At 43.8% G+C, this 144,179-nt stretch overlaps 1 protein-coding gene across 8 annotated transcripts; it reads left to right on the plus strand.

Annotated features, from left to right (window-relative positions):
* Window positions 1-26,656: 26,656 nt before the first annotated feature.
* Window positions 26,657-83,970, plus strand: LOC125622350 (uncharacterized). 8 transcript variants are annotated; one of them, XM_048820343.2, is made up of 8 exons: window positions 74,204-74,296; window positions 74,691-74,759; window positions 79,436-79,625; window positions 79,720-79,779; window positions 80,058-80,402; window positions 81,254-81,329; window positions 82,049-82,135; window positions 82,316-83,970. In XM_048820343.2, the coding sequence occupies exons 3-8, from the start codon at window positions 79,451-79,453 to the stop codon at window positions 82,761-82,763; spliced, it is 1,191 nt and encodes a 396-aa protein (XP_048676300.2). In that variant the 5' UTR covers window positions 74,204-74,296; window positions 74,691-74,759; window positions 79,436-79,450; the 3' UTR covers window positions 82,764-83,970. The 8 variants fall into 8 exon arrangements, with proteins under 8 accessions (XP_048676294.2, XP_048676297.2, XP_048676293.2 ...); XM_048820337.2 differs by lacking the exons at window positions 74,204-74,296; window positions 74,691-74,759 and adding an exon at window positions 26,657-27,045 and having other exon boundaries at window positions 80,061-80,402; XM_048820336.2 differs by lacking the exons at window positions 74,204-74,296; window positions 74,691-74,759 and adding an exon at window positions 26,658-27,045.
* The last annotated feature ends 60,209 nt before the right edge of the window (window positions 83,971-144,179 follow it).

Here is a 144,179-nt window from a genome sequence, read left to right on the forward strand (position 1 = left end):
ATTACGCATAGATCCACAAATAATCACAGTGTAATTTAAAGGATAGATGTAATCAACTACTTACCCTGCAGTTAGGCATTACTGCGTGATAACAGTCAGACAGGAGTGAACCAAATTATTAAACATGAACAGTCAGAACACATGCAAGCCATAGGACTGAGCTTGCATAGCACTAGCAGAAACACAAGGTACTTGACGCTGTATTTCAGAGCTTAAATGTCACCTGATGTTTGGGCAAAACACAAGATGAGATGAGACCTTCTGGTCTGTGGTAACTAGCATATATCTCCCTACCCTCAACTCTACCAAGAGTCATGGACATAGTGCATGGATTTGGGTTGGCTAGCCCCTCCCACTGTTTGCTTTGCTGCAGCTACACTGTATTTGGGGGCACGAGCTTGCTCAGAGCTAGTGAAGGCATGTCTCCTCAGGCTTCAGTTTACACCTGCAGCTTGACGTGTAGACAGACCCCACAGGTACATCTCCATTGCAGAGTTAGCCCAAGCTCTTATTCAGGGGCTGCCCTAAGCCCCGCTCCCATCCACACACAAACCCCTCTCCCCGGAGTTAAGCGGTGCTTGTAGCCTAGGCTAGCTGGCATGGCTGGGAGCGTGGGTGGATGAGAGCTTGGGTTCCATTTTCACTTGGGCTGGTTACCCCCTTCCCTCCCACACACACACACACACTTTGCAGTTGGGCTGACCGCACGATGACAATTCCCTTTTGCGATAGCTTTTGAAGGTTCAAAATGTTTCAGTCTGCACGGGAACAAAACCAGAACCTGTCACCAAAATAGAATTGTGTGGCAATGTCCATTTTCATTTCGGGAAGAGTCGTCAAAATGTCAGCGAAAGAGAATGTCTTGCATCGTGGTGATTAGGCCACGAGCCTGCAATATGGGAGACCAGGTTCAAGCCCCAGTTCACTTGGATTCAGGCAGAGAAGGGAGTCGAACCTGGGACTCCCACATCTCTCTTCCCCACCCCAGCCCCGAAAAACCATTCTCAATTTCATTGAAAGTATTCCAGCCAGCTCTATCTCACAGTGAGGCGTCAGGCCAAATCTCTCAAGTGCTGGTAGTTCTCCAGTGTCTTCCTGCAATTCCTCCTGTGTGCCCAGCAGGACAGACAAATTCTCCTACAATTCCCTGCAGTCATAGAGCAGCCCAGCTTACTGCAGGACTAAGAAGCAGGGGGTGTGCCTCCAGAAGTCCTAGTGACACACACATGGGAGTGAAGTACCAGTGAGGACACAGTTACTTAAGTAGTGCTTTGCAGTGTGGCTGCTCACATTGGGGCTAGGCTAGCAGGGATGCTGAGCACCTGGGCTAGCTCTGCAGTGAAGACACTAGTGGCTTAAACTTCTAGAAGATGAGGTTCTGCTACATTGCATATTTCTACTCCCAGCACGGATGATTTGGAAGTCTCATGCACAAAAGATCAAGAGACCTTTTGCATACTTATTAGTTGGACAATTGTGATTGCCAATTTCCAGGTGTACTCAGGAATTCACTCAACTACAGAAAAATGGGGAATAAGGGATGTTTAAAATATCCCAGACATCTGGGGGCAGTCCTGGCCCCTCTGAAGTCAATGGGAGTTTTGCCATTGATTTCAGTGATCCCGAGGGTCACCCCTTGTATTTATGGATTGTAATTTCCCACTTGACTTTCTCCACATTGTGAAGCGGCTTCTATCTGACATACGCATTCTACATTTTTGGGGGCGCTGAAGGGATAAAATCCATATGCTGTTTATGTTACAACCTGATACATAGACCACGGCAGCTCTTTTTACAGGCCCAAAGTCCAGAGTTTGCTCAAGAGGCCAGAGACCTAAGGCAAATAGTGAACAATATTAGCTAAGAAGCAGAACAAACAAAAGACAACCTTGCTTATTGCTGAGATAAGCTTGGTTAGCAAGATGCCAGATGGAGAATTATAATTGGTGGCTTTATCTAAAAGTTGCAAACAGACCTAAAAAATGAAAGGGGCCCTGTTTCTTTTGTACAAGAGGTGCCTTCCTATACACCAACCTTGAGTTTATGGAAGAGGTTCAAACATGTCAGTATGATAGATGACATTCTCCCTCTCACAGATGTACACCCATCCTCCAAGCCATTACCAGGGTCTGCCTTAGAAACACAGATGAGCAACTAAAAAGCAATCTTTATTGCCATGTACTTTTCATTTGTCTCTTTGCTTTAACCCCTAGGTATGTACCTGTGGACAATCAGAGGAGCTACTTCATTCCTATGGACCCCAAATCAGAATTCAACATATATATTTTATACTAACACAGTTTATACATTGTTTAAAGGAAAACACCTGTGTATGTTACTTGTTAACCTGAAACCGTGGGTGAAGACATTATGTAATCTTTGACTATTGGCTACTGTGCTTATCGTGTCTTGCTGCTAGACCTCTCCAGGGGTTTGGGACTGCCTATCCCATCATTTGCCTCCTCCCATGGAAAATCCATATAATCCATTGTAATCAATTGTTTGGCAGTGTCTCTGAACCTAATAAGCAAGGTGACACTCCACCAGCGCTGTGCATAATAAACCCACATCCGTGATTCTACACGGTGTCCATACTCTGTTCCTTCAGCGCTTTATGGAGAGAAGGATTTTTGTGTCCAAGCAATTGACCTGCTTCAAGCAAGAATAACACAAACCCAGTAGAGACAGAATATTAGCAGGCCCACCTAGCCGGTAACTCATCCAGCTAGAGGAACATGGGATGGACCTAATGGGGTAAGAGAATGGATGAAAAGCTGAGCATTTTCATTTTTATGGCTGCCTCAGTAACTCGGGAGGATTGTCTGAACTAACTCATGCGATGCACAGAAAGAAAATAATACTTTAGAAAGCACCTCAAAATGTGTCCTGTTGCTTTTTTCCCTTCCTCTCCCTGCAAGCAGTTTTCTAGTATTTTGAATCTTTCAAGCTCAGGGATAGATCCCTCTCCGCTCCATCATAACTGTACACATCATCTGCAGTGCTAAGTCTGAGCCATGTCAGCTGTACCTTCCCCATCACTAACGGGTTTCAAATGTACAGAGGGAGGGAGTTAAATAAGAAAGCTTCCAGTGAACAGTTATATGAATATACATGTGCTACCCTGATGGAGAGATTAATTTAGATGTTCTTGAGAGGAAGAAAATAAATGCTGATTCACACCTAATGGATTGGAGAGAGCTGCCTTCCAAACACATTTACGATCAGACTGCCTAGAAATCCAGCCTTCCAAATAGAGAATGAGCAAATCCTGCCTTTGTTCCAGGCAGTGCACAGAAGAAGGAAGAAGTGGGTTTTCATTAAGATGCTATATGTGATTGAGAAGGGAGAGTGGGGGCTGTATAGCTAAATACAGCAGGGGGATTGGCAGGCATGGACTCTCTCTGTCAGTTTGTGATAGACTATAGGACAGGACCCACAGTGCTTTGGAGACTATAACCCATGGCCGTTAAGTTTGTTTGTGTCACAGATCTTGGAGAGCTGATCAATAAATGGGCACACTGTCCCGTGCTGGGAGACATTTGTCACTTATGTGCTAGCCTCTAGTGACAGTAAGGAACATAAGTATGATGTACGGAAGTTATTGGTTATTTTTATAACAGCACGGCCTAGAGGCCCTATTGTGCTAGGAGCTGTGCATACACACAGTGTGAGAGAGCCCCGGCCCCAAAGAGCTTGCAGCCCAATCAACAAGATAGAAAAATCTGTGGGATGGGAGGTATCATATTAGATAGGTAGACATATTAGAAAAGTTAGTCCAGGAAAGAATATAGGAGCTTTCATAAGGGGACAAACACGTGAAGGGATGTTTCCTGAAAGGGTGTTTGGCCTTTAGGTTTGCTATTGATGGTACAGCGTGCTTGAGTAAATGGAGTGATATGTAAATGGCATCTCAATCCTCTGGGGAGGGGGGGAGTGTATAGCCTTTGAGCTCACAAACCCCTGTGCAGTATATGAACTCTCCTTCGCTGCTACAGAGAGCGCGTGGAAGAAATCAACAGACATTAGCATGTTGCTCGGTGGATGATTTAACTCCTGCAGGTAATACAAGGATGAATGTATGCAAATATATGTAACTGGGTAGGGGTGAACAACCTGTTTCCATGTATGAAAGTTGGTTATAGAAGAAATAACTTGGTGCTCCTGAGGGAAAAAGAGCTTAAAATATTGGGCTAGATCACCAGCTACTGATTCGTTGACATCAATGGAGCGCCGCAAATGCATGCCAGCTGAGGATCTGGCCTGTTAGTTCTTGTGGAATTCTAGACCATTAACATGAAATTCTGTACACAGCTTCCCAACCCATCTAATTCCTTTCCTTTGCTCCAAACCACGTGGATCATTTCCGAAGGTTAATACCCAAGTCAGAGAATGTTTACTCTCACTGCTCTTAGGAACACTTGTTTGTCATCCATGGCTTAGCTCCATGCAGTGCATTAGATGTTACAGTCAGCTTGGCTGGAGAAGGCCTACTCACTTAGCCTCTGCTTATGTCTTTTTTGAACTCTCCATCAGTTCGCCAAGATGCCCTGTGGCCAGGTTTAACACTTGCTGATTTTCCAAGCAGTTTACTGCAATTAATAAACCAGGCACCCTGATCATGCCAGCTAGGCTCCTGCTGTGTCTTCTCCATCTGATCTGCTTTAAATATGACTGTGCCAGGGATAATTGTAAATGAACACAGTTGGCTCATCTACACACTGGCTTCATTCGGAGAAGATTTATTAATCAGTCACTTTCTAGCTGTTCTTCTTCATGCTCTGAAACAAGGCAGAATGTGAAAATAAATTGGTGATTCAACTTGCCTCTTTCTGTAGGTAGGAAAATGGACTTTTTATAGTTCCAAACATATTTACCGTGAAAGCTTGGGGGAAAGGGGTCAAGCTTGTTCCTCAAGAAAACCAGTGATTGAAACATGAAGTCTAGGGAGCATCAATTGGAGAAATCTCAAGAGGTGGAAATAGATTGGTTGTGATAGTTCCTTCTATTTGCACTTGGAAAATAGCTTTTGCATGTGCAAATCAGGTAGCTGTGTGGCTAACTCTCTGTCTGCACGTTCGTTTACCTGATTTGGACACACTGTTGAAGATTTTTTTGCAGGCCCAGAGGGTGTATGTCTTTTGCAGATGCATGCATTGTACCCACATTGGACATCAAGTCGTTCCTGAGTGGAAAGAACAACTGAAAGGAAATGAGAGAAGGAAAAAATAAGTGAATAAGAACGCTAAGGCTAGATCCATGGTTAAATACTACTGGGAGAAGGGCTTTAACCAACCCCTGCTAAAACAATGCCATCAGGTGCAACTGAGCACCTAATTTGTTGCAAAATCTGGTCTTGAACTTGTTGTGATCATCAAGATCACCAGTCAGATAGATGTGCAAGATGTGGAAGACATGAGACACGGAGACCTAGTGGTGGAAGACAGGTGGTCACCCATGAGGCATGCCAAGTTAGTCTGATGGTCAAGGCCACAGATGGGAGCTGGTGACTTTAGGGCTGAGTTTTTTGTGGGGGGGCATGCTGAATCACTGGCCCTGTGCACAGCTCGCTGAAGTTGTTTGCATCGCTCCCATTTCTAAGTTCTGTTAAACCACAGTGTAAATAGGTAGTAAAGTGTTTGCTTAGACATGGTTTGGCAGTAGTTGAAATCACCTGAAGCCAGCTGTTTCAGCCTTCCCTCTGTCATCCCTTGCAATCTGAACACATGCACAAGGGGGGCATAATTATAGGTGGTTAAGATGCATTTTTCATTAATTGATGGTCAGACAGGCTTGCTTAGCATGTCCCTGAGACAATATAAAGCAAGCTGTGTTACCAATAACAAAATGCAATTCTATCCACCCTACCTGAATAAGGCAAAAAGGTCTAATTTTTAAAACTATTTAATTTAAGTATAATCGTCCTTTGAAACACACTTACAAGGGGTGTGTGTGTGTGTGAAAGTGTTCAACCAGGGTCTTTTTGATTACTGCAAACTGTCCTAAGTGACATGCTTAGAATTGCACATATAATCATGCTGTAATTTTGAGCATGCCTAGACAGCTGGGCATTTTTGCATGTGCAGTTTGGGGCACACTGCACATCTTTCTAAACACCCATCCTTTAGTTTTAAAAAGGCTGATTTTCAAACTTGGGCCATTACTCCTGTGCCTACAGCTTTACAAATGAACATACTTGTGCGTCTGCTTTTTCGTGCCCTCTCACTCGTTCGTGCAAGTGACAGATTGTTTATGTGTGCCAATACATTTGGATAATTAGATTTTGTGCCTGAAAATTCTGTCACTTGCGCACACAAGTGCTAGAAACTTTCTGCTGTGAGCCGTGCTAATGCATGTGCAGTATATTAACAACTGGAGACTGGGCTGAGGCCCTACAAACTAGCGGGCTCTTATATGCTACTATTAGCCTCTGTCTGTGGTGCTGAAAGTGCAAGTGGCATCTGTGGCCTGATTCTGATATCCAGTAGACTGGTTTCACAATGGTGTAACTCCACTGATCTCAGTAGATTTACTCTTGGCTTAAACTGCTCAAAGATCAGAATTAGGTCCTGTGTGAGAGATGTGCACTGGTGAAGTGAGCAGTGCTAGCATCAAAGACGTGTGAGGATGAATTTGAAGTTAAGACATCCTCCTGTTACAGATTGGTAGAACCTTGCATGGGTACAAAATTTGTATCTGCATCCGATCCACAATCTGCAAACATGGTCCACAGATATCTGCGGATATAAGTGGATATCTGCAGATTTGCAGGGCTCTAGATACAAAATTTGGATCTGCATTCATCCACGATCTGCAGACATGGTCTGCGGATAACCACATCTGCATCTTGCCTATATAGCCTCAGATTTGCAGGGCTCTACAGATTGGAACTAAAGAATGCATTAAAAAAATTATGCCCAAACTTCCATGAGATGCATTTGGCAAACTATCTTCTCTCTTGAGTCAAAGTGTGGGGTAAAGTTTTAGACGTACAGAAATGGGTCTGCAAGAGACACAACCAAGGGTCATGGAAATAAACATTAAATCCGTGTTAAATCCATGCTGTAAAGCTTTTTAATGCAGGCAATTGTGTCACTATTAATTGATGGCAACTGTGACTTACACATTTTCTCTGGTAGACTTTAGAACAACCCTCATCCTTTGTATTAATCAATACTCCCGAACAAGATCATTTGTAGATCTGAGGTTAAGAGTCAATGGTCATTTATTCTGTCTCTAATTCATTGTTTTAAACTGTCTCTCTAACTCAGTAACTATTGCTCTTTTTATCCTGTTGACATACCTGTTTCCTTGGGGACATGTGACAATCTGCAAGAAGAAGTGTTGAATTCTGATAACTCTAACTCGTCTATGAAATACTTCCAGGATCATCATTGACTGCTACTCCTAAAGGTTGTCAAGTATCAGAGGGGTAGCCGTGTTAGTCTGTATCCACAAAAACAATGAGGAGTCTGGTGGCACTTTAAAGACTAACAGATTTATTTGAGCATAAGCTTTTGTGAGTAAAAAACCCACTTCAGATGCGTGGAGTGAAAATTACAGATGCAGGCATAACCTAAAGGTTGTTTGACAATATGAGTAACATGGTTTTGGTCTGCAAAATATCTGCGTGGAGAAAGCCATCTGTCATGCCGATGAGACAACTGGTAGCTCCTAGAAATGAGACCCTATAAGAGAGCTGAATGTGTTCAAAAATTCTCTATTATTATTTGTATTTATTATTTGTATTACAGGAGCCCTAATTATGGACCAGGACTGCACTTTGTTAGGCGCTGTAAAAACACTGAACAAAATTTCTAAATATACAGTAGGGCTGACAGACTGATGCATTTTGAGTCCCAGTTGAGAGACAATTGTACTAATCCTAAGCAGAAAGTGTATGTATAGCAACAGGTACTCTTTTACTATCATGGGCTGATATTCTATTTGTGCCCTGTAGTTAGAAGTCACCAGAAACTTGTGTTGCTCTCCTTAAAACCTGGCCCAGACGGCAAGCAGAAGAGCTAATTTTTAGTGATGGATGTTTGGTGGGCACAGCACATCCAGCAACGTGAACAGCAGCCAGAGCTGGGCAGAGAGAGGAATTAAAAACATTCACATTTTTAACAGTGTTAAAATATGGTGCCTCAAATACAAAGAAAAGGGAGAGGTTTTGTCAACACTCCAGTGGCTCTGCAGCACTTTATATTATAGAGAAGCAAACCTTTTCTGTTCTCACCCTGGCAGGTAAAAACAAAGTATATTGAAAAGCTCTGTGGCTGGCTTTCCAAGGGAGAAACTCAGCTTTTCAAGAGTTTCAAGCAATCCCATAGGAAAACCTCTGGGGTGGAATTTTTCTTTCCTTCTTGCTCGATCCTTTTATCCTAAACCCTGCAAAATGCTTAGATTCACAGGTTTTAAGCCCGGACAGAATTATTATGCTCTAATTTGACCTCCTGCATAACACTGGCCCAAGAAATTCATCCAGTAATAGCAAGCCCATAAGAGCACAGTAGCCTACTGAATTGTGACTAAATGGTCAGCTTTCAAAAGAGCTCAGCTCCCATTTATGCACCTAAATATACTAGCTATGTTTTTAAAAACGCTCAATGCGGACAGCTTCCATTGAGAACATTGGAGAATCCTCGCCTGGAGCACACCGGGTGCTGAGCTGTGTTGAAAATCTGTCTCCCAAATATTGAATATACTCAGCCAGATTTTGACCTAAGTTGCATCTGTATAAGAACATTGACTTCAGTAGGTGGGATGGATCTGAATGAGTTTGCAGTTTAGTTTACTGGAGTTGCAGGAGTGTGACCGTGGGCCCATATTTACCCATTCTGCAGTATTTGATGATACTGAATCACCAGCAGAAATGACTCAGCAGAGAAGAAGACTTACCCAGCTGTCATGATGATACTGTTACACCATTCTTCTTTGTCATTCATTTCCTGGATGACATCCTCCCACAACACCATTGTGTAATATTTTGTACTTCAGGGTCTGGATTGTAAAATCCCACTGGATGCAAGCTAAGGTAAGGGCAGTCCCTATCCATCATCCAGGGCATCAGCTGACAAAGGTAGGGCTCAAGTAGGATGGTTTCTTGAAGAGAATTGTACAATTGGCCAGATGCATTATGGGGATTTTCACCTCTGTCTGAAGCTTGTATGTATTGCCAATACAGGTTGAATACTGGACTTGATAGACCAGTAGTCTGCTCCCACATACTAAGTACATTCCTGTACTATGGGGAAGTCTGAGAAATCCTGGTTTAGGATAATCAAAAGCTAACAATCACAGCAATGCCTATCATCTGCAAGTCACCCCTTCTGAGATCACAGGGGCACCTAAGAGTCAACAGTTGTGAGACTACATGGAAAGGAAGCCTGGTTGAGTGGCCATTGTGCGACCTTGGTAAATCACTTCACCTCTCTGTGCCTCGGTTTCCCCGTCTACTCTTTGTCTCCCTTCTCTTTCAGATTTTAAGCTGTTTTGAGCAGGGATTGTCTCTACATTTGTTCAGTGCCTAGTGTGATGAGATCTTGATCTCAGTTGGGTCCTTTAGGTGATTCTGTAATATAAATATGAATAAATAATATTTTGTAGTATATTTCTAGGCAGAGAAATTGACTAAACACACTTTTTCTCATCTGTTGTCTTGATGAAGGTCTGACCAGTCTTAACTGAGATTTACTGGTGTCATTCTACACCCCTCACCAGGGGCCATGTAACACCCCGACCTTTGGGAATGAGCTCTAATGGGGCACGATACACTTCTGATGAATTCTGGATCTAATGAAGTCTGCTGGGATTGTGGCTACAGGGTTTTGATTGCTCGTTTGTTTTTCACTGATGAAAACAAGTAGACATTTAGGTAGCTAAAACACATATGTCAGGAAAATACTGCAGACAAAATCCAGTGCTGGGGAACTCCAGGGGAGTGCTTTGCACACAGTTCCGCTGAAAAAGCTTCACTTCTCTGGGGGCTGGATAGTAACATTCCATCATGTATATCATTGCACCATTTCCTGCACAGCGGAAGAAGCATGCTCCCTTGGCAGCAGCTGTTTAGACCCGTCTCTTGATTTCTTTTCACGCAGAGAGGTTATTAAAAGGGATTTGAGGAATCTCTTGTACTATCAATATCTTTCATGAAGCCCATCTCAGCAGTTGGGTTCCCAATATACTCGGGTGCGGCTGAAAATCATGTACTCTTAAAAAACAACTTCATTAAAGAAGAGACGTGTGGAATATTTTTAGGAGGAATTCCTCATCGTACACACCCCTTTTCTATCCCTCGCTCTTAGGTACTTTTATGGGCCCCACTACTGTAGTTTCTAAGGCCCAGCTCCTCAAAGTATGAAGACACTTAACTCCCATTGATTTTTCAGGTCCTATTGATTTCAAGGGGAGGTAAGTGCCTAAATACCTTTGAGGAACTGGGCCTGAGCACTTCACAATCTTTACGGTATTTATCCTCACAACACCCCTGTGAGGGAGGCCAGTGCTATGATTTCTATTTTATGGACAGAGAATTGAGGGGCAGAGAGACTAAGTAACTTGCCCAAGGCCACCTGGGAAGTCTTCAGTGGAGCAGGGACTTGAATCCAGGTCCCCTGAGTGCTGCTGGGTGGGAAATGGCTATCTTGTCCTGGGAAAACGGTTGAGCTTTCAATAGTTTTTTTCCCATTCCACACTGGGATGAAACCTCTAGAAAGTTTTCACAAAATACCAGAAAGAGATACCCGCCCCCAAATAGTCAATAGACTAATGCTTAGAGCACTCACATGGAAGTGCGAGACCCAGGTTCAAGGACTCCTATGTCCCAGATGAGTGCCTTAACTAGGCTATAGAACCATTCCTCTCTCTCTTTGGCCCAACGCATACTTGATTATTGATACAAAGTGGAACACCTCCGAAAGGAGAGATTGAGAGACACCTGCCTAGAATATCCAATAACCCACTGGGTAGAGCACTCACCTGGCATGGAGGACACTCAGCTTAAAGTCTCTGTTCTGAAAACCTGCCTCATGCACAGCAGGGACTTGAAGGTGAGTTCAAAAGTTTTGTCTAAACTGATATGTTCCGGCAAAAAGTTTCCGTTTTGACATATCAGCATTTTCCAATGAAAGGCCATTTAGTGAAAAAAATTCCCAACCAGCTCTGTTCCTGAGCCCTGGAGTAATGCCCTAGTACAGATACTTTTCCAGGCACATTCCTGTGAATGAGTTTGTGGTTAACTGAACGTAGGGGAATGCCTGTTCTTATATTCACGTATGAGCAAGAGCATTCTCGTGCAAACATAAGGGTTGACTATTGAGGATCAGGCCAGAAGTGATCCTTTCCTGGTTATAAATTTTCAGCAAGTCCGAGAGGAAAAGCAATATGAGACTAAGCACTCATCACAGATACCAACTAGAAGAGAGCTGAAAGCATAGTCAAAGAAAATAGGCCACGGGCTGAAACATGGCAGCATAAAGTATTCAATCGATTGGGAAACACACAGAAATACACCAAAAATCACAGCTGACTCCAGGCCAACTCACACACAGAAAAAGGGCTGAATTTGTTGGATTAATCGTTCACTGCAAATAGTTTCCCCAATTCTAGTCAAGATGATCAGAATGAACTTGTGAAGCTGCTTAAAACGCTTTAAATGCAGTCTCTCCAATCAACAAAGCACAAAATAGCTACAGCCTGAAACCCCTCTGCAGACAGAGATCTGGGCCAGTATTGGAGAGCTGCATTTAAAATCTCTTGCATTTAAAGTGATGGGGTCAAATACATCCCTTGTGGAACTTTGCTGAGTCACTGCCGGAGTGGTGGGGATAAATATGGTCTGTGGCCTCTACTCCTATTAAACCTTTTAGGCCAGATCCTTAGCTGCTGTAAATCTGCATAGCTCCACTGGGTAGCCCCAGATCAGTCTGGCAGTGACCTTGGTTGTTTTTTTTTTTTTTTTTTTTGGCCTTCTTCTGCAGTTTGGGGCATGAGCTGCTTGCCTGGATCGGCTGGGTATATCTCACTTAATCAGTTCCTTGTCCTTGCAGCAGCCTGGGGCAGTGGTGCACCTCGGTCCCTCCTGTTCTCTGCCTGTGGCACATATCTAGTCTCCTGTAGGCTGTAACATTTTGGTTGTTGGGGTTAGCATGCAGGTGCTGGGGGATGCTGGTGGCCTGTGATACACACAGGAGGTCAGACTATGAGCTGGCCATCCCTTCTGGCCTTAAATTAAGTCTGGCCCTTTTTCTCTTTCCTTCCCTGGATTCTTTCTCTCAGTGTCTCCAGAAAAAAAAGAAAGAAGACTTAATTCCTTCCTTTGTCTTCCGTGTGTATTGCTTTGTCCACCAGGCTCTCATGCTTGGTTGCTTGGAGCACCTTTCCTAGACCTGAAGAAGAGCTCTGAGTAGCTAGAACACTCGGTCTCCTTCCTCAGCAGAAGTTGGTCCAATAAGAGATTTCACTTCACCTCGCCTGCCTGTCTCATTAAAAATGTTTTTAATTTTAAATCAACAAACTGCCTTTTACAATCAGGCCCGAGTACAGGAAATAACTCTCAAAGTGCCGATTACCAAAAGACAACAGAGCTGGTTGCAGCCAGTCACACCACTTGGGAGAGCAAAGAAAAGCCTAATCCACGCAGCTGATGCTCAGCAAAAGTAAACCATACAAAGGATGAGCCTTAATAATGTATCTCATCTTGTACATGAGTGGGTTGTTAACCTTAATAATACTGAGTACACTTTCTGCCTCCACTGAGGGAACTGGGATTGTTTAGTCTGCAGAAGAGAAGAATGAGGGGGGATTTGACAGCTGCTTTCAACTACCTGAAAGGGGGTTCCAAAGAGGATGGATCTAGACTGTTCTCCGTGGTAGCAGATGACAGAACAAGGAGTAATGGTCTCAAGTTGCAGTGGGGGAGGTTTAGGTTGGATATTAGGAAAAACTTTTTCACTAGGAGGGTGGTGAAACACTGGAATGCGTTACCTAGGGAAGTGTTAGAATCTCCTTCCTTAGATATTTTTAAGGTCAGGCTTGACAAAGCCCTGGCTGGGATGATTTAGTTGGGGGTTGGTCCTGCTTTGAGCAGGAGGTTGGACTAGATGACCTCCTGAGGTCCCTTCCAACCCTGATATTCTATGATTCTATGATTCGTCAAGGAAACCAAGGTCCCAAAATATAGCTAAGAGGGCACCGCATGGAAATGAAGGCAATAATAGCTTAAATAAATGGGCCCCCAATAAACTGAACTGCCCGTTTGCCTGTGAGGCAAGGACAGGGCACTCGAGAGAGAAATTAATAATATAGGAACACAAATGAGCATACACAAATTGATGTAACCTCTGCTCCTTTACACTGGTGGTGTTTTTTCACCTGTCACACTTCTGTTCCCTCTTGAAATCACACACTACTTCGGACATGAGTAAAGCTAGGAGCACTTTGAAGAAGATCCAAGCAGAAATGGATGGGGTGGGAGGGGCAGAAATAGGGGGAATAGATAATTCTATTATTATTAATTATGTGTGTTGCAGCAGTGCCTAGAAGCTCCAGCTGCTATCAGGGCCCCCATCTGCTAGGCGCTGTACAGACAGACATAGTAAGAGGTGGTCTCTGCCGCAAACAGCTGACCATCTGAACAGATCAGACAGACAAAGCGTGGGAGAAAGGAAAGATGACAGATGGGGAAGTTGAGTCACATCATACAGGAGTGGGTGGGCGAGGCTCGGTGGCCTGGAACGTGCAGGAGGTCAGACTAGGTGAGCACTACTTTCCCCTGCACTACAGGAACTCTATGGCCTCTAGTCAATGAGGCTGGGGTACGTGGAAGAGGAAGGATGATGGTGTGGCTTCAGCACTTGTCATGCCTGGGCCACCGCCTTCCTATTCAGCCACTGGGCAAGTCCCCTAATTTTTCTGTATCTCAGTATCCTCATCACCAGATCAGGTTGGTAATCCTTTTGACCTCCCGTGGACACACATCCATTCGCTGCGGGGATGGTTTACAAAGGAAATGAAAAATAAATCCTTATTCGCAGTGTGTTTGGATTGTGCATAGTACAATGAGGCAGAGGGCCAGATAGCGAGCGATGAAGATGCAAAGAAACATGGAACAGCTGCCCTGTCTGCTCAGCTCCATTCAGCCCGTATGTGAGGCAGGGTTCTGTGGGAAAACCAGTACGTGATCATGTTACGCACACAGCAGAGTTAAGGTTCCAGAGGCAGCCTTAACTGTGTCACTTCCTAACTTCTCAGTGCTTCACTGTCATGCCTTTGCAGGGAATACACATTATGTGATGCAAAGGGGCGAGGAAGAATGGCATAGTGGTTAAAGCACAGCCTAGTTCTGATTCACCAGATACTTCCTTTATGACCTTGAGCAAGTCACTGACTGCTCCGTGCCTCAGTTTCTCCAGTTATAAAAGGGGATCATGATACATCTGAGGGAGATTGTAAGGTTTGATTCATCGACGTGCTTTGAAGGGAGATGCTAAAGGAGATACAAATACGATTATTCTTCTAAAAATATAGGCCCTTTATTCCCTCCTACAAATCAGTGATGGAAGGCATCTGTGAAGCCAGTTTAACCAACTACTGGGGGATTTCCCTTGCATTAGGAGACTCTCTGGGTAGTGCAAAGTTGACATAGCACTAAGCCACCCCCCTCGGATCCTGATGTAGACAGCTGTGCTGGAAAAAGGGTAAGCTACAGCAAACTGGGATCACCAGAACACGCACTGGGGCCATTAGCCAATAGGGACGGTGTACAGAAGTGCTGGGACAGCTGCTCCAAATTGCACTGTCCCCAAGATTAGGACACTGCAAATTTGTCATAAAGCCAGCTTGCCTCCTTCCGCTCTTCTGGTCCTGTGCTGACCACTGGCCCTGGGTCTCCCAAAAGAGCCTGGGCCACAAATACTGTAAAGGTTAATAGATCTAATCACTATAACTGACTCCAGTGGAAACTGGCAATTAACACAGCTGCACCCACTTATCTGATCCTTGTATTAGATGAAGAGGCTCAGAGAAGCTAGGCTTTTATATCTGCAAAGCAGCTTTCCACAAGCAAGGTAGTTTTTTAAGGTATATTTTATAGCCTATTTATTTTAATCCTAATTGATCCTGTTTTCAACAAACCGCTTTTAATTGCTCTTCAGGAGGAAAATACAAATGCCATTGAGTTGGCCATAAACTCTGAAAAGTAACACCGCCCCCCTGTGCCTCAAAACCTGCAGCAGGCATGCTAACCTAGAGCTTCATCAGAGCAGCTGAAGTCTGCTTAGTTGCAGGAGCAGAGGGTTAGAAACATTTAGCTGAAGTAGAACAGGGCAGAAACAGTAGAAGGTAGAGAATGAGACAGTTCTTGATTGCTGCAAATTCTCTTCATGCTCGTATTTGGAAATCTTCATCAAGTTACCCACTGAGTAACCTGTCAGCTTCAGATCTAAGTTTACAAGCACACCAGTGCAATCTCACCCTATATCCATACACACTGAGAACTAAAAAGAAAAGGAGTACTTGTGGCACCTTAGAGACTAACAAATTCATTAGAGCATAAGCTTTCGTGAACTACAGCTCACTTCAACTGTTACTCATGTTAATGTTAGTTTTGGGTGTGCGCAGTATGCAAAATGAAGCAATCAGCCACATATGCTATAGGGAACAATGATGCACTAGAAAGAAGATACAAGATGAACTAATAGGTCTTTTCTACTGCTAACTGTTCTGGTCTTATGATGATGGCCTGCTATGCAGTGGAGGAGCTGAAAAATTATCTTGTTTTGGCTTGGTGAGAATCTTTTTAGCATCAGGTGCAAAAAGGTCCAATGTAAAATTAAATCCGTTCATCCTCATTTTGCAGGGATGTGTTTTGCAACATTTCCCTTTTCTGCTGGCGAATAGAAACAGCAATGATTGGAAACCTTGATGAACTTGCCCCAGCCAGAAATAATTTACATCTGTATGCTCTTCTTTTGTGAAAATCAGCCCACCAGTCACACCTGGTTGTTTTTACATTATGGGTCTGATCAGTGTCATTGACTTGAATGGCTTTTGGAGCAGGCCCTAAGTGCAGAACGCTTATTTATATTTTTTGCCTAGGTCTGATAAAGACTTTCTGGTCATTTTGACTCCTGGATGAGAGAGAAAATATCTCAGATACTTTATTAGATTAGTGTTGTTTGTATTGGGTAGTGCCTACATCTCTATTGTGCCAGATGCTGTATAAAAACAAACCAAAAAGACAGTCCCTTAGGTAGGGCTTAGAAAACATACAATATTTTGCTTTAAGAAGAAAAGTTTTCCAAAGTTTAATCAAGCTTTTGAAATAAAAAAAAAGGAGCAAAATATCCAATTAAGAATGTCTCCTGGCCACTCATCAATGGCAAGAAAAGGCAATAATTGCACTGACTATCACAATGACAACATGTCAGAGACAAAGAAACAAAGGATTTCAGTTCTCCAAAGCTTTTTGTCATGTCCGTGCAATGTTCAGATCTTTCATATGCTAAATTGAAATTTGTTCTTTGTCCTTTTCATAAAACTACACACCAGGCTAAAAAGGCAGTTTGTTTAGTAGGAGTGAGAGTAATTTGATTCATTGTGCAGTTACTTAGGGGAAAAAGATAAAGAGGTCAAAGCTCCAGAATTATTTTGAAAAAAACTCTGATATTATCACAAGGATCACAGTGTCTTAATGACCAGGGCTTCTATTGGTGTTTGGCTACAAAGGATCTGAATATTCAATTTTTCTTTGAACATCAGTGTCTTTTTATGAATTAAACTTCACTGTTAAAGGAATGGGAAGTAGCATGGCCTGGCAGCTAGGGCATTGGACTGGGAGCCAGGGGCTCTAAATTGTGTTCCTGGCTCTGACACTGTTTGGTGACCTTGGTTCAGGTCAACTCTTCAACCAACTGCCATTTTGCTTTTAATCTTCAGCTCTGCACTGGCGGTTGAACGTATTTCAGAACCAGAGAGAAAAAATTAACACCAGATTTGTAACGGGTCATTTTCAAAATACTGTAAGCCCAGGACTCTTAGTGCTCAGTGCATTGATAATCTTATTCCACACAGCAGAAGCCTGGCAGCTTTCCCCGTTGCACTCATACTTGATTACCACCTTTTGTTTCCATTCTTGTTCTCACCTGAAAAGAAGTCGAAATGAAAGCTCAGCCCCAAGCGAAGAGACTTCTGAGGAGAGCAATAAGGACTTGGGATAGACACTTGTACACACAGTGCTCTCCCCAGGCCACATCTCATCAGCGTGGGAGCCCAGAAAGAGATTAATTAAAGACAACTGAGACTTTAAAAGAGAAAAAACGAAGGCAACAAGGAATAAATGGCTCCAAATATAAATATGGTGCCTTAGGAATCATAGAATCATAGAATCATAGAATATAAGGGTTGGAAGGGACCCCAGAAGGTCATCTAGTCCAACCCCCTGCTCAAAGCAGGACCAATTCCCAGTTAAATCATCCCAGCCAGGGCTTTGTCAAGCCTGACCTTAAAAACCTCTAAGGAAGGAGATTCTACCACCTCCCTAGGTAACGCATTCCAGTGTTTCACCACCCTCATAGTGAAAAAGTTTTTCCTAATATCCAATCTAAACCTCCCCCACTGTAACTTGAGACCATTACTCCTCGTTCTGTCATCTGATACCATTGAGAACAGTCTAGAGCCATCCTCTTTGGAACCCCCTTTCAGGTAGTTGAAAACAGCTATCAAATCCCCCCTCATTCTTCTCTTCTGCAGGCTAAACAATCCCAGCTCCCTCAGCCTCTCCTCATAACTCATATGTTCCAGACCCCTAATCATTTTTGTTGCCCTTCGCTGGACTCTCTCCAATTTATCCACATCCTTCTTGAAGTGTGGGGCCCAAAACTGGACACAGTACTCCAGATGAGGCCTCACCAATGTCGAATAGAGGGGAACGATCACGTCCCTCGATCTGCTCGCTATGCCCCTACTTATACATCCCAAAATGCCATTGGCCTTCTTGGCAACAAGGGCACACTGCTGACTCATATCCAGCTTCTCGTCCACTGTCACCCCTAGGTCCTTTTCCGCAGAACTGCTGCCTAGCCATTCGGTCCCTAGTCTGTAGCTGTGCATTGGGTTCTTCCGTCCTAAGTGCAGGACCCTGCACTTATCCTTATTGAACCTCATCAGATTTCTTTTGGCCCAATCCTCCAATTTGTCTAGGTCCTTCTGTATCCTATCCCTCCCCTCCAGCGTATCTACCACTCCTCCCAGTTTAGTATCATCCGCAAATTTGCTGAGAGTGCAATCCACACCATCCTCCAGATCATTTATGAAGATATTGAACAAAACCGGCCCCAGGACCGACCCTTGGGGCACACCACTTGATACCGGCTGCCAACTAGACATGGAGCCATTGATCACTACCCGTTGAGCCCGACAATCTAGCCAGCTTTCTACCCACCTTGTAGTGCATTCATCCAGCCCATACTTCCTTAACTTGCTGACAAGAATACTGTGGGAGACCATGTCAAAAGCTTTGCTAAAGTCAAGAAACAATACATCCACTGCTTTCCCTTCATCCACAGAACCAGTAATCTCATCATAGAAGGCGATTAGATTAGTCAGGCATGACCTTCCCTTGGTGAATCCATGCTGGCTGTTCCTGATCACTTTCCTCTCATGCAAGTGCTTCAGGATTGATTCTTTGAGGACCTGCTCCATGATTTTTCCAGGGACTGAAGTGAGGCTGACTGGCCTGTAGTTCCCAGGATCCTCCTTCTTCCCTTTTTTAAAGATTGGCACTACATTAGCCTTTTTCCAGTCATCCGGGACTTCCCCGGTTCGCCACGAGTTTTCAGAGATAATGGCCAATGGCTCTGCAATCACAGCCGCCAGTTCCTTCAGCACTCTCAGATGCAACTCGTCCGGCCCCATGGACTTGTGCACGTCCAGCTTTTCTAAAAAGTCCCTAACCACCTCTATCTCCACAGAGGGCTGGCCATCTCTTCCCCATTTTGTGATGCCCAGCGTAGCAGTCTGGGAGCTGACCTTGTTAGTGAAAACAGAGGCAAAAAAAGCATTGAGTACATTAGCTTTTTCCACATCCTCTGTCACTAGTTTGCCTCCCTCATTCAGTAAGGGGCCCACACATTCCTTGGCTTTCTTCTTGTTGCCAACATACCTGAAGAAACCCTTCTTGTTACTCTTGACATCTCTGGCTAGCTGCAGCTCCAGGTGCGATTTGGCCCTCCTGATAACATTCCTACATGCCCTAGCAATATTTTTATACTCTTCCCTGGTCATATGTCCAACCTTCCACTTCTTGTAAGCTTCTTTTTTATGTTTAAGATCCGCTAAGATTTCACCATTAAGCCAAGCTGGTCGCCTGCCATATTTACTATTCTTTCGACTCATCGGGATGGTTTGTCCCTGTAACCTCAACAGGGATTCCTTGAAATACAGCCAGCTCTCCTGGACTCCTTTCCCCTTCAAGTTAGTCCCCCAGGGGATCCTGGCCATCCGTTCCCTGAGGGAGTCGAAGTCTGCTTTCCTGAAGTCCAGGGTCCGTATCGTGCTGCTTACCTTTCTTCCCTGTGTCAGGATCCTGAACTCAACCAACTCATGGTCACTGCCCCCCAGATTCCCATCCACTTTTGCTTCCCCCACTAATTCTACCCGGTTTGTGAGCAGCAGGTCAAGAAAAGCGCCCCCCCTAGTTGGCTCCTCGAGCACTTGCGCCAGGAAATTGTCCCCTACGCTTTCCAAAAACTTCCTGGATTGTCTATGCACCGCTGTATTGCTCTCCCAGCAGATATCAGGAAAATTAAAGTCACCCATGAGAATCAGGGCATGCGATCCAGTAGCTTCCGTGAGCTGCCGGAAGAAAGCCTCATCTACCTCATCCCCCTGGTCTGGTGGTCTATAGCAGACTCCCACCACTACATCACTCTTGTTGCACACACTTCTAAACTTAATCCAGAGACACTCAGGTTTTTCTGCAGTTTCGTACCGGAGCTCTGAGCAGTCATACTGCTCCCTTACATACAGTGCTACTCCCCCACCTTTTCTGCCCTGCCTGTCCTTCCTGAACAGTTTATAACCATCCATGACAGTACTCCAGTCATGTGAGTTATCCCACCAAGTCTCTGTTATTCCAATCACGTCATAGTTCCTTGACATCACCAGGACCTCCAGTTCTCCCTGCTTGTTTCCAAGGCTTTGTGCATTTGTATATAAGCACTTGAGATAACCTGTTGATCGCCCCTCATTCACAGGAGTAGTGTTTGTCTTAACATTAAAAGCTGGAGGAGTGCAAATCTGAATCCAATCTTCATGACTCTGCCCAATCTCTTTTTAGAAATAGCTGAAGCATACAGAGGCCTGATAGGAAGGGAAATGCCAAAGGTATAAATCGCCAGGGGGCAATTGTAAGTGGGAGCATAAAGATCCATTGTTCCACCTCGAATCGTCTCATAATATGAAAGCCCCCTAAGAGCTGCATAATGCTGCAGATAGGTGTGCTACACTGATCCACCTTCGAGTTGCTTTGGGTAACCAAGCCTCCCTGTTTAAAATGTCAGCTTCTGATACTGGTGTTACTTATACCATTGCCAGAAAGTTGTTATACCATCCAAAATGGACGGTGGGAAATGCACCACCATTCATATTCTTCCATGAGTGGTGTGATATCATATATCATCATCTCCTTTAGCATTCCTCTTCCCCACAAAAGGTCTAAAACATTGAGGGTGCTTCTCCTACAGCCGAGACATCCCTCTTCATGCTGCATTTTTGGTACGTTATGTCGGGTCTCAAAACAAAGGAGGAGTTGTTGAAGGAGCAGGTGCTTCTGAAGATCATAGAATCATAGAATATCAAGGTCGGAAGGGACCTCAGGAGGTCATCTAGTCCAACCCACTGCTCAAAGCAGGACTGATCCCCAATTAAATCATCCCAGCCAGGGCTTTGTCAAGCCTGACCTTAAAAACTTCTAAGGAAGGAGATTCCACCACCTCCCTAGGTAACGCATTCCAGTGTTTCACCACCCTCCTAGTGAAAAAGTTTTTCCTAATATCCAACCTAAATCTCCCTCACTGCAACTTGAGACCATTACTCCTTGTCCTGTCCTCTTCCACCACTGAGAACAGTCTAGAGCCATCCTCTTTGGAACCCCCTTTCAGGTAGTTGAAAGCAGCTATCAAATCCCTCCTCATTTTCTCTTCCATAGACTAAACATCCCCAGTTCCCTCAGCCTCTCCTCATAACTCATGTGTTCCAGTCCCCTAATCATTTTTGTTGCCCTCCGCTGGACTCTTTCCAATTTTTCCACATCCTTCTTGTAGTGTGGGGCCCAAAACTGGACACAGTACTCCAAATGAGGCCTCACCAGTGTCGAATAGAGGGGAACGATCACGTCCCTCGATCTGCTGGCAATGCCCCTACTTATACATCCCAAAATGCCATTGGCCTTCTTGGCAACAAGGGCACACTGTTGACTCATATCCAGCTTCTTGTCCACTGTAACCCCTGGGTCCTTTTCTGCCGAACTGCTGCCGAGCCATTCGGTCCCTAGTCTGTAGCGTGCATTGGATTCTTCCGTCCTAAATGCAGGACTCTGCACTTGTCCTTGTTGAACTTCATCAGATTTCTTTTGGCCCAATCCTCCAATTTGTCTAGGTCCCTCTGCATGAGCAGTACCTCCAACCATTGTAGTTGTCTCCATGGCCAAACAAGCCTCAGGATAAATAGGAAAAATAGCAAAGTTTCTTTTCCCCAAAGAAAGAAAAGTGAATCTTCCTTTGCACTCAGCTCCATTTCCCTCTGCCACCAAGCAATTACAGCCCTTGGAACCTGTGTATGTCCCCAGAGTTACACAAGTGCCACACACTGTGGGTTTGACTATCCATTTCTCTACAGTCTAGCTCAGATCACTGACCCCAGAGAGGTACAGGGCAGCTGTAGGAGGGGAGTGGGAGACATCCTGCTCTAAATTAACCAATTAGAAACCTTAGAAAATCCAGCTGCGTATTGGAGTTAGCAGGTCATGGGTTGAAATGGGCACGGATGCCGAGGCGGTCTGAACAAGGAAACATTTGAGAAGAATAAACATGTGAGATTTAAAAGTGCACTTGCTTTCGAGACCAGGGCCTGAGATTTATTGTGTCTTTTCCCAAAGAATAAGGAGGAGAACAACAGCAGCAAAAAAGAAATCGGCTGCAGAGGTGGAGAATTCTGATCACATATTGGGAGAAATGAAACGGTGTCTGCTCTTTGGGACCCTGAATTCTCTTAGTTGCCATTCAGAGAGGATCAGAAGTGGAGGGAAACAGACGCACTGCCAGCCATTAGTGTTGATGCACACTCACCCGTCACTAATGCCAAAGTGCTGCTTTTTTCAGAGATCAAGGGAAGGCTCCTTGACAATGTGCATCAGATTCCCACAAAGCAAACAAGCCAAAGATTTAGGGTGTATCTGAATTAAATTACTGGGGCTGGAGCTTTTAAAATAGCTTGCAGGTGGTGGGTTGTATCGATTTGTACTGCTGCAACTTCAGTTATATTGAGGCATTATCTGTGATATATTTCTCGGGTGCCCCAATCATTTGTGTAGAATCTATTTAGAATTTGTATAAATCCTAATAAATGTACGCTGCAGGCAATGTTCAACATGCTAGTGCATGAATTATAACATACATGATACGGTGCATTACCTCTAGACTGACACCTTAGACCAGGGATTCTCAAACTTTTTCATTCTGAGCCCCCTCCACGCCGCCAACATGCTATATAAACTCCATGGCCCACCTGTGCCATAACAACTGTTTTTCTGCATATAAAACCAGGGCCAGTGTTAGGGGGTAGCAACCACAGGGGGCCCTGCAAAGCTAAGGTGCTCAGGCTTCAGCCCCAGGTGTTGAGGCTTTGGCTTTCTGCCCTGGGCCCCAGCAGGTCTAATGTCAGCCTTGCTTGGTGGACCCCCTGAAACCTGCTCGCAGCCCCCCAGTGGGCCCAGGACCACTGGTTGAGAACCACTGCCTTGGACAAGCCAAAGATCTCTATGAATCTGCACGCCTCTTTCAGAGACATAGCTGCTCTTAGTCACAATTTTTTCTGTGAATAGTAGAAAGAGAGAGTTTTTAATATACCAGACAGGCTTTTCTAACGTTGATTGGTAGAAAATATAGAACCAGAGAATGGTTCAAATGTTATAACCAAATCTGCATTTCAGACACCTGTTGTTTGAGAGTGCTTAGACCAGGGCTTCAACTGAGTCCCTGTAAAGTAAGCGGTGATTTATAAAATCTGGTTTTGGAACCAGATCTGTATTTAATTTGGTTCTGTTTTAGACAGGTTCTAATAGCACGCTTGTCAGTGCAGTATCTGAGTGCTTTCCACTGCGCATTAAGAAACACTCACTAACATTTGTCCCATGTTTGTTCTCTCCTCCTCTCTTAAAGGGGGAGCAATGTGTGATGGGGAATGTTTTGTTTGGGATTTTTTCAAATAATATACATGTATAAACATACACACAGAGACATGCACACATTGCTAGATACTTATGTTAGAAGGCAAGTTCAAAGAAATGCACCTTGCACTCAGAGTGGAAGATGGTGAGGACTGTGATAGTCCTTAGTTCCTCTAGGAGTTCATTCCCCAGTCTTAGGCTGGCACCCAAGAAATTTCTGTCTCCTGCACAGACAAGATTTATCCTTAGAATGGGAAGTTCCATTGTGCTAGAGAAGCAAAGTTCTCAACCACTTTTCCTCATCCCAGAAGGTCTGAATTGGAGAACCTGACAAATTTTGCAGTGGGTTATCTGAAAGCTGCGTTAACTAACTGCCTGAGGATTCCCCCTCGTTTGGGGGATGTGTGAGGGGGGAAAGTGAGAATGGCCAGAAGCTGCTACACCCAGTCAATCCCAGCAGCCATTGCTAGCTGACCCAAATTATAGTAGCTCTGAGGTTGCTCTTAGTTGTGTCTCAGGACCCAGTTAGTGCCCGCAAGTTGTGTGGGACATTGAGGTAGTTTAAAGCCACCTCACAGCCAAGCCGTTTCCAGTGAGCTCTGGGCACAAAAGGGCCAGTCCGGAGGTTCTGGCCATTCAACTGTGCTATCTAACTGCCCATTTCTATGGAATGGAATCATAAGGAGATGATGAATTCAGCCTGGAATCTGAATTTAAACTTTAATTAGGGTTAGAGGATAGAGCTGCAAAGATACTAAGTGAAACCTTGGCAATTACCGTTAAGCAGTTGCATGGAGCGCAAAGCTGCTCTTGTCCCCATGTCCACCTCCCCCAAAGATACATGACTAGTGCAGCTACCGACAACACTGTGTTGATAAATAGGAGCTATTTTTGCCTTGCATTGAAGACTCCCTGCTTTTGATGCACTGTTGATTATAGGAGTGGGTGGTACATAGTTAGAAGACTCATCCTGTCCATGCAAGAATGCTTCTGTTTTCCAATCACTTTCTTATCCAGTAAATACACATGTTTGTGAATTGTCTTTTTCATTGTGGGTGGGTGGAATAACTTTTGTATTCCTCAGATTCCTGTGAGAAGCACTGTCAGTTACTTCAAATGTTCACAGACGAAAGGATTTCCGGTACAATGCAAGAGAGCATTCCTGAACCATAGAGTCAGTGATCCAGGAGGATGTGCCAGACTGGCTCAGTTAATGTCAGTGTCTTGTATGCAGAGCATCTCAACTTGCATTACGGTGCAATGTAGTGGATACCAGTTGTGCAGAGACCACGTAGAGAAATCTGGCCATTATCTCATGCTCCTTAGCTCCCCTGCATGTTGGGACAATAGGGTCAGCTTTGTTAAAGGTGAAGCAAGAAGTTTCTGGTGAGACAAGATCCAGATTCAGGGTTCTGTTTCTCCCACAACAATCCCATCACTGTCACCTAAGAGAGTAATGTCCTGTGTTTGCGACATAATTTTAGTGCTCATCACCGTGAATGGGGAAGTTAATGCAACTGAAATGAAAACCAGCCTCAGCACGAGAACCTTCCCTCAAAACGCTGAATAAAATCCACTGAGGACCGCAAATGTTCAGATTACTTCCCCCCCGCCCCAATTGTTATTGTTTTGCTTATTTTTTATGCCTCTGAGCTTCCTGAGTCTGGCTGGGGCTAGCAAAAGGAGTGCTGGAAACCAGGGCACAGTTTTGGGGACATTTTCAGCTCCAGACCCCTGGAATATGGGACATTTCAAGAAGGGGTCCTTGTGGAAGGGACCCTATCCTTGTGGAGCTCTGTCCAGCAGTTCAGCAGTCCACAAAGCCTAGACCTGCACTCTAGCCTCAGCATTAACACAAGCCAAATTCTTGGAGGCAGGAGCAATACCAACAGACATCTGTTGTGGTGACAACACCTATTAGAAAACATTCCTGTATGTTATATGGAATACGGTGCACAATTCTGGTCACCCATGTTCAAGAAAGGTGAATTCAAATGGGAACAGGTGCAGAGAATGGCAACTAGGATGATCAGGGAAATGGAGAACCTATCTGACATGAGGAGACTCAAAGAGGTTGGCTTGTTTAGCCTAGCAAAGGGCAGGCTGGGAGGGGATATGATTGACCAGGGGGGTAAATACTAGGGAAGGAGAAGAACTATTTAAGCTAGAGGACAATGTTGGCACAAGAACAAATGGGTATAAACTGGCCATGAATAAATTTAGCCTGGAAATCAGAGGAGTGAGGTTCTGGAACAGCCTCCCAGTAGGAGTAGGAAGGGCAAACAATTTCATACTAGTTTTAAGGTGGAGCTCAATGAATTTTTTAACAGGATTATATGACGGGGTTGCCTATGATAGCAGTGCACTGGACTTGATGACCCAGGACGTCATTGGCAGTCCTGTGTCCTATGTAATAGGGACTCTAACTGTCAATGGGTCTATGTCCAGCCAGGCTCAGATCTTCCTTAGGTTTGAGAGATCCCTAATGATTCTTGGCCACACCCAGTTAATTGACCTTTTCTGTTTCGCTCCTTTGCCTAATAATTGAAAGGGAATTAAGTGCTTTGCATGCAAGCTGTTCCAGATATGAATATAATTAACATTCACAGAATGTACTGATACATTATTTATTATCATGGAAAGGTTAAAATGCATCTCAAGGTCCTTTTTTTTCCTTTATACATTGCCTGACAGAGGTCATTCCACTACACCTTGGAAAGTTCCCTCATGGTAGGCGATAATTTATATCCACTAATGAAGCCATAAGCTGATGTCTAACTAATAAAGGTTGGGAAGAACTTTCCCTATAGGCAGGTTATTCCATAATTGCCTTCTGCAGGTTTCCTTTGAAGCAGCTGGGCTGTTGAGACTGGCTATTGGATTAATTTGACCATGATCTGAATTGGCATGGCAATAAATACGTTTTCCCCAGTCTCACTCCCAAGCTTCCATAGCCTGGCAGCATGGGAACATTCCCTGTGTGATACGGCTATTATAGATACTGGGACTGAGATCTGCTTCTGGGTCATAGCAACCCTTTCCTCATCCCCTTTGTGCTACACCTAGCAACAGCTCTGCTTAACTCTGTGGTGTCTCTCTGTGGGGTATGTTTCCATAGAGGTGGCAGAACTTCATTAGCAGTCCTCAAGCATTCATTGGAGGCAAGATGCATGGACCTCCAGTAGAGCTGGTCAAAAATGGGTCTGTTTTCAATGGAAATGTTCATGAGATAAAAATAAAAAATAAAATAAAAAATCCCAACCAGCTCGAACCTCCAGCCCTTGTTTTTGAGGATCAGCCCCCAGCAAATGCAATTGCTTAAAATCCTGTAGATTTTTGTCTGTCATAGCAGCACGCTGCCTCCCACTTTTCCTCCTCCTCTGCCTAAAGTTAGAGCATGAAATGAATTAGTGGAACACCGGGCGTCACATGGTTTGCCGTACCAGTCAGAAGAATGGGACAGGGAATGAATTCACAGAACAAAGAGTGATGCCTTTTACCACTCTCAGCCTTCCTCCTAAATGAACGGCAAAAAAGAGCCATCAATCCAAGTAACCAGCCAGAGCCAGAGCAGAAGAATCAGACTGATTACTGACGAGGTGAGCATTCAGTATCTGTCATTCATAGCACCTGGATGAAACATTGTGAAGAGTGGGAATGGTGATTTAGACAGCCATGAGGATTGGATTAGGAATTGGGATACCGAGTATTTTAATTCTTGGTTTCTGGTCAAATCCATCCCAGATGTCAAGCAGTCCCCGAATGACAGAAGGGCAGCTGATAATAATTTATCATGGTATTAAGAAGTTTGGATGAGGAATATATTATTAGTCTGAAAGCTGAAGTAGATGGAAGGGGAGAAAATCTCTTTATTCTGTGTTTTTTGATCATCTGAGTGATGGGCCCGATTCCTGAGTCCGTTCCAGCTGCTTTAGACTGCTCCTGTAGTGCAAAGCAACTGGAAATCCATCTTCAACAGCTCCCTGAGGAGTCTTGGTGTGTTAAGGGGCTAGACCCAGCACAGTGGTACTATACTAACCACTCTCCTTGCTCTCATCGTAAGAGATGTGACAGGGTATCCCTGCAGTTCGGTGACCTCCAACTGCTAGAATGGCCTGAGGTGGTTGTTGGTGGTGGGGAATTTAGGGCAGACCCAATGAGGTTTTAATTACTCTGTGGGCTGGGTCAACTTCCGGACAGCCCCAGAGCTGGGGGAACACAAAAGGCATCTTAGCCCTTTATCTTTTCATTGGTACGTAGATTCCCAAATAGCCTTTGCCACCACAGCTGGGTGTGCAATTGCTGGACGATAACAGGGTAGAGGTCATGCAGACTAGTACAACTTAATACCTCCAATTATCATTGTATTCATTCAACAAATGGCTTCTCAAGGTGGGTATCCACTGGAGAAAACACTTAACCTTGGCTGCTCTTGCTGCCTTATTGATTGCCAAATTGAAGTTGGGAAAGAATTATGTCCTGCAGCACATAGGCCAGGACTGTGAGGAGTTTTATTAATAAATTCATCGATTTTAAGGCCAGAAGGGACCATTATGATCATCTAGTCCGATCGCCTGCATAAACAGGCCAGAGAACCTCATTCAATAATTTCTGCATCAAGCCCAGTAACTTCTATCTGAGCTGTAGTGTGTCTTTAAAATGACATCCAGTCTTGATCTAAAGAGCTCAAATGATAGAGAATTCATCACATCCCTGGGTGAGTTGTTCCAATGGTCAGTTACCCTCACTGTTAAAGATTTGTGCCATTATTCCTAGTCTGAATTTCTCTAGCATCAGCTTCCAGCCATTGGCATGATGTTTTCTGCTAGATTAGAGAGGTGCCCACTATCAGAAATCTCATCCCCATGCAGATACTTGTAGACTGTGATCAAGTCATCTGTTAACCTTCTCTTAGATAAACAGATGGAGCTTCTTTAATCTTTCATTGTAAGCAGGTTTTCAAGACCTCAAATCAGTCTTTAGCTCTTTTCTGGATTCTCTTAATTCCTTTCCAATTTGTCAACATCCTGCTCTTTCCATTTCTGGAACACGGAGTGGGGGTTTATCCGTTAGGATTAAGTGAACACACATCACATGATTCAGTTCCATCAGCTGCTTGCATTGGGCATTGGTGGACCGTGATCTTTCCCTGGTTCTCGTTCTGTGTTTCTGGGACTTGATATAGTTATGTTCATAGCACATTACAAACATTAATTGAGCACTCCTCACAGCTATCGGTTGTAACAGACTTTGAATGATGTAGCTTTACACATTTATTGCTGCTCTCCACAAATAGTCCTCTGTCTGGACTTTTAAAAATCATATGATGGCTTCTGCCCTATAGTTGTCTCAGTTACAGCTTAGGATGAGCACTGTCTGGTGTCTCCATGCACAACGTGTTCTGTTGTCGAGAAAGGAAGCCAGTGGGGAGGGAAGCTTGTGTGTCAAGCCTTTCAGCACTGGTGTGAATACAAACGCAGCTGCTGAAATGGGGCATGCATCCCAGGGGCACAACAAACCCAGGACGCCAGTGGCTGATGGAGGGCTGTTAACCTTTGAAAGTCTCTCCAGCATTTGTCTGGAAAATGACTTCGTACAGAACTTTAAACACTGTATTTTTAAAGAGTTATTTTGTGGACGTGGCTTGTATAATTTTGCACAGTGCAATGTCAAATCCCTTTGATGAATAGGGATAATTTCTGAGTGCAACCCCCGCTTTGGGAAGCAAACAGGAATGCATTGTTGGCAAAAGCAGGCTGGCTTTCATTCTCCAGGGGAAAGGTTCTCCAAAGCACCAAAGGGAGGTAGATACCGTCTTCCCATTGACATTCATTTTTATATTTCTGTATCTCAGTTCTTTCGTTAATGAGCTGTCCATGTGATGCTCCCAAATACTAGTAACTGGATAACATTCTGTGGCTGTGCTATTCAGGAGGTCAGACTACACGATCTAATGGCTCCTTCTTCCCTTCAAATCTCTGACTCAACAATACCTTCTATGATAATCTCAATCTGAAATTTCTAGGGCAAAAGGGCCATGGATGTTGCCTGGGAAAATACTATCACACGAGTAAGGCCCTACCAAATTCATAGCCATGAAAAAGATGTCACGGGCTGTGAAAATTGGTCTCCCCCTGTGAAATTTGGTCTTTTGTGTGCTTTTACCCTATACGATACAGATTTCACAGGGGAAACCAGCGTTTCTCAAATTGGAGTCCTGACTCAAAAGGAAGTTAGGTCACGGGGTGGGGGGGGGCGGTCACAAGATTATTTTAGGGGGGTCATGGTATTTCCACCCTTACATCTGCGGTGCTGTCCAAGCTGGGCGGCAGGAGAGTGGCGGCTGCTGGCCAGGTGTCCAGCTCTGAAGGCAGCTCCCCATCAGCAGCAGTGCAGCAGTAAGGGTGGCCATGCCAGACCAGGCCATCCTTATTTCTGCCCTGCTGCTGGCAGCGGCTCTGCCGTCAGAGCTGGGCTCCCGGCCAGCAGCTGCCGCTCTCCAGCTGCCCAGCTCTGAAGGCAGCCCGCCTCCTGCAGCAGCGCAGAAGTAAGGATAGCAGTACTGCAACCCCTCCCCACAATAACTTTGCGACCTCTCCCCCACAGCTCCTTTTTGGGTCAGGCCCCTACAATTACAACACCGTGACATTTCAGATTTAAATAGCTGAAATAATGAAATTTACTATTTAAAAAATCCTATGACCGTGAAATTGACCAGAATGGACTGTGAATTTGGTAGGGCCCTACACATGAGGCAAAACCAGTGAATTTTGTTGAAGGGGGCATAAGAACTGGCTTATTGAAACAGACAAATAGTCCATTTTGTCTAGTGTCTTATCTTTGATAGGGATCGATGCTAGACACTTCCAAGACTGTATCTCAGAAAGGAGTAAAACTCCCATATGAGTCGAATTGCGCAACATTATACCTTGCAGTGAAATTTCTCCTTTGATTCCAGTTAATGTCCTGAAGCATGAAGATTAATAATCCTCTTATTTTCTCGATAGTATAGTTTCAGACAATATCCTTGTTTATATAAATATCTATTCGCTTTCTGGAAAATACTAAGGGCTACTCTACACACAAACTTGCATTGGAAATAACTGAATTGGTTTGAATCCACACTTTGTGTTCTTTCAGTGCAAGTCTGGGTGTGAACCTTCTTGCAAAATGAAAGTGTCCTATTTTGATTTAGTGTCATTTGATTTAAAGTGTTTTACACCAAGTTAGTTATTGTGATACGATTTTGTAAGGGTAGAACACCCTAAGCCAATTGACCTAGTACCTCAGGAAGCGTATTCCACACAGTAAATATATATATATTCCATCCTAAATACATTGCCTTTTAATATTTTTCTGAGCCTTCTGATTCTTGTCTTTTGGGAGAGGGTTAAGCAAGATTGTCATGGATCTTATCTAACTCATTCATACTTTCCAGAGACCACTCACTTTTTATTATAGTCTTTTCACCATTTTAACTCAACAAGCATTGTCATTTCTGCCAATGCAATTTTGCTACTTTCCCCCAGAATGCCCTGGTTCCACCCTTTCATCCTTTGCCACAGAGTTCCAAGAGGAGAGGGCCCAGTAGACCGTGGAGTTTATTGCAGTGGCTGATCCTCACCTCAGAAGAATGGAGAATAAAGGCGATTTAAAATCCCCAGATAACCTCTGAAACTCCTTTAAAACCCACAATTTTGCAATCAGGTCTTTGCTTTCCCATTATCAAATGAAATATCACTTGACCCTGATTTGACATTTCACAGAATTACCTGGGCTTTTTGGAATAATACACTCCATGGTTCTCCTAATTGCATACCATTATAACCCCCATTCAGTCACTGCTGTTCAAAGCCACTGTCTTCTGCTGAAAGTTAGCATGATAAGGGCCAACTCTGATGGATGCACCTGGCCTTCAAGAGTCTCTGTAGCACTGTGCAGTGTCAGCTTGGCAGGAATCTAATCCAACATTATTTCCAATGGCAAGATTTCAGATCCAGACAGCTTCACATCCAAAAAGAGACTGATTCCATACTTGGAGAGTAAACCATACTCAAGCTTGCAGACATTTGGCTGTGATTTTAAGGGATCTCTTAACAATTGTGGGCATGTTTGGGGCTCGTATGAATGACAGTCTGGCAGCTACAGTTGGGCAAGCGAAAAATATCATTGCATATTTAGTCCCATTTATCAGCTCACAGTTCATTCACAAAAGAGACTAGTTTCTATGAGTCTAATCACCAGTGACAGTTATTCAATGAATGAACACAGCATCTGCAAACAAGTTTCCTCCTATGAGCTGTTCATGAGCGGCTCACTAGGCCTCTGAAGGGAGAAAAATAGTTGTGGCAAACTCAGAAGTACTGAATTCCAAGTGGAAACTAAAGCCAAACTCAGAATTCATTTCCTAATTTAAGCTTTATCATCACTGAGCCATGGAGAAGTTCGATGATAGAAGCGCTCCTTGATCGTCGCTTCTAGTCCAGCACTAAAGCAAATCCCAGTTGGGCTGCTAAATCCATCTGCACAAGGAGAGAGGTTTTCTAATTATTTTGTGCATTGAAGGGTTCAGTTATTAGAATCTGGACAGAATATCGCAAACACAGACAAGGACTGTCATCCTCAAACTTTAACTGTCACTCAAGTGCAGCCTGCTGGTCAGTCCTGAAGTTATATTCCAGCTGCCTTCTCTTCTCAGGAGTGATAGATGTGTCTAGTGGGGGCTGATAATTGAAATTGATTTGGTTGATTTCCTGAGTGACATGAACTATTTCTTTTGTCAGGTTGTGGAGGGGGAGAAATGGTTAGAAAATCAGATGAACTGGCACACACCAATTTAAAAAAATCAATACATATTTTAGGCTGCCTGTTATTTATTTATTATCATGATTTAGAAATGTCTGAATGATTATTATAGAATCATGGTTGTCACTGTGCCTCAGTGGGTCACAGCTGAGAATACCAGATTCAGGACAAACTGCTGCGAAATAGGGCAGACTCACCCTAAACTGGTGGTTATTCTACCATTAGATATACCAAGCCAGTAACAAAAGTAAACTGCTGTCTCACCACACTGGTTAACAAGAAGTCAAGAATGCAGTTGCCTTGGGCATTCCAGCACTTATTTTACCACCCAGACACTAGATTTTATGATGAGCGGTTATTGAAAAATATTTAATCAAAAAAGGGTTCTTCTGATCTCAAGAGATCAGCCACATAGCCAGGTCAATATATAACTCAGATCTTACCCCATGGTCATGCTGTTGCCAATCCTTTGATAGCTACAATATAAGAGAAAAGAAATAGAGAGTTAAAAAGGCTAAAGCACTCATACACATAGAAACATTGCAAAGTTCTTGTGTCAGGTTTGAAACAGTGATGGAATAAACTGCTAATCTGCAAAAAGTCCCTCTGGAAATTACCCAAACAGCCTGGGGGTCATTAGTCCTTGTTTAGAGCTTCCTTGTTCGAAATCTTGTCCAGAGAAATGAAGCCGGAAATGAAGACAAAATGGAGATGTTTCCAGCAGGGTCTTTTATATCCTCTTCCATGTGGACGGAATTTTACCGTCCCAAACAAAGCCCCCAGTACAGTTTGTGGAAACGTACAGGAAGAAGATGGAGTCCAAGGTCACATGAGCCAGTCACATCAATGACATACGTGGTCATATTTCAATCATACAGCATCACAATGGCACATAGTTTTTCTTCATTTATCCATTTCTGACCAAAATGCAAACCCACTCTCTAAAATCTCTGGTAACATAGAGTCATTGAAATGTAGGACTAGAAGGGACTTCAAGAGGTCATCCAGTCCATCCCCCTGGGCTGAGGCAGGATAACGTGTACCTAGACCATCCCTGACAGGTGGTTGTCTAACCTGTTCTTAAAAACTTCCAGTGACAGGGACTCCACAACCTCTCTAGATGAGCAGTTCCAGAGCTTAACTATCCTTATAGTTAGAATGTTTTTCCTAATATCTAATCTAAATCTCCCTTGTTGAAAACTAAACTGATTTCTTCTTGTTCTACCCTCAGAGGACAATTGATCACCATCTTCTTTATAATAACCTCTTTGCTAACATGGTTATTTGTGTGCACCCACCCACAACGTTCAACTTGCTACTTTTTCCTCTAACCCAGCAGAGAATACCATTCTTCTGGATTTAATGGCATTCCAGGTGCTACTGTAGAAGTCATTAGACAAACTAGAGAGTTAAGACTGGAGCCATTTCATGGGCTCAAGTGAGAATATTTTTTCCAGTCCAAGATGATACTTTTGACAACCAGTTACGACATGAACTTCAGTGCCAAGGAAGAGGAGACATTTTAATACTGTTAGTATCTTCTGCTCCTCTTCCCTCTCTACTCCCACCCCAACTACTTGCCTGGGAAGGGGAAGTATGGGGTGAACAGCTGCTGCTCTGCCCCTCATGGTTGCATTCCCAATCTGAGAAGGCTAAGCTGTGTTCTGTGTATCCTGCTCAAGGGAATAACATGAAAGGACTCAATGCTTGTAAAACTAAACTGGCTTTTTATTAAGAGGCCCATGCAGAGCTCCTGCAAATGGAGCTAGTATTCTAGCCATGTGCTCACATGCTGAACCCTCCAGGTTCCATGCGGGTTGCTACGGGAGGATCAAAGGGCACTCTACTTCTTCTTATGCCCCTGCATGACTGAGCAAAGGCTGCGACAAGCTCATCTCTTAGGTTCGTTCATTTTTCTTTCTTTTCCCTTTGTAGTAGAGATGGGCTACAGCCAGCTGTTTAGCTGTTCAGCCCTACAAACAGATCCACCCTTCCCCAAATGTTGTGTCCCCTTCGTGTCTGTCTCCACTTTCCAGCACATTTGGTAACTGAGTCAGCATGACACAATGCGGCTGCACCACTCAATGGGAACAAGGGCGAATTCATCAGTAGGAGTGAAAATTGGATTTTGGGGAGCCAAATTTGATCTGTGCTGTGCTCTTGCAAGCAGTATGGCAAGAAAGCAAATCCCACTGTATTTATCCCCCATTAGCTAATTCCTAGTGATCGACAAACCTCATTAACAGGAAAGAGATTTGGAACAAAGACAACAGAGATTTAACCCGCCCCCAAAAACACTTTGTTGCATAGTTCATCAGTCAATTTTATCTTACTTTAGCCTGCAGGCATTTGCCATGGGTGCATCCTGCTCTTGGCCCCCATTCTAATCACCCCCAAACTGTTGGGACTGGATGAACAGCTCAAGCTTTTCCTTTGATTTATTTCTCCTAAGTCCTTTTGCAGACAGCACTGAGAAAGCACATTTCACACAGGTGTCCCCTCTTCTGCATTATCCTTCCAGCTTATTGCGTGGCACTCAGCCATTATGCCTGCCACTTTCTTTGTAACCAGACTGCTGTCTCCCAGAAACCATAGAACTAAACAGAAGAAACCCATCTGCAACAAGTCAGTACATATTGGCACCAGTGCTAGTTGAAGAAAAAATGGCAGATGCTATCTTTGCTTAACAATGCCCCTAGAGCACAACTTTAGTTAGGTGTCCTTGCTGATAACCAACAGGGAATTGAAGGCACAAAGCTGGGCAAATTCCTTTCCCCTTAGCAAAAGAAGAAAACCAGATTATGTAAACATCCCCAAAGCAATTTCCTTAATCTGTTTGTGTCTTGTCTGAACATAAGGTCAGAGCCTCAGCTGGTGTAATGACTTCAATGGAGCTTTGAAGATTTATGACAGTGGAGAATCTGGCCCAGGAAACGAAGCTTGGAAATTAAAAATTCCTCCCCATTTTCTGGCAGCGCAACAGGCTGAGTTGTTATTTCTTTTACTTGGGCCTACAGGTGCATTCGCAGTCACCCTACATCATGTACCATGGACAGTCACCTGTGGTTTAATCTCTTGATTAACCCCATTCCCATTCCCGCCTTTATTTGGCTTTAGATAAAGTGAGACAGCTGGTAAATGTTACCCCATTTAAGTAGTGTTCATCAGTGCAGAAGCAGTGGCCCTGGGGTTCAGCTAGTGCCACTCTCACCTTGGGAAATGGAAATGTTGGGTTCACATATTTCAGGAGTTAGGCCTACAACCTTTGTGGTCTATTATAGGGTGGCACCGTGAGAGTTGCCATCCTGGGGGATGATATGTGAAACCACCAACATCTCGCTGCTTCTCTCAGGGGGGTTAGATGGCTGTTAAAGACCCCATGGATCTTTTTGTACAACTGCCCAGGGCCTTGGATCTTGGTACAACACCACCCTTCATAAAAACAGCATCATTGTGTGAGGTTTTGCTGGGGAGTATAACTACTCCCTGGGTCTGTAGAGTCATTGTACTACTCGTACATGCATCGTGACTTAAATATGAAAAGGGGGTGTACACTACACGATTCTGCTAGAACAGTGGTTCTCAAACATTTTTTTTTCGCAGACCACTAGAAAATTGCCGAGGGTCTCGGCGGACCACTTAATGCCCCACATACCATTGCTGAGTCATTTGGGGGGGCAGATTTTTAAGATTACATCTGTCAGTATAGGTTCACATACCTAATCTATATGCACAAGCAAGTGTTGGAGTAAGAGGAAACAGGGCTTGGCAGGGAAGGAACATAGCTTCCCTGCCTCTGCTAAAAAGTGGAGTAAGTGCTCTCACGTATCTGCCTTGGTGTGGGTAAGTTGGGCTCCCTCACATTTCCTCTCCTCCTTAGCTAGTGCCAAGGGGAGCTCCCCATGCTATTTCAACCTCCTTAAACCCCTGTGCATAAAGACCCAGTGTGCTCATACAGACCAGGTATCTGTTTATTACACATGGGGGCAGATACAGTATGATCCTGGTTGGACATTGATGTGGGTCAGATCCTCAACTAATTGAAATCAGCCCAGCTGCATTGACTTCATTTGGGCTATGCTGATCTATGCTAGCTGAGGCTCTTACTTTATGCGCGTAAATACTTGATTTTTGCATGCATACTCTGTATTTGCTCATGCGAGTTTGACACCTGCCCAGTCTTGCAAATCTTGCTCTTTGTCTCTAAACTATATTCAGGAGCAGTCTACTTTAAAACAGGATTGTCAAGGTTCCTTCCCCACTCTGAACTCTAGAGTACAGATGTGGGGACCTGCATGAAAGACCCCCTAAGCTTATTCTTACCAGCTTAGGTTAAAAACTTCCCTGAGGTACAAACTTTGCCTTGTCCTTGAACAGTATGCTGCCATCACCAAGCGTTTTAAACAAAGTACAGGGAAAGAGACCACTTTGAGACATCTTTCCCTCAAAATATCCCCCCCCCAAGCCCTACACCCCCTTTCTTGGGTAAGGCTGATAATAATCCTCACCAACTGGTACAGGTGAACACAGACGCAAACCCTTGGATCTTAAGAACAATGAAAAATCAATCAGGTTCTTAAAAGAAGAATTTTAATTAAAGAAAAGGTAAAAGAATCACCTCTGTAAAATCAGAATGGTAAATACTTTACAGGGTAATCAGATTCAAAACATAGAGAATCCCTCTAGGCAAAACCTTAAGTTACAAAAAAGACACAAAATCAGGAATACACATTCCCTCCAGCACAGCTTATTTTACAAGCCATTGAACAAAAGAAAATCTAACGCATTTTCTAGCTAGATTACTTACTAACTTTACAGGAGTTGTAAGGCTTGCATTCCTGATCTGTTCCTTCCAAAAGCATCACACAGACAGACAAAACCCTTTGTCCCCTCCCCCTCTAGATTTGAAAATATCTTGTCCCGTCATTGGTCACTTTGGGTCAGGTGCCAGCGAGGTTACCTTAGCTTCTTAACCCTTTACAGGTGAAAGGGTTTTGCCTCTGGCCAGGAGGGATTTTATAGCACTGTATACAGAAAGGTGGTTTCCCTTCCCTTTATATTTATGACAAGGATTTTCTTCTTAAGCAGACAACTTACCATTCTGATGATACATAAAGTCTGCACAGAGGCAAATCATCCTGAACTGGTTCAGTCTCCCATCATGGAAATTTCACTGGGATGGGTATCTGTTGCTCATTAACTGTGGAATGAAATCTGGTAGATCACTGTTATTAGGCACTCTCATGACCCTTGCTGGGACTTAAGTCCTCTTTAGGACCATGCACCTGAGTTCAGATTTGTGGCTACATGCCCAGACTATCTATCTTGCTTCATCTTCTCTTCTGGCTTGCAAATGCTGGTTGTTTAGTTAACACTTGCTCTCTCCTTCTGTGATACCAGGGATGAATCCCACTCCAGATGGTTGTAAAGGTCAACAGGAACTTATGCAGAGCTGCACATTGGGAAAACTGTCTCCCAGTTGGCATTCACTAAAATACCTGCCTATATAACATAGCATTCCAATGCAGCTGGCCATTACTGGCAGCAGCAGAATGTGAAGCTGTCGGACACAACACAGTTCTCTCTCCTCTAACGTCATTCTCCCATATGGTCAGGCAATTATTTTCACGGCACAATGTCAATACAGCAGGACTAGACTCTGCTTTACAAAAAAATGTGCCCTGTATTGTACATCCATAGATCACAAGCAGACTCGCTTAAGTTTCCTCCATAAACATCTGCTGTCATGAAGTCTGCTAATTGCACATGGGCAATTGACTTTTTGCCTAATTAGAACTAATTTGATTCTTTTCCTGCTTATAAAGCCACTCTGGTCAGTGGGAGTTTTGCTGTAGACTTCAATTTGATCAGAACTGGGTCCATAAAGAATCTCTCTAATTGCGCTGGCAAATCTAATGCAGTCTCATTGTCTCATTATTTTTCCCCCTTATAACACACATTTAAAATGAAAGCAAACAAGAACAGGAATTAAAGAATTATCCTCCAGTCTTGAATGATTTCTAGTTTTATATCCACTGTGTATCTGGCTGCCAGTTAAAGTCTTTCATTAAAAAGACAAACACAGAATGTGTAGTGCCAAAAGAAACAACACATGGTAGGCATGTTTTCTCAGTAATTCAGACTGGGATGAACAATAGAGGACAGAATTAGGAACCCCTATGAGCAACGGACCAAGTATGAAGAATGGAATGGTAATTATTTAAGTGGACTAGCTGAAGTATGATTTTCAACTGACTTAACTTTTTGGATTGAAATTTATCCTTTTAGAACAGTAAGAAAAATGTAAACCAAACCGAACCCTGTTTCTGCATTTCATGAGGGGGAAGGGAATGCAGCTGCTATTGTTGTTTATTGATGAACCAATGGTGAGAGACAAATGTGGCTAATGTTACCCATATGAGTAGTCCCATTTAAGTTGATGGGACCACTCAAGTGAGTAAAGTTATGCATGTGTGCATTTGTAGGTATGCGGCTTACATCTGTGATACCCTGATATGTAGAAAAGCTATTTTGTAATAAATATTGGAATTTTCCTTCTTTCTTTCTCCTTCCAGTTGTTGAACAGATAAACCAGAGCTATGAAACTACATTTGTTCTATTCCATCCTAGACTACTATCAGTCTGAATGTCTGATATCTTAAGAATCATCAGGGTTTAGGAACATCTATGACATTTCAGTAGAGGACGGGCACTCCAGGCCTTTAGTGACAGAAACACTTGGATCTACCCCGGCAAGCACAGATTTTAAAATTCTCGCCACCCTAATATATATAGCCAAGCAATTTTAAATGGCCCCAGTAGGCTCTCGAATTAAACTGGTATAGATAATAAAAACAAAAAGGAAATAATCCACCACAAGGGGATAAATAAGAAAACTTGATGGCAACTCTTTCTGAAAAGCATGTGAAAATTTTGATTAGATGGTTATCAACAAGAGGGTTCTGTATCTTCCTTCCTTGAAAAATGTAGATATATCTATAAACATATTATAGGCCTGCTGCTGAGTTGATATGATATGATTTTAGCACTACTGAAAGTGAGAAAAAGAGATGGTTTAATCCCCAGGCGTATACCTCCTCAAGACAGAGTTCTTGACTATAGATGCAATTTTGCTGTTAGATACAGACATAAATAGAATCCTTTCCAGCCTGAGATGTTAGGTGAATTGGATTAGCTGTACATTATAGGATATTCAGATGAACCAAGGAAAGTGCCATGTGTCCATTTATGTGTTAAGAAGATGCGAAATGTCTCCATCCACCTCTCTGTCTCTGGGTTTGATTCAGCAGGACTTTTCCTGTATGCTCGCTGGTCCACTAGAAAGCTCTTGGACTTCATCACCGTGGAAACTAATTAGGATAGTTAGTGATAAATGAAACCTAGTCCCCTTCTTCGACACCTGTGCAATGCACATTATAATATACAGGAAGAGGCTGCAAAATAGAGACTGTCCTTTTAAAATGTGGCCTGGAGTAACACAGGCAACCTGGCTTCCCATGCAGAATGGATGAAAAAAATACCAATTCCAACAATTGTCTAACCAGAACAGCACGGCCATTTGGAATCATCTGCATAATTCGGTCCTGCCTTCGCCACTCATGAATAATGCTGTCATCTCAAGCTTATGTGCCAATAAAACCGAGAGAGCACCACATTCTACGGCAAGACTGCTATCGATGTGGTGTCTCCATATCTGCAGCAGTGCTGTGAAGGCTTAAGGTGACCAGGCGGCTCCGGTCAGTACTGCTGACTAGGCTATTGATTATCTGGTTGGCGGCACCGTGCAATGGGTCTGGCAGACACCCTGCTAGCCTCCGCGCCACGCAGCTCCCGGGAAGCAGCCAGCATGTCCCTGCTCCGGCTCCGATGTATAGGGGAAGCCAGGGGGCTCTGCACACTGCTCCCGTCCCAAGTGCCACCCCCTGCAGCTCCCACTGGCTGGGAACCATGGCCAATGGGAGCTGCGGGGGCAGTACCTGCGGACGGGGCAGGGCGCAGAGACGCCTGGCCGCGCCTCCGCATAGGAGCGCGAGCTGGGACATGCCGTTGCTTCCAGGAGCTGCTTGAGGTAAGCACTGCCCAAAGCCTGCACAACTGACCCCCTCCCAGGCCCCAACCCCCTGCCCCAGCCCTGATCCCCCCTCCCAGCCTCTGAACCCCTCGATCCCAGCCTGAAGCATCCTTGTGCATCTCAAACCTTTCATCCTCAGCCCCACCCCAGAGCCCTCACCCCCAGCCAGAGCCCTCACCCCAACTCCCTGCCCCAGCCCAGAGTCCCCTCCCGCACTCTGAACCCCTCATTTCTGACCCCACCCCAGAACCCACACCTCCAGCCCAGAGCCTATACCTCCTCCCACACCCCAACCCCCTGCCTCATCCCAGAGCCCCCTCCCATACTCTGAACTCCCCAGCTTAGAGCCCCCTCCTGCACCTTAAACCCCTCTTCCTTGGCCCCACCCCAGAGCCTGCACCCCCAGTGGAAGCCCTCATCCCCTCTTGCATCCCAACTCCCTGTCTCAGCCTGGAGCTCCCTCCTGCACTCTGAACTCCTCATTTCTGGCCCCGCCCTGAAGCCCCCACCCCCAGCCGGAGCCCTCACCCCCTCCTGCACTCCAGTCCCCGAGCCAGCCTGGCGAAAATGAGCGAGTGAGTGAGGGTGGGGAGAGTGAGTGACAGAGGGAGGGGGGATGGAGTGAGCAGGGGCGGGGCCTCAAAGAAGGGGCGGGGCATGGGTGGGCCTATGAGGAGGGGCAGGGCAGGGGGTGGGGCAAGTGTGTTTGGCTCTGTGCGAGTAGAAACTTGGCAACTGTTTAAGGCTGACCCTGTCTTAGAGCCCTGAGTGGTTAGGGGATTGGCCAGAACCCTATTTGACTACAGAGCTAGCAGAAAATCCCCCCCACTACTTCCCAGGCCAGCTCTCATCTGACTGGAGCATGGGACTGCCATTTGAGAAGGGACTGGACGGGGCATGCGGCGCTGCTGTTGCCCCAGCTGTGGGCGCACAGCTGGGCAAGTTGAGGGTTTGTTCTCAGGGTGGGGGCCAGGCCCAGGGATCAGCCTGGTTCTGTGGCTACTGTGCATTTGTAGCACATGTGAGAATCAACCAGAGGCCAGAGGGAAGGAGGTGCCCTGGTTGGGGGACTGATGTTAAGGCTAAAGGTAGCACAGAGCACTCTTCATATGTGTAGCAGTGTCTTTGGCAGAAGTTTCACTTCCTTCTTGATTGTGCTGTGATCTAGTTGTGCGCCTAGCGGTTACACTCCACTCCAGAGGTGGCTGCATGTTAACAGTTGACTGAGTCATTAATACATTTTGTGAAATATTTTAGGATGCATCAGGATGAAAGGAGGAACATGAATATTGGGCAATACTGTTAGTACATATCACACATTTGAAGAATATGTTTTTTTTTATCCACTGTGTTTGTACTAAGAAAAGGAGTACTTGTGGCACCTTAGAGACTAACCAATTTATTTGAGCATGAGCTTTCGTGAGCTACAGCTCACATCACTGAACCTCAATGAATCACCGAGGTACAATTCTCTTAGTTATAATATAGGAAACCGCAAGTTACAAAAAACATAAAGAGCAAACACAGGCATTCTGGTTCAGGCACTTCGAAGAAGGAGAGATTCCTATCTATACCCCATCCATACCCCTGGAGATATCAAAAATCATCCCAAGTATCAATGTCTCTTCTATAATGGAAAGGTGGACTGATTTGTCAGGAGCTCACTTTGTTTCTATTTAGCATGAGCTCTCTTCAATTTGACACATTGTATGGAGCGCACACTTTCTGATGCCTTTCTTCTGAAAGGCTTGTCTCTGCATTGATTGCCACAGTCTCTATCGGCTAGTTTTGCTATGATGTGAATTTGTTTCTCTTGGTTTTTTTATCTGCATTCTTCCCAGCCATTTGGAACAATGCATTTTTATTGTGTTTTATTACTTAATGTATTCTCTTTCTTTTCTCCCTTAATTCTCCAAGGCAATTTTCTATTTGTTCTCTGACTGTCACTTCTTAGATATATTCATACTAACTCCCTCACTGCTGCTGGACCACGTACATAGGTGTCAGCAGTTATTCTCAATGAAGCTTCAGAATGGACTAGGTCCATCTAACCTAACTTCAGAACCCCATTCCCTGGACATGTCTGCTTCATTGCACAGCTCTGTAGGGATGAAGTTTTGGTGTTGAGGACATGGTCATGAAATGAGGGCTTTTTCTTATAGCAGTAACGCTTCTGTCATTGTCTAGCCAACTCTTCAAAGTTACATTAGCCACTTCATTTCAGGGAGGTTGAATTGAGGGAATGTATTGTAAGGACCATATCAGTTATTCCACTGCCAACACAGGTATCTCCAGTCCTTTCCTGGCAACTATTTCAAGTAGTGTGAAATTTGCCCTGTGAACAAGCCATGAGCATCTTTTAAGATTCTATCAATAAAATGCAAAGGCCTTGTGTGTGATCTCTGCACAGGGGCAAATCTCACCCATTGAGAGCCAGTGACCAGAGCCTTTGAAGATAACAATAGCTATTGTCTAGGCCAGTAGAAAAAGGCTATTTTGTGATAACCTCAGGCCGAAAAAGGGTAACAAATAAAAGAAGATCCTAGGATTCAACTGTGCCCATTTTCTACTCTCATAATCATCACTGTCCTAGGGACAGTGCAGTTGACGTTGAATGACTGATATCAACAGCAAGTGGTGATGGTGATGTGTACGTTGGCTGTTTGTCCATTCCACCTCTTTCTTCCATGGTGCTTATGATGCAGAGAGAACAATGTCTTTGCAGGACACACGGAAAGTCAGCAAATTCAGGCTGTTTCAGACCAAGGTGGAAGAGCAAGTTCTAGGGCTCCTCACAAAGTGTTCCCTGCCAGCTCCTTTCCTCTCTTTTATAGTGAAGAGAATCCAGCTCATGCACCTCTGCTGACTGCTGGTGTGTCAGTATCTCATGGGGGGAGAGGTGATCCCCCAGGCATAAAACTATAAGGTGAATCCTAGGAAATCCATGGAGATGTGGCTAGCAAAGAAGCCCAAGAAAAGTAGAAAGTCTACAAAACTTGAAAAACCAAGCCTCAGATAAAAAAACTCATTTTGGGTCAAATATCACCCTCATTTTCACCACCTACAAAATACTCCTTGTTCAGGAGAAAGCTGGAAAACCAGACTCAATGCTCCAGCAAAAAACAAACAAACACACCTCTTTCTGACAGGCTGAGGTACCATTTTCATCATGGCAGATGCTGGGCAACATACAGAGAGGAGAGGCCATTGTGACTCAACTGTGATATTCTTTGTCTTAATGACAGTAATGATGACATTGCAAAGCCAGTTTGGAGAAGAGTCATCACCTTGTCCTTCCATTATCTCTGCAATATTGCTGATGATTTAATGAGGTAGGCACAGCAAAGACTTCCTTCCTCCCACCTTTCTAATAAACAACTAATTGTCCTTTTGTGCTTTGGTTTCATCTGGCTGACCTTGACTTAGCTCCAGACACCTGCAGATGAAGACAAGGGAGAGCAAGGGTCACATTCTAGTTTTCATGAATGATTCAGAAAAGCCGCAAAAGCAGAATGTAGATGGCATAGGACAGGGATGGGGAAACTCTCACCATATGCACCACTGGAAATGAACATAAAAGGTCTGATGGGCTGAGTTTAATTGTTCTAGTGCTTATTATTAGGAAAAGGAAATACAAATGTCTCTTCAAGATGAGTTACAATGAAGGTTTTGACTATCTTTAGCTAATGTAATGTCGTGTAGTTTAGAAAGAAATTTTGAATGTCTTGAACATGAGATAATCATAGAATCATCAAAATGTATGGTTGGAAGGGACCTTATGGGGTCATCTAGTCTATCCCCCTGCACTGAGACAGGAGTAAGTATACCTAGAGCAGGATTCATTCTACTTAGAATATGTGTATGTGCAATCTTTCTCTGTCAGTAAATGAAATGTGGGGAAAAAATTGTTAATTTTTTTTAAAAAAACTCAGAGATCTTTCATGGCCCCAGAAACCCTAGTGCAGGTGCAAATTTTGCACACAAAATAGAAGTCCTGGTCAAAACCCTTTTAATAATTTATTCCTTCATGTACACCAGAATTTACACAGCACTCCTCTTCATTACTGAACTGGGACCATTAGTGAATGGACCGGTGAAGTGGGCCAGTATGGATTTCTGGTCATTTTTATTCTGATTTAATCAGATAATATTTTGAAACAACAGTTGAGTGTCTTGATTGGAGCACCCTTTCCAATAATTCCAGCATGTTAGATAGTGCTCCCCAACTCATGTGACCCTTAATACAGTGCTCGATGAAGGGCTTGTCTACACTGCCCCGCAGTTCACACTATGGAGGTGTGAATAGCAGTGCGCACCAAAGTGCTGCGGTGTAACTCCCCCATGTGGATGCTGTGAGCACCTACTAAAAGGTTCCTAGTTCACATTAATGTAGTCCTCTTCAAACAGGAACCAAAAGAACAGGTGCTTTATAGAGGTGGGTTCCAACCAGAACATTCCATTTGAATAGCTCTGAGGTTTGTGAGAGCTCAGGGCTGGATCGGAGCTTTGTGGCCACGCATCCATCTCTAACCCTTTCTAGAGTCTCCTGTAAAATATACTAGTGACCTGTAAATCCCATAGTTTCCAGATATTCTCTTCTCTGTAAATGAGGTAATAGACTGTGCTGATGGAATCACTTACCCCCTTGGCTTGCAGACTGACTCCATTACCTTCAAGGACCTTCCGCACACTCCATTGGCTCCTGCGTAGGGAAGATAAACAAGCCGGCGTATTCTTTGCATTTCATGGATGAGATGCGAAATGGAGTTTTGGGATGAATTCATAAGTCTGACAAGAGGAGGAGTTCTCTCAGGAAGGCCTGGGAATCAGTTAGTTCAGTTTGTAAGTGACTGTAGAATTTTTGAGTGTGAGGCAGGCAGGGAACAGGCTGATAAGTGACAAGTCTATTATACACCATTATCCAACACAGTGAGTAGAAAAATGTATTCACCTTAATGGAAGATTTGTCTCCCTTCCTCATGGACAAGATAAAAACAAAAAAGGGAAGAGTAATAATTAAGAAATTTGTCTTGTAAGTGCACAGCCAAGCACGAGTTGAGATCCTTGCTATGATTAATGTACAAGCAATCATGTTCTGTTGGATTATGCAGTGAATTCCAAGCAACTGCTCTGAAAGTCTCCAGGGGACCATCTGTGTGAGTTTATGGTGAGGCTGGAACGTAGTAGCATGTCAAGGAATGTCTGGCACAAAGAACATGCTTCTCACCCTTTTCCGCCTTGGCAGATTTGAGACTCAACTAACAGGCTAATATCGAAAGGAATGGAAAAGCAGGTGGGACTTAGGCAAAGTCTTTTACTGAGAGCACAATTTAAATACCAATGTAAAATAATAAAATCACATTTAACACATTGACCAATGTCAATTAAAGAGCTTCTTGATTTAAACAGAACTCTACCAGCCTCTCTTGCCTCTGCAAATAGCCCCAGTAAATAAGAGCCACCAGTCTTAAGACCCATTGGTGCAAGAAGGTGCAATTTGCAGATTGTATCCTTCTGCACTAGCAAGTACTGCTTGCCCCAGAAAGGATTCACTGTTGTTGCTTTCTGCTGGTGATAGCCTCACACTAGGGCTGTGTGAAAATATTTTTAGCCAAAAATGCAGATTTGTGTTGAGCTAAATGTTTTGCCACATGTCTAACTTGACTAATTGTTTTAGCTGAAAAACAAAACAAAAAAATTCCTAAGATTCTAAATGTGTTGATTTTTCAGTTCAAAACTTTTGTTTTCAAGTTATTTTTACATATTTTATTTTAAAGAATGTGTCAATTTCAAAATGAAAACAAAGCATTTCATTTCGGGTTCTGAGTTTTTGGTTCAGGGAAAAATTTGAATATTTTTTTTGTGTTGATCCAAAACAATTTTTTTTTCAGAACGGCCAGCAAACTGAAAATCATCCACACTACTCTCCTCATGACAGACCTTCCACTGTTGGGTCTGTTTTCCTGGCTGAAATTGCATTGGTGGAAATCAGCACAGACCCAGTAATAAATAGGGCACTACAAATTTTGTGAAATGCTCTGGGATCCTTCAGATGAAAGGTATTCACCACTCCCCCCACAAAGCAATTCCTTACTGAGATATAATTCCCACTAAAATGAATGGTACTGCAGTGGGACCCTCCTTCCCGCATCAGCTGTCAGCAGTGTTTGATCTGTAGACCTTCACTACCAGAGCACAGGCCTCTATCACTTCAGCTAAAGAAGAGGCTCCACAAGGTGGCAGCAGTACCAGGCAGTTATCCTGCAGTGGACCAGCTGCAACATGCACTCTGTTAGTGGTTTCCAAGAGTGTTATCTCAGTGAGGATTAAAGTCTGCAACAGATTTTGAGACCCAGAAATCCTGGGTAGGTTTTGGGCCATGTATTATACCACTTTCTATGGAGGCATTCCTTTGGGATATCAGTGTCTCAACGTTATCCAGGCATTCTTTCTTCCAGAGCAGAAATAAACTTTACAAGTTATATTGAAAAGACTTTTTAGTGTTAGCATCCACAGCAGGAAGAACACTAATAAACTGAAATGGCTATTGAATGTGCAGTGTCAATGAAGCAATTACATTTTGTCCACATGCAGTTTGAAGAAGCCGATAATTAATGACCTAATGAGGAGAATTCAAAACAGCCCATTGCTCAGCTGAGACCTCATTTTTCTGTCACTCTGTACATTGGATTATTAATTTATTTTGCAGAGCTGGAAGAGTCTGATAATTGGTTATGCACGTGCCCACACACACACACCTCCTCCATCTTGCTTAGCCTGTGCACACGCAGAGGGACATTGCCCTGTGTGCACACACATGGAGCATCTTGTTAAGAGTATGTTTGTGCAGATAGAGTTTTGTTTAATGCGCGAGCACACATAGATTGCAGCGACTGCAAAAACTAAACACGGACACGCTGCCTGGTTGTCTAGGACATTTTAGAGAAGCTTAGCTCACCTACTCACATCTCTTGGGGCTCCATCTCTTGATGTGCCTTGATCAAGTCTTTCATTGTAACCCCACTTCCACAGAAGGTGAGCTGAAAACCCACTTGCTCTAGCAAGAGAAGTTCCTCCATTCTGGAGAGTATGTTCAGCAAAGCTAAAGATTTCAGTAATTATAAATCCTGCCTATCCATAACCTTTTCTCATAAATACATTATCACAATCTGCATTATGGAGAGTCCATTGGAAAGGTGTTGTATCCATGGTACCATGTGACAATACAAATGAAAGGCCCTTGTGTGACCTACAGTGAATTATATTGAAAGAAACAGGAAGAAGTTGCATGTTTCACTTCTCAAACCAATAATCTTAGGTGTGTGGGAGGAATTGTTTTTTCTGCTGATTTTTGATGAAAACTCCAAATTTAAAAGTCATTTGCTATCTGGCTGAAGTGAGAATGCCCTTCCACCATCTCCACAGACACTTCTTAATCCAGCGGCCTGAGGATCTCAGTTGCTGTGAAGGGGAATGAGAGGAAGCTTCCTACATCACTAGCTGTATTTTGATCATGCAAATTTTTCAGGTGCTATCAAGTCCCAGAGCAGGAGGGAGAGTATGTGAGGTGGATGAAATAAGAAGAGGCTTACGTGAGGTAAAAAACAGAGACAGGCAAAACCCCAGACAAGCCTTGAGAATCCTCATTCTCTGCTTCTTGCGGGCTATCTCATTCTGTCAACTGCATGCAAGCTTCTGCATCCATGGTAACCAGAATCGTGCATCCAGCCTGAGGCCTGGCGGGTTGAGGCCTGGTCATTAAGTTAGTCTGTTGCAGCTTGTTAATGTTACAGCTGGGTAGAGTAAGGAGGGCCATTTAATGGACACTAATGAGAGGGAGGGGGAGAACTGTCAGTCGGAAGTTTTGAGAGTGAAAAGAGGCTGAGGGTATGTCTACACTGCAGCTTATGTCGGCAGAAGTTATATTGCTAAGGGTTGTGAATAAACCAATCCCCGGAGCGACATTCGTTACACCGACATGAGCCCTGGTGTGGACAGCGTTATGTCAGCAGGAGAGCTTCTCCTGCCAACATAGCTACTGCCTCTTGCAGAGGAGGTTTTATTGTGTTGACAGGAGAGCTCTTGTGGAGCTTGATGACTGTGAGTAACTGCAGCACTCTCCTTGGACAGGAGACCCTGAGGCCGATTCTGTCCGGTGCCCAGGCTCTGCTCAGCACAGGAAAAGGGGTGATGGTGGTGTCGGGGAGCTCCCGGTGTTGGTTCCATCTCCCTGATTCTTGGGACTAGCCTCACCCCCACTGATGCCACTTAGAGTGACTGCCAGTCGGCTGTAAGTTCCACCTCTGATTTGGAATCCTTAACGGACTCTCTGGAGCAGCAGATAGATGCAGAGAAGAGCTCTATGACCTCTCCCTGGTACTCTACCCCTGACATGCTCCTTAGATCAGGAGCATCAGACACCAGACTGGAGCTGACACTTTTGCCAACAGGGAGCTCACCTACACAAGGAAAGTCTGCTGGCAATTTGCAGCCAGTTTACAGTCTCTTTGCACCCCCTAAATGACAGATAAGGGATAGGTCTCAATAGCGAATCCAGCCCATTATATGTATCCATCCTGCCTCACTATACCAAGATTGGGAGCATACATCTCAACTCACCACAGTCCCAATGCAGGTGCAACTGCATGACCAAGCTCCAAAATCAGAGAGACAAAAAACGTTTAGGAAAGGTACAATGCAGCCTGATTCCTTCCATTAGTGTAAACGGCTTTTTCTACAGTCCTGCTTTCATGATTCTGTATGGCTGATTTTTGACAATGGAAGAATTGGGGCTCCAGATTTGGGAGGAATGTAGGTAACGTTGGATCAAAGCAAGTGACATTCTCCGCAATGACAGAGAAGAATGGCTCTGAGCTGGGGCCAGGTTTCCCCACAGTGAGAAATCACCACCAGGGTGGAAGGCAGAGTTCAGGTGCCCAACGAGAAGAGCGCTTACAGAGCTTTTATGAAACTCAGACTGGCATTTGATGCTACCTTTAGCTAGGCTCTTCTGCCTTTCACTAAGCCCAAGTCTGGTTCCAATCAAAAACACATGGTTCACATGAGTTCAGTCCAACGTTATCTTGTTAAGCCAATTTCTGCTGATTAGTGAATGCCCTTCGCCTTCTGTATCAATGAATGGCAGTCTGCAACCAAATACCCTTCTCCTTTACATTGACCAATAGCTACCTGAAGGCCTTTACTTCACCTTGACTATAGATTTTCAACACTGTATCAGTTTCTGCCAGAATAGCATTAGCAAATGTTGTCTTGTAGGCCTCTTCAGAAATAACACTGTAACACCTTTATCAGTTTTCATTCTCATATTTTGCATTAGTTATATGACCTCGAGCCCAATGCGGAGCATTTGATTCCATTTTATTCTGCACTACAAACAGCTCTGAGTCAATAACAAGCCACGCAGACAGGCCCAAATTGTTTTACACTTTTCCACTCATCAGTGTGTGGTTGGCTTCTGCCCCAAAGTATTCCTTCTGAGGTAACTGTGAAGTTCCCATTACCCTTAGAAATGTCTAATCCTGTTTCTGAATGTTGCTAAGCCTTTGGGTCCAAGGTGCCCTGGGGCAGTGAATTCAAGAGGTTAATTATGGGTTGTTTTAAAAAGTATTTCCTTTCCGTTTCATTGGGTACATATACTCTACAAACCAAACAAACAACAAACAAAAAAACCCAGCATAAGGGAGTCTCAACTCCTGGGTCAACTGACACGGGCTCACAAGGGTTGCTCTACAGGGCTAAAAAGAGCCGTGCAGACATTCTCTAGGAGACCTACTGCCTGGGCTGGGTTTCAGAGCCCAGGCTCCAGCCTGAGGGGGGATGTCTGCAGTGCTGTTTTTAGCCCCAGAGTGTAAGGCCTGCAAGCCCGAGTCAGTTGATCCAGGCTCTGACACTTGCTGCTGCGGGATGTGTTTTGTTTTGTCATCCACCGCCCCCCCTCATCCCTCTCCCCCCCCGCAGTGTAGGTGCACTGCATGTTCTGTTGTTCTCCTGTTGTGATTAAAGGCTAAACAGCAGCATCGGTTTTATCTTTATTTCATTTAGTATTTGACATGCGTCTATCCTATCATGCCTCATCCTTCCCTTTTCTAATTTAAACGATCCCAATCTCTTCCAACTCTCTTTCCATGCCTCTATTCATTTTTGTTGCCATTCACCAAATCCCTTCTATTTCTGCTATCTAGAGATGGGCTGATCAGAACTGAATGCATCATTCCTGCTATGAGGATAGGAGGGTATATCATCAATGTGCCGAAAGCATTTAGAATATGCTCCATATTATTTTCTATCCCTGTGTATGTACATACGAGCATTTTTTTGCTCTTTTGACTGCTTCTGCAGATTGAGCCTATAGTTTCTCTGAGCTGTCCGCAGTGACTAACGGTCTTTCTCCTGAATGACCCCAGTTCATTTAGAACTGAACTGTCTCTCAGCTGGGAAGTTAGTTTGGGGTACAAACTTCAATCAAATCTTCATAGTTCATATCCTTCTGTTCTTCAGGGAATCATAAGTCATTCAGGACAGCAAATACCTCCATTACAGCCAGAGTTAGCAATTGCATCTCTTCTTGACAGTGCTGTTGTGGCCCTTGTCCACAGACTTTGAAATTCTCACTTTTTAAAGTGGAAGCCATTTGTTTTATCCTCCATTGCCATTTCTGTAATCTTTCTTTATACTTGCAACCAGCTACAAAACTGGCTACAAAAGCAGTTTCTCCTTCCTTGGTGTTCACACCTCAACTGCTAGAAGAGGGCCTCATCCTCCCTGACTAACCTTGTTATCCCTGGCCTGATTCTTGCTTCCATATTTATATGTGCCTCTGGAAATTTCCACTACATGCATCCGACAAAGTGGGTATTCACCCATGAAAGCTCATGCTCCAATACTTCTGTTAGTCTATAAGGTGCCACAGGACTCTTTGCCGCTTTTAAGGATGAGATAGATTGTTATAAAAAACGAAGAGGGAAGTGCCTTTCCAGATTAGGTCCCTTTGATGTGACAGACAACAGCTGATTTTTAGATGGCTAATTGGTCTCTAATACACGGTGCTAAAAGAGGATCTTAAGCACTGTCTGGCACCTCAACTGGATCCAGTGTCAGCCTGGATAGGACTCGGAGACATTGAAATTACAGGCCATATTTTTAAACAAGTTAAGGGTGCTATTCTGTGCCTAAATTTTGCACATAAGCACGGTGCCTGTGCAAACTACCTGGACAACTGCATGCACAAATGGACTGTGGTTGTCATTTGTGTGCCAGTTGCCTGATTTGCTTGAATACTCCCAGGAGTTGTATGCACAAATTAGGCATGCACTTGTGTGGTTAATTTATTTAATAGATTCATCCTACATCCGTCTGTGGGATCCCTGGTTATATCAGTTGTGTGGGGTGTGTGGAACCAAGTTCTCCAGGAACTTGATCAGATCAGCTGCTTCTTCTCCCTCCAGCGGGCCTGCCCCCTAATGTTCTGGCACAGATCTGGTTCTACAGAGCTTTATAATCACTGTCCTTATCACATTCAGCATGCTTCTTTACAAAAGATATTTTCTCTGCTGTAATTGGACCCTCAATCTTATGTGAAAGGCACAGTACAGTTCGTCCAGGATTTATATTCTAATAACAGCCCACTCGCATTTCCAGTGCTGTGATGTCATTCTCCAGGGCAGACTGGAAGCAGGATTCTTTGAATAAGGCATCAAATATTGGTGACCCCAGTTCAAGCATGGAAGGGTTCTGTCAGCAAAACAACCTCACCTCCAAATAGACCACACACAAATCCTCGGCTCCAAACAACTCTATCCTCCAAAGCAGGTACTAAGTTCTTTACATGGGTTGTTTCATTTCTAGCTCAGCTTTCATTTCCATTTACCGTTTATTGAGCATTAAATTATCAGCAAACTATGGGAGTCTGAAAAGATCAATCAAAATTTGAAGAACAGAATAAAAGGAGAGACTTTAAAACAACAGGATGCCAAAATAATTGAAAGAACAGTAAATAAGGACAGCCCGGCCTTAGGTAAAAATTACTCCTTCCAGCTGCTTCACATCATTCTAAATCCTTAGGAAACAAACCACTTCCTGCTTTCTTTTAATGCTTTAATCAATCTAAAGATAAAATTTTGCTTTCTGAGTGATCAGGTAAGAAAGTGGATTGACAGAAGCAGCTTTAGTGATAGGTTTTGTTAAAACTGTTCTAAGGGTATTTGTTTATTTAACATGCAAATGATTGGACAGAATGGGTCAGTTCCCTACCCACGCAAAATGCAGTAAATCATTTTGCCTTCCAATGATGTTAGTGGAGCTTTGCTTATTAACAGCAGCCGAGGAGCTGCCCCAGAATCGGGGGAAACAAAATCAGTCAGAAATAATAAGGCAATTTCAGCTATTTTGGCAGAAGGGGTGATTTTTCTTTGCCATACTTTACAATAAACAGCAAATCATTATGTCCTTTTGGCCTCCATCATAACAAATGGAATCATCAGGCATCTGTGTGTGCACAATACAGCATCACTGATCGGCAAACAGGGGACTCAGAATTACTTGGGGAATTGAAAGTCAGGACCAAACTGTGTGGGACAGGGAAGTGGGGCACAAGGGCAGAACTGTAGCAGCAGCAGGTTTTGCAGACCATAAATGAATTGCAGTGACAGAGCTATGTGGAGGTAAATAGCACAGAAGTTGCCCACCCTCTAGGGTACAGATGTGGGGACCTGCATGAAAAACCTCCTAAGCTTATCTTTACCAGCTTAGGTCAAAACTTCCCCAAGGTACAAAATATTACACCCGTTATCCTTGGAATGGCCGCTACCACCACCAAACTAATACTGGTTACTGGGGAAGAGCTGTTTGGACGCGTCCTTCCCCCCAAAATACTTCCCAAAACCTTGCACCCCACTTCCTGGACAAGGTTTGGTAAAAAGCCTCACCAATTTGCCTAGGTGACTACAGACCCAGACCCTTGGATCTTAAGGGCAATGAACAATCCTCCCAACACTTGCACCCCCCCTTTCCTGGGAAATGTTGGATAAAAAGCCTCACCAATTTGCATAGGTGACCACAGACCCAAACCCTTGGATCTGAGAACAATGAAAAAGCATTCAGTTTTTACAAGAAGACTTTTAATAAAAAATAGAAGTAAATAGAAATAAAGAAATCCCCCCTGTAAAATCAGGATGGTAGATATTTTACAGGGTAATTAGATTCAAAAACATAGAGAACCCCTCTAGGCAAAACCTTAAGTTACAAAAAAGATACACAGACAGAAATAGTTATTCTATTCAGCACAATTCTTTTCTCAGCCATTTAAAGAAATCATAATCTAACACATACCTAGCTAGATTACTTACTAAAAGTTCTAAGCCTCCATTCCTGTTCTGTCCCTGGCCAAGACGACTACAGACAGACACAGACCCTTTGTTTCTCTCCCTCCTCCCAGCTTTTGAAAGTATCTTGTCTCCTCATTGGTCATTTTGGTCAGGTGCCAGCGAGGTTACCTTTCGCTTCTTAACCCTTCACAGGTGAGAGGAGCTTTCCCCTGGCCAGGAGGGATTTCAAAGGGGTTTACCCTTCCCTTTATATTTATGACACGCCCCCCAAATCTCAGCTAGGGTGGAACACTGGCTGGGATTTCTTCCTGGAGCTCTAGGAAAAACAGAGTTAATAAGACACATGCATCTCTAAATATACTACCAAGTACATAAAGACTAACAATATTTTCCACATCTCAAGGACGATTTTAACCAGTTGATTCTGGGAAACTTTCACGGGAGAGTGCATCAGCCACTTTGTTAGAAGCTCCTGAGATGTGTTGGATGTCGAAATCAAAATCTTGGAGAGCTAAACTCCACCGAAGAAGTTTTTTGTTAGTTTCCTTGACGGTGTGAAGCCACTTCAGTGCAGCATGGTCGTTTTGCAGGTGGAAACGCCGTCCCCAAACATATGGGTGTAGCTTTTCCAGAGCGTAGACAATGGCGTAACATTCTTTTTCAGTGACTGACCAGTTGCTTTCCCTCTCAGACAGTTTTTTGCTGAGAAACACTACAGGGTGGAATTCTTGATCAGGTCCTTTCTGCATTAAAACACATACCTAGCTAGATTACTTACTAAAAGTTCTAAGCCTCCATTCCTGTTCTGTCCCTGGCCAAGACGACTACAGACAGACACAGACCCTTTGTTTCTCTCCCTCCTCCCAGCTTTTGAAAGTATCTTGTCTCCTCATTGGTCATTTTGGTCAGGTGCCAGCGAGGTTACCTTTAGCTTCTTAACCCTTTACAGGTGAGAGGAGCTTTCCCCTGGCCAGGAGGGATTTCAAAGGGGTTTACCCTTCCCTTTATATTTATGACAGTCCTTCATTTTCATTGTCACTAAATCCATTCTTAAAACAGACGGTTTCCAGGAATGTTGTTTGTTTGCGACTAATGAAGGGTCTCCCCTCTTCCCCCCTCTCCCCCCATCATCTCATTAGTCACTTCTCTCAAACAGATGAATGTGATATCAAGCCTGAATGTGAGTCAGACACAATGGCTAGAATGCTTGGAAAGGATGGGTAACTTTGTGATGAATAGCAGCAGTTGGAGCGACTCAAAGCTCATGCTGCAGGGAATAAGATAAAGGTAAAGGACTGGAACACATGCCGGATAGGAATAGACTCAAAGAGCTCAGTCTATTTAGCGTAACAAAGAGAAGGTTAAGGGATGACTTTATTATAGTCGATAAATATCTACATGGGGAACACATCTTTAATAATGGGCTCGTCAGTCTAGCAGAGAAAGGTATAACGTCCTCCCATGGCTGGAAGTTGAAGCTAGCCTGGAAATAAGGTGTACATTTTTAATGGAGAGAGTAATTCATCGTTGGAACAATTACCCAGGATCATGGTGGATTGTCCATTACTGATCATTTTAGAATCAGGATTGGATGTTTTTCTAAAAGATCTTCTCTAGGAATTATTTCGGGGAAGTTCTCCGGCCTGTGTCATTTGGGAGATCAGACTAGTTGGTCACTATAGGCCCTTCTGGCCTTGGAATCTATGAAGGTATGAATTATAGGGGGCAGAAAGGAATTTCCGACTGCTCCCCTCTGTACAGCATTGCACAATCGAATAGATGCCAATTATTCTATATGTGCAAATTGTACCCACAGTGAGGAACAATGCCCTCCTGCAAATGTACCCTGCCATGGAGGAGGAATGGTCTTGTGCATGGGGCATGGACTACTAGGACACAGGACACCTGGGCTCAATTCCCAGTTGTGCCACAGGCTCCTGTCTGACCTCGGGCAGTTCATTTAATCTGTCTGTGCCTCAGTTCACAATCTTCTAGTTATGTGCTGTGTCCCTTTTTCTCCCTCTTTATCTGTCTGTTTAGATTGCAACCTATTCAGGACAAAGACTGACTGTCCCCATATATCGAGTGTCCAACACAATGGTGCCCTGAGCTTGATGTGGGCCTGTAGGTGCTAATGCAATACTGATAGGGTCCCTAGTTGCTCTGGGAATAAAAACAATACATATTTCACCTGCTTATGATCCCTAGATAATTAGTGGCAGGATAATGGGCTACATAGGTTAATAGCCTGGACTGGCACGACAAATCCTCTGTCTCTGTTTACTAAACTGTTTTTGAGAGCTGGGTGCGACTGTTGACATTTCGTAAGCTTGATTCCACATATTTTCCCCTTATTGTTTTGAGCAGCTTTTGTATCACAAAATTTCAGTGTCCATGGAATTTTGAATTATTTTTTGTTCATTTGCGTGTTGCTAGAATCCAAATGCAGGCATGAAAAACCCTTTCTCCTCAACCATCCACTCTTGGGAATTATCAGCAAGGATGAGGTAGGGCTGCAAGGTCTCATCCCAGGGCAACGAGCAATGATCTGGTTCTAGGAGGTACTGAAGTTCCATTCCTTCCTCTGCCACTGACTAGCCTTAACACTATGCTCTTTACAAACATTGATTGGTTACGTCTTATGTGACAGGTATTGCAACCACATGCAGTGTCTGTGGGGAAACATATGGTCTTACCTTTGTGACTGGTGTGTGTTTGTATCTCTGTGGCCAGGGATCCTGTGCAACTCTGGGGAGGGTTGCCACAGCTTCCCCCAGGAGCTAAAAACAGTGTGTGTGTGTGTGGGTGGGGGGGTGATTAAGGTGAATCACTGAGGTTGTAAACACCTCCAGAGAGGTGGGGAGGCTTGCACATGCTGTTTCAAACTGAGTTTCCAGAGACCAATGGACAAAGAAAGGACTTTTGGGCATAAAAAGGCTGCATTTAAAATGACTCAGGGCCTTCTTTCGGATCCAGCAAACAGACAGGGCCTTCTCTGCAAGGGGTCCCAACCCTTGCAGAAGGGTTGGGAAGACTCTGGCCTACTAGGGCCCCACAAGACAGACAGGTGATCTCTGGTGAGCTTTTAGCAGGCGTATTGGAACTTCCATTGTTTTTACATGTTTTCTCTGTAATCCTTTTACCTTGACAACAAATGTGCTTGCTTAGAAGGAGCTGTGTGGTAATTTGTAACTACTGGCTATATACTGGTCATAGTCTTCGCAAAGCAAAGCACGGGCGCTGGCCACTAGGCAGACGGACTTGCTGGGGTTATCACAGTGTAAGGCAGGGAGTTGTGCAGCCTGAAAACCTCTGGACAGGAAGGAGAGAGAAACAGGTCTCCACCCAAATTAGGTGGCAGCTGGGAGCCAGAAACCTTAAGTGGGTGTTCTCGAGGGACCACAGAAGGGGAATACAGGAGCAACTACCCTAGAAGTGTGACACTTTCCACAATCCTCGGACGTGAATAAGGCGAGGATCATTGTCCTCATTCTACACAAGGGAATAGGGAGGCTGAGAGACATTTAGTAATTTACCCAGCAAGTCAAGATTAGAAGCTGGGGCCCAGATTGCCAGACCCATTCATGAGGGTGATGGCTTTTGTCAACGCACCAGATGGATTGTGTACACCCACACATCCCCACATGCTGTGTTGTGTTTTGTAAGTGTGAACGCTAAACCAATAGCCTCTCCTCAATCCCTGCTCCCTCCACCTCTTCCTCAGATTACCACGCACTCCTCTGAAGAGGGAATCTATAGAAGCTATTCCGGTCAATTCGCTTCTCCCACCCACTCTTCCCCGCTTACTAATCTGCTATTCCTTGAGGAGATCCTCATGAGCAGAGAAACAGGTGCTATTGAATTGGCCGTTGATGTGACAGGCAGTGAATTTCTGCAGTTAACATGGCAATGTGAAAATAGCTATCATATTAAAAATCAAAGGTCAGTGAGGGTCCCAGGGAAGAAAAACAAAAGAGAAAAATGTTCATTGCTATGAACCGTCTTTGCAAGACTGAAAAGGCTGGAGGTGGGGGCCAGGCTGTCTCCTGAGATGAAGAAATCAATGTTGTCAACTGAGCAAATTCAGGAGCATATCGCCTGTACCTGATAAGCATGCTGATACCACAGTGTTGGCACATGAGGTATCTGTGGGCCAGGTTGGGAACCATTTACATTGGTGAGCAGTTACTTTCCCAAGAAAAGCCATTGACTTCCATGGAACTGTTCATGGGAGCAACTGTTCACTCATGGAAGGGGTTTGCAATCGGTCCTGAGTCTAAAGTAGACAGAGCAGGCCAAATAATATTTGACAAAGCACTTGTCTGATACATTTTCTGGTATCTCTAGCGGGTGCTGGAGCAAGGGCACTGAGCAGGGACTCTGGCTATACTGGGTTAGCCATGCTGCCTGGGGACCACGGCATGGTTACGGTTAGGCACATCCCCTTTAAGATCTGTAGCACTGGCTACCACACTCACTCACTTATACCCAGTAGCATGAGCAGTAGCATTCCGACTGCCCCCTGCATGGGAGGAGGTAGGGCTGGAGACCACGTGTATAATCAGCCTACAGACTCATTGCCGTAAGTGTTATAGAGATAACACTGTGGCTAGATGTTGGAAAAGGACAAGGCAATGAACATCGGTAGCCGTGCACATCCAGAACTACATTCCCCCAAAGTTTAGGGATGTTTGGATCCATTTTCTCTCTCTGTTCCTTTCTGGGGTGGCGTGAAGGGCTGAGAGGGCATCTGTGAAGTTTGCCAGCAGATCCTGTCCAGAACTGTCCCAAATCTGAGTATGGCTTTTGAATGGAGGGCATTGGACATGCCATTGTGGTATATGGGGGAGGGAGGCTGCACCTTTAAGGGCTGAGCATCCCAGACAGAGAGCATCCCAGACAGAGGCGCTGTGGAGCTCTTGTGGTTAGACCAGGGATCGGCAACTTTTGGCACGTGGCCCGTCAGGGAAAGCCGCTAGCGGGCTGGGATGGTTAGTTTACCTGCAGCGTCCACAGGTTCAGCCAATCGCAGCTCCCACTGGACGCAGTTCACTGTTCCAGGCCAATGGGGGCTGCAGGAAGCGGTGGCCAGCACATCCCTCGGCAGCCCCCATTGGCCTGGGACAGCGAACTGCAGCCAGTAGGAGCTGCAATTGGCCAAACCTGCGGACGCTGCAGGTAAACAAACAGTCCTGGCCCATCAGTGGATTTCCATGACGGGCCGCGTGCCAAAGGCTGCCAATCCCTGGGTTAGACACAGCCAGTTGCAACTGGCCACAGAATAAAGCAGAGCTTTTGCGAGCTCCTTTAGCACAGAGTGATCCCTGAACACCACATCTCCAGCTTGCAGAGGCCTCCACCGATTTCTCTTTACCCCCAAACTCCACTGTGTCTAGGAATTAGGTCACATCCCTTTCAATATTTTGGCATAATATTGCAGAAGCCACCAGAACCTACCAGAGCAGCCATGTACATATGTAGCCAGGTCTTGTATGTTTGTGTTGAGTTAGTAAATACAGTTATTTGTGTCTGTGTGTTTCCTCGTATTCTTAATGCTGAGTAAACAACCAAGACAGGGGTGCTGGAACAATGTGTACAGTGGGGGTGCTGAGTGCCATTGAACCAAACTGTAAACCCTGGATATGATGGGAAGCACTTCAAGCCAGGGGGTGCGGCAGCACCCACGCACCCCTAGTCCCAGCATCTGTGAACAAAGCATAACCAAATAAAACAGGCAGCTGTCAAGGGCTGCAAAATCCCAAGGGATGCTTTAGCACAGGAGTGACATGAAGGGGGCATGAGGACTGATATTTTCAAATTTGCTTAAGGTTGCAAATTACCCAGGACCAGTACAATTCTCAGACAACGGATAGAGCCACAGATAGACTCATAATGCACCAGTTTGCTCAAAATATCCCTTCTGCCTTTCCTTTCTCTTCCCTCTACAGACAGTGCTAATTTCTTCCTAATCACATCCAGCCATCCCAGCCTGTGATTTGCGTTTGCTGTTCGCAGGGAAATCCTGGCACTCGAGAAGCAGATTTGTGTTACTGTTGATGAAAGAAAATGCTTCATTAAATGTAAAATACTTCTGTTCTTTACAGTCCTCTACATCCCCCACCAGAACAAGAAAGAATCAGGGAAACGTGGCTAAACATAATTATAGGTGAGCTCACTCTCTTTAATGGAGTCATTATAATGGGGTTCTTGCAAGTTGAAGCCAGGACTCTTGGGTTCTGTTCCTGGCTCAGGCACTCACTGTGTGACAAGTCACTGGTGTGTACTTTCCATTTATACCTCATTAATTAGCAGTGGCAACAGAGTCTGGAATTAAAATTCTGCTGGTGGCCCATGGGACGGGATACAAAACAACTTGTTCTTTTGCTATTTTTTCTCTGTGGTGCTTCTAACAATTCCAGCAACTAGATTTGTCAATATCTAGGGAGATATGACCTGCAAGACATTGATTGTTTAATAACAAAGTGCCTTTTTTACAGAATCTGAGCATAATTGTATTTGATGCTTCAGCACATGGATTTCACTGAGTCTTGAATGCCCCACACGACATCCTCTTCAGGACTCCATACATTATTGATATGTTGCAGTAGGGGTATCAGGTTGCTGGTACTGTTATCAGCTGACAATGAGACAACATTAGCGCATAGCATTACTTATGTGAAAAAAACAAACATAGCATTAATGAAGTGACTTGCCTGTTAGCCTTTGTATCCTTTAGTGGCACAATATTTCTTAGACTGTCAGATATTGCAGCTGGATATTTTTTGTTTCTGTTCTACCCATTGCACTCTGGAAATACGTCATTTGCACTGGTGTAAATCAGGAACGGCTTCAGTGGCGTGTAAAACTGATGTGAGAGGAGAATTGGCCCCTGGAGTTGTATCACACACTTAACATGGAGTTTTATTGATTTTCTGAGAGGATAACTATAAGCAAGAACAACATGGATCAGTCCTGAGATGCAAGGCTTCTAGTGGTGCTGGTGTTTCACAAGTTGGCCCTCTTCCCACTGAATCTGAAGTAACCACTGCACCATAGAGACATTGTGGGATGCTGTGCTACTGAAGTCGTTGAATTTGAGGTGTGACTATGAACCTATGGTCCTGCCCACTTGTGATAATTAAAGATCCCATGGGAAGATGAGTGAAAATTCACAGTGAACATTCTGACAGATGGAACTTATTTTTCTGCTTCTTGGATCCAAGATTTTTTATGGGATTCCCTCCATGTTCTGTACAGCACCAAACACATCGTCCTCACTCACTGATAGTAATAATTTTATATTATGTGAGGGTTTTTCACAAACTGTGTCCATTCATAGAATCATAGAATATAAGAGTTGGAAGAGAGCTCAGGAGGTCATCTAGTCCAACCCCCTGCTCAAAGCAGGACCAATCCCCAATTAAATCATCCCAGCCAGGGCTTTGTCAAGCCTGACCTTAAAAACTTCTAAGGAAGGAGATTCTACCACTTCCCTAGGTAACGCATTCCAGTGTTTCACCACCCTCCTAGTGAAAAAGTTTTTCCTAATATCCAACCTAAACCAATTTATCCACATCCTTCTTGTAGTGTGGGGCCCAAAACTGGACACAGTACTCCAGATGAGGCCTCACCAATGTCAAATAGAGGGGGACGATCACGTCATTCGATCTGCTCGCTATGCCCCTGCTTATACATCCCAAAATGCCATTGGCCTTCTTGGCAACAAGGGCACACTGCTGACTCATATCCAGCTTCTCATCCACTGTCACCCCTAGGTCCTTTTCCGCAGAACTGCTGCCTAGCCATTCGGTCCCTAGTCTGTAGCGGTGCATTGGGTTCTTCCGTCCTAAGTGCAGGACCCTGCACTTATCCTTATTGAACCTCATCAGATTTCTTTTGGCCCAATCCTCCAATTTGTCTAGATCCCTCTGTATCCTATCCCTGCCCTCCAGCGTATCTACCACTCCTCCTAGTTTAGTATCATCCGCAAATTTGCTGAGAGTGCAATCCACACCATCCTCCAGATCATTTATGAAGATATTGAACAAAACCGGCCCCAGAACCGACCCTTGGGGCACTCCACTTGATACCGGCTGCCAACTAGACATGGAGCCATTGATCACTACCCGTTGAGCCCGACAATCTAGCCAACTTTCTACCCACCTTATAGTGCATTCATCCAGCCCATACTTCTTTAACTTGCTGACAAGAATACTGTGGGAGACCGTGTCAAACGCTTTGCTAAAGTCAAGAAACAATACATCCACTGCTTTCCCTTCATCCACAGAACCAGTAATCTCATCATAGAAGGCGATTAGATTCGTCAGGCATGACCTTCCCTTGGTGAATCCATGCTGACTGTTCCTGATCACTTTCCTCTCATGCAAGTGCTTCAGGATTGATTCTTTGAGGACCTGCTCCATGATTTTTCCAGGGACTGAGGTGAGGCTGACTGGCCTGTAGTTCCCAGGATCCTCCTTCTTCCCTTTTTTAAAGATTGGCACTACATTAGCCTTTTTCCAGTCATCTGGGACTTCCCCCATTTGCCACAAGTTTTCAAAGATAATGGCCAATGGCTCTGCAATCACAGCCACCAATTTCTTTAGCACTCTCGGATGCAACGCGTCCGGCCCCATGGACTTGTGCACGTCCAGCTTTTCTAAATAGTCCCTAACCACCTCTTTCTCCACAGAGGGCTGGCCATCTACTCCCCATGCTGTGATGCCCAGCGCCGCAGTCTGGGAGCTGATCTTGTTAGTGAAGACAGAGGCAAAAAAAGCATTGAGTACATTAGCTTTTTCCACATCCTCTGTCACTAGGTTGCCTCCCTCATTCAGTAAGGTGCCCACACTTTCCTTGGCTTTCTTTTTGTTGCCAACATACCTGAAGAAACCCTTCTTGTTACTCTTGACATCTCTTGCTAGCTGCAGCTCCAGGTGCGATTTGGCCCTCCTGATTTCATTCCTACATGCCCGAGCAATATTTTTATACTCTTCCCTGGTCATATGTCCAACTTCCACTTCTTGTAAGCTTCTTTTTTATGTTTAAGATCCGCTAGGATTTCACCGTTAAGGCAAGCTGGTCGCCTGCCATATTTACTATTCTTTCGACACATCGGGATGGTTTGTCCCTGTAACCTCAACAGGGATTCCTCGAAATACAGCCAGCTCCCCTGGACTCCTTTCCCCTTCATGTTAGTCCCCCAGGGGATCCTACCCATCCGTTCCCTGAGGGAGTCGAAGTCTGCTTTCCTGAAGTCCAGGGTCCGTATCCTGCTGCTTACCTTTCTTCCCTGTGTCAGGATCCTGAACTCAACCAACTCATGGTCACTGCCTCCCAGATTCCCATCCACTTTTGCTTCCCCCACTAATTCTTCCCGGTTTGTGAGCAGCAGGTCAAGAAAAGTGCTCCCCCTAGTTGGCTCCTCTAGCACTTGCACCAGGAAATTGTCCCCTACATTTTCCAAAAACTTCCTGGATTGTCTATGCAACACCGTATTGCTCTCCCAGCAGATATCAGGAAAATTAAAGTCACCCATGAGAACCAGGGCGTGCGATCTAGTAGCTTCTGCGAGTTGCCGAAAGAAAGCCTCATCCACCTCATCCCCCTGGTCCGGTGGTCTATAACAGACTCCCACCACGACATGACCCTTGTTGCTCACACTTCTAAACTTAATCCAGGGACACTCAGGTTTTTCTGCAGTTTCGTACCGGAGCTCTGAGCAGTCATACTGCTCCCTTACATACAGTGCTACTCCCCCACCTTTTCTGCCCTGCCTGTCCTTCCTGAACAGTTTATATCCATCCATGACAGTACTCCAGTCATGTGAGTTATCCCACCAAGTCTCTGTTATTCCAATCACGTCATAATTCCTTGACATCACCAGGACCTCCAGTTCTCCCTGCTTGTTTCCAAGGCTTTGTGCATTTGTATATAAGCACTTGAGATAACCTGCTGATAGCCCCTCATTCTCAGTATGAGGCAGGAGCCCTCCCCTCACAGACATTCCTGCCTGTGCTTCCTCCCACTTACCTCAGGGCTTTGGTCTCCTTCCCCCGGTGAACCTAGTTTAAAGCCCTCCTCACATTCCTATCCAATTCCATGTAAGGTCAATGAAAAGACTCCCCTGAAAGTCCTGCTAATCCTAAATGCAAGTATCCCATTGAACACGAAACTTGGATTGGAATCTTAACTTGGACTTGTTCTTGAATCTCCTGGACGTGATCACTCACTATAATAGTGGCAGAGTGGCTCTGTGGATTGGGCAGTGGTTTCAGACTCAGGATTCCTGGATTTTGTTTCTTTATCTATTTAGATTGCAAGCTAAATCAATGTATATAACTCGGGTTGACTGGAACTCAGCAAACGCTAGTTGGAGATCGTATGAAAAGAGAGTTTTGATCTGTAGGGCACATTTTAAGGATCGATGCATGTTTATGGGCACTGGAAGGGAAAGTTGATGTCAGAAGAACATGAGACAAGAAAAGAAGATCTTGGATGGACAGCATGGTGTCCTGGGTGGGTCTAAAGGTCTATTCATCCACAAAGAGTTTAGCAGAGGATCATACAGAATGGGCTACTATGGTAGCAAGCCTCCAGTAATGGAGACATCACATAAGAAGAAGAATTGGGTTTCTTAAGTTTCTAATACTACAGCCACCCCAAGATGTTTTGTGATTGCTGAATATATCAATTCCAGCAATAATTAAAGAATGACATAAAAATCACCAACTGCCACGATATGTAATTGTGCATTAAAATACTAGCAGGGAAACATTCCGCCATTGGAATCACCTTCCCCAGGAGGAAAGGGGGTGGTGAACACACAGGACAGACAGGTACAGCATTAGAAACTAGAGGCTTACAAGTTAGTCCAACACTGTCAGTAGTTGGAAGGTGACAAAAGGAACTAATACAGATAAGTGTTGGGTTGGCAGGAGGCTTGTGTGTAGCCTGAGGAAATGCTAGAATAAGCAGTGCAGTGGGGGGCATGCTATGCTAGTAAGAAGAAATTTTAATAACATGAAACCTTGCCTCCATCCCCTCTCTCAAGGGTGGAGCCCTGCAGTTCAGCCATTCTGGGACTGGGCAGCCCTCTGTTTTCCAGCTGTGTTAATGTGACAAGCCCAACTGGCTTTGACATCTGTACGCCCTTTTACTCTGGGACCAGCTAATTAAAGTGACTCAAAAACAGCTCCTGCAAAACAAAGCATGAGCTATTTGTTCATCCAAGGTATGTGGTGATCAGAGACAAGAGTTAGAACAATGCCTGCCTCTTACCTATACTTTCCCTGCCAGGGCTGGTAAATTTCACTAGCCTAAACCAGCCTATTCCTGGGCTGGGGATAACAGATAATCCCTGGAAACATTCTCCGTGTCTCTTGGCCAGAGATTCCTCTCCAGCCACTGCTGGCCACATAACACCTTCCTGTTTTAGGTCCAGGGTCCTAGAAAGGTTTGGTTACCCCTTGGAGCCTCGGCTTGGATCTGGGAAGGATCAATCTTGCTAGCCTGGTTGGACCCAGGCAAAGGCATTTCCCAATTAATAGCTCCCCTCCAACCCCCCACCCCCATTGTTTCGTTAAGGTATCTTACCTCTATCATTGTTTAATTCCCTGTTTGTTTCCCCCAACAGCCTCCTTTGATTTAACTCTGTGCAGTCAGACAGGATAATAGTAACTAGGTAAATTAAGATGTGCCTGATAGCTATACAAACAGTTGAGATATTGCCCTCATTCTCCACATCATGCTTAAATGCTTTGCTGAGTACGGCTGGCTCGCTGAATCAGAAGCGACGTCCTTATTAGCCATTGCTGGTTATTGAACATGTGCTCGCTATCCTCTGATAGAGTATACTGTCAACTGTACTTAAAACACAGCTTAGTCCAGCCTCATTAATCTAGGTCAAATTTTGCTTTGCATCCCCCTTCCCCCACAATGTAAGCCTCGGTTCCTACATTTATTACAAATGTAATATGCCACCATGTGGTCTCTCTATGGTACAAGCAGTGACTTCTGTAATGTCTGGCACATGGCCCATAAATAATGATTGAGTTCCATTCTACATTCCTAATGAATCTGTCTGTTGCATCTTCCACCTGAAAGAGGAGATAGACCAAGTAGACTTTGCTAATCGATTGAGTATCCCTCCCCATCTTGTATCTGGGCTCTCTGTGGGCCTGACCTTTGTACCACAGCAGTGCATTTTCCCTGGTGATCCACAGTGAGCAGTTCTACCCAGGGGTGGACTCACTGAGTCATAGGCTGGGATGCTATGCCACAAGCACAGGCCACAGTAGACATGTTCCTCATCATTGGTCCATCCCAGACACTCAGCCAGCCTCTTCTGCAGTGTATACCCCCACTACAGGCCTCCAGACATGCTCCACTGTCGTACTGGCCTCTTCACTGGTCTGGGAAATAGCCTGTATTTTTGCTTGGATGGAAACATTCCCCTTTTCACTCCCCAGTGGTGGTGTTCTGAGAAGGACATGAGGAGTCAGCAGGTTGCTCTCTATGATAAGATGCTGAGGACACTGTGTTGTAGCACGGATCTCAGTTCGGTGGTTGACGAACAGCAGGAGCTTTATGGATCTCACTCCTCTGCACAGTAGCAGAAAAAATTAATGAGCAATGTAGCTCCCAACATTCACCAGGGTTAATTACTGAAATATTACTGCACACTAAAATGGCTGCCTTTAGTAAGTAGTGAGGGTATATCTGCTGCTAACAATACGTTAAAGCAACATTAATTCTACACAGCGAATGATAAAAATTTGAGCTTTTTATCCAAACCTCCCTTCTTACAACCATCATTTTTGTCTGTTTTGATAAAGATAGGATCCGCATCCAAACAACTCCTGATCTTGGTTTCCCAAAACACAGAACTCAGTTTGCTCATTTCATTGCTAGACAACCTTAAAATGAAGTCATCATTCTGCGGTTGCAAAATTTTAAATACTGGTTTCACAAAGTATAGCTCTCCGTGCAAAATATGTATGTCTGTGTTATTATCTGTGTTCCATTGTATGGAGTCTGATTTTAAAATTCAGGGAATGAAGAGGTTACAGTTAGGTAACAAATAATTATTGATTGTTGGTAATTATGTACCTTTATTGAGGTTTTCATATCAAAACAAAACAAAGGAAATTTACTGAACAAGACCACAGTGTTGCCATTAATTGACTGAAACTCTGTGGACTTGACATCTGGAAAGATTTTTCCTCAATTATTATAATAAATGTTAAATACATTTCAAAATATGTTTCCACTTTCTTTTTTTTTAGTTACTAAGGCTTCCTATCATGAATATTTGCCAATTTTGGTTAGAGTAAGATAATGTCATCTTTTCCCATCCAGAGATTTACAACAGAACATCTAACTGCTGCTAAGGGGTGGGGAATTAATTCAATATGTTTTAAATATTGTTGATTTTCCAGTGGAAGAGAGGGAATATGCATCTGAGTAAACCAACTCATGCAAACATGTGTTAGTTGGACTGGGTCCTGCATAAAAACAGAATCAGACCCCATATCTATTTCCCTGCCTCTCCCTCAATTTTTATCGTATCATCTCTTTATGAAAGCCAGTTCTTACTCTTTAGCAAAATTATTCAAAGCTTCATATAATCCAGATACTGCTTCTTTTATACTCATATCTGCACTGATATATTTTTCTAACATTGAAAAATATCTCTCTCTCTCTCTCTCTATTTGCTGGGGCTGAAATATTCTTTGAGTTGTCAATATTGCAAATCTTGGACACTGTGTTTTCTTAATCCACTTGTAAATGAAATAGAGTTCCATTTTTTAATATGTCACAGTCTGCATAAATACACGCTTTCTACCAATATTCAGAGTTCCCTTTTGCTAACCTAGAATAGAATTCTTCGTTTTCATGTGCTGGCAGTTGAGGAGGTGGAAATGGATTTAGGTTCTCTGAAGTGGAATCCTGTATATTTATGAATGTAAGCATAGAATTTGCAGAACTTTAAAGAATACAACAGAAATTGTGGTGATATACTATATTTGATACTGATAATACTCAGTCCTGCCATGAGTGCAGGGGACGGGACTAGATGACCTCTCAAGGTCCCTTCCTGTCCTATAATTCTATGATTCCATATGATTTATGAGATCCTCAGGTTTTTCATACCTTATGCATTGAATCAGATGAGACCAGCCCTGGAGAACGTGCATTCTGATGTCCCAAAGGGGAAAGACTTAATGAGAGTCTGCTTGAAAAAACAGTCAGATTTTGACAGGGCTACTCTTGTTGTCTAAATAGGACCTTACTCCTCACGGTACTCCCTTGATTTCAGTGGGACTATGTATGGAGTAAAATATTGTTCCATCTGAGGAAGGTTAATAGAATTGGGCCTGAAGACTGATGCAAAGTGGGTAAAGCATGGCTAGGAATCTAGTCCCTTTGTTCGCTACAGCTGACCAACATAGCAGGTAAATGTGTAGGAAAGAAAATAGTTTGGGGAAAGGTGATCACTGTAAAACACCGAATATGGAACCCCAAAAAGCACAGAGCATAGTCAGTTCCTTCTCAAATCCTCTTCCCATGGAATATGGTGAGCAGATGTCTCCTTAAGTGCACCAGTCACTCTGAATGCTTCCTGAAAAAGGTTTCCCAGGATTCATATAAGATTTCTTCCTTTCCATAGGAATGAAAACTATCTCCCACCCACAATTCTCTGTAGGATGGCTTGAGCAACATGGGTAGCAAATCTCTTCTCTGTTGAGCTGAATTTTTTCACAGAAATTGAGGCGATGTTAACTTCATTGGAGACTTGAGACTGTTTTTGCAAACTGCACAAATATCCAGAGATGCCTTTCTCTTTTATTCACATGCTGCAGGATCTTTAATATTTAAAGACAATAAAATCTGATACATCCCAGCTAAGCTGCAGTCAGCCTGCCTAGCAAATAAACCAAACCCCAGCACACAAGAAGGTTTAAAAGAAAAAAAAAAAGCCATATGGCAACCCTTATTCCATGCTTATCTGTTTGGACCAAAATCTGATTAAACAAATTGCCTATATGGAGCAGCAGGGAAACCAAACAAACACAGCAGTTGAGCAGCATCTGTTGTAATGGATTTGTGAGCTGCATAAATATAGACCCCGAGCTGGAGAGAACAAATGCCACAGGGGCACAAGAGCGATGGGTCTTTGGAACATAACACAGACCCACGTCAGCTAATACTGAATCTCCATCCGCTAGCAGTAATTTTAGGGGCTCACCCAGCATACAGAGTCCTTTAGAAAATCTTGCAGCTCTTCTGGGAGCTGAACTCTTTCCTGGCCTTAATTATTTACAGGCATTTTTATGGCCCTCATCAACATTCTGCCTGGGTGTTGCTTTGATCTCCAGCCAATTTTATTTCCATCCAACCTTGCCAGTGTATTGCACTGTTCAACCCCACAGACTGCCAGCTGACCCTTTTCTTCATTCATCTGCGGTGGGTTGAATTTTCCAAAGGGCTGCCTCCTCTTTGCGGCTGCAAGGTGTGGGTGTAGAATTTGCCCCTTCATTGCAGCAGTGGGTACAAATCTACATGCAGACTCTTCTGCTTCTTGGTTGAGGGCACAAGTCAGGGGGGGAGACAAGAGGGGCAAATACTTGGCTACACAACCACAGTTCATTTCGAGGGCACAAAATGATACATGCAAATTTTGTGAATTGAAAATGAGGGCACAAAATGATACATGCAAATGATACATTGCAAATTTTACCCGTATAAAGTGAGCTGATGATAAGGTGGGCGAGATCCAAATGAATCTGAGAATTTCAGTTGAACGTTGCCGCTGATTGGCACCATGTTTTCATCTGATCCCTACCACTTGTTCACTAGGTTCTCAGGTATTCCAGCAGTCCTGGATTTCATTTGAATTTACAAGCAATCCAGACAACTGTTTGCTATCACAGTGCTTTGATCAGCTTTTCTATCTACCCACACTGCTCTGTGTGGTGCAGTCATCCAAGGCCCACATCTTGTCTCTTGTCTTTCATCCTTTCATTGTTTATATTTTTCTATCTTTTTCTGTTTTTCTAAACTTACCTACCAAGTCCATTGTCCTCAGACTGCTGCTCTTACTCCTTCCTTTGCTTTAGAATCATGGAATCGCTCATTTCACGATCACTGTCACTCCAGTTGCCTTCAGATTTGCAACCAATTCCTCCCTGTTAGCCAGAATGGAGTAAAAAATGTCTGTCCCCTCTGGTCACTTCCTCCACTTCCTGAAACAAAAAGCTGTCCCCTGTACATTACAAGAACTTACTGGACATTTTGCGTTTTGCCGTATTACTTTTCCAACAGATGTATGGATAGTTAAAGTCCACCAGTACTACCAGGGTTTGTGGTCTGGATACTTCTGTTATTTGTTCTAGAAATGCCTCATCCACCTCCTCATGGTGAACAAGGATTCGTGGGACTGAACTATACTACAGCTTTGAGCTTTGGCAGAATGGTAACACAGTTCAGCACATGCTCTGGTCCTACTCGATGACGAGCTACACTAGGAGGCTATCATGTCGGGTCACTCATCGCAATAGGAATTACAGGGTAGATGGGATGTAAGTTTTCAAAATGAATGGGGGCATTTTAAAGCAACTGCACTGCTACCATATCTGCTCTCATCATTACTTACCTGCTGGAGTTAGAACAAGCTTGTGCCCAGCCCCTGGATGGGTACAAAGCAGAGAGAGAGGGCAAGGATCCTTGCTCCCCGCCTCCCACCAGCTCTAGTTCTTGTATATTGCTTCTACCTTGGATAGCACCATGCTGTTTGGGTGGCATCCCACATTGCGCCCCTTTCAATGGCAGGGCAGCAGCTATTGTCTCTGGGGTCCATGAGTGCCTGGCCTGGGAAGAATCTATGCTGTGCCACTTTGGACCATGTTTCCTCTGCTCACAGTCATTTTGTCTACCTGAGTCATGAAGCTTTGGGGAACTCCCTCTGGGGTGATGTCTCCACGCTGCCCCCTACTGTTAGAATGTGTCTACCTGATACAGCCTAGCCCTAACTAACTCCTCCTGCAGAGCGTTCAGATTGTTAAATCAGGATGTTTATCTGGTGGGAAATACAGATGCCGAGACAGAGCTATACGTTGGATTCCGCTCCATCCCCTGTCTCATGTCACTGCAGTGGGGAGCGAGATGCAAACTGAGAAGCAAAACAAAGTTAGCAGTGGAAGCTTGTTTGCTGCCCAGCGAGTTAATGAGAGTGTATTATTTTTAATGAGCATAAAAGGAATTGAGTAAACCCCACTGATGCACACCACATTGCTGCAGACTCTTCTAGGCCATTCAGAATAGCAGCATCTGCATTCCAGGACGGTATGGGTAGGAAACGTCTTTTCCTGGCCCTGTCTAAGGTAAGTCACCCCCAAAGAATGATAAACCAAGCCTAACAAGGATCAGGAGCAGAGGTAAAATACTGTGTTAGCCTTTTTCTCCAGTTAATACCTATATGCGGTCACAGTTTCATTGCTCTCAGCTTTGTGTTGGTCAAATCACTTTAAACTCTGACAGCTGTGCTACCATAAGGCCAAATTCAGAGGTGAAACGAATTACAAGCAAGATGCAATAAGTCTAGAAACTAAACTGGTGTCACTTTTTGATGAACGAGCTACAGCTGAATTTTGACTTTGCCACAAATCCACAAACTGAGGGAGTTTCACATGACTCTAGCTTTTGTGAGGTTTCATTAAACCCACCACAAAGCGGGTGAATAAGGAATTTGAAAATCCCCAACTCTGTCACCCAGAAATAAAAGAGCAAGGTAGCCAGCAAGCCAATATGTGCTGGAGGACTTAGAACAAGTGCATTTCTGCCCTCTCTACTGGCTTGACTGGAAGAGTTCACTTCTAAAGCTTATTTCCAGAATTGTACTGACGTCAGCCAGTACAAAAACATGCAAAAACACGACACTCATTGTCAAAACAAAGCAAAGACATCAATTCAGTAGCTTTAACTTTAATGAATAGGATGGGGGAAGTCTGCCAGATGGCAAAAGAAGGAAAATTGCAGCACAAAACTGATTGTCCACTCAAATAGGGTGTGAGTGGTACTTAGAAGAGATATAGAACTTGTGCTGGCCCCTTGACATCTGTTACTATTTTATCGTGGGTCTGGAAATATTTTTCTCTAGCTCCTGGAGTCCTGTGATTTCATGGGAATCTCAGCTTTTGTTTAAATAAGTTTCCTAGCCCTCATGGCTGCAAAGAAAAGCTTGGAAATGTGACTCAGCCACCAGTAGGCAAATAAATAGTGCCCCAAATGTGTTATTTTTCCAATCTTGGGGCCAGAGTCATGATTTTTGAATGCTCGGGGTACACAATCCGAAATAGCATTAACTATCCGACCCAGCCAGTGTTTCTCCAGGATGGCCAACACTCATCTGTTCTTATGTTCTCTGTGCACCCTCTTCCTTCCTGAATACAGAGACATAAGGATGGCTTGTCCTGTCACTCTGACATCATGTGAAGAACCCATGCCTGGCTCTGCATGTGTGAATGACCCAGGCATGGCAATGAATAATTCATGACCAAGTCCCAGGCGGACAGTGAGCCATCGATTATTCATTCGCAGACAGTGCCATGAGCACACATGCTTGGCCCCTGACTGTCGGTGGGCAGGGAGGCTTTGAGCATGAAAAAGAGGCAGACCATTATACCGGTAGGTAGCTGTTACCCCAAAACAGGAAAGCCCACCTCTCCAAGCAATACAGATAGCCGGGGCTAGCTTGTGCAATCACATGATGCCACTGCTAGTGGGCAGGTCGGATGAATTCTAAATGCTGGGTAATGGCGTGTCTATCCCCTGAATAAGCTGTGCCCCTGGGGTTGGCATGTACAAGGCTCGCTTCATCCTGCTGCTATAAATTCAAGGGAAGATGCCCCTCTGATATATCCCCCCCAAGAACTGCAGGACTCAGTGACTCTGGAGTAGGGTGACCAGGCCCCCCAAGATTAGGGGCTTTGTCTTATATACACAACTATTCCCCCCACCCTCTGAAAAAAAGTGTTCTGATTTTTCATACTTGCTATCTGGTCCCCTACGTTGGAGGGGGAGTTGCCTAGTGGCTATAGGTCCCACTCCCAGCTTTGTTACAGAGTTCAGTCACCTCAAACATCCAAGCTGAGTGAAGCATAGCTTTCTATGCTGCATGTCCCCACTGACCAATCTGTGTGTGTGTTGGGGGGAACATTGAACACATACGTAAGCTTTAACTTCCCTGCCTTTAAAAGTGTCTGTAGAATCCTTATCTGCTGACTCCTGGCATTTTTTCAGCTGACTCTCCCAATTGCCTCATTCTGAGCTATTGCTGATACCAGAAGCTGCCACTGATATTAGAACTGAGCTCAGGTCACAGCCAGGACCTCCCAGAGATCATCACTCACTGTTGACCCAGATAATCTTGACAGGGGTTCCCTCTGAAAGGGGCTTTCTGTGCTACTCGCCCATCAACTTGAGCAGAAATCTCACAAGCTGTTCTCCTGAATTCTCAGTCTGAAATGGAGGAAATCCTGGGAGGCCAGTCGATCTCACGGGATGTCGGCCACCTTGAACAGTGCCAGAAAGGATGTGAAATCAGCTCGTCCTATGAGTTTTTGGACATCCTTGGCAACACCTGAACCAATTCTACTTCCTAAGCCAGCCCAGACGCAAAACCCTTGAGGGGAGAATTCTGGATCTGGGGTTTTGAAGACAAACCCCAAATCCAGAGCAAGCTGGATCTCTCATTATTACACCCATTTCACAGGTGCAAACAGGGTTAGGACCAGACTGTAGTACCTTTATTCATGCTTTCAATGGGTCTACTTGAGGAGTAAAGTGCTTCTCAGGGTGAGTAAGATTGTGCATTGTAACTTATCCAAGAGGGCCACTGGCAGAACTGGGAATGGAGTCCTGAGTGTGTTGTCTGATCTAACCACTAGACCACACGCTAGCTGTCTGACTATAGCCAAGAGGTCATTACCACCCGCTGTAAGCCTGACTCACATAGGGGATGCATGTCACTTCCTGTGTTATTAAAGCAATTGAGTGTCAACAGTTCTCTGTAAATGAACCCAGTGTATTGTAATGGTAGACTCCCAGCAGAGTTGCGAGCTGCCAGCTAGATATGTCCGATAGGTTGATGTGTAAGTCAGGGTGCCCCACTGTTTGCTGAGACCGAGAATAACACAATTACTCAGCCAAGCCAAGCACAACCTGGAGCCCGAGCTTTGAAGGACTGTGAAAATAAATCAGTTTGTTTTTCAAGTTTGCAAGGGCATTGATTCCTCAACCATAGGCCTGTAGTTGTTGTTGTTTTCCTTACATGGCAGGTTACTGTGTAACCCAATCAGATGACTGAGAGGAATCTCATCTAGGGAAGGATTCGGCAGCAGGAATAGAAGGAAATGCATAATCAGACTTGTGCGGTGTTTTTGAAAGAGAGTTACTAGCTGCCAAGCTCTTTTCTTTTGTGTGCAAGTTCCTTTTATTCCCCACAACCAGAAGGCTGCAGGCATATTAATGCTCTCCCTCCTCTTCTTGTTTCCAAAGGGCCTGGAGAATGTTTTCTTATAAGTGCAGAAACGGGCCGTGTACATGCAGGTTTGCGAGCCTCTTCTTCTTCCCTCTCGGGGAGAAAAGAATCCTGACTCCCTTACTCACTGTGCAAGCATGAATTAACCAGGAATGTTCGAGAATTATGCCTGAATAATTCATGAACCTGAATTAATCATGTATTTTCATGAATTATTCATGAATAACTCATGGAAATGCAAGGTTTATTCATGCTCCAAAAAACCCAAGGCTTTTTCCTCTCCTTTTCTGCTCACTCTTCGTGTAAGAAACAGACTGACAGAGGCTAAAGAAAGAAGGGGGGAGGATATTTGTTTTACAGTGTGGGGCTCCTTATCCAGACAACAGAAACCTGGCAAGGACTTGTGGTGAGGGGACACACACACAAGGCAAAAGAATTTTACGATCACCTTCTCTTCTGCAGCAGGCAGCTGAGAGCTGGATAGACAGGAGACATTTTGCAAGACTCTGCAACTGAAGCAGTGCTAACCAGGCAAGGACTGAGATCTATTGTTATCAGGATTTGATCTCTCTCTCTCTCTCTCTTGCTCTTTCTCTCTCTTTGTCTATGTGGATTGTTCATTTAGTTGTATTCTTTAAAATGAAATAAAAATTAGGAGAGCAAGTGGGGCTGGAGGGTCAAGAGCCGCTTCTGAAGATTAGTGAAAAGGAAAACATCTTTTAAAAGTTCCTTTTCAGGCTGGAGTTGTTAGTTGCTTGGATCATTAGCTGCGGTAAAACAGATCTGGAAACCTATTTGTTAATTTAAAGGATGGTGAAGTCGCAGCTGTGCATTCATCCCAACCGGTAGCTTAGTCTCTTTGTAACCTTTTGTGGTCTAAAGAGCAGGGTTATCTGCAGCCTAGTGCTGTAAAGCTCTAAGGCTGTACAGCGATAGCAGACCGGGGCTTGGAGACAAGCCAATTAACACAAGATAAAATATTATACCATATTAAAAACTCATTGACACGGCCTAGCCAAGGGAGTGGAATTGGAACGAATCAGGGGCTAGTATTTACTAGAAGGGCAGCTATTGTACATAAGACTTGGAAAGTTAGTTGCTTTTGCAAGCAAACTCCTTTTGAGAATGGGTGGAAGATGAAACAATTCTCCAAGAAGAAAAGGAGGACTTGTGGCACCTTAGAGACCTTAAGTGATCACTCTGGTTACAGTCTGTATGGTAACACCCATTGTTTCATGTTCTCTATGTATATAAATCTCCCCACTGTATTTTCTACTGTATGCATCCGATGAAGTGAGCTGTCGCTCACGAAAGCTTATGGTCAAATAAATGAGTTAGTCTCTAAGGTGCCACAAGTACTCCTGTTCTTTTTGCGAATACAGACTAACACGGCTGCTACTCTGAATTCTCCAAGAATGATTCAGCGCCCAGAGTGAATGGGATCAATGTGGATGGGGCAGGAAACACCAAGCCTTTAATCGGGGGAGGGTGGTGGTGGTCATGAAACCAGAGGAAACCAGTTTGGATTGGGTGAGGTCTGACCTATGCATTTTGTTTGCTCCCTTCTCCCTCTTGTTCTGTGCTGTAACAAGTCTTTGCTCCCGTGTGTAAATGCTCTGGGTTATCCTCTGTCTCCAATAAACCTGTCTGGTGTCTGCCATAGATTTTTACCACCAGACAGTGGGGCTTACCTTCCTCCCCAAGTGCTCCTGTTCAAACAAATGGGTGTGTTTCTGGAGGACAGTACTGCTGAGTGTCATTGAGGCCATCAGAATCTTTGTGAGCTTGTTAAAGCCTTCCTATATCCAGGGACCATGCAATGCAATAATGCTTGGAACAAAAACAGCCCAACTTTCCATTTCAGGGCGTAACCCAGACTCCCCTACCGTTCCATTTTTCTGTGTGATCAGAGTCACCAGCAGGGCCTTGGGCTCCCCTCGTGTTTGCCGTATTGTTCTGTAAACTCCCATTTGGAGGATGTACACAGGCCAGCGGTGCAACACCACTGCTTCAGCTCTGTACATGCCCCACCAGCTCCTCCCCTTGTGCCAGTTACTCCTGGGGCACCTATTATGTTACAGCGATCCAAGCCAGAGTACCAGACACCACGGTGAAATGCCATTAATAATTCTAATACTGGAGAGGAAGGATGACCTTGAGGTTAAGGAGCTGAACTGGCCCTCAGGACGTCTGGCTTCAAATCCCAGCTCCACCATACATTCCTGTGTGACCACAGGCAAGTCACTTAATCTCTCTTTGGTTCACATTCTCATCTTTTAAATCATATAATCATTGAAGTGTAGGACTGGAAGGGACCTCAATAGTTCATCTAGTCCAGCCCCCTGCACTCAAGGCAGGACTTTGCAACAACTAGATCATTTCTGACAGGTGTTTGTCTAACTGGTTCTTAAATACCTCCCATGGAGATTCCACAACCTCACTGGACAGTTTGTTCAAGTTGTCCAACCTAAACCTCCCTTGCTGCAATGTAAGCCCATTGCTTCTTGTCCTATCCTCGGAAGTTAACAAGAATAATTTTCACCCTCCTCTTTGTAACCTTTTATGTACTGGCAAAGTGTTATCATGTCTCCCTTCAGTCTTCTCTTCTCCAGACTAACAAGCCAGTTAGTCTTCAATCTTTCCTCATAGGTCATGATTTCTAGACCTTTAATCATTTTTGTTGCTCTCCTCTGGACTTACTCCAGTTTGTCCACATCTTTCCTGAAATGTGGCACCCAGAACTGGACACAATATTCCAGTTGAGGCCTAATCAGCGTGGAGTAGAGCGTGTCTTGCTTTCAACACTCCTGCTAATACATCCCAGAAGGATGTTTGCTTTTTTTGCAACAGCGTTATACTGTTGACTCATATTTAGCTTGTGATCCACTATGACCCCCAGATCCCTTTCCACAGTACTCCTTCCTAGGCAGTCATTTCCCATTTTTATGTGTGCAGTTGATTGTTCCTTCCTAAGTGGAGTACTTTGCAGATTGTCCTCTTTGTCTGTCCTGTCAGTTTTGTTTGTAAGCTCTTCAGAGCAGGACTGACTCATGTTAGGTGTTTGTACAGCACCTAACACAATGGGACCCTGATTCAGGCCTCTAGGTGCTACTGTAATACAAATAATAATAACAATGGATGTCCACTTACACTGGAAACTAACTTGTGCAGTTCCAGTTGTAAAGGAAAGACTACATAACATTTTAACAGGGAGTATTCTAAGCAAATTTAAGAGAAAACAGTCACCCGTTTTAAATAGAAGTCAGAGTAGAATGACTTTGAGGTTCTAGTCCATGAAGTGTGTGGTCCTTTGGCAGAAAGAAGTTTAGCACAATTCCTGCTGTGTGCACAGATGACAGAATTTGCAAGCTAAAGAAGAGCATGGAGCGATGGTTTTGGGCCTATAAATTCTCTCATCGGCAGGCGAGTTTTAACGTGACCAACACTTTCCACTCTGCCTGTGGAGGAGTTCATACAGAGTTGGCTTTCTTTGTGGAAAAGCCACACTCACATTTTCTCCAGCGTGCTTAAAAAGAGATCAAGTCGTGCAATAATACTAGTATTCTTATAGAGAGTCTTTCATTCATGCATCTTAAAGCACTTTACAACGGAGGGCAGTGTCATTATTCCTATTTGACCGATGGGGAAACTGAGGTACAGAGATCGGAAGGACTTATTCAAGCTCATCCAGCAGGCCAGTGATCGAATAGAACTCAAATCTCCTGTCTCCTAGTTCATGGCTAGCCACTGGGCCACATGGTCTTTTCACTGACCACCTAGCCTGGCTGGTCACAAGAGAACTTCTTTCAAAGTAACTTTTGATTTTTGGAAGAGGGCGGTGCGTCGCTTGGGCTGTCTGTGCCCAAAGTGTGCTGAGTGCTGGGTAGGGGGACTGGGCGCTTTCCATGCAGTGCTGTCACCGCCTGTGCAAATGACCAGTGACATGTCCGAATTTTCCTTTGCAGTTGTCATGAGAGCGGATACGCCACCCGGGCATGCAAACCAGGCACACAAAAGTGCATGCACTTTCCTGAAATTCTGGGTTTGAAGGAATTAATTGGCTCCCCCCCCAAAGAACTTAGCTTTCAAATGTTGTTTGCAGTATGGCTCTCACTCGGCTGGGGTAGAACATGCCTTCAGACCATAATATTCTCATTCCTAGGTTATTTTGTTTTAGTCCGAACGGTCTATTGGTTTTGTGCTGCCTTTCATGTACAGTGGGTCTGAGTCTCAGCAGATGGGAAATTGCCATGATTCCATTGAAGTCTGATGCTGTATAAAATTCTCTGCATTGACAAATAGCTCTCACTGCTCCGGCCAGCCCTGGATGGCTTGAGACGATATATGTCATTGTTGGAACTGCAGTTTCTCTTTTAAAAAAATACCAAACAACAACAATGACATCCCCGCAGGCCTGTACCTGTAGTCCCCTCAATGAGCAATCTCCAGGAGAAAACTGGAAGAGTTCAGTACAAATGACGCCGAGAATCAGGGGAACAGCAGAAAGGAGGGAAGGGAATTTATTGCAGGGGCAAGTGTTCTACGTGCTACTCTCATTGTCAATACAAATTCCCAGGTAGGGTTTGTTTCTGTGCTGCTCCTGATCACAGTGGGCAGCGTTTTGGCATGCTTCTGTACTGCAAGGTGATCCCAGCATTGCCAGATTACAAATACCAGTGCAAAAACGATCTGCTGTCAGGAACTGGAGAGTGATTACAGACACTCTGGCCTGGTTATTTTTGTAATTCTAGTGATTTGTAGGCATTATCAGAGCACTCACCACTACAGCAGCTGAGCTCCCAGTTAACCTGATTATTTCCAGGACAACCATGCTGTTAGCATTATTTTTGCCCTGAAGCAAGTCCTTGAATAGATGTACAATATTTGAATTTACTCCTTTTAATGAACGACCATAAGCTGCTGATAAACACGCTGCATTCATCAGACATTAAAAAGACATCATAATAACACTGTAAGCAAGCACTTCACTGAGGCTAAACACACTATTCACAGTGAATAATAGACAAGACTTTCAAAGATGGGTGTACCTAAATCTGAAATTAGGCACCCAAATGAGAGGCCTGATCTCCAAAAGTTCTAGGCAATCAGCAGTTTCCTCTGCATCCCTAATAATTAAAGTGGGTGTGCTCTGGAACATAGGTGAAATACCCCTGGCATGGATTCTTGTTCCTTATCTTCTCTTCTAGGTGGTGCTGGTCCAAATGGCTGCCAAGCTTTACGTTCTAATCAGCTGGCCAGACGGCAGCCGTGTGATCAACATTGAAAACATCAAAGAACCCCGAAAGCCATTTCATCTGTATGCGGTGGGTGAGCAGGTGCTAGCCCGCTGCCCTGGCTTCAGTGGTCTGTACTGGGGGGTCGTGGAAGGCATAAGCGGTAAGTGATCATTATCCATCCTAGACTTATGCCTCTTGGGAGCAGCCTCTAGAAACAAGTGAAATGAACATTGAAAACCCTTTTCTTCCAACAGAGCATAAAGATATCTTAGAGAAAAGGCTGCAGGAAAATAGACAACTCTTTGAGAAGCTAAGTAAGTGTGGGGTTTTGCACAGGAGGATTAATATTCAGCAGGCAGTGTATTTCTGGAGGAAAGTAATTAAATATAGTAACCTTATACCCCGGTGCATTTTTCTTTAATGGATGGATCATAAATATATCCTTATCCCATGCCTAATGAACCATCCGACAGCGTCCATGTGGTAAGGACTGAGAACACTGCTGTGGGCAGTAGGGCTCTAGAGGTGTAATGTTGCAATATATGTCATTGTGGTATTGCCAATTACCATACATGCCCCATGTTGCTTTCAGAAGAAGAACCAGCAGTGCACAGTGGGCTGCCATCCCAAACTAAAAAATCAAGGAAAACTTTTCCAAAATGGATGCCAGGAAGCTCCTTTCGCAAATACAACGATGACAGGAGCGTCTACGTCAAACCGCTGGTCAGGGATGAAGACGCAGGGCTCGAGAATGATGCTGCCGTCTCTTCTGTCTTAAAGGAGAGGCGCATCCTGACTAGCACGACTAGATCCCACTGCACCATGTCAGCACCTTATCACTCTTCCACGGCCTTCAAATCACCATCTCCGTTCTTGACCCTGGCTGTGCCTGGCACATCCCAGAATGAAGAAGCAAGGCCTGGTACAGCTACCAGAGGTAAACCAGCTGGGATTATTGTCTGTGAATGAGTCGAATGTTTTATTTTATTCCACGCTTGGCTATTTTTAACTTTTAATGTTGGTGTTAGTGAAAAGTGTCAGAGGGGCTCTGAATTCCTGTTTCTCTGCAGTGTGGGCTGCAGACCAATGCACATGTATTTTCCCTGGGAGTGAGAACTGTAATGGTGAGAGTTGAGTTCTTTCCATCCTTGGTGTCTGTTCTCCAGTGGGGCTGCTCACCAAGGTGACAACTCTGTGGTAGTGGCTTTTGTGTGATCCAAAGCACGCTGAGATCACCAGCTCTTTTCTCATATGCTCTCAATTCTTTCCACACAAGCCAGTGAAGCACACTCCTAATATAATTTATTTGTTTAATTAATTGTAAAGTACCCAAAAGTGTGCTGACCTGAACATCTGACCTGTTTCAGGTTTACCTATCAATTCATCCATACACACATACTAAAACTCCCTGAAAGTAACCATCTTGTTTTCTGTGTGTTTGCCATTTGTGCTAATGACTACACTAGTGTCCATAGACTTTTTCACCTTCATGATCCATGTTCCCCCCGTCCAGTTTCTTCACTGATGGCACTGTGCCTTGCTAAGGATATTGTGGTTGAATTACAACTATATATTGTGATGAAGGTTTTTCTTTCTGCCTGTAACAAAACTCCAACAGTTCAAGCCAAAGACAGCATGTTTGAGTCATGCTGTTGGGAACATCATGCTGTTGGGAACTTGGGAACATCAAACAGAAGTACTTAGATGAACATGCTCTGGAGACCAAGGTATCCAGGTGATGACAATTTCACATCTGTCTTTTGCTTCCTGCTCCGACCCTCTTTCTAGATTACATCACCCTGACAATGAAAAGGAAGTCAGATGTCATTCTAGCTAAGTGTCCGCAGCACATCCATACCAACAGGTAATATTCCCATAAGCCGTAAGGACAATGAAGGTTTCAAAGTGCCTCTCATAGTCTCCACTTCTGGTTCACTAGCTGTGGTTCCATTTCCTGATGCTGCTTGCTTCATATAGATTGGTTTGTCCTGCCTTGTTGACACAACTTTGGGGACAAAGGGGAGTTCCAGGGGATCTGGGGCAATTGAGGAGAGCTGCCTATTCCGACCACAAAGGATCCATGAAGGACAAAGTCGAAATTGAGGCAGCTCTTCCTGCCCTCCACATAGAGCCAGAAACTGCCCTCAGTTATACCAGTGTAAATCCAGAATAACTCAGTTGAAGTCATAGTTAGGGCCTGAATTTCCACTGCCCTGTCCCTTATGTAATCATTTAAGTGTGAACCAAACCATGAATGGCAGTATTCTGTATCTCCTTTGCACTTGTTTTGTAAGAGACTATACACATGTAAGCAAGTGGGGAATCAAGCCCATAATATAGAACATGTATTTAAGGAGCTGATATTTTCTATGTAAAACGCAGGGAGGGACATTTATCTGAAATGCTTGCCCACTAACATAAAGTATTACAAGATATCTACCTCGTTTACTTGGGATGCCACATGATATTGGAGTTGGCTGGGTTTTCACAAAATGCTGTGTTGTACACTTTAGACCACAGAGCACTTACGAAATAAATATGAACCATCTTCCATTGCTTGTTGGTCTGTTTGTTTTTTTCTAGCTGTGATGAACCAAAGACTGAAGGTTCCCCAGAAACAGATGATTTTGAGGTAGTTCAGAAAGATTTTGGCCCTGGTGAAATGGAAAGGTAATTAATGAAAAGTGAAGGTGCAGGTCTGCTCTTCCCAGCCCAGTTTTTCAGACTCAGGTAGCTTGGGTATTCAGTGGGCAATGCACGCTGAACTGACATGTCACACCCATTGCTAGCTGAAGGAGAATGGCGCTTTGTGACAGGCATGCATGTTATATGCTTTATTTTATTTTCTAGGACCGAGAAGATTGAGCAACTGGAGAGAATCATAGTAGATCTCCACCAAGAGATTCTCTCCCTGAAACGGAAGGTGCAGCGGCTGGAATCACTGTCCTTTCAGGAAGAACCCCACAGGCAGCAATGCGCGGTGGTGGAACTTTTTAATGGATACACGAAAGAGCAGCTGAAAGAGGCCATCCGATTCGACCAGAAAATCAGCACTGCCTGCAAAACACTACTCTACAAGCTGTTCACGTCCGACTATATACAGAGCCACTCCATCACAGGAAGGAGAGGGAACACCTTTCGGGAGGCTAAGCCCATGATGGATGAGCGGTGCATCAAAATCATTAGGGTGTTACTGAAGCAGAAGTTTGGGGACCACCTGAGTGACACAGTAATCACTGAGAAAATCCAAAATGTGCAGAAAGCACTCAGGCAGAAATTTAAGACTGAATGTCTCTGAGCAGCATGTGATTCGATATCTCATTTCCTGGGCAGTGCCAGAAACTAGAATACAATGCATTGAGCAGCCTTTCCAAAAAGTTGCTTTACCTTTGTTGTTTTGCTGATTCAGCCCCTGGATTAGTTGTGAAAGCTTTTGGTGAAATATCTGCTAGAAACAACACAAAATATCTGTGGCTAAGAGTCTGTCGGCATGCACACAGTGGGAGATTTTCACCCAGAATTTTCCAAGTCTGACGTCATTTTACAAACCCCAGTTTCGCAAATCATGCAAAGGAGTCAATGTTTTTGTTCCATTTATAATGGACAACTTTGGGGTGGGAGGGGGGAAGACTTGGAGATTTCAATTAAAGAAGCCCCCAGAAATTTGAATGGGTAATCAAATCTGATTCCAACTATTCATAACACCTTGGGTCTGAAAAGTGATGCTGAAAATCTCACAAGAAGTAGGTTTTAAACACCCAAACTTTAGGATGCTTGTTCCAGACTGACATGGTCAGCCTTCTGCAGTTCCTCCTGTCAGACAGCTAGTATTTCAGATCCAGCTCAAATGAAGCTATAACCTATTTGCAGACTCACAGACACCAACTTTAACCTTTTCACTAGTCCCTATTTCCTCACTTCCTCTTGGGTTACTGCAGTGGTAAATAAGGTGGAGAGGGAAGGGTCAGAGGGACGCAAGCCACCACTCACTGAAAGGGCATGGTGAGACACTTTCCACTTATCTCTCTCGTAACACGCAAGGCAGTAAGATGTAGATGCCACATACAGCCTTGTAGAGGGTTAGAACCAAAAATGTCACCTCTCGGAGCAATGAGTGTAACCTGAATAAAAGCAATACATGTGAATTGCACATGGAACTTAAAGGGCTCTGGGCCCACCTGATCCTCACATGGGAATTGCATCCCTTTCCTCATTCAAACTTGCTTCTCTCCTCTCAGCTGCAGCCCTCAGCTTCTGCCAAGGATAGAACAAAATGAATCCCTTTGATGCCAGATGAGTGTGTCTGAGAATTTCCTCTGATGACAGAATGAGAGAGCTCCATAAAACATTAACAGAAGGAAATGATAGCTAGTGGGGTTTTTGTTGTGGTGGTTGCTTGCTTTTATTTTTAATGTTCCTAATGCAGCTGTGTGGAAGAAGTGGTTAAAATTCATCCGAACTATCACAAATCTACCCAACAATAAAAGCTCAAAGCTGCTCGCTCACCCACTTAAATTACTCTTTTTCTTTTGATCTTTCAGAAAACAGATTTTTCTACTCAGATGTTGAACAATTCAGCAGCAACATTGTAAGAGGGAGAGAAACTTGGCTCTCTATAGCTGTCCTCTCCTTTAGGAGTCAAAAACATTACAAACACAGTCACTATTATTATTATTTTATTATTTATTTCAATTACCATAGCGCTTGGGAACCCTAGTCATGGACCAGAACCCCACTGTACTATGTATAAGCACAGAAAAAAAGGCAGGCCCTGCCTCAAGGAGCTTACAGTCAAAGTCCTCATAAAAGAATAAAACAACACCCCAGCATAGGGATGTCCAGCAGCAGAGCTGTCCAGAGAACAGAAATTCCAGTTCACAGAAGATTTGGAGAGTTCAACATTTGTTTTCATTCCAATGAGCAACGAAACCCAAAATTCTCCATGAAAGAAAATTTTGAAAAAAAAAACATTTTATCTCAACAATAATCTATAATGTAATACAAAATAAAAAATTCTGAAGCCAAAAATCATTTTGAAAGGAAAAATCAAAACAGTCCCTTTTCAGAACTTTTTCTTCCTGATATTTTTCTCCAAAATGAAACTTTGGCAAAACCGACAGGATTTCGCAAAATATTTCCATGTAATTGAAACTGAATTTCTCAAAGGAAAATGGTTTTGTCACAGTTTTTCAGACCAGCTTTACCCAGCAATATTTGGCAGTAACGCCTGATTGCTGGAGCTACGTTGAATAGTCTAGTCAGTAACAGAGGCGGTTCTATCACCTCCTCCAACGCAGCCATCTCTGCACAACGCCATACATTAAAAATACATTATTAGAGCTTGTCTATTCTTTGTGTAGATCTCATCCTCAGCATCAAATGAATTTGTTCTTATTATCAATGACAAGACCTATGCAATTCGGGACAAATGTTCTGCCAGTTTCCAAAAATATGTCCACAAAAGGTCAAATTGGTTAGTCTGAGTCATCCCTCTACAATGGTTTAGAACATGGAGCTCGCTCATAAACCAGGGCTCCATTTCAGAGGTGGTTCAGTTTCCTGATAGAGGCTTTGCTTTTGGTTGACATCACTGTTCTGTGAAAAGTCCCAAGAAATTTTTCATGATAATTGATCAGGGCGAAGATTTTGAAAGGCACAGATGGGAGATGGGAGGCTCAACTGCCCTTGTGCCTTTGAAAACTTTCCCCCAGGATGTCACTTAGAAGTTTCCTAAGAAAGATGGTGTCTTCAGCAACACAGTGTCTCTTAACACTTTCGTGATCGGTAGTTATGATTCAAGTAGAAAAGTGCTGCCATGTTGGTGACCAGCACCACCTCCTAGTCAATTGGGCTTTTCTCCACAGTATTCCACGAATGGTCTATCTTAGCCCTAGAAGCTTACTTACCCGGAGCTTATCAGACCATGTGCCAAGGTGCAGCCTTGAAAGCCAGGCAGCAAATATTGTTTATGGAAATACTTTTTCCTTCCTCCCATACTGAGCCCCTTATCCTGATCAATGAGGGGGTGATGCAGAACCAGAGCACGTTGTTAATTTTTTTTTAAAGGACATGTTTCTAGCCACCAAAGGCCCCTGCAACAAGTTAATCCCAATCTGCTTCAGGGGAAACAGATGTGCTGTGTGACCTTTCAGCGCAAAAGGTCACGCGGCCGATTCCTTTGAGGTAAACTTCGTGTCTGATATGTTCCCTGATGGTCAGCAAACACGCGCGGAAAATGGCAGCCATTTCAGCCTCCTCCCGCCTATGCACAGCCCACCAAGTCACTCATGAGAGAATGTTCAAATGGTTCCCTATCAGCAAATAAAAGGTGTCCTTATTCGCTCTCACTCCTTTGAGAAATGGCTCCTGCGGCAGAGCGGAGAAGGAAGACACAAGTGGCATTTAGTTAAGTGCCAGTTCATTTGGAGGGTATTCTCAAAGGCAGTCAGGCTTGCTGAGATAATTGGACACACTCACAGACAGGTGAGCCTACAGGATGAGAGCAGCAGACGATGAAAACTGCAGTTATCTCACCAAAGGTCACTCTGGCAGCTTGATACCTTGTCAGAGACCGTCACATCACGCCGAGTGGTGTCATCTTTTAGTGCTCCCAGGGTTGGAGGAATAGAGGAGGAGGAGGCTGTATGTCAGAGCTACTTCAAGGAGGGATGTTCAAAGCCTTCCAAAGCCTACGTCCCTCCCCACTTCTCAAAAGCCCTCAACTGAATTATGTTCACCTTCCACTTTAACAGCAACATCAGAGTTAAAGTGAGTGTCTGGACGGGACTTTTGCTAATACACGGAATACTTTAATCCATAATCTCAGATAAGACATAACTACTTAACAGGGCTCTTAGCAACTCTGAGTTCAGAAAAGTTAGAATTGTAGTGAAAGAGAAAGGCCAAACGCGGAATGGATTTAGGGGAGTTTTGTCATTCAGTCAAAAGCAAGGAGGTACAGGCCCTTCCTTCTCATTAGGACTGGGAGAAATTATTGGCCAAAACTTTTTCAGTGAAAAATGCAGATTTGGATTGACCAAACCAAAGTGCTTCAATCGGGGGCGGGGGAATCTGAAAAAATCCAAACATTTCATTTTGACATTTTTTCAATGAAATGTTTCATACTTCCGCTTTTAAATGATTTTTTTAAAATGTCCTTCAATTTTATTTAAAAGTTTTTTGAAAAGATCAAAATGGAAACAAAATATTTTTGACCCCAAATCAATTTTTTCTTTACTTTTCAGTTCGCTGAAGCATTTGGAAAATTTTTTATTACGGCTGAGCTGGCAACAGTTCTGCACACAGTTCTACTCCTCGTGCAACCTCCAGAATTAAACTGATACCTCAGAATCTTGATCTTCCTCCTCCCTTAGAGAAACCATGAGACAAATCCAAAGGTCATTGTCTTCAAACCAGTTCAGACTGAAATGTGGGGTAATTGTCAGTTAACTATGAGCCTTGTGGGAAATTACATTCTCATGCTTGCTAAAGTTCAGATTCCAGCTGTGAAACACTGAAGTGGATATGATTAGAATGCCCTGGTGTTCAGGAACTGGGACCCTGTGGCATTTTTTGGATGATAAGACACTTTCTGACAATTACCAGGACTCTTGACCGTTTTGATGCATCATTTCTCTGCAGATTTTTTTTCCCTTTCATGCCTCCCTTCCCCTTGTCTTCCCCTGGGCCAGCGAGTTGGCCTCTGGAAAAGAATGGGCACAGATTGGACAGCAAGTTCTAGCAAGAGGGGCTGCCAAAGGAGAGAGGTGTCTTTGAATACATTGGACAACCCTCTCACCTGCCTATGAGCAGCTGTTCAAATAAGAAAAAGGCAAGTGGCCTGGTGATCAGCGCTGATTTAATGCTGTATGTCCTTTTTCATCTTTATTTAAGCATTTGAACATGTTATAATGTTAGATTTAGGTTTAAGTTTCATTGTAATACTTTTGGGGGGGAGGGGGGTTGTGCGTTGGCCTAAGGCTAAATTGCCATTCATAAACATTGCTTTGCTTCTCACCTACCAGCTTAGAAAATCTAATTTATATAAGCATGATCTCTGAAACGGGGACTAACTAATAGCCGGGAGGGATTTTAGGTCACAGTAATGCTATTAGTTAGATACAATCTCTGGAACAGCAATCAGAGCCTCTTTCTAGCTGTAATGTTTTTATATGTTTCCGATTTTCAGGAATGGCACAGCATTAGACCGCACTTATTTCTTGTTCAATGCCATTTTTTAAGGCCTGCATGCACAATGGAGAGGAAGCCTAATCTAGGGGCCAGCACACTGGACTCAGGGTCCAGAAACCTGGGTTCTCTTCCCAGCTCTGCCACTCACCTACTGTGAGACCTTGAGTGAGTCACTGCCTCTCGCTATGTCTCTGCTTCGGATCCCATCCCTTTGTCTGTTTACAATGTGACCTCTCTGGGGCAGCGACTGTCTATTACTGTGCCTTTGTCCAGCCCCAGAACAATGGGGCCCTGATTCCTGATCTCCAGGTGCTACCATAATAGAAATAATAATAATATAATAACCCAGTACTCTTTGTTTTTGGAGCAGCAGCCCATGTATTTGTGGTGCTCCGCAAGGCAATCCCAGATGGCCTGCAGAGCTTAGACCATACAGCATCGATCTGTCTTTGAGCCTGGGCATTTTAGTTGTTACAGATTTCAGAGACTCTTTTGACTTAAAGAAAATCAACAAAGCCCAACTACTCTGGTTTGTCTCTTTCCTTGTCGTGTGTTCCTTTGGTGTAAATTCAGCAGTAATCAGACTGGCAGACAGTGCCAAAAGTGACGGCAGAGCAAACACACAGAAGGGCTGGATCACATAACAGATGCAACTTGAAAAGTTAGAACAGTGGGGGCCACTGGCAAGAAGTGAGGGAATTGGTGGTGAGGGGCATAAAGACGCCACATGGGGAGAAATGAAACTTACAAAATAAGAGGGACATACCCAAGCACTAAATCCAGTTTGTTTTAATACTTTCTTCCCAATTTTGTCCATGTGACTCTTTCAGGTAACCAAAACCTGTAGCTGCCGCAGAGAAAATGCAGGTTTAGGACTGGGAGTGGGGATATTCAGGAATGGGTCTCAAGGTCTGAGAGCTCAAGATTTCAGAATAGGAAACAGTCTAAGAATCACAATCACACAGTAACTATGCAAACCCATCAGCATACATACTGGTTTGGAGCGCCCACGGGATTTTCTGTACTCTGTTTAAGGGAGACTATGCTTTGCAACTCTAGGGGCTCATAACAAACATTTATCACTTTGCCTTTCAGCGTTTGTGCTCTTTGAAACCCACGGACCATCGCACATTGCTTTAATGAAATCATTTAAAATGTAGCTTATGCTCTTCCCCAGTTCTTTATCCATTCTATCCAGCCAATGGTATTAGGCTGCTTTTATGCAAATTCCATGAAGCCGATGAATCCTTCTGCTGGTACAAGTTGCTGAAGGCATTTGCACAAACCTCAGCTCTGTCAGAACTAAAGGCACAATAGACAGCTAAAGTTTCTCATGCTGTCAAACAGTAATTCTTTATTTGATGCCTATAACGATTTCTTTGTTTTAATAAATCTGTCTCTCTCATAACAATATAAAATATTCAATATCAATGTAAGAAAGGGAGAAAAATTATATACATACATATATATGTATTACAAATACACAAAAATTATATATTGACAATATCTGTTTTTTACCTTCTTGCATTGGTGTTCAAAATGTATATTACATATGTGTGTGTGTGTTGTATTGTCCATATACATACCTGCAATTATATATAATTTCAAATAATTTGTTTCTAAAATCTTTTGTGACTATGCTTTGGCAATACTTATTAATCATGCACACTTTTTTATAAATATTTCTCTGACTATAGTATATAATTATGTTGATAATATCTGTCTATCTATCTACTTCTCTTTCCATCTAGAGAGGGAAGTAGGATTGGGGAAGTTAGCAACTATAATATATACATTATTATAGAACTTAAATTAAATATAGTACCAGCCCTCTGTGTGCAGAACACACTAAGGAAATAAAAGGCACTTTGGCCTTTAATAATATCGGGATATGAATGGTCTGATAATGGCAATATGAATTATATTCACAAACTCAGACACATGCAAAATGAAAAAGAATGAATTCTATTATAGAATGACTGTTATCCTTCCTCTATTCAGCAGCCTATCCCAACATGTCATAAAGGCTTTATAACCAGATGGCATGTTTTGATGGAAATTGGAGCTTTGTATGTTTCCTGTGGAAGCAGGAACAGTTGATTAGCATATTGAAAAGCATTTCAAGCACTGTGGGTGAAATTCTGGCCTCACTGAAGTCAATAGAACTTTTGTCATTGACTTCTCTGGAATCAGGATTTCACTCCATAGGTTCTCTGTTTCCTGCTGTAAGGCTGCTGAAGTCAGTAGAAATGCACCAGAGATTAATTAGGTCCCATGGCCCACTTCTGAATTCCTTTTATACTGAGCATTTCCATAGGCCTCAATGGGGATTTGAGGAATGCAGTGAATATAGGGTAGGTCCCAATATATAGAAACAAAAAGAAGTTTAGCATTAGTAGCATAAGAATGAAATCCGGTGTGTATAATGGGAAGAAACCCTGCTGAGTTCAGACTTGATGCATCAAGGTTCTTAAACATGCGCCGAGCTATAAACGTTGATTTCAGTGGGACTACTCATATGCTTAAAATTAAGCATGTGCTTCAGTGAATTGCTGAATCAGAACCTTATTCAGGTCATCCTAAACAAGAGGCAATAAAATCTTTATAACATCTTTAAACCATCTCTTTATACATTAATTTGAATTCTGTACCTATCCCATTTGATCCATTATGCTGGAGCTAGTCACAACAGCATAGTTAAGGCTGCATGTTATGTGTATGTGTATTAATAACTTTTTCCTAATTTTTCTCTCCTTTGGGCTCTAATATGGGACGGGAGACACAAATTAATTGGTAACAAGGCATCATTATTTCTTTCTTTCAAAAGTCTCCAACGTTCCTGTATAAACAATGCATCACCAGCAGTGTTTGCACATCTCTTAGCTTGTCTACAGTGTCAGCTCACATTTTGGTCACTTAGGAAACACTTTATTTTCATAATGTTTTATTGGGTAATTTTTTGTTGAGAACTGGGAATTAGCTGCAATAATGAGAGCTGCATGCCTGATTTAATACCTAGGAATTAGCACTTTACATAGCATATTACTGCATGAGGCTTGGTTACTTATTGTTTCTCTTAAAGATAAACAGTATTATTGACTGCTGTTACTTATGCAGTAAAAGAGAGGATGTCAGATATACAAGAGAAGAGACTACAGCAGGATAGAGGGAATAGAGCTATGGGTTATAGTTAGGATTCACTATTATACTATCCAAGAGCTAGGTTTTGATAATAAATAATAATTAATAGTAGTATCATGCCGAAAGGCACCTCACAGACCATATAGTTAGATAAGTTCCCACTGCCCCCCATTAGTTTACTATCTACATATTGCAGTTCTAAAAATTATCCTGTAAATGAAAGAATCAATCATTTCTGATGCACAAAGATACAGGTAAGATCATAGAACTCTTTGGGCAAGCTTCATACCAGGTATAACTCCAATGACTTCACTGGAGATAAATTTGACTAATTGTCCATTATGGCTTAAATCAGGATTTGAACCTCCATCTTCAGTGGGAAGTGAGCATATTATCACAAAGCAGTGGCCCTTTTTTTATATAAAGAACAAATTGTCCCTTTAAAATACTGTACATTGGAAGAGGTAAGGCACTCATTGAGCCTGCACTCTTGCGCTGGAATGTTCTCACACCAGAAGGGCAGGAACAATTGGAACTCGTAGCAGAAGCACGAGAAACCCATTTCCACCACTCTTCCCTTCCACTCAAATTTCATCTCAGTGTAGCAGCACATTTACACCCAAATACCATGCTTAGCAACAGGTCCCTGAACAGCATGTTGGGGGGATTACTTCCCTTCCAATGGAGGTGATCAGAGATTTGCAGAGATCTATTTTTCTTGATCCTGGAATTTTCTCCAACCTCACAAATCATGATCTACTGTGTACAGAAATGGTGCTGTCTCAGTGTTTGAATATGCTTTGAATGAAGTGCTACGGAATGGAGAAGTCTTGTTAATCCTGATCAGCAGGGGCTCTATCCAATGCTCACTGAAGTCATTAAACCCACTGACTTTAACAGGCATTGGACCAATAATTGAAAGGCCTAAATTTCCACTGTTAACCATCTTATCTCGTAGCTTTTAACATTTCTGTGAGTGGTTCAAAGGTGCTGCTTTATAACCACCATGCTATAGAAACCCCCTTCAAGAACTAGAAGCCCGTTTCATTTCTTGAAAGGTCAATAGAGCAACTAACTTGAAAACACCCACCAAGAGATCTTGCAAAAACTTTCCTCGGAAATGAATCTTTTTCATTCTTCTCCTGAGCACAACAAAAGGAGAAGTATTGCAAGCTTATTTCTCACTGCTCGCTGTCCATTTGCACTGACCATTTCCTCATTCCCTCTCGAATGAAGCCAAAGGGGTGTTGGACCTACTGCCTTTCACTCCAGCTCCTCAGTGCTGTTTCCTCTGTTGACTTGGCTGTCAGCTGAAGACACAAATGTCATTATCGTCTAAGGAGACCCCTGGCTTTTAGGGGGAAACAATAACTAAATCATTTTACTGGGACTTGTTTTGAAAGAAGAACTTTTACAGCAAGTAGGGCTGGCTCTTAAACCCATTAATTCATACTTTCATAATACACACTGCTTGGGTTAAGAGCATCTCTTTTCTGGGAAGAAAACTTCCCAGTGAGAACCAGGAACAGCAGGGAATTAAGTAGCACCAGTTTCTGATTTCTGAGGCAGGCTCCAAAGGCTCGGGTTTTATCGTATGCTCTTTGGGGCACTACCTGTGTGTAAAAGCTTTTAGGGCCAGATTTACAAAAGTATTTAGATGTCTTAAAATTCAGACAGGCACCTGGTGGGATTTTCAGATGCCCCAAAGCAGGTTACGCACCTAACTCTCATTGATGGCAATGGTCCCTAGTGCAGTTTTGGACACCATGCAGTTAAATAATTAAATAATAACAACAGTAATTAGTATTCTGCTGCAGATCCTGGCTGTCTGATTTGCCCGTTGTTTTTTTCGGGATGGCATTGGTCAGAGCTTCCCTCAGACCCCCTGCTTGCAACATAAATACTGTAACTGGTTGGCTGGCTATGAAAATGGAAGGAGGAATAATTTACTACTCATGCCCCCTGTTCATCCAGGAACAGTGTTAAATGCAGCATGCATCTCAAAAGATTCAGCAGCGGTCAGAGAGCTGAAACCTCATGCTGGTTTCAGATCTATCATCTATCTGGGGGCCTGTCTGCATGGCCCCACAGTTTGGTCTATGGCAGTGTAAACGGCAGCACACACTAGCTGAAACAGGACACATTAATGTAAACTAGGTGCCTTTTAGTTTGTGCTCACAGGGCCTACATGGAGCAGTTACAGAGCAGCACCCTAGTGCGTGTTGCAATTTACACACCCGTAATCTGAACTGCGGGGCTGCGCAGACATATGCCCTAGGTTTCATCAAGGTTTTACAAGGGTCACTGTGATGGGGTATGTAGGCCCCACCGGGCAGTGGACACTAAAGAGTTAATGAAGAGAACAATCCCTCACTGCAGCTAAATGGCTGGTTAGTGACAGCTGGGATAAAAAGCTGCAACCCAGCCAGAGCAGAGTGGGCACTGGAAAGGCTGAGAGCCACTGAGGAGCTCCACAGCATCGGATAGGAAAAAGCCAGCCAGCGAGGCCAGTTTCCTGGCAGAAGGATTCAGGGAAAGTTGCCAGACAGCAGATACTTGCAGAAACCATAGGTCGGAAGCAGCCCTGGGAGGGGGGCAGCAGGAGACCTAAGCACCCCCTCCTTGACTGCCTATAGAGCCCCTGGGCTGGGACCCAGAGGGGAGGGCGGGCCTCCGTCCCCCACCTTGAAGGAGGGCAAAGACTGCCAAAGCCCCAGATTGGGGCTGTTTGTCCTAACTCCGACTATTGAACTTTATTCCCGGCCCTGTTTTGACTTCCTTTTGTCCCTTCTCTGATGAAGAAGGGACAGGGAGATGACCCCGGGAACAACGAATGGAGGCCCATCACAGGGCCACTAGGACCTTGGGGTGAGACCCTTTACTGCCCCAAAAGGGCTGACTCAAACAACCCAGCCGGAGGGCTGGAGCCTTAAAGAGACTCCAAGTTCTATAGGTCACCTTGTCCCAAGCAAAGGGAAACTGGGGTAAGACTATTAAATGCTCAGCCACAAGGGGGTGCATTGAAGGATCAGAAGCCCGACTAGGGTCACCCATCATTGTGGTATCTGAGTACCCTGCTCTCTGGAAAACAAACTAAAGGCCAGGTTCTCAGCTGGTATAAATCGGTGTCACTCAGCTGAAGTCAATGAAGCTATGACGATTTACAGCATCAGAGAGTCTGTCCCTGACAGTGCCCACAGTAATAATGGACAGATGAGATGCAAACTCAACATTTTTCATCTGATTTCTAGTACATCACATTGTGTGGCCCTCCTTGGGTACCAGTGAGGGGGAGAGAGGTTTCCCCTTCCACGTCCTCCGCCCCTCAAACCGAGGTGGGGCAGTGATTGCTGCTGCTCCTCCAGCCTCCACCAAACACCAAATTGCCCTGGTCTGTTCATTTCCTCTGGGGCACCTGGCATTGGCCACTGTCAGAAGATAGGATACTGGGCTAGATGGACCTTTGGTCTGACCCAGTATAGCCACTCTTATGTTCCTAACAACAAGGAGGGCAACAGACTAAAGGGGGAAACACCCCTTCTTACCTCCTAGGAACCTCCTGACTCCCACTCGCCCGGAATGTGCCCATGCGTCTGGAGAGTCGAGGTGATGGGGGAAGAGGTCAGAGCGTGAGCCAGAAGCTACTGGAAATTACTGCAGCGGTACCTCCTGACGTGTGTCGTCCTGTCAAGACTTGTACCCTGGTGACTCATTGTTTTGGTGAAGACATTGCGACGGGGTGTCAGGAAGTCCCGCTGCAAGTGTTCTGTGGCTCTCTGCTCTGGAGATTCAGTGAGGAAACCGCTCTCAAGGCTGATGGCCCTTAGAGACTATTATTGGGAGCTCTCTTCGGAACTCAGACCATTCTCATTAGTGCTGGTTGACATATTCCTTGCAGATGCCTGTTTGCTGGTAATCAATCAGAGCTTTGGAAAAGGACTTTTTATGTGCAAGTATTTGCCAAAGAATGTGTATGAGCAACTTTCAGCCTATAGGGTGTTAGAGACAGTGTCTCTTTGCCGTTTGTTATTCCAGGGGTGGGCTTAGTCACCTAAGGCACACGGTATTGTTTCTATTCCCGGTTTTGATGACTGAAACTAGAGGGAAAGGAGTGACAGAGAGAGAATAACAAATAATGAATATTCTTGTTTGCAGACAAATACAGGTGTTTTTGTATAAAACCGAATCATTCACTAGACAGCCTGTGAAGGAAAGCCTGTGCTCAGAAATGCTCGTGAACAGCAAAGAAGAGATCTAGATATGGTCAGGATGAACCAACCATTCAGAATTGGAACACAATGTTCATGTGCATGATTTTTGCAGTATTTGAGCAGCTCTAATTCTCATAGGATCTGATCCAAAGCTTAGTGAAGTCAATTGGGCCTCTCTCTCTCTCTCTCTCTCTCTCTCTCTCTCCACTCTGCCTGTCTTAGGTATTTCCTAAGCCTTAGCTCCACGTATTTACGTTCTTTGCACACAGCCAATCAAGCCTAGAACAATGTCTGAGCTCTGGAAACTCTGCATGAGATTTTGAAAAACACTCATCACATTGGGTTGAACGTTGACTTCAGTGTGAGCCCAGTTAGCCCATTGATTTCAGTGGGAGCAAGTTTAGGCTAACAGGGAGCACTTTTTGGAAATCCCATCCTCTGTAGTCAGTATTTTACTTCTTCAGCTACTCGAACTTGCCTGAGTTTGATTCCCGCAACGGTAAAGGCAATTCAAAGACAGAGAAGCCACCCACTCCTCCCCCTGCAAAAACCCAAAGGCACTTGCCTTATAAATGCAGACGAGTACTCCATGACAAATGGCCTGCCAAGCAGGATTAGATGTACATCATGCTGATTTTTGGGGGGGAAAAAGCCATTAATTCTGTTTAGAAAAAGTCATCCCATGGAGGAGCTTCCAGGTACAAGGAGATTATCCCGACGTTTCCTATTAAAATTCAATGCCTAACAGTGGCAGCTCCCAAGAATTAGCTAGAGAATAACTTATGCTTCACTGTATTGCTTAGTCCTGAGGGCGTGCGTGCCAGAAACTTTTAAAGGAACAAATAAAGGAAAGTTCAGCCCTCGACACATGCCCTGTTTGAATCTATGTTGCCTGATTATTAAAAATAAGAAACAGCCCTAGGCTAAGCATGATGTCAGTAGGGAGTGGGAGATCACTATTAGCTCTTCAGCTTCCTACCTCTTTTATGAATAATTACACTGAGAACTTGATTAGGCTAGAATGGCCAGTTGAAATATACTTGGGGATTGAAAATGGGTTATCTTTCTTCATGCTGAAAACTGGAAGGAAAGAAAGAATTTATGAAGCCCTTGAACTCCCAGTCACCCCACGATAGGCACATACAGGGTCTGGTCCTGCATCATTGAAATCCATAAAAAGAACAGGAGTCCTTGTGCACCTTAGAGACTAACAAATTTATTAGAGCATAAGCTTTCGTGGGCTACATCTTCATCAGATGCATACAATGGAACATATAGTAAGAAGTTATATATATACATACAGAGAAGGTGGAAGTTGCCATTCAAACTGTAAGAGGCTAATTAATTAAGATGAGCTACTGTCAGCAGGAGAAAAAAACTTTTGTAGTGATAATCAAGACGGCCCATTTAGACTGTTGACAAGAAGGTGTGAGGATACTTAACTTCGGGAAATAGATTCAATATGTGCAATGACCCAACCACTCCCAAGTTAATGGTATCTAGTTTGCATATTAATTCAAGCTCAGCAGTTTCTCATTGGAGTCTGGTTTTGAAGCTTTTCTGTTGCAAAATTGCCACCCTTAAATCTTTTACTGAGTGGCCAGAGAGGTTGAAGTGTTCTCCTACCGGTTTTTGAATGTTCTGATTCCTGATGTCTGATTTGTGTCCATTTATTCTTTTGCGTAGAGACTGTCCGGTTTGGCCAATGTACATGGCAGAGGGGCACTGCTGGCACAGGATGGTATATATCACATTGGTAGATGTGCAGGTGAACGAGCCTCTGATAGTGTGGCTGATGTGATTAGGCCTGAGGATGGTGTCCCCTGAATAGATATGTGGACACATTTGGCAACGGGGTTTTGTTGCAAGGATAGGTTCCTGGATTAGTGGTTCTGTTGTGTGGTGTGTGGTTGCTGGAGGGTATTTGCTTCAGGTTGGGGGGCTGTCTGTAAGCAAGGACTCGCCTGTCTCCCAAGATCTGTGAGAGTGAGGGATCGTCCTTCAGGATAGGTTGTAGATCCTTGATGATGCGCTGGAGAGGTTTTAGTTGGGGGCTGAAGGTGACGGCTAGTGGTGTTCTGTTATTTTCTTTGTTGGGCCTGTCTTGTAGTAGGTGACTTCTGGGTACTCTTCTGGCTCTGTCAATCTGTTTCTTCACTTCAGCAGGTGGGTACTGTAGTTTTAAGAATGCTTGATAGAGATCTTGTAGGTGTTTGTCTCTGTCTGAGGGGTTGGAGCAAATGCGGTTGTATCATAGAGCTTGGCTGTAGACAATGGATCGTGTGGTATGTCCTGGATGGAAGCTGGAGGCATGTCGGTAAGTAAAGCAGTCGGTAGGTTTCCGGTATAGGGTGGTGTTTATGTGACCATCGCTTATTAGAACAGTAGTGTCCAGGAAATGGACCGCTTGTGTGGATTGGTCTAGATTGAGGTTGATGGTGGGATGGAAATTGTTGAAATCATGGTGGAATTCCTCAAGGGCTTCTTTTCCATGGGTCCAGATGATGAAGATGTCATCAATGTAGCGCAAGTAGAGCAGGGGCATTAGGGGACGAGAGCTGAGGAAGCGTTGTTCTAAGTCAGCCATAAAAATGTTGGCATACTGTGGGGCCATGCGGGTACCCATGGCAGTGCCGCTGATCTGAAGGTATACATTGTCCCCAAATGTGAAATAGTTATGGGTGAGGACAAAGTCACAAAATTCAGCCACCAAGTTTGCCTTGACATTATCGGGAATACTGTTCCTGATGGCTTGTAGTCCATCTTTGTGTGGAATGTTGGTGTGGAGGGCTTCTACATTCATAGTGGCCAGGATGGTGTTTTCTGGAAGATCACCGATGGATTGTAGTTTCCTCAGGAAGTCAGTGGTGTCTCGAAGGTAGCTGGGAGTGCTGGTAGCGTAGGGCCTGAGGAGAGAGCCCACATAGCCAGACAATCCTGCTGTCAGGGTGCCAATGCGTGAGACGATGGGGCGTCCAGGATTTCCAGGTTTATGGATCTTGGGTAGCAAATAGAATACCCCTGGTCGGGGTTCTAGGCATGTGTCTGCACAGATCTGTTCCTGTGCTTTTTCAGTGAGTTTTGTGATTATTTCCATGTGAGTTTTGCTGATTATCATCAGTCAGTGCACACTCAGGCCTGCAGAACCTCCAAACAATCAGGAGACCCTGCTGAGATTGTTTTTCATTTCATGGATTTTCCACTTGGAAAATATATTGTCAGAAAAATACAGTCTTGATCTTTCCAGATGGCAAAATAAAAGAGCCCCTGTGACATTTCAGCATCAGTCACTCATTTTAAAATCCTCTGGTGGTTAAAAAAATGCCAGTGGGCCAAGTTTGTGGGGTGCGGTTACAGGGGTGTGAATGGCACGAGCTGGGCCCAGTGGACCTTCCTACATTTGCATTTTATCTTCTCCAAATAATCCTGCTGTTCATCCAGTTGAAAACAGGTCGTGGCTTTTTTCTGCTTTGCAGTTCTCCTGATTTAGTGACACATACCAAAAAAAAAAAAAAAATCAGAGAGGTTTCTGCTTCTCTCCCCCCAGCCAGTTGGAGAAGGAGCCGTAGGGGTTTTTTTTCTGTTTTTTTTTTTTTTTTTAAGTCTCTGGATCATTTTTAGAGCCAGAAATGAAACCATAGCCACTACTAAAGCCGCAAAAGTACATGCTTACTCCACTGTTTGAGTGATTGCAATCCAAAGAACTACAGAATCCACACCAGTGTTTGAATAGCAGTTCTCATGGGCTGGGACAGCACAGTGGACAGCATAGGAAATGGACAGTTTCATCAGAGTAATTTGTTTACATGTTGCGTTCCCTGCGCCTGCATCTGTTTGTGTCCTTAATAATTATTATACAGTCCCTAGCGTGTATATAGCGATTTTCATCATTAGATCTCAAAGCTAATGGAGACTGTGAATAGAGCTGGGTGAATTTTTCAACCAAAACTTTTTTCTGTGAAAAAGAAAGATTCAGCAATGCTCAAAGATTTTGTAAATTTGTGTCAATTTCACCAGACTGTTTCTGTCAACCTGCCCAAAACGCAGTTCCAAAAAAAACCCCAAAGTTTTATTTTGACATTTTCTGAATGAAACACTTGGATTTTTTCAATTTGAAATGACTTGTATTTTGAAATTTCCTTTAATTTTTTAAGTAAAAGAAAAAAAGCTTGACATTGAAATGAGATGTTACAGGTAGCAAGATGATAGAGGGGAGGGATAGCTCGGTGGTTTGAGCATTGGCCTGCTAAACCCAGGGTTGTGAGCTCAATCCTTGAGGGGGCCTTTTAGGGATCTGGGGCAAAAATAAGGGACAGTACTTGGTCCTGCTGTGAAGGGAGGGGACTGGACTCGATGACCCTTCAAGGTCTCTTTCAGTTCTATGAGATAGGTATATCTCCATATTATTATATATATACATTCGATCCAAAACAAAGCGGTTCTTGACTTTTCAATTCACCAAACAGATTTTAAAAATTCCTTTTCTGTTTTACCCAAAATAATTTTGAAAAATCAGACTTGCCAGTGAACCAAAAAATCCATTATTCACCCAGTTCTAAGGGTCAGGGATTGTCTTTATCTTTGTACAGAATCCAGCACAATGGTGCCTCTGTCCTCACTGCAGGCTCCTGACTGGAGTATTATTAAATAGTAATAGAAGCAGTAAAGCCATTTCTGCTATGGGATCTTAATAACCTAAAGGGTTAAGGGCTGTGAAGCCAGATCTGATGTCATTTGGCATCGCTCTGTTTAATTCAATAGAGCTATGGCGATTAAAGCTTGTGTCCCTGTGTGTGCCTTGTTTGACCTCTAGCATGTGCGGTCCCAGGGGAATGTACCATCTGCTGTGTACTGTCTGGTAAAAATACCCAGGAATATTTAGCTATTTGTTAATTGAAATCCACCCTGTGTTCTCAGGAAGTAGTTATGTTGGAAGGGAAGACTACTCCTTTAAGGCCACATTCTGCCTAAATTTTGACAAATAGTGCAATGGGAGTGAGATGCCTAAATACCTTGGAAGCCCTGGACCAAAGACTGTACGGTCTAAAGTCAGGGAACACCTGCCCTTGGGGGATCCTTTCTAAACTATATCAAGTCCCCCTGAAAAATGGATGGATCAGTTCCGGTTAGCAAAAACCTGTTATAATTTGCTGAAAGCAAATGACCTTTTTAACTGTTAAAAGAAAAGGAGTACTTGTGGCACCTTAGAGTACATCCGATGAAGTGAGCTGTAACTCATGAAAGCTTACGCTCAAATAAATTGGTTAGTCTCTAAGGTGCCACAAGTACTCCTTTTCTTTTTGCGAATACAGACTAACACGGCTGCTACTCTGAAACCTCTTTTTAACTGTTGTAAATATTAACTCAGGATGACTGATCTCAGCTGTGACATGCACCACCTCAGCGGACAAGAGGGACCAAGTGATCTGGAAATGATTGACTTTCTTCATCTTTTTGTAAGTGTATGCATGGGGGGAGAATGTTATCAGAACTGAGAAATCTACCTTTTGTATATTATTGATTCATAATTGTGACAGTCTGTACCATTATGTTCACCACTTTTACAAGACTATGATAAATTTTGTACAAAGTATGCCTTGTGAGGTATCATTTGAAAAGTCATAATCTGCTGAATATCATTATCCTGTTGAAATATGCATAGCAACAGTATATGTGAAGTTATAAGATTCTACTGCATGATGGTTACTGAAATATGCTGTAATTCTGGGTAACACTCACAAAACAGGTTTCAGAGTAACAGCCGTGTTAGTCTGTATTCGCAAAAAGAAAAGGAGTACTTGTGGCACCTTAGAGACTAACCAATTGATTTGAGCATGAGCTTTCGTGAGCTACAGAAGTGAGCTGTAGCTCACGAAAGCTCATGCTCAAATAAATTGGTTAGTCTCTAAGGTGCCACAAGTACTCCTTTTCTTTTTACTCACAAAACAGTTTTTCACAGATAAAGACCCTCTGGCTCCAGCCAGGTGTTAAAGGGCTATCACCTGCTTAAGCAGCTATTCTCAAGAAGTAAACAAGAAATTTACATTTTATCACAGAGATGGTTCAAACCTCCTGTCCACAAGAGACTGCTTGTCATCAGCATCCCAGCTGGGGATAATCGAAGAAGGGAGAGGGGTATAAGAATAAGAGACAGTTGTCTCTAACTCACCTCTCCTCCTCCCATCTCTCTTCTCATGACATCAGTGAATGCCTGAAAGACACTGAACTAAGAGGGAGGGGCCCCAGGCTGAAAGCGGATGCAGCCCGTGAAATTTACTGCAGTGTCTGGTGAGGAAAACCTTCTGTTATTGTTAAGTTAGCCATTAGCTTGCGATTATTTTCTTTTGTAACCAATGCTGACTTTTATGCATCGTCACTTGTACTCACGTAAAATCTACCTTTCTGTCGTTAATAAATGTATTGTATTGTTTTATCTTAACCGATGAATTCGAGTGTGTGGGAAACTCCATCAGTGATAAGAAGGCTGGTGCAATATCGTTTTCCATTGATGAAATGATGGACTTTCTGTGAGCTTGCACTGTTCAGGAGGGTGCTCAGCAGTACCAGACACATTTCTGGGGAACAAGACTGGGACTAGGGATTTGCTAGTGTTGTGCTGTATGTAATTCATGAGTGGCTGGCCATAGCATTCATGTATTCAGCTGGGAGTGACTTTGCATACTGAAGGCCGTGTGAGTAGGCCAGGAGTGGCAGTTCTGACAGAAAAGCAGTATAAAAGGCACCCCAGGCTACCAAACTAAGGGGACAGAGCTGTTCAATGGTCCCGATTGTACCCTGGGTAATGTCACAATATTATACACACCCCCACCCCCATTTTCCTCAGCATTGAAACTGAGTTTTCAGAGTAGAATTCCTTCCTGACTACTCTGAACTTGTGTCCTGAAGCACGAGAGTGGATGACCAGTATCTTCGCTTCTGTAATGACATTCTGGTGCTCAGATATGACAGTGATTGGGACCACAGAGGTACCAAAATAAAGGTAATATTGCTCATAAAGTTAATGAGCATATTTATAACACCAGCCATGTTGTTTGAATTTACCATGCTCTAGGTGACAACCGTGGGTGGGTGGGGAATGGAAATGGAGTAAAATGCAGGGATGAGAAGGTCATGAGTCTTGTTGGCCCATAAATAACTTGCAATTCACCATCATTGAAATAAAAACAAGTGCTTGCTAAGCTAGAAAATAACACACGGAAACACCTCCACACTCATTGACTGTGACACTGCACAGGCACTTGAGAGTGAGAAGGATACACAAACACATGAAGGGGTTGTGATGACATCAAGGTAACTATGAGAGCCTGGCTCAAGTGTTTTGTGTTGCTCTCAGAATCTGGAGAGGTCTGGGTTTTTGTGGTGGTTGTGTTTTATTTCTCCCTGAGTCAGAAAAAAACAAATTGTCAGGGGAAATCATAAAGGGATAAGACTATGCCCCCACACACCTCAAGTTAAAATCTGCAAGCCTTGATGATGCCTTGAGAATCAAACACAGCATGTATTTGGCTAGCACAAAATTTTAAAAAGCCTGGTGGCAAGTAAAACAAAAGTGAAAAAGACTCTCTTCAATGCACACCATTATCTGTGTGTGTGTCACAGAACAAGGCTCTGCTTCCACCTTGACAGCCTGCAAAGGGGACATATTTTGTATGCTGGGGAGATAACACCAATACTTGCCTGGCAGTGGTGTGGATCCATTCACTGGGGACAATCGGGCAGCTTTTTTCTAAATGCCTCTTGCATATGCATGTGAAAACAGCAAGTCGTATTAACTCCCCACCACCCCATCCTCTCGTGCCATGCTTGAAGCCTGAGCATGTTTATGTAAATGTGATAGTTGGGAATTCTTTCTTGGAATCATTTATTTCACCTAGATCATGCCAAGTGGACTTTGAACTAAGATTAAGGGGACATGCAGCACATTGGAGTTTGGCTCTGACTAATTGGAGTTCTACAGAACATTTACCCCACATGACACAACGAAATGAATCAGAGGCAAAAGTCATTTGACCAAGTTTATGCTTCAGCAACAGTGTGCTGGAGATGAAGTGCTTTGAATGCAGGCAGAAGGGATCCCCATGTTATGGAAACCAGACAATGTAGTGAAAACTGCCCCTTGGGCTGCAGTGTGGAGCTTTCTTCTTCGAGTTAAGACCATGTGGTGAAACCGCTGTTTAGCAGGATCTCCTAGAGGAGACAGGCACACAAGGGATTTTTCTTTTTTGTGTAGCCATTTTGGAAGAGATGCATTTAAAGGAAAGGATATGGAGCCATTTCTTCTTGCCTTGGCATTGAGGAAACGAAAATGGCCTCTTTCCTCTCTCTGGGTTAAACATACCAGTGTTTAGTGGGGTTTTGCACAGTTTCGGGGAGCATTTACAAGATCAAATATGTGAGATCTTACATGTGGGTTAAGCGTCGCACTGTAACAGGAGTGGTACTGTCCTTTCAGGGCTGCAGGGACTAGCGGTCAGCCAACCCCAGGGCTCTTTGAGGTTCCAGGAGTTTGGGGTGCATGAGGACCTAGGGAATTGCAGAGGCAGTTATTGGGAGAGAAGAAATGATGTCAGGGGATTAGTTAATGTTTGGGAAAAAAACACTGTTTAAGGAGGGCCAAGGATCAGGAACTTTGTAACATAGGGTGGGGCAAGGCTCCCCTCTCCCTAACCCAACCGGGATGAGCTCTGGGAAGGATGGTAGCTGATATGCTACCAGTGCCTCCTCCCTCATAGCAAGAGGGACACTACCCAGAGGAGGATGCTCACCTGCTGAGCTCTCCCAGTCATAGGCTGGAAGGACTGAATTATTTGCACAGTTGCAGAAGGAGGGCAGTGGGACTTCTGATTTTGGAGAAGAAGCCTGCCTGGTTTCTAGCATACACGCCCCAGAATGGGGGCTGGGAACTCTTGAATATAAGGAGAGTAATCTCACCTGAATTATTACACAGGCCCGGGGGAAACGGTGAGACTCCTGTATTTAGGAGAGGGGGCCATTCTGAATTGCCCCCCAGGCTCCCAGAGGAAGGGTAGATTTGAGATGCAATAGAGTTAAAATAGAAACCCCACAAGGCTCTGGTGTCAGAGTAAATCATAGGAAGACCCAAGAGAGAAAGGAAAGGAGAAGGCAGTGAGCTTGCTGGGCTGGCCCACGCCAGCAGGAGTGGGCTGGGGACAGCATCTGCCACAAGCACCCTCATAAAGGACTTGCACTGGGAGAGATGGTTTAAAGCAGCAACTTTATCCCAGATCTTGTGGCCCAAAAAAGCATGATAGAAGGCCTTGAATACACTGGAATTGGTCCACAGTGGAGGGGGATGTGGGTAGCCCACGTGAGGTTCTGCACCCCACATGCACCATGCAGCTATGCTGCAGGAGGCTCTCTGAAGGGGCGTACGGGCATGGGGCAGGATAGGAGATTCATGATGATGCAGGAGGATCCACTGGACAAATCCTCTGGGGTGGAGGCACATAGCAGCTGTGGAGGCTATTGCAACTGCAAGGCTAACAGTAGTAGCTACAAAATGACTCTATGGACCTCAGTGGGCCCCCATCTTCTCCAGCAGGGGTTCTCATCCTTTTTCTTTCTGAGGCCCCCCAACATGCTATGAAAACTGCATGGCCCAGCTGTGCCACAACAACTGGTTTTCTGCATTTAAAAGCCAGGGCCAGCATTAGATGGTAGCAAGCAGAGCAATTCCCTGGGGCTCCATGACACATTGGCCCCTGCAAAGCTAAGTTGCTCAGGCTTTGTCTTCAGCCCTGGGTTGTGGGGCTCAGGGCCCCAGGTTTCAGCACCATGCGGTGGGGCTTCAGCTTTGTGCCCTGGGCCCCAGCGAGTCTAATGCTGGCCCTGGGGACCCCCTGAAACCTGCTCACAGTCCCCCAGGGAGCCCCAGATCCCTGGTTGAGAACCACTGTTCTACAGTCCTCAGAGTCCATTTAGTTGGGCTGAATGCATGCAGGATAGATTGGCCCTGAGAGACAAGATCCTGAGACTGAAAGCAACGCTGCTCACAGGAGGGACTGGAATGCAATCTGTTGGTGAAATTTCTAGATAATGGGGAGTTTCACAAAAGTATGGAAACTGCAGACCAAGGTGAGCAAGTGAAAGTGAAAACTATAGAAAAACATACAGGGAATGAGGGGAGGTATGTGGGAAACTTTTGAATGTTTAGGGCAGACAGTTTTGGGTGGGTTGAGATGCTTGAAGGGGAATGTCTCTGACTTACTCTTCTCCTACAAGTGAATCACCTTGAAGGAAGTTGCCATGCAAAATGGAAACATTGTCTGCACTGTTCAAGCTGCCCATCGGAGGCCTCGTTTCACTAGTTCTGATGTTGGCTGTAGTGCCCAGAAAACCATGGCATTAATTGCAGCAACAAACCATGGCTTATTCTGGCTCCAAGGGAAAACACGATCAAAGCTGGTTGGCGAGACACAGATAAGTATAGAGGGACCTGAATCAGAGCATATGGATCTGGGTCAGAATTTCTAAACAAAACTCACCTTCCATCCACCAGCAACATTCAGAAATGTTCCAATCCTGATGCAAAAGCCACTGAAGTCCATAGAAATATATCCTTCGATTTTAATGGCCTGTTTTAGAAAAAGGCAAATTTCAGAGTGTTTGGACCCCAGGTTTTGATCTAAGGTTATCTCTGCTGATCACGGACACTTCACTTGCATTTCCATGTCAATACATGGTACTGTAAATTGTACTCTATAGCTGTATAGATTCTACGTACACAGTACTCTAGGTTACCTGTTCTCCATTATCTTTTGCAAGAATCTTGTGTCCCGTTTTGTTCAGCAACACCTATTTTAAAATGCAGTCATTGTTTCTGAGGGTTCAACTTCTCTTACTGAGTTCTGAGAACTTCCGTGAGAAGTTCCAGCCATGTTTTACAGAAGCATATTTTGGAGAGCACTTGTCACCAGCTCTTTCATATAGGCTGTTCTATACGTTACATATTATTAAGTAGCTATAGGACAAGGTGGATCGTTGTCATACATATCAAGGGAATTTCAAGATGGAGAAGGGCATTTATCTATTTCAGGGACATATTGTGAATCAACCTTGAGAGCTAATTGACCAGCTAACAGGTTGCTGGATAGGAAATCAATGAAAAGATACTCCTGTGTAATATGATAAGGAAGGCATAGAACTATAACTTTCTTAAATATGATTAGAAACCCCTTCGTGATGCAGACTGTGGTGGAGATTCAATGACAGAGAAGATCCGAATGCCCCGGGAATTAATTGATGCAAGTGGGACACTGTCAGGAACCATTTAAGTCTTACTCAAGAATCAAGGTAATAAAGCTAATAAAATGCCACTTATACATTGGAGCAACATAAAGGAGGAATAGGCTTGCTATCATCTGGTAAGTGAAACCACTTAAAATCAAAATCAAAATGTATTACTCCAGGTCAGCTGACTTTGAAAGAGAAGCAATGTGAGTAGAGGAGCAGCATTTATCTCAATGCAAAGTAACGAGGTTTCCCTGAGAAACTAAAGCTTAAGAAACTCATTTTTCTTTTCCTACAGGCTAAAAACAAAACTTCTACTCCTACACTCATAATTCCCAAATCACCCTTTCTGCCTTCCTGTCTCCCTTCCTGTCCAGTCTTGCATTTTCTAGCAAAGCCGACCACTTCATATGAGCAAACCAAACCTGCTGCTTTGAGGTCAGATCTTCATTTGCCTTTCTGTGCTGCTGAGGTGAAGGTGGGGGCAAAGGTGACTTTAATTGACCTTGGGTGCCCTGAATGCTAGGTCAGCCAGGGTCCAGTTCGGTCCCCAGAGTAACTTGGAGCAGCCTCAGAGCTGCTCTAAATTATGCCTGGCTACAACAGCCTCCATTCTGAAGCCAGGGATTGCTGGAACACAGCCATGAGTGGCAACATGCCCTAACCCTCCACTGCATCCCTAATAACATGGCCAGACAGGAATGAGGGGACACAGAATGGGCCTCATTGGCTCTATGCCACCTGAGGACTCATCTGCAATAGGGGAATCACCATGTAACCAGTTAAGCTGACATGAAGGCAGATTTTCTGGCAAAAGTGGGTGTATGAGATTAGAGGTGAGCCTGAGACTCGCCATAATGGTCACTTATAAGTAGGGCTGGATGGGAAATGATTTTTCTATCAGGAAAAGTCAAAATCTCAAAAAAAAATTTCAGACCCAAGCCCCCAAAATAAATAAAAAAATAAAAATGTCCGTTTGGGCCAGCCGAAACATTTTGTTTTGATTTCAAAAGCCAAAAAACATTTTGACTCAAAAAAAAATAAAGAAACTTCCCAGTTCAACAATCTCAAAACCTGTTTTTTTAACCAACCACCGTTCAAGTTAGGTAGTCTACTGAACCTGATGCTGTTTCATGCACAGCTTGAGTTTTGAAAAATTAGGATCATTTGGCAAAAAAATGTTGCCTTGCAAAAATTCCTGACCAGCTCTAAAACCAATCTAACCCTCACTTGAAAAGGATCTCCATGCCCTGGGTGCAGGACTTTCCTAAATGAAAGGGCTCAAGTGGGAGCAATTCCAGCCAGTCACTGGATCACCCACACTGCCATGCTGGTAGGAAACGGCAAGTCTTAGTACAGAGTTCTGAAAAGTGGTACTCAGAACCGTTGTGCAAGCCAAGCCAAGCCAAGCCACGCCACGCCACGTCAGCTGCAACAAACACGATGACTTCTTCTGATCCAGATGTGGCAAATCTGATATTTCTGTACTGGGTCATGTTCAGGAAGGGCCAAACCTAATGTCCATTTGAAATCAATGGAAAGATTCCTATTGACTTTAGTGGGTTGTTGGGTCATGGCCCTAAAGGATCAACGTCACCATTGTGTATGAGAAATGTCTACTCTTCATGAAAGGTGATAAGAATCTCAGGGTCAACAATTCCTAGCCTTTCCTATACTATTCTTGCCCTCCATGCCAAGCTAACTGGCCTATGACACCTAGAATTATACTTAACTCCAACGTTCTCCAGTCTTGCTTCTGACTTCCTGCCAGCATTTGCAAACAATGTGGCAATAGGGAGGCTAGATGGGATGCTCCATTCATTGGGTAGCCATTTGAAACAGCTGTTAGTGCCATGAGATTTTTCACAGTGAAGCAGGGAAGCAACAAATTGAAGAGACTTGCCTTTCTCCTTATGTGCTTAAAATCATCACTGTTGTTCAGGGATATTTCTGCAATTCTCTTCCCCTACTAAAAAGCTGTGTATTTCCCAGTGCTCTTCTCTTTCATCTCGCCCAAACAGAGCAGCTTCTGTTAGAGCTATGCCAAGTTTCATTTCTCAGAAACAATTTCACTTCTTCTTTCATCTCTGTACGCACATGCATTTGTTTTCTTTTCTTGTTTTCTCTTCCTTCCTTCTTTCTTTCTTTTTTTTTTTTTAAACGCACTTATACTCCAGTCTGCTTATCTTTGATAAACAGGAGTTTGGAAACTCTATATATTAATAGGGTGAATCACTTAAGTGAGATACATTATGTTTTCAATTTCCACAATGCTTTCAATTGTAGGCAACTTATCAAGGGTTGGCATCCGATTCAGTGTAACAATCTTGAACATTAAATCCAGGTTATTTCACCGAGAGATGTATTTCTTTCATCGAGGGAGCTAACCACCCATTATTATTTCTGACATTTCAACCCAGCACATTAGTCTTCATCTCGCAAATGAGATCAACTACCCACTCTTTGCATGAACAAAGCTCGAGGTGGGTACATTTAAGATAGCTGTACACATATACACGTATCATCCTAACAACCTCATTACTGTAAATAACAGAAGCCAATTTAATAAATGAATGTGATGGAGAATACAGAAAATGAAGGTCTTTTTGGTATTTAAACATGCAAAGAAAAGAGCCATTATTTTTGAGTTCTGGGGTGCAGCCATGCTGAACAAACTGCCAAGGAGATCTGGAGGCTCCTCTGGTGGTTGGGGCAAGAGGCGGGGGGGGGGGGGGGTGGTTTTCTGGAAGTACCTATCACACAAATGTGCCCACAAAGGAAGGTCATTGCAAAAACCAGCTAATGTGTGCACGCTTTTCTTCACATGCAACCTCAGTGGTTCCTTTGATAATTTGGCCTGCCAAATCACTATTGTCAAATGGTCAGATGCTGGGACCTTTACTCATGCTTCACTCCACTTCATTCAATAAGTGGTCCCATTCGAGGTAATGTAACTATGCAAGGAGTAGGGTGCTATTCAGTGTAAGGATGTCAGAATCTGGCCCCAAAAGGACTGTTCATATCTTTAAGGAGAAAAGAAAATCTGTCCTGAATTTCAATGGTGTCTTGGAATAGCCTGTATTCTCAAGACAATAAAGTGGCAGAAGTCTTTCCAAAGACCTCTGATGGGACCATATTTTGAAGTTTCAGTGAGCAACATATTTAATAAATAAACAGATAATCCTGATTAAAACTCCATGAGTAGGGGCAACCATTAGCTGCTCTTCTTCATGTGGGCAGTTTCTCATCTTTTTCAAAATTTCTTTATGTAAATGAGCATTCAAGGAGTATTGCAGAGATTTCTGCTACATCTAGCAACACTTCAGTTTTACAAATAAGGAGTCCAATCTTGGAAATACCCACATGCACAAGCAACTCTGCCCACATAAACAACCCTGCTGACTGCAGTGAGCTATTCCTCATTTGAACTCCAAATTTATCTCCCTTCTGCTTTCTCCCTTTGTATATTTTTCATCTGTACTATGAAGATAGATTCTTGAAAGTGAAGTTATAGAAGTGATTCTTAGTTACGATTCATCAGAGGAACTCATTGCCACAAGATCTCATTAAGACCAAGAGCTAAGCAGGAATATAATGAAGATGAACATTTATACTTAAACTGTAAACTTCTTGGGGCAAGGATTGTCTTTTAGTTATGTGTTTGTATAGCATCTAGCAAAGTAGGACCCCTACTGGGACTTCCAGTTGCTACCATAATACACATAAATAATGATAGTAATACACAGACATCCAGAGTTACATTAATGAGGCTTTTAAAAAGTTTGGGATATAAACCATCATGCTTCAGGGCATAAGCCAATCTCTGATTTATGTGAGCTAGGAAGAAACTTTCCATGGGGAGGCAGATTATCCCAAAACTGCCTAATGGAAGCTTTCTTGCATTTTTTCTCTAGCTATTGTCAGAGACAGGATAGTGGCCCAAACAGGCCCTGGCCTGTTTCAGCTGGACAATTCCCAGTATCCTAAGTTCCTATCGTCTTTGTTAAAGGAATGATGCCCACCTTCTTCATTCTTTCTGATCACAGTCTTGATTTCTTTGGCTTTGTTTGTCCAGGGTTTGGAGCATAGCTGATTCAGTGCTATAGTTATGGTTTTAGCAAAGGAGTGAAGCCCACACAATGCAGTGGAGTGAAACAGAAGGGCTGAACATGAGCGGACACTGATGCCATAGAGTTATTAGAATTAAATTACCAGCAATTTATCAAGAAGACAGTGCATTCGTCACTATCAAAAAGTTCCCCAATTTAAATCTTGAAAGATTTTTTTCCCTTACATTCAGCTTCATCATACCTCATTTATGCACTTCCTTCTTTGATTTATGTTCCCAGCAGTCTCATAATGGTCTTCTATTCTCCTCTCCTTTGGTGTTTTATACTGCTTCAGCACTCCAGCCGCGAGGTGGGAAGGGGAGTGGTAGGGGAGGGGGTGAGGAAATAGCAGTGCATCTAATGCAGTGACTAAATAGGTAAATAAGTCTGTGATGGGTTAAACATGTAGGCTTCAGCAAGCAACTAACAAGAAACAAACACGTTTCAGAGTAGCAGCTGTGTTAGTCTGTATCCGTAAAAAGAAAAGGAGGACTTGTGGCACCTTAGAGACTGCTCTAATAAATTTGTTAGTCTCTAAGGTGCCACAAATACTCCTTTTCTTTTTAAAGAAACAAACAAGTAATTTTAATTTCCAGCATCTCTCAACACAGCATGGAGAAAAGATTCTGATACCTTTACTCACTTTGAGAAATAACTTATACTTCAAGTAGATTCGTTTGGTTTCAGTGGGATACTGGAAGTGGGGGTTTCTACTAACTCCCAGTGTGAGTACAGGTCTGAGTAGAATCAGCTGAAAATTTTCCTATGGAACAGTTTTCCATCGGAGAATGCTGGTAGTTACTTCCAAAGTACTTTAAAAGATAATGAGAATGTATTTACATATTGTGTAAGCAGACCCATCAAGCTAACAAGGTGTGGAGGCAAACCTCACACTAACAATGCGGCGAGGGGGGAACAGCATGGCGTCTACACTCACAAGGAGAGAGAACCTTGGTCTGGGTTTTATTTTTCAAAAAATATGTTGCAAAGGTTCCCTGGTCTAGAAAGACAGGGGGAGCTGAACTTCAAGTGATAAGCAGTTGAAGCAAGTGACTACGTACAATATCACTGTATTATAAGTGTGTAGAGGATGAGGTCTTTTCTGAAAGCTAATGGCATGGGTGATTAATATAATTGTGAAATGTAGGTATTAATGTTATATGGGGAAATATGGATACTGAATGACACTATGTTTTAAAGTCTGCTGCCAAAAATGCAGAAGCAGGTTTCCTGCCAGACAGGAAAGAAGGCAGCTGTTTACCTGTCTCCTGTGTAAACTGCAATCAAAACAATAAGAAAAGAAGGACTTGTGGCAACTTAGAGACTAACCAATTTATTTGAGCATGAGCTTTCGTGAGCTACAGCTCACTTCATCAGTTGCTGTAGCTCATGAAAGCTTATGCTCAAATAAATTGGTTAGTCTCTAAGGCGCCACAAATACTCCTTTTCCTTTTGCGAATACAGACTAACACGGCTGCTACTCTGAAACCAGTCAAAACAATGGAAGCCCTATTTGGGAGCCAAGGGGATGGGAAGCCCACGGGAGGAGAAGAACAGCATGACATCATCCTGCCTTTTGAAATAAGGCAGAGGTTCTCAAACTTCATTGCACCGTGAACCCCTTCTGACAACAAAAATTACTACCCAACCCCAGGAGTGGGGATCTAAGCCTGAGCAAGCCTGAGCCCCATTGCCCCGCGCAAGGGGGCCAAAGCCCAAGGGCTTCAGCTCAAGGCAGGGGGCCTGTAACTTGAACCCTGCTGCCCAGGGCTGAAGCCCTCTGGTTTTGGCTTCAGCCTCGGGTAGTGGGGCTCAGGCTTTGGCTTTGGCCTGGGCAGTGGGGCTCAGGCTTTGGCCCTGGGCCCCAGCAAGTCTAAGCCAACCCTGGCAACCCCATTAAAAATGGGGTCTCAACCCACTTTGTGGTCCCGATCCACAGTATGAGAACCACTGAAATAAGGTCATTGAACTTTGGAAGATATAAGCAAGGAAAGAAGCCATCTTTGCCATCCATGACTAGAAAGACACAAGGGAACAGAGCTCTTGCAAGCCGAGAAAGATGGGTCCTTCAATGAAAGGGGTGGGGGGAGTTGTAGTCTCTGGAACTGAATATAGGTAAGAAACCTGTGTAGGCAAAGGTTGTTCACCTAAGAAGACAAGAAAAGCCTGCACCTTTACTCTTTGTGGCAGGTCCTGACTGAGGTAAAGTCAGCCAAGGCTGGAAAGAACAGCTGGTGAGAGAAACCATGGTGAACAAAGCCTGTAGATTTCTAGATTAAATTTTTGACTTTTAGAAGCATATTTTGCTTTACTTGTACCTCTATCTTTATTCCTCATACTTGTAGTCACTTAAAATTCACCCTATCTTCTTTTGTTAATAAATTCAGGTTATTGTTAATCTAAGCCACTAGTGCTGTGTTTAAAGGTAAGGGTGCATTTACCCCAGTTAAGTTAATATGCTGTCATGAGGTTTTGTCTCAATGAGAGCAATGAACCATATTATTTCTCTACGCTGTCTAAGAGAGGGCTGTACCCTGCATGGCACTCATTTCTGGAGAAATTCAGGGCTGGGAGTGTGTTGGGGTCACCTTGCAGCTTGTAACCGAGGCTGGTACATTGCTGGCAGACTGCTGGGGTCAGTGTCCCTGGACCCAGGCTGCAACTACACACAGACGCTCTGGGTGTGACGTGCATGCTGGTAGGCTAATGGTGAGCAGCCCAAGTTGGGATCTACAGCAGAAAAGCATTGTGACGCAACCTGGGTTACAGGGCAAGCAGTGACACAAGCCATTTCTTGTCTGGATTGCACCCCAAGCCAAATGACCGTCACACACAAATATAAGGTGTTTATTAATCGTGTTGCCTTTGCTTATATGACCCACTGGTTAAATGTGTCATGTCACCCTCTAGAAGCTGTTTCATGCCAAGCGTAAAAAAGCCTACTACTTGAAATAGTTAATGGAGTTACTCATTTAGTCCAAGGTGGGGCAACTGTGCTTTTTGGTGTTAATGGTTGCAGGTTCAGTCCCCACTGAGGAACTGTGATGGGGTTTTGTTATACTCACATTGCTTTCTATGATTGCAATTTTATTAGTAGTATCATTTAGTCATGGAGCAGGACCCCACTGTGCTGTACAAACCCAGAACAAACAGACAGGCCCAGCCCCAAAGAGCTTACAGTCTCTCAGTTGTTTCAATACCATCCCTGAGGATCTCCGGAGTGTTGTTTAAAACTCTGGTACAGGAATACCTTGAATCTTTTTCTCTACATGTTCCTATTGCCTTCTGGTGAGAACATTAGCAGAGTATGCCCTTGTCTTCCCAGCTCTGATTTGGTGGCTCTGATTCATGCTTTCATAATATCCAGCTTTGATTATTGCTCCTCTCTTCTCATTTGACTCCCAGATAAATCAATATACAGGTTCTTCTCATAAAAAACACAGCTGCCAGTATTCTAACAAAGGAGGGAAGTGGCTCGCCAACACGTTACCCCATGAGAAGTCTCTGCATGAGATGCTGAAAGAGCATCAAAGTGATTATGAATTGTTGTTTGCAGTGTTGCAGCCATGTTGGTCCCAGGATATTAAAGAGACAAGTTGGGTGAAATAATACCTCTTATTGGACCAGCTTCCATTGGTGAAAGAGACAAACTTTCCAGCTGCACAGAGCTCTTCTTCCGATGTGGGGAAAGTAATCAGTGTCACAGACTGTTAATTGCCCACTTCATTTTGAATGATCTCTTTGCAACACAGTCCAAGGTGACATTCTGATAAGTAAGCTGGAGAAATGCAGGCTTGGCAGAGCTACCATTATGTGGACACTTAATTGGTTAAACAACTGCAGACAAAGACTAACTATTAATGGAATGATGTCGGATTGGAGGGAGGTCTCAGATGCGGTTCCAGGGGGATCTGTTCTGGTCCGGTGTTGTTTAACATCTTTATTAATGAATTAATGTAGGAATACAGAGCTCACTGATCAAATTTGCAGATGACACAAAGTTGGAGTGGGGGTTACCAATACTTTGGAGGCTAGAGCTAAAATTCAGAGGGAGCTTGATAAATTGGAGAACTGGGCTAGAGACAACAGAATGAAATTCAATGAAGACAAATGTAAGGTTCTACACCTAGGGAAGAAAAATCAAATGCACACATACAGAGTAGGGGATAACTGGCCTGGCAGCAGCGCTGCTGAGAAGGATCTGGGAGTTGTGGTGGATCACAGCCTCCACAGGAGTCAGCAATGTGATGATGCTGCAAAAAAAGCAAATGCAATTTGAGGTTGCATTAACAGAGGCATAGGATGCAAGTCATGGGAGGTGACAGTACCGCTCTACTTGGTGCTGATTAGGCCTCAGCCGGAGTACCACATCCAATTTTGGTCACCAATGTAAGGAAAGGATGTAGAGAAATTGGAAAGGATCCAGAGGTGAGCGACAAAGATGATCGGAGGGATGGAATCCAATCCATATGAGCAAAGGCTGAAGGAATGGGTAGGTTTAGTTTGGAAAAGAGGAGGTTGAGGGGGGACGTGAAAGTGGTCTTCAAATACTTGAAAGGCTGCCATAAAAAAGATGGAAAAAAGTTGTTCTCTCTTGCCATAGAGGGCAGGACAAGAGGCGATGGGTTCCAACTACAGCAGAGTAGATTTAGATTAAATCTCAGGAAAAACCTCCTGACTGTATGAACAGTGGGCCACTGGAACAGATGCCTAGGGAGATTGTGGAAGCTCATTCACTGGGGGCTGGATAGCCATCTGTCTTGGACGGTTTAGACACCAAAATCCCGCAACGTGGCAGGGTTAGACTAGATGACCCTTCTAACCCTATGATTCTACCATTCAAACACGTGTTAACTCCTTATGCTTAACAATCTGTTCCACTTTGTATTTACCTGTGACACTCTGAGTACCTTTCTCAGACCTGAAGAAGAGCTCTGTGTATCTTGAAAGCTTGTCCCTTTTACCAACAGAAGTTGGTCCAATAAAAGATATTATCTCCCCCTCTCTCAGAGTTTATCAATGCTGTTTTGTCCTCTCCATTGCCCATAATATCATCTTAATTCCTTCGTATCTTGTGAAAACACTGCTAACTGTTTAATTGTTTCATATTAAGCCCTTGGAGGATTTGGGATCATTTTCATATTGTGCAGTTTAGCTGCAGGACAATTTGCCTTTTATTATTGGAAAAGATACTTTCTTTAGGGTAATTCCATCCCCAGCAGATATCAGCCCAGAAAGTTTAACCTTGCATGTTTAAGACTGGTAGCTCACTTTTGGTGTCTTGAACTGTTCAGAGTATGGTGCATTGAAAACTGTGCAAAATTTACAAGCTGTCACCTTAAATCCTAAGGAGTTTCCTGGTTCTGCTTGCAGGCCAGTGAGCTCTGTAGGAAAGGGTGTGACCTGTCTCCTTGGCAGTCAATTGTAAGAGAGCCAGCTTAGAGCAAGGTGAGGTGAGTTTTGCCTCTCTGTTTGAGGGTCAGCTTGAGGGTCAGCCTGCTTCGTCTCTCTCTGGTTTTGGTTCTTTTGTGGTAGGGTTCTGAATTCTAAGAAATAAAGTTGTGTTACATTGCAATTTTCCAGCAAAAGTATTTTATTTTTTTATCTAATTTATCTGTGTGTTTACACTGTGAGCATAATAGGGAAAGGTTGGATGATTATCCAAGAAACGCCTCTCCCTAAATTTTTTGAGGGTTGAATCTAATTTAATCTGATCAGATCTAATCTCTCTTCCTCTGTAACCTAATCTAGCCTGGTCTACACTACAGACTATATCAGTATAACTACATAGCTTGGGGGGGGGGGAACATCCCCCTCCTGAGTGACAGAGTTATACCGACCTAACCCCCCATGTAGACAGCACTATGTCAACACAAGAGCTTCTTGCATCGACTTAACTCCTGCCACTCAGGGAGGTGGACTAACTATGCCAATGGCAGAAGCTCTGCTGTCAGTGTAGTAGCATCTTCACTCAAACAGGACAGTGGTACACCTGTAGTGCTGTACATGAAGACAAGCCCTTAGTCTCTAATAGAATGCTTCAGTGGAGAAGCACTGGATTAGAGGCCTGGTCTACTCTAGAAAATTAGGTTGGTTTAACTACGTCGGTCAGGGATGTGAAAAACCCACATCCCTGAGCAGGGTAGGTAAGCTAAGTCCCCGTGTAGAGAGTGCTAAGTGGACAGAATTTTTCCATTGACCTAGCTACCACCTCCCAGGGAGGTGGATTACCTACATCAATGGGAGGACCTGTCCCGTCGGTGTAGGTAGCATCTACACTGAAGCACTGCAGAGGGACAGCTGTGACGCTGTAGTGTTTTAAGTGTAAACAAGCCCTCAGTCCACTTGGGGGTCGGGACTGCAGAGGCTGCTGACCAGACGCATGGAATCAGCCCCTCTTCCCTAGACATTCCTGCTCCCCAGCCAGCAATGGCCACTTTTCATACTATGGGTCTCCTTGAGGGCAGACACTTTCCAGAGCCATAACCTCTCCATCTGCAGACTTTCCACCTATTGGGCCCTTTGAGGTCACCATCAACTCAGGGTGACTGTGCAAGTCGGGGTATTTGCAATAGGAGAGACATGCCATCATAATTTTTTCTTTCTCTCTTCCAAGAGCAAAGAACTGCCCACAGCTGCAGGCTCAATGCACTAATTTATGCTGAAAAGCAGGAGGCAGCTAGGACAGGAAAGCTTGGAGATGGAGGCGAGTGATGTGCTGATGAGCTGTGCTATTGCATTTCTAGTTAATAACTTTCCACTTTGGGAAATGAGACAACCGGTATCCGGGGCAAAGTAAAAGCCTGTGGACAAAAGGTTATTACTGTTTAATAGGTGGTAGACGCCAACAGTTGGACAGAGCCATTATTTCATTTCAGGCAATGTCAGGATTAGAGGAGAGAAGGAGAAATTACTACAGCTGTTTCTAGCTCATAAATGCCTTAGGTGTCCGAGGCTGGACGGTGAGTCATGTTTGTCTACTTTGTGGGGTTTTGCTCTTTATCCTGAGGGCTGTGGTTTTCCTTTGCATATCTATATTTCTCCCTACTCAGCTCCAAGAGTGGTGCCTTAAACAAACTCAGATGTGCTCCATTTCTCCTGAAGCTAGGATAAGTTGCTTCTCCCCAAGCCTGCACTGGATATGTGGTTCTACCCATTTCTGATGCCTGAAAGCGGCAAACTCTCTCAGTTTCAAAGCAGGATGTTTTTACAAACACTCTGGTGGGTTTTGTGATAATTATGAACAGATTTAGCGCGAGGCTGAGCTATGCTTGGCTGAGCCTTCCATACTCTGCGTAATTAGGTAGACACTGGGGTAAATGTTGTGTTGCTAATTTTCATGAGGAAAAGGAACTGTCGTCCCATGAAATGTACATTGGTGAGACACATTAACCACATCCTCCTTGTGCAGCTGTGGGTGACTTCACATGATATCTTCCATAGGCAGGGTTAGCTCAAGATATTTTTTGGCCAATAACCTTTCCTGCATCTCCTCGCTACTATGATTTGATCAAACGCCCTAACTGCACGGTGGACACACTTTCTCCATGCTCAAGTTAGCACCCACAACGCGCCCCTCCCCCCACTGTCATGAAGGCAAAATGAATTACAGGCACAAAACTGAGGGCTTGGCTACACTTGCAAGTTAGAGCGCATTAACGCAGCCCCAGGAGCCCTAATTCCAGACACGTCCACACTGGCAAGGACTCTGCAGCTGGAGGCCCAGACTCTGCAGCTGGAGCGCTCCTGGTAATCCACCTCCATGAGAAGCATAATGCTTGCTGCACCCCGGCTGAAACGCCCGGGCGTCAGTGTGAACGAGGTGTTGCATTACTGTGCCGTGATTGGCCTCTGGAAACGTCCCATAATCCCCTGAAGTCAAGTGGCCACTCTTCTCATTGTTTTGGAATCGGCTGCAGGAATGCGGATATGCCCTTTCAAAGCTCCCTTTCTGACAGCCGGCTGGTTATCGGCTCCGGGACAAAGCAGCCATTCCTGTGGAATGCTGCTGATGTGAGTGTGTGAGAGAGAGAGAGTTGGGGGGAGGCGGGTCTGCTGCTGTCTGAACTTACAAGACAGCATGCTGACATGCTCTCAGCCCCCCAAAACACGCTGTCTCTCCCCCCACATGCACACAATGCACTCCCTGTCACACTCTCCTCCTCCTCCCCCATTTGAAGAGCATGTTGCAGCCACTTGAATGCTGGGATAGCTACCACAATGCACTGCTCTCTGTGGCGTTGCAAGAGCTGCTAATGTGGCCACACCAATGCGCTTGAATCTGACAGTGCAAACACAAGGCAGCGTTGTCCCTGCTGCAGTCTCCAAAGGCTGGTTTAACTCCCAGCACTCTATATCTGCAAGTTTAGCCACGCCCTGAGCCTCTCCGCCTCGAGCAACCAGAGATGAGGTGCCCGGGGTTGAGCAGACGGAGATGCAAATCCTCAGCTTTGTGCCCACAAATTCAGTTCTAGGCGCAAAATGTGCAAGCTCCAATTTTGCAAATGCAACCAAAAAGTTTATTTGAAAAATGAGGGATGAAACTCTGTCATAGTTCAGGGTGTTAACCCTAATTCAATCAGGTTTAATTTAATTCAGTAAAGTTAATTTGGGCTATTACAGGATAGTGTCATTCCATCACAATGACAGCTCAATTACCGGAAGTATAAAGGAATGAAAAACAGTTACAAAATGTGATGTAAATGCCATCAAGCAATTGTATTCTACTATTTGAAAAATATGTGATCATTTAATTATAGATCATCAATATGCATGTACTGGAAGGGACAGAGTTGAGTCTGGGTGGGTGTGCCTTAACAGTGACATTTCTTTACTTCTGAGTTCTCACTTGAACCTTAAAGTTCACTTAACATAGTTCCTTGTACTGAATTATAATTATAATAATTACAATAATAATCTTCATAAAAGATTCAGAGCCATTAATCTCCTTGCAACTTTTGTGTCTAAGTCACCACTAAGTATTGCAGTGAGAAAAGTATTATCTCAACTATTTATATAGGCAGTTAATAATAGTAAATAATAATAATCTAATATAAAGTATAATTTACTCTCCAAGTGCACATAATCAGGCTGTAATTCCATCAAAGGATCCTAATGACAGCATAAATAATAAAAGAAAAGCTGGAGTAACTAGAGCTTCATGCTGGAATTATACCTTAATTGGTGTACGCTCTGGGGGTATTGTATTTCATACAATAGAATGATATCAAAGACCATTGTCTCCTTAGACTGTTTCTTCCCCATTCTACATCTTAGATCCTTTTTTTTGTGAATTTTGTCCTGCTTTCCCATCTCAATACTGTTGCTTATTGCACCTGCTTCCAGCTTTGTACTTTGAATTTCATAGTATTCCTACGCTGAAAGGTACAGAATGAGAATTGTATTGTACTTTCTCAGATGCCACACTCTTCTGCCGCAGGACAGCAAACGCCAAATTTTAAGAACATAGCACACCTGTACTCAGGTGCCTATGCAAAACGAGAGGCCCAAGATTGTAACTTGGATTGAGGATAGCTGAATATTAATTTCCTGTTTCAAGGATGCAACCATTTGCCCTGATGTCCCTGCTTTAATTTTGCACCTAGGATGGCTGAAGCATAAGAACAGAAGTATTTGTGGCAGCTTAGAGCCTAACAAATTTATCTGAGCATAAGCTTTCATGAGCTACAGCTCACTTAAATTTGTTAGTCTCTAAGGTGCCACAAGTACTCCTTTTCTTTTTGCAGATACAGACTAACAGGGCTGCTACTCTGAAACCTGAAGCATATGAAGCACTGGCAGCTCATTAAGGCCATTGTGACAGGGCTTTAGGAACTTGTTGGGGAGAGGCAGAGTTACCCGCTGACTCAGTCAGACCAGGTGAGTCTCATTAGCTCCAAATCAGCAAGACAAATAGCTGACAGTCATTCACATATGGGAGACACATAAGACTCACAAACTGTGGGAGCAGCTGGCTTATGTAAGTAAAATCCTGTCTCTAGACTTTGCTTGTTTGAGTTAAATCACTGAAGCAGCTGAATAGAAATCAGCCCTGGGAAAGGGGACTGTTTGGGAAGAAGCTTCTTTGTGTCTGTATTGCTTTGGTTGCAGAGGCCTTGAGTCATCAAAGCCTTTAAGAATATGCTTAATCTAAAGCAAATGCTTAAGGACTTTGTGAATCAGGGCCAGTATGCAGACCCCACTCATGTACAGTCACCCACAAAAAAGCCTCTGGGCAGGCAGGATTCATGTTCTCTGGCTCCCTCCCCGGAGAACATCACCCGGGCTTTTAGCACCTCTGCTCTGCTCTATGAGTTGCAAGGAACAATCAAGCCTAGAGGATCAGCCCCCTCTGCACCTGATGTGTTGTGTTGTGTTTGCAGAGCAGTTTACATTTTAGAGCTTTGCAGCGTCTAGGAGCCTTTGACACTGGCTGCTGCTGCTGCTAGGAGTGGAATCAATATGTGGCAACCTGCTGCAGTCCTCAAAACTTACACTCAACCTCTGCCTATGGGTGCAAATGTGTCCCATCCTCTGCTCACAAGCCGAGGCCCCAGTGAAATGACCTTAGGAAGGATTCAGTTAACCATCCTGTTGGTGTAATGGTCTTTCTTTATTTTTTTTTCCAATTATTTGTCCCTTTCATCCACATACCCTTTCCCAATGCAAGACAACATGAACAAGTCATTGCATTTAAACCCCTCTGCCCAGCTCTGTCCATACACCACTCCGCATGGCACCCCAAAAGGGTGAAGCTGGGGTTACAGATTTCTCTCGGAGGAGGATACTGTGTCTTTGTCTGATCTTTTCATTTCCAGCCAGGTTGCCATAGGATCGGCAATGACGGTGAAGAAAAATCTAATTAAAATCTCCTCACACGCCAAGAGTTTGTTCAGCTAAAGAAAATCAAGGGTGTGGGTTTTAGCTCCTCTCTCTGATGACAGAGAAGGCTTATCTGAATTTAAAATAGAGTTTGTCTCTTGGATAGCTCAGTGGTTTGAGCATTGGCCTGCTAACCCGAGGGTTGTGAGTTCAATCCTTGAGGGGGCCATTTAGGGATGTGGGGCAAAAATTGGGGATTGGTCCTGCTTTGAGCAGGGGGTTGGACTAGATGATCTCCTGAGGTCCCTTCCAACCCTGATAATCTATGATTCTATGAATTTCATCTGGAGTCATTTGGGAATAAGTATGCAGGCAGCCTCTCTGCTGGAATATTCTTGAGCCATGTACTGAAATCAAGGCCCAGCGGAGCTAGGCACAGTGTAAACGTATTGTAAAACATAATCCCTGCCTTGATGATCGTACAGTATAACAGACAAAACAGATGAGTGAGTAGTCCTAGATTAATTCATAGACTGGAAGGCAAGACATGACTGTTATATCAGCGAGTTTGACTTCTTGCATAACAGGCCAGAGCATTTTACCCATTTACCAGCATATTGAGCCCCAGAAGTATCATGAATCATAGAATAATAGAATATTAAGGTTGGAAGGGACCTCAGGAGGTCATCCAGTCCAACCCCCTGCTCAAAGCAGGACCAATCCCCAATTTTTGCCCCACATCCCTAAATGGCCCCCTCAAGGATTGAACTCACAACCCTGGGTTTAGCAGGCCAATGCTCAAACCACTGAAGAGTGGGAGTGAATAGGGGTTGAGTAATGCAAGGGTTAAAGCAAAAACCAAGAAATTGTTCAGATACGTTCTAAACACATCTAGAGGGTAAAGAATTTTCTGTAACGAAAGCTGATTTTATTTTTATTTTATAGAACAAATCATAACGGCTTAGTAATTTGGGGTGAGGACAAAATCTGTGTTCGGTCCCATCCATGTCCTTCCCAACAAATGAACCCCTTTTGTTAAATCACTAGAACTGGTTGCCAGTTTTCCATCAAAACTCTTTCTTGAAGGGAATTTGCGGTTTTGATAAAATGACATTCTTTACAAAGAGCATTTGCTGCCTGGGGAAAATATTGACTTTTTTTCCACAAAAATGAAAAGAAATAGATTGATCTGGGATGGTGGGGTGGGAATAAAGGAATTGGGAGACATTACCCCCTTCCTTGGTTGCTGCTCAGAAATAATGAACACAAAAAAGCTCCCAGGTTTGGAAACCAGAGGACCAGGCCAGTCCACTAGGCATTTTGCTGTTGATTTTATGAGGCTGGTGCTTAGTACTATGGTGATGGGCAGCAGTATCAAATGATAAGAGCCCAGCACAGTAGAGTGCTTGGGTTTAAATAGGGTTGGTAGACATCACCACCAGAGCTCAGCCACCTCATTTGAGAGCACCAGACCCCTTTATGATCTTCGTTTGGTTCTCAAAGCAGAACCTCTCCAAGCTTGGGATGATAGGTGACTAGCGGAAGGAGAACTCTGCAGAAAGCTGCCCTCGTTTGGCTCAGCACGACGTTCAAGCTGCAGATGTGGCTGCAACCCCTTTTCACAACCCAGAAACTGCAGCAGGAATTTGAAAGAACCAAATTAAAACGGGCATTTCTGGGCCTCCGGGGGAGAGTGACTTGCTGGAGTTGGTAACATGGGCACAGTGGAAATGCCATGTCAAAAGCGATGCATCATTTCCCAGCTAGTTTTATGACTGCTTTAAGCTCCTTGGTGTATTGTGCTAAGGAGCCTAACATGGGGGAAACAATGCCAAGTAAGAAACAGATGCTCCCACAGCAGTTATCTGAGCAAGTGCAGGATCCTATATGTTGACAAAATAATGGCGAGAGGGTGGATGTGTTAAAATGAGTAAAAAGCAAATAATCAGTGACTAGATTGCGAGGAGTGTTCTGCATGTACCAGTGGAACGTGCGGCAACCATCACAGCCATGTGCAAATCGGAGAGCAGATATTGAGCCTGAAGAAGAAGAAATTGGCCTTCACATTGATTTCCTAGCCCACCTGGTTTAATAACCAGGTCCAAATCCAGCTTCTTAACAAGGCTCTGAGATGCTATGTGCTGCCAAAGAATGACACTAAATAAAACACATGTCTCAAGAAAACAAAGGACCAGATTCTACTCTCAGGGCTTCTCTACATACAATCTTGCACCAGTTTATTAAACTAGTTCAAAGCTCCTGTGTGGACACACTTAGGCTTGGTCTACATTGAAAAGATGAGCCTGTATAACTATGCCGACAATACTTCCTAATGTAGATGCAGCTTATGCAAGCAATTAAGCAAAAGTGCCTTTGACAGTAGAGTTTATACCAGTTCGGGGAATGAAATATGCTCTACTGGTCAAAGCCAGTCTAACTGTCTACACTAGAGCTTTTGCCGGTACAGAAACGTTGCATAAAAAATCACTCCCATACCTGAGATTGCTCTATTGACAGTAGTTTCTAACGTAGACTTGGCCTTTGGGTTGAGTGGCTTATTTTGGTTTAGTTTAACCCTGTTCCTAATCAGTTTCAGCTAAGCCAAAATAAACACGATTTCAAGTGAAATAAGAGTGTCTACCCAGCCTTTTGCACTGATTTAACAATCTCTTTACAGTCAAACCTTGAGTTAAACTGGTGCTACTCTGCATACAAACCACCCCTAAATGACACTGGTGTAAATCTGGAGCCCCTAATTTCCAGGGGTATCATTCAAGATGTCTAATTCTGTAGGTCTGTGCATCAACCTGAGAGCCCTCAATGAAAAATAATAAAATTGAAAGAACCAGCTCAAGGGCTGCTGTCTGTGGTATTGTTGTTCTGGGGAAAACAGAGGGCTGCAGTGATGAGGGACACCTTTCATTAGCACCAATGCTCATTTTTAAAAGGGGAAGTGAATTAAAACACAATGGTCTCCCTGTCAATTTCTATGTTTCTTCTTGGTCTGGTGCACAGAGATAATTGGGTCTGATGTCCAGACTGATGTAATCCTTCTCTCTTTTTAACCAATAATACGACCCAAATTACTCTCCAACGCATCATCAAGGATCTACAACCTATCCTGAAGGATGACCCATCACTCTCACAGATCTTGGGAGACAGGCCAGTCCTTGCTTACAGACAACCCCCCAATCTGAAGCAAATACCAGCAACCACACAACAACTCTCAGCCCAGCAGAAGCAGCTGTCCTATCTTGGGGCCTCTCCTTCTGCCCCTCCATCCCCACGAACATGATACAGTTCTGTGGTGACCTAGAATCCTATTTTCAACATCTCCGACTCAAGGAATATTTCCAACATACCTCTGAACAACATACTAATCCACAGAGACCTCCCTACCAACACTACAAAAAGAAGGATTCTAGGTGGACTCCTCCTGAAGGTGGAAACAGCAGACTGGACTTCTACATAGAGTGCTTCCGCCGACGTGCACGGGCTGAAATTGTGGAAAAGCAGCATCACTTGCCCCATAACCTCAGCCATGCGGAACACAATGCCATCCACAGCCTCAGAAACAACTCTGACATCATAATCAAAAAGGCTGACAAAGGAGGTGCTGTTGTCATCATGAATAGGTCGGAATATGAACAAGAGGCTGCTCGGCAGCTCTCCAACACCACTTTCTACAAGCCATTACCCTCTGATCCTACTGAGAGTTACCAAAAGAAACTACAGCATTTGCTCAAGAAACTCCCTGAAAAAGCACAAGATCAAATCCGCACAGACACACCCCTAGAACCCCGACCTGGGATATTCAATCTACCACCCAAGATCCATAAACCTGGAAATCCTGGGCGCCCTATCATCTCAGGCATTGGCACCCTGACAGCAGGATTGTCTGGCTTTGTAGACTCCCTCCTCAGGCTCTACGCTACCAACACTCCCAGCTACCTTCGAGACACCACTGACTTCCTGAGGAAACTACAATCCATCAGTGATCTTCCTGATAACACCATCTTGGCCACTATGGATGTAGAAGCCCTCTACACCAACATTCCGCACAAAGATGGACTACAAGCCGTCAAGAACACTATCCCCGATAATGTCATGGCTAACCTGGTGGCTGAATTTTGTGACTTTGTCCTTACCCATAACTATTTCACATTTGGGGACAATGTATACCTTCAGATCAGCGGCACTGCTATGGGTACCTGCGTGGCCCCACAGTATGCCAACATTTTTATGGCTGACTTAGAACAATGCTTCCTCAGCTCTCGTCCCCTAATGCCCCTACTCTACTTGCGCTATATTGATGACTTCTTCATCATCTGGACCCATGGAAAAGAAGCCCTTGGGGAATTCCGCCATGATTTCAACAATTTCCATCCCACCATCAACCTCAGCCTGGTCCAGTCCACACAAGAGATCCACTTCCTGGACACTACAGTGCTAATAAACGATGGTCACATAAACACCACCCTATACTGGAAACCTACTGATCGCTATTCCTACCTACATGCCTCCAGCTTTCACCCTGACAACACCACACAATCCACCGTCTATAGCCAAGCTCTGCGATACAACCGCATTTGCTCCAACCCCTCAGACAGAGACAAACACCTAAAAGATCTCTATCAAGCATTCTTACAACTACATTACCCACCTGCAGAAGTGAAGAAACAGATTGATAGAGCCAGAAGAGTTCCCAGAAATCACCTACTACAGGACAGGCCTAACAAAGAAAATAACAGAACGCCACTAGCCATCACCTTCAGCCCCCAACTAAAACCCCTCCAACGCATTATTAAGGATCTACAACCTATCCTGAAGGATGACCCAACGCTCTCACAAATCTTGGGAGATAGGCCAGTCCTTGCCTACAGACAGCCCCCCAACCTGAAGCAAATACTCACCAGCAACCACATACCACACAACAGAACCACTAACCCAGGAACCTATACTTGCAACAAAGCCCGTTGCCAACTGTGCCCACATATCTATTCAGGGGACACCATCACAGGGCCTAATGACATCAGCCACACTATCAGAGGCTCGTTCACCTGCACATCTACCAATGTGATATATGCCATCATGTGCCAGCAATGTCCCTCTGCCATGTACATTGGTCAAACTGGACAGTCTCTACGTAAAAGAATAAATGGACACAAATCAGATGTCAAGAATTATAACATTCATAAACCAGCCGGAGAACACTTCAATCTCTCTGGTTACGCGATTACAGACATGAAAGTTGTGATATTACAACAAAAAAACTTCAAATCCAGACTCCAGGGAGAAACTGTTGAATTGGAATTCATTTGCAAATTTGATACAATTAACTTAGGTTACCTTGTATAATGACTTAGCCACTCCCAGTCTCTATTCAAACCTATTTCCCCTTGTTTTTTCCTACCCCACCCCCTCCTCAGACGTTCTTGTTAAACCCTGGATTTGTGCTGGAAATGGCCCACCTTGATTATCATACACATTGTAAGGAGAGTGATCACTTTAGATAAGCTATTACCAGCAGGAGAGTGGGGTGGGAGGAGGTATTGTTTCATGCTTTGTGTGTATATAAAAAGATCTTCTACACTTTCCACAGTATGCATCCGATGAAGTGAGCTGTAGCTCATGAAAGCTTATGCTCAAATAAACTGGTTAGTTTCTAAGGTGCCACAAGTACTCCTTTTCTTTTTACAACAAAAACACTAACCCAGGAACCTATCCTTGCAACAAAGCCTGTTGCCAACTGTGTCCACATATCTATTCAGGGGGCACCATCACAGGGTCTAATCACATCAGCCACACTATCAGAGGCTCGTTCACCTGCACATCCACCAATGTGATATATGCCATCATGTGCCAGCAATGCCCCTCTGCCATGTACATTGGTCAAACTGGACAGTCTCTACGTAAAAGAATAAATGGACACAAATCAGATGTCAAGAATTATAACATTCATAAACCAGCTGGAGAACACTTCAATCTCTCTGGTCACTCGATTTCTGATCTCAAAGTGAGTATCCTTCAACAAAAAAACTTTGAAAACAGAGTCCAACGAGAGACTGCTGAATTGGAATTAATTTGCAAACTGGATACAATTAACTTAGGCTTGAATACAGACTGGGAGTGGATGGGTCATCACAAAAAGTAAAACTATTCTCCCCCCCCCCCCCCCCCCCGCTTCCTCAGATGTTCTTGTCAACTGCTGGTAATGGCCCACCTTGATTATCATTACAAAAGGTTTTCTCCCCCTCGCTTCCCCCCGCCCCCGCTCTCCTGCTGGTATTAGCTCATCTTAAGTGATCACTCTCCTTACAGTGTGTATGGCACCAGCTGTTGTTTCATGTTCTCTGTGTATATAAAATCTCCCCACTGTATTTTCCTCTGAATGCATCCGATGAAGTGAGCTGTAGCTCACAAAAGCTTATGCTCAGATAAATTTGTTAGTCTCTAAGGTGCCAAAAGTACTCCTTTTCTTTTTGCGAATACAGACTAACACGGCTGCTACTCTGAAACCTACCCAAATTACGGTTATTTGGTGAGCATTTCCACTCTCTTTCCCCCTTATCGGCATGATTTTCCAGAGCCTCTGATGTCTGAGCCCCTCCCAGCAGATCTGAAAAGGATGGAAAGAGTCGGTGGGGTAACTGAAGGATGCTCTAGCTAGTGGCAGCCCAAATTTGCCTGAGCAATTCAGGCTTCAGCCACACCCCCTCTCACCACTGGCATGTCCCCGCTATGCTTTGAGTGGGGCAGGAGGAATCATCGGACTGGAAGGGACCTCAAGAGGTCATCTAGTCCAGTCCCCTGCACTCACGGCAGGACTAACTATTATCTAGACCATCCTTGACAGGTGTTTGTCTAACCTGCTCTTAAAAATATCCAATGACGGAGATTCCACAGCCTCCCTAGGCAATTTATTTCAGTGTTTATCACCCTGACAGGAAGTTTTTCCTAATCTCCAATCTAAACTGTCCTTGCTGCAATTTAAGCCCATTGTTTCTTGTCCTATCCTCAGAGATTAATGAGAACAGTTTTACCTCCCTCCTCCTTGTAACAACCTTTAATGTACTCGAAAACTGTTATCATGTCCCCTGTCTTCTCTTCTCCAGACTAAACAAACCCAGTTCTTTCAGTCTTCCCTCATAGGTCATGTTTTCTAGACCTTTAGTAATGTTTGTTCCTCTTCTCTGGACTTTCTCCAATTTGTCCACATATTTCCTGAAATGTGGCATTCAGAATTGGACACACTACTCCAGTTGAGGCCTAATCAGCACAGGGTTGAGTCTTACTTACAGCACTCCTGCTAATACATCATAGACTGATGTTTACTTTTTTTTGCAACAGTGTTACACTGTGGACTCGTATTTAGCTTGTGATCCACAATGACCCCCAGATCCCTTTCCGCAGTACTCCTTCCTAGGCAGTCATTTCCCATTTTGTATGAGTGCATCTGATTGTTCCTTCCTAAGTGGAGTACTTTGCATTTGTCCTTTATGGAATTTCATCCTATTTACTTCAGACCATTTCTCCAGTTTGTCCAGATCATTTTGAATTTTAATCCTATTCTCCAAAGCACTAGCAACCCCTCCCAGCTTGGTATCATCTGCAAAGTTTATAAGTGTACTCTCTTTGCCAGTGGTTCCCAAACTAGGTTTGCTTCTTGTTCAGGGAAAGCCCCTGGCGGGCTGGGCCAGTTTGTTTACCTGCCGCGTCTGCAGGTTCGGCCGATAGCAGCTCCCACTGGCCGCGGTTCGCTGCTCCAGGCCAATGGGGCTGTGGGAAGCAGTGGCCAGCATGTCCCTCAGCCCATGTCACTTCCTGCAGCGCCCATTGGACGAGAATGGCGAACCGCGGCCAGTGGGAGCTGCAATCGGCCGAACTTGCAGACGCGGCAGGTAAACAAACCGGCCCGGCCTGTCAGGGGCTTCCCTGAACAAGCAGTGCCCCTAGTTTGGGAGCCACTGCTCTGTGCCGTTATCTAAATCACTGATGAAGATATTGAACGGAACTGGACCCAGAACTGATCCCTGCGGGACCCCACGGATTATGCCCTTCCAGCGTGACTGTGAACCACTGATAACTGCTCTCTGGGAACATCTTTCTAACCATTTATGCACCCACCTTATAGTAGCTCCATCTAGGTTGCATTTCCCTAGTTTGTTTGTGAGAAGGTCATGCGGCTCAGTATCAAAAGCCTTACTAAATTCAAAATATACCAGATTTACTGCTTCTCCCCATCTCCCCCAGCCTTGTTACCCTGTCAAAGACAGCTATCAGGCTGGTGTGACATGATTTGTTCTTGACAAACCCATGCTGACTGTTACTTATCACTTTATTATCTTCTAGGTGTTTGCAAATTGATTGCTTAACTATTTGCTCCATTATCTTTCGGGTGCGGAAGTTAAGCTGAGTGGTCTGTAATTCCCCGGATTGTCCTTATTTCCCTTTTTATAGATTGGCACTATATTTGCCCTTTTACAGTCTTCTGGAATCTCTTGTGTCTTCCACAGGGTGACCAGATGTCCCATTTTAATAGGGACAGTTCAGTCCTGTTTTTTGGGAGTTTTTCTTATATAGGCGCCTATTACCCCCCATCCCCGTCCAGTTTTTTCACAGTTGCTGTCTGGTCACCCTAGTCTTCCATGACTTTTCAAAGATAATTGCTAATGGCTCAGATATCTCCTCAGTCAGCTTCTTGAGTATTCTAGGATGCATTTCATCACGCCCTGGTGACTTTGAAGACCTCTAACTTGTCTAAGTCATTTTTAACTTGTTCTTTCTCTATTTTTGCCTCTGATCCTACCTCATTTTCAGTGATATTCACTATATTAGACGTCCAGTCGCTACTAACCTTTTCAGTGAAAATTGAAACAAAAAAGTCATTTAGCACTTTTGCCATTTCCACATTTTCTGTTATTCTTCCTCCTACTCCACATTCAGTAACAGGCCTACGCTATCCTTGGTCTTCCTCTTGCTTCTAATGTATTTGTAGAATGTTTTCTTGTTGCCCTTTATGCCTCTAGCTAGTTTAATCTCATTTTGTGCCGTGGTCTTTCTAATTTTGTCCCTACATATTTGTGTTATTTGTTTATATTCATCCTTTGTGATTTGATCTAGTTTCCACTTTTTGTAGGACTCTTTGAGTTTCATGTTCTTGAATATCTCCTGATTAAGCCAGGGTGGTCTCTTGCCATGCTTCCTATCTTTCCTAAGGAGTGGAATAGTTTGCTCCTGTGACTTTAATAATGTCTCTGAAAAACTGCCAACTCTCTTGAACTGTTTTTCTCCTTAGACTTGCTTCCCATGGGATTTTACCTACCAACTCCCTGAGTTTGCTAAAGTCTGTCTTCTTGAACTCCATTATCTTTATTGTGCATTTTCCTTCCTGCCATTCCTTTAGTTAAGAATCATGAACTCTACCATTTCATGATCACTTTCACCCTAGCTGCCTTCCACTTTCAGATTCTCAAGGAAGTGGGATAGAGCTGGCTACACTGGCCTTTTGTGCCACCTCAGGATTGTTCTACACAAGGGGAATCCCCAGCTCCCATAATGTGACAGTTGTCCTTTCTCTTTGCTCCACAAATGGAACAGCAAACGATGAGGATCTGGCCCCATGTCTTTGGGTTAGATAATCCTCTTCCAGATTTAAGGTTCCATTTTGGTTGGATCTAGATGCAGCTGACCACTCTCAGAAATAAGAATTTGGAGGGTATCTCGCAAGAAGCTTCTCCTGGTAAGCTGCTGAGTAAAGAAACAGTAAATATCAAGTTGTTTAATGCAATGAGGCATATGTAGCGAATAAGGAAATAAAGAAATAAAAAGTGGTTGTCTTCAATTTCAAGGCCCTTCAAGGCCAAACCCCACCCTACCGATCATCTCTCATTTGCTACAGAGCTGTCAATGCTCACCTTCAGTCAGTCCATGATACCAGCCTCTATTGCCCACTTGTTACATACTGATCTCATTATTTCCTTGTACTCCCCCATCTGACATTTCTTGTCTTACATGTATAGAGTAAGCTGCTTGGGCAGGGGTCATCTTTTTTGTTCTGTGTTTGTACAGCACCTAGAGCCCTGGGGTTCTGGTCTATGATGGGCTCCTAGATGTTACAGTAAAACAGGTAATAAAGAAGTGAGGGGCTTCTGGGTAAGAATTTATTCCTTCTTTCCATCTGCTAGAAGCACATGTCTTAGAGCTCCCTGCTCCAACAACACTCATCATCCCCCCAGCTGTGAACCAACCACCTACATACATGCTGGGAATTGGAAGCAGGAAAGGGTGAAGTAGTGAAACTGAGATATCGGGAATATTTTTGGCAACATGTAATCTTCAATTATTCTGACTGGACCAAATCCTATAATCCTTAATGAATGAGATGTCTTGATCCCATTTTGGTATTGGAAACTGTAACTTTAATGGGTGCAATTTCCCAGACAAAAGGTCCTGGGGGAGGGCCCTGCAAAGGTATTGCATACAGAGGATGTGTTTGAACCAGCTTCGGCCCAGAGTGGGTTCCTGAACACCACACCCAACTTTCCTTTAAGAAGCAGCCAATGGCATTTTACCTGAGGAAGGATCTCAGGCTTTGGACTGACGGAAGTGGCACTAAACATGAAGTTAGCAATAATGTTTTCCAGAGAGAAATGTCAGGGAGAGTCATCATCACGCTGCTGTGAATCAGCCAGGAGATGGACATGCAGGCTCTGGGGTTCACGCCATCAGGAGATATGGATTTGATTTACTCAGGTCAGACTTGTTTAAGGAAAGACACCGAAGGGTATTAAGTAAGTGGATGGATGTGGTTCAGGCTACAGTGTTCTCAATAAATGACACATTGGAAAACTTTGGTTTCCAGATTGCAGGGAGCTGTGGGTCTAACTGAAAACATTAAGGTAATGGTGGCTGCTCTGTCTAAGTGGTGAGTAATCAAACTGATGACCTGACAAACAAGCTCAAACGGATGGTGGTTGAATTCGTCTGTGTGAGATTTGTGGGAATATGCAACAATATTTTTTAAGCGACGTAAATATTTCATCTTAGTCTTCATGGTTCAAGAGCTTTATGTCCTGAAGATGACACCTGTGTTTTATGAGCACCTCTGAGAGTGTTTATGGTATTTATAATGAGAATGTAAAACATGGGTGTAGATTGTGCACGGCTTATGAAGCCAAGTTTAAGTATTTGGGGTTGAGTGGGATATATATGTCTTGTTAAGAAGGAAGTAGACTGAACACCAAAACAATGGATTAAAAACTAGCATCCGAGGACTTTGAGGAACAGAAGACTTTTGCCTTTCTACTTTTCCCCACTAACAAAGTTAAAAAGCTTCAGAACACTGAGGAATTCTCCCCAAATCTCAGCCCCCACCCCACCCCACAAAAACACGTTCATCTTTTGAACTTTGGGAAAGTTCAGATCTGCATCTCCTAGATTTCTCTCTAACACTTGCCCAAACCAGTACTCTGGGTCTGAACACCCTGAACGTTGGGAAAGTTCCAGTTCAGTACAAACTCTGCCTGTGAACTTCTCAGCTTGGCTCTCTCTCTAGCCTTAGCAAGCAAGGAAATATTGTACCAGATTAGTGGGGCAAAATCATCTCCTGTCATTGCCTTCCCCTGATATATTTTAAATAAATCTTTGTTTTTAAGTGAAGCAGCCACTCAATTAGCCCATGAGCTTGTTCTTGCATGTTTTATATTCCACGGTCTCTCTGATCTTTCCATCCATGTCCCTGTGATCTGCTACATTTTATCTTAAATTGTGATAATGTGATTAATTCCTGGTGGAACTGACCCTTAGTTAAACAGTGCAGATCTAATAGACAAATCTTAGCTTTTTCTTAGACAGCAAGTAAAACTGTTTCAATGAATGATGGATGGCCCATTAATCAAATGTTAAACCTGCTTGTGTAATTCTTTGTTATTAGTCTCTAGAACAGACTATTAATGAACAAGGACAGAGTGGAAATATTGGTAAGCAAAACTGCAGTGACCCTTTCCTTCTCTGTAGTGAGTGAAGGGTACTGTGAAATTACCTGGTCAGCCTTCCGGCTTGCATACATGCATCACACATCCATCCTGCATACTTGCATGGTACAGCACGTATATAGATCAAAACATGTGTGGTGTTCTCTATATGTATCTGCATTTGTTTTGCATGCACATGTGTTCACACGGCTCATGTGTGGACATGAATTGTTTGCATACATGAGCCTGAACATGCATGACTTCTGGAGGAGGCCCACCACACCCAATAGGGGATACTAAAGATACCTACAAATGGCTATCACACTGCAGGCATGGCTCGCTGCAGGTATACACAGAGCATTGCCCCCCTATTTCATTGGGGAGAAAATATGTAAAACAGCATTCACCATCAAAATGCTTTGCATTTAAAAAGTTCAGTGTGAATGGAGGCAAATCCAAGACTCAGACAGTAGTCTGAGAAAAGTGAATTTAGCATCTTTAGTACCCTCTTAGTCCTTCACATATTCTGCATCCATTGCAGCTAACAATTTTTGTCACTCTCTCATCCAGATAATTATTCCACTTTATTATTAGAGACAGAATTCTTTTTCCCAAGCACTACTGGCTTGGAAAGAATCTGGCAGGCCAAAGCAGGGGAGTTTTCATGGAAGCTGGAGCCATTAATGACTTCTGTGTGTAGATGCCAGCCCCTGAGACATCCTGCTCAGTTTGTCATTATACAGATTAACAGGCTGTAGATGCAGTGCTGTGATTCTTCGCACAGTGCGGAGAAATGAGGTTTGGTCAGCTGCAAGCGCACACTGTCATCTCCTAATGATGTGAAAGGTATGGGCTCATGGGGTGTCGAGAACCAAGGCTGCTTCCAGAATGAAGCTTTAGCATCACTTTATCACGGTGTATGACTAGCAAATAATTAGCTATGTGAATTGAGTGAACATGATCAGGAGCACCACAGAGTGTCATCTATTTTTAGAACTTGAATCAAACCTTTTTACATGAAGATTCTGAGACGTTTACATACAGTTTCCTTTCCTTTTTTCTTTCCAGACAGGAACAAAACCAGGCACCAGCCAGTCTGGGGTCCTGAGAAAGTCTGTGTCCTCTTGGATCAGAATTGGAATCTTGTAAGAAAGCCTCTTCTTTTGAGATTTCCAGTCCCGTTCTGTAGACCTAAGAAATTCAGATCCGCTTTTGAAATACTGACTGTTTAGCAGAAGCCCAACCAAAAAAGCTTTTGAATTTGAGGTTTCCCCATCTTTAAATGCAAGGAAAAGCAGACACCAATGGATTCTCATTACCAAACCCAGAGTTAAAATACTCCACCTCAAAAAGCTGTTGGATGAACTAGTCCCTGTGGCCTGACCCTGCGTGATAAACTCCTGTTGGCTTCAGTGGCAGTTCCATGTACAGAGCTGTTAGGCTATTAGCCAGGATGGGCAGGGATGTCCCTAGCCTCTGTTTTCCAGAAGCTGGGAATGGGCAACAGGGGATGGATCACTTGATTATTATCTTTTCTGGACTTTCCCTTTGAAGCACCTGGCATTGGCCACTGTTGGAAGACAGGATACTGGGCTAGATGGACCTTTGGTCTGACCCAGAATGGCTGTTCTTATGTTCAGGGTTGTAAGCTTCCCATGCTGTTTTCATCTTCAAACCTGTACCCTGTTCTGTGACATGTTGTCTGCACAGATGAAGGTCATAAGAAGCTAAAAAATAGGTTAATCTTACATGGAGTTTTAATGATCACTAAGGGACCTGTTTCTGATCTCATTCACACCAGTGTAAATCGGGATTAATAATAATACCTAGCTCTTAGGTAGCGTTTGTCATCCATAGATCTCAAAGTGATTGACAAAGAAAGCAAGCATCAGTATTTCCATTTTACAGATGGGGAAACGGAGGCTCAGAGCAAGCCTTTGTCCAAGGGCATGAAGCAGGTCAGTTGCAGAGCTGGGAATAGAACTCAGACCTACATTACCTCCACTGAAGCCAGTTAAGTTGGGGAGGCAGTGTTGTCTAGTGGATAGCGCTCTGGACTGTGGCTTAGGACAGTGGTTCTCAAAGCCGGCCCGCCGCTTGTTCAGGGAAAGTCCCTGGCAGGTCGGACCAGTTCATTTACCTGCCGCATCCGCAGGTTCGGCTGATCGTGGCTCCCACTGGCTGCGGTTCGCTGCTCCAGGCCAGCAGGGGCTGTGGGAAGCAACGTGGGCCAAGAGACGTGCTGGCTACCCTTCCCGCAGCCCCCATTGGCCTGGAGCAGCAAACCGCGGCCAGTGGGAGCCGTGATCAGCCGAACCTGCAGACGCAGCAGGTAAACAAACCGGTCCGGCCCGCCAGGAGCTTTCCCTGAACAAGCGGTGTACCGGCTTTGAGAACCACTGGCTTAGGAGACCTGGTTTCTATTTCAGCCTCGAAGGCTGGTCGACAGGATGACCTTGGGCAAATCACTTTGCTGCTCTGTGCCTCAGTTTCCCCATCTGTAACACGGAAATACAGATGCTTACTTCCTTTGTAAATCACTTTGAGATCTATTGTGGGAAAGCATTGGATAAAAGCTAGGCATAATTATTACATGATTATCACACTGGTGTAAAGCCAGGTTGAGAGATGATAATCAGACCCAATATCAGTTATCAGGGAAACTATAGTAAAGAATAGAGAGTCAAGGTTTTACACTACAGAAGGTCCAGAACCAGAGTTTAGATCTGGATTTGGATCTGAAGCCAACTTTCTCCTAAATCTGGTGTGAGATTCAGTTCTGGTTCAGATTCAGCTCCTGATTCTACTTAGCTATTATAAAACTGAATCAGACACAATTTTCAGAGATATCTCAATTGGCAGTGCAATGTTGTTAATTAAGTATTAAACTCCAGGCAGCCTTAAAGAGATTATCTCTTTACTTTTAATTAACACTCATGATGGTTAATGCTAATCCCCTTCATTGGTGAATCAATGGGCTGATTGATTGAATTCCCCAGTGTAATGTGATCCAAAACCCAAAGTCTTAATGTCCGGAAAGCAATTGGATTCCTTTGCCAATCATTTATTTCAGAGAACATCACTATCTCGCTGAATACTTTGCACCTAGGTAAACACAGTTTCTCATTCTCGCCACACTGAGCATGTCAATCAGGCATAAATCTTATCTCATTACTGATGGCAATGGACAGCCAATATCCCCAATGTGCTGAATGTATTGAAAACCCTGTTTAACTGTCATTCCCTGACGTTGCATTTAGGCATTTTTCATAAATATGCGTTAAAACGCTTCTCTGCTTTTTTTTTTTTTTTTTTTAGATAGAAGTCTTTTAACCTCTGTTCATAATCAAGGTTGGTGGGAAACGTCAACTGCTATTGTCTATACTGTGCCTGCTCCATGTAGTAACGTGGAGAACTTTAAATGAAAGTCCTATTAAACTGGTACCTTTATAGCACCTTACTGCTTACCCAAAATATGCACACGCACACTTAGCAGGTATGATATTTATTAATTATTATTTGTATTGTGTCAACACCTAGAAGCCCCAGTCAAGGATTGGGCTAGGTGCTGTATGAACATAGACCAAATAGGCGGTCTCAGCCCCAAAGAGCTTGCAATCTATGTATAATCATAGGACTGGAAGGGACCTCGAGAGGTCATCTAGTCCTGTCCCCTGCACTCATGGCAGCACTAAGCATTATCTAGACCATCCCTGACAGGTATTTATCTAACCTGCTCTTAAAAACCTCCAATGATGGAGATTCCGCAACCTCCTTAGGCAATTTATTCCAGTGCTTAACCACCCTGACAGTTAGGAAGTTTTTCCTAATGTTCAACCTAAACCTAAACCTTGCTGCACGTTAAGCCCGTTGCTTTTTGTCCTACCCTCAGAGGTTAAGAAGAACAATTCTTCTCACTCCTTCTTGTAACAACCTTTTACATACTTGAAAACTGTTATCACGTCCCCTCTCAGTCTTCTCTTGTCCAGACTAAACAAATCCAATTTTTTCAATCTTCCCTCATTGGTCATGTAGTAGAGTCACTTTTGCTGCTAAAGTGGGCAAGAAAATTGGAAGCTTGCCTGAGGCTAGCTGACATTTTGAATATACTTATTTATATTTTTCTAAGTCAGTATCTAACTTGTCTGTCTTTTGTTTGTTTCACCAGCTCAGATAACAGAAGTAAGCCTAGGAAACACTCAAGATATGGAAAAGACGGTACACAAGTCATTGTTTAGCTCTATTTAGATCTCTGCCATATTTCAAAGCCTGTCTTTCCTTTCTTATAATAGAATGGGAATATTTGCCTGATAGCAGGTGTCGATCCAAATGCGAAAAGCGTAGCTGGGTTCTGCTGAGTTATTCAGACAGGTTGCTCACTACCCCCACTGGATATAAGGGAGCTGGGAGGATCCCTCTGGCGGGAGAAGATCTAGGGTGTGGGTTAAGCAGTCTGGAAAGAGGAGCCCTTGGACCAGCCTAGTCTGGGGAGAAGATTTGAGGTGATAGAGCCAAATCTCAGGAAGAGATGGCAGGGGATGAGTTTTTCACCTAACACAGAATACAGGCTTCGTTTAGAGCAAATTGGAAAAGGCAACTCCTCAAATCTCTGTATTTGACTTGAGATACTGCGGGGAAGGGGGCATCATTGGGCCATTTATAGACTTTGGTACAGAGCAGCTTCAAAGCAGTAAACATTGTGAATATTCCAGTCTCTGTCTGTAGATGTTGGCAGGTGATTATTAAACTTACATGGAGATGGAAAAAATGCCTTAGTGGAAAAGTACAAGGCAGAGGTTGTGAATATTGCAAATGTTGTGAAATATTTCAGAGACCGTCAAAAAAGCAGCTATAATTTTGGATTAAATTGAGAAGTAGGTGGGCTAATTTAAGAAGACTGTCAGGTACTTTTTATGGATTGCAATTTCTCTTTTATTCTTTAAATGGTTGCACTTTTTTACAGTAAATAGACTCTTGGAAACTTGAAAATAACATGTATCACCCTATGTATTTAGCCTATGCAGCTAAAACGTTGCAAATACTCATTTTATTGACTCTCCTAAAAACCTTGAGGCACTGCAGTTCCATTCAAAAAAGGCTAGATCTTCAGGTCAGTGGTCAGGGTTCCAGTCTATCTTTTGAATGATTAAACCACATAAGAGAGAGGAAACTGCAGAACTTTGAACCATATTCCCAAAGGAAGAATAAATAGGAAAGGAAGGTGAAGGAGTGTCCATGAAGAACAATCATGGAATAACTTGCCCAAGTTTTCCCCTAGCCCCAGAAAGTTTGTGGCTGGCTTACGCCCTGAATCATAAGGCTTTATAGAGCAGTTTTTACATTTCCAGCCTATTACATGTCACCCCTACCCCCAACCTCCCATTTTCACAAGCGGGAGAAAGCTGCACCCATATGAATTGCCTAGGCATTTGGGTGACTAAATGCAAGGGAAGCCAGCACAACAGTGATTAGGAGTAATCTGAGAATGAGGCAATTTAGGAGATTCACTTAAAAAACCCCTGAGGATATGGGCTCATGCCCACCTAACCACACTCTGTTGTTGCATTTTTGTTATATAATTACACACAAAAAATAGATTTTGTCAAGCTGCCTGGAATGGCTCAAGAGCATGAGTGCCAACCTCGGGGCAGACTGGTACAAACCAGGGCCCAAACCTAAACTGGTTGTGAGTTCTATATTTAGATTCTTCCAACCAAACAGCAAGAGTGAACTCCTCAATCACTATAACCGCCTTAACATGGAGTCACAGACAGTCCCCTTGCAGATTCTGGTCTATCCTGCCACCTAAGTGAGCCTGCCTTTGTGATAGATGGTCCCCTACAACAATATTCAGGTTACTCCCAGTCCTAAAAGAAAGAATTACTTACCCCAGCTCAGTTAAACCCCAGAGCTCACACCGAAGACATTGCTTATAGCTAATCCTATAATAAACCAACTAAAGATTTATTAACTAAGAAAGAGAAACAAGTTATTTACCAGGTTAAAGCAGGTAAGCACACACACAAATGAATTACAGTCTTAGGTTCCAAGAGACGGTAGACCAGGGATCAGCAACCTTTGGCACATGGTCAGTCTGGAAAATCCACTGGCGTGCTGGGATGGTTTGTTTGCCTGCAGCGTCCACAGGTTCAGCCAATCGCAGCTCCCACTGGCCGCGGTTCGCCGCTCCAGGCCAATGGGGGCTACGGGAAGCGGCACTGGCCAAGGGATGTGCTGAGGATGTGCTTAGTAATCCTTAACCCTCAGAGTCCAAGCAGCATAAAGATACAATTTTTTCTTGTCCATGATTTTTATTTCCTTCCCCCAGTATTCAAGCTGATGGGACAAGTCCATGTCTCCTCTTTGGTGGGGAGCGAGTGGAGGGACTGAGGACTAGGGGGGAAGCAATCAACAAAGTCTTTGGTAACTCTGATGTTCCACAATGGCCTACTGAAAGCAAATTAACCTTCTTGTGGGCAGGATCAAACATCTTCTGCAACAACTGAGGCAGGGGTCTTACGGACAACAGCCTCCTTCACTGCACGGCCCTGAATACTCCCTAGAGCACGTTCATCTCGCGCGCTGAATGAGGCAGGGTCCCCATGGGGAAAGAAAGCATGTCATCTCTTCAATTAAATGTTTCAAGTAGTTTTGTAAAAAAAAAAAAAAAAAAAAATCTAACTAGAGAGACAAGTGAAAATGACCAACATTATCAAGTGCACTTCACATTGATAAAGGTCAATCTTTTTACTCATGCAAAATTGTTCTGAGAAAACATCCGTCCAGGACTCAGCTTCAGCAATTACTGTCATCATCAGCCAAGTTCTATTTTTCACCATGAAAAATCTCATCAAGCCCATTTCCATTGTAAATGTGTTGCTAGCAGAGTTCAGAGTGGTGTTATCAGGAAGTGGAGTTTCAGTCAGCCCTCTGCAAATAACTAGAGGCTCATTGCAACAAAGGAAAGATGTTTATCTGTTCTGGGATAAAAAGAAAAGGAGGACTTGTGGCACCTTAGAGACTAACCAATTTATTTGAGCATAAGCTTTCGTGAGCTACAGCTAACTTCATCGGATGCATACTGTGGAAACTGCAGAAGACATTATATACACAGAGACCATGAAACAACACCTCCTCCCACCCCACTCTCCTGCTGGTAATAGCTTATCTAAAGTGATCACTCTCCTTACAATGTGTATGATAATCAAGGTGGGCCATTTCCAGCACAAATCCAGGTTTTCTCACCAGCAGGAGAGTGAGCTTGTGTGTGTATGGGGGTGGGGGGGTGACAAAACCTGGATTTGTGCTGGAAATGGCCCACCTTGATTATCATACACATTGTAAGGAGAAAGAAAAGGAGTACTTGTGGCACCTTAGAGACTAACCAATTTATTTGAGCATAAGCTCCTTTTCTTTTTGCGAATACAGACTAACACGGCTGTTACTCTGAAACCTGTCATTGTAAGGAGAGTGGTCATTTTGGATGGGCTATTACCAGCAGGAGAGTGAGTTTGTGTGGGGGGGGCGGAGGGTGAGAACCTGGATTTGTGCTGGAAATGGCCCAACTTGATTATCATACACATTGTAAGGAGAGTGATCACTTTAGATAAGCTATTACCAGCAGGAGAGTGGGGTGGGAGGAGGTATTGTTTCATGGTCTCTGTGTATATAATGTCTTCTGCAGTTTCCACAGTATGCATCCGATGAAGTGAGCTGTAGCTCACGAAAGCTCATGCTCAAATAAATTGGTTAGTCTCTAAGGTGCCACAAGTACTCCTTTTCTTTTTGCGAATACAGTCTAACACAGCTGTTACTCTGAAACCTGTTCTGGGATAATCACTTTGGGAAAAGAAGGGGAATAATTGTGTGGCAACTATTAAAAGGAAGGAACAGGAAACATCACTGTGCTACAAATAAACACGTTCTATCAACAGCAGTGGCTGATTTTTCTGTGTATGTCAAAATTAAGGCAGCCATAGATACAAAAGAAGCTGACTAATGTGCCACTTGTACTGACTAAGGGTGTAAATTAAGGTACTGCAGAAAGTCAACTTAATTGATTTCATTCAATTTCAAATTATAGTCTGGTGGAAGCAGGAAAATTCTGCAATTGGCTGCACTTGCGCTGAGAAGTGTACTGAGAGACTGCTGCAAACCTACCTGAATCCTTTCCCTTAAGGTCCTGTTAATGGAGCATGATCCCAGCTTCAATGGCATGACATACCTAGTCAATATACTTAACTGAAATTTGTAACAAAGCATTGGAGGCCCAGCCAGCCGTGCATTCTTGACAAATTCAGGGCCAGATCCTCACAGTAGGGCACTTTGTGCTATGCCACTGACATGATTTGGCTGAAAAATCTGAATATGTAGTCCAAGAAGAGCACGTTAGAGAATGGGTGATCCCAGAGTGGAGTACAGTCAGTATAGGGACTTGGACCTTGGGCATCATATACCATCCTGGCTGCTGGCATAGTGTGGAACGTGGGAAAGTCAGTGTTAGTTGGGATGCCCCCAGGCTAAGTTAATCCTGGGCTAGGTTTGTGTCTTCTTGTGCTTGTTATGGATAACATAACATAGAGCATAACTTAGAGCAGCCGAGAGTGAGTTCTAATGGGTTAGGCCCAAGACTGGTAATTGGAAGACCTAGCTTCTGTTCCCAGCTCTGCCACTGACCCTTTGCCTGTCATGTCCATTTAGAATGTAAGTCCCTGCCCAAAGAGCTATCTCTGTGTTTTGTACAGCTCCAAGCACAATGAGGCCCTGATCATGGTGGAGGCCTCTAGGCACTACCATGGTATTAATGACAGGGAGCATGGGCTGCATATTCAGAGCTGCTTCCAACCTGTTTTAGAGCAGAGTGAATAATATGCAGTAAATGATTTTATTCAATTAATTTGGTCTCCCTTTCTGTTTGTGAATTATCTGTGAGCAGCTCACGATTGTCTCAACATTTCTTTTCTATGTGACATTAGTCCCTGAATAACGTCCAGGGGAGAAATTCTTGATTTGTAGACTGTTTATGGCTACTCTCTGGTATTCAGAATTCAAGATGTGTTGCTGACATTTGATTGGCTGCATGGCTCCTAGATTGATTTTGTTCCTGGACTGGACGAACGTAACTTATAGGGTAAGGATTTTCAGTGCACATAAATGGACAAATTCAAAAATTCCTTTTTGTCAATTTAATATTTATTATTTTTATTATTTAACATTTATACTGTAGCAGCACATCAAGGTTACAATGAGTGTGCTGGGTGCTGTACAAATATTAAATAACAATTGCTGCATAAAAGACCTTGTAGCCTTACGACAAGACATGACAGGTGGATAAGACAAACAAGCAGGCTCTGGTGGGTGGGGAAGCTGGGTTAACAAAGACGGTCGGTTGGAAAACAGGGGCTTGTGTTGAAGATGACAAAAATGTTCATTTTTGTCAATTTTCCACACACATTTTTGACTTTTCATGGAACAATCAAAAGTTGAACACTTTTTGGCTGACATTTTTTTAGCTGAATTTTTTTTAATGTTCAGTTTTCCAATGAAAAATTGAATATTTTTGAGGAGTGCAGATATTTATTGTTACATTTTTTCATTTGGTCAAAAACTCAGTTTTCCTTTTGAGGGAATGGGGGTGGGGGGTGAAGTCTCGAGGGAAAATTTTCCAGCAGGCCTAGTAACAAATAAATAAAATGTAATGTAATAATTTTTAGCTAGTCACTAGAAGTGATGAATGTACTCGGATATTCACCTCTGGCACTATCTTTTCAGAAGATCTGCTCGCTGTGGGCATTTCGAGTAGCACCTGTGTAGATTAGCCACAGAAATAATATTTTATTCTTGTCAGCCTCATAGGACCAGCAGCACTGTAAGCGACTGCATTGGAGTCTTTTCTGGGTTGTGCATCACCAGCAGAATTGTTAATTAAGTTCCAACTACAACCCAACTGTCTTGAAATTATGCCCAGTTATACCATGTTCCATCAGTGAAACTTTCTGGGTTCCCTCTATTTTTTTCCTCTTTCGGGAACGTGATTCTTCTTAACTTCCTTGGTCCTGATCCTGAAAACCGTTAAGCTCATGTGTAATTTTACTCCCAAGAGCAGTCCCATTGATTTCAATGGGTAATCAATATTCACTACCAGCAGGAGTACGTTTATGTGTTTAAATGTGTTCAGGATCAGGGCTTTTGTTGTACACTTACATCATCAATAGCATCAGCGTGACTATGTAGTACTCTGGACCTTATTGGGCAAACTGCCATTGCTCTATTGAAGTCAACAGAGCTAGAGCAATTTACACTAGCTAAGGGTCTGCCCAATATGTTTTAGTTGACTGCTAATGCTGTGCCAGGAAACCAGAGCATGTTTTTCTAGCTTTGTTTTCTTTTCTTTATTTATTGGTACTGTAGAAATAAGGGTTATTGTTTTCTCTAATCTTCCTATTGTAAAGTGGTGAGTTATTTATTTAAAAACCAGTTGGAATCTGGAGAAAAAAGTATTCTGATGTTCAAATACATGATACTCTTCTTTTAAATCAAAGCATTATTTTAAATGTTTTCAGCCAGCAATCCTCGGTTAGTGGAGATTAAAATTCAAAGACAGTCCAAGAAAATATATATTAATTCTAATAGATTAGTGAGGCATGATTTCCCTTTACAAAGGTAGTGTTGACTCTTCCCCAACAAATCATCTTCATCTATGTATCTGATCGTTCACTGAAATTTTGGGCAAAGGGCCTGAAAGAAACTCAGAAAATATCAATGGGTGTGTGTGTATATATACTGAGATGTAGTTCATAAGTAGATATATAGTAACTACATACATTCATGTTAATATACACAGTACACACATATAGCTGTATACATCTACATACTTCTATAGCGTACATGCATATATTGGTGTACCTAGGAAGCTATTAATAAGGGAATATAGCATGCATATTGTCTTAATTTCTTTTGCCTTCCTGGGGGTTAGTATAATTGAAATATAAAGACA

Source organism: Caretta caretta, chromosome 13 (assembly GCF_965140235.1).
Source record: "Caretta caretta isolate rCarCar2 chromosome 13, rCarCar1.hap1, whole genome shotgun sequence".
In the NCBI taxonomy this organism is placed as follows: Eukaryota; Metazoa; Chordata; order Testudines; family Cheloniidae; genus Caretta; species Caretta caretta.

Coding starts and splice junctions, on each gene's coding strand:
- LOC125622350 (XM_048820336.2), top strand. CDS start 26,968: ATGAACGGCAAAAAAGAGCCATCAATCCAAGTAACCAGCCAGAGCCAG. Junction 79,780..80,057: donor ACAACTCTTTGAGAAGCTAA/GTAAGTGTGGGG, acceptor TGTTGCTTTCAG/AAGAAGAACCAGCAGTGCAC. Junction 81,330..82,048: donor CAGCACATCCATACCAACAG/GTAATATTCCCA, acceptor GTTTTTTTCTAG/CTGTGATGAACCAAAGACTG.